This window comes from Colletotrichum tamarilloi (genome assembly GCF_030869305.1).
Source record: "Colletotrichum tamarilloi strain Tom-12 chromosome Unknown Scaffold_29.1, whole genome shotgun sequence".
NCBI classification, from domain to species: Eukaryota; Fungi; Ascomycota; class Sordariomycetes; order Glomerellales; family Glomerellaceae; genus Colletotrichum; species Colletotrichum tamarilloi.
In genome coordinates, this window is record NW_026849412.1 from 1 (window position 1) to 132,805 (window position 132,805).

General features: G+C 53.2%; 48 protein-coding genes across 48 annotated transcripts in view; 21 read left to right on the forward strand and 27 right to left on the reverse strand.

Annotated features, from left to right (window-relative positions):
• Window positions 1-605: 605 nt before the first annotated feature.
• On the reverse strand, window positions 606-1,291 carry CTAM01_08323 (uncharacterized protein; the record flags this gene model as incomplete). The annotated part of the gene is made up of 3 exons (XM_060524343.1): window positions 606-680; window positions 826-913; window positions 1,014-1,291. The coding sequence occupies 3 exons, from the start codon at window positions 1,289-1,291 to the stop codon at window positions 606-608; spliced, it is 441 nt and encodes a 146-aa protein (XP_060380856.1).
• Window positions 1,292-2,738: 1,447 nt separating this feature from the next.
• CTAM01_08324 (uncharacterized protein) lies at window positions 2,739-3,301 on the forward strand (the record flags this gene model as incomplete). The annotated part of the gene is made up of 3 exons (XM_060524344.1): window positions 2,739-2,990; window positions 3,079-3,194; window positions 3,265-3,301. The coding sequence occupies 3 exons, from the start codon at window positions 2,739-2,741 to the stop codon at window positions 3,299-3,301; spliced, it is 405 nt and encodes a 134-aa protein (XP_060380857.1).
• A 978-nt stretch (window positions 3,302-4,279) lies between these two features.
• Window positions 4,280-6,744, forward strand: CTAM01_08325 (uncharacterized protein; the record flags this gene model as incomplete). The annotated part of the gene is made up of 5 exons (XM_060524345.1): window positions 4,280-4,340; window positions 4,401-4,622; window positions 4,802-4,947; window positions 4,997-5,266; window positions 5,323-6,744. 5 exons carry the CDS (start codon window positions 4,280-4,282, stop codon window positions 6,742-6,744), a joined length of 2,121 nt encoding a protein of 706 aa, XP_060380858.1.
• Window positions 6,745-8,521: 1,777 nt separating this feature from the next.
• Window positions 8,522-8,728, reverse strand: CTAM01_08326 (uncharacterized protein; the record flags this gene model as incomplete). Its single annotated transcript, XM_060524346.1, has 1 exon — window positions 8,522-8,728. A coding segment is annotated over one exon (207 nt), but the record flags the coding sequence as incomplete, so codon positions are not given.
• Window positions 8,729-9,695: 967 nt separating this feature from the next.
• Window positions 9,696-11,311, forward strand: CTAM01_08327 (glycosyl hydrolase family 71; the record flags this gene model as incomplete). Its single annotated transcript, XM_060524347.1, has 3 exons — window positions 9,696-9,776; window positions 9,860-10,503; window positions 10,567-11,311. 3 exons carry the CDS (start codon window positions 9,696-9,698, stop codon window positions 11,309-11,311), a joined length of 1,470 nt encoding a protein of 489 aa, XP_060380860.1.
• An 891-nt stretch (window positions 11,312-12,202) lies between these two features.
• On the forward strand, window positions 12,203-13,699 carry CTAM01_08328 (xaa-Pro aminopeptidase family enzyme; the record flags this gene model as incomplete). The annotated part of the gene is made up of 3 exons (XM_060524348.1): window positions 12,203-12,391; window positions 12,453-13,389; window positions 13,452-13,699. The coding sequence occupies 3 exons, from the start codon at window positions 12,203-12,205 to the stop codon at window positions 13,697-13,699; spliced, it is 1,374 nt and encodes a 457-aa protein (XP_060380861.1).
• Window positions 13,700-13,857: 158 nt separating this feature from the next.
• On the reverse strand, window positions 13,858-15,167 carry CTAM01_08329 (chorismate synthase; the record flags this gene model as incomplete). The annotated part of the gene is made up of 2 exons (XM_060524349.1): window positions 13,858-15,049; window positions 15,133-15,167. The coding sequence occupies 2 exons, from the start codon at window positions 15,165-15,167 to the stop codon at window positions 13,858-13,860; spliced, it is 1,227 nt and encodes a 408-aa protein (XP_060380862.1).
• Window positions 15,168-15,678: 511 nt separating this feature from the next.
• On the forward strand, window positions 15,679-17,118 carry CTAM01_08330 (lipoyltransferase; the record flags this gene model as incomplete). The annotated part of the gene is made up of 3 exons (XM_060524350.1): window positions 15,679-16,605; window positions 16,673-16,768; window positions 16,852-17,118. The coding sequence occupies 3 exons, from the start codon at window positions 15,679-15,681 to the stop codon at window positions 17,116-17,118; spliced, it is 1,290 nt and encodes a 429-aa protein (XP_060380863.1).
• Window positions 17,119-17,520: 402 nt separating this feature from the next.
• Window positions 17,521-18,291, reverse strand: CTAM01_08331 (transcriptional regulator; the record flags this gene model as incomplete). The annotated part of the gene is made up of 1 exon (XM_060524351.1): window positions 17,521-18,291. One exon carries the CDS (start codon window positions 18,289-18,291, stop codon window positions 17,521-17,523), a length of 771 nt encoding a protein of 256 aa, XP_060380864.1.
• Window positions 18,292-19,143: 852 nt separating this feature from the next.
• Window positions 19,144-20,211, forward strand: CTAM01_08332 (uncharacterized protein; the record flags this gene model as incomplete). The annotated part of the gene is made up of 1 exon (XM_060524352.1): window positions 19,144-20,211. The coding sequence occupies one exon, from the start codon at window positions 19,144-19,146 to the stop codon at window positions 20,209-20,211; it is 1,068 nt and encodes a 355-aa protein (XP_060380865.1).
• Window positions 20,212-21,650: 1,439 nt separating this feature from the next.
• On the forward strand, window positions 21,651-23,490 carry CTAM01_08333 (uncharacterized protein; the record flags this gene model as incomplete). Its single annotated transcript, XM_060524353.1, has 2 exons — window positions 21,651-22,969; window positions 23,040-23,490. The coding sequence occupies 2 exons, from the start codon at window positions 21,651-21,653 to the stop codon at window positions 23,488-23,490; spliced, it is 1,770 nt and encodes a 589-aa protein (XP_060380866.1).
• A 5,588-nt stretch (window positions 23,491-29,078) lies between these two features.
• On the reverse strand, window positions 29,079-29,684 carry CTAM01_08334 (uncharacterized protein; the record flags this gene model as incomplete). Its single annotated transcript, XM_060524354.1, has 1 exon — window positions 29,079-29,684. One exon carries the CDS (start codon window positions 29,682-29,684, stop codon window positions 29,079-29,081), a length of 606 nt encoding a protein of 201 aa, XP_060380867.1.
• A 2,950-nt stretch (window positions 29,685-32,634) lies between these two features.
• Window positions 32,635-32,919, forward strand: CTAM01_08335 (uncharacterized protein; the record flags this gene model as incomplete). Its single annotated transcript, XM_060524355.1, has 1 exon — window positions 32,635-32,919. One exon carries the CDS (start codon window positions 32,635-32,637, stop codon window positions 32,917-32,919), a length of 285 nt encoding a protein of 94 aa, XP_060380868.1.
• A 110-nt stretch (window positions 32,920-33,029) lies between these two features.
• Window positions 33,030-33,365, reverse strand: CTAM01_08336 (uncharacterized protein; the record flags this gene model as incomplete). Its single annotated transcript, XM_060524356.1, has 1 exon — window positions 33,030-33,365. The coding sequence occupies one exon, from the start codon at window positions 33,363-33,365 to the stop codon at window positions 33,030-33,032; it is 336 nt and encodes a 111-aa protein (XP_060380869.1).
• A 1,321-nt stretch (window positions 33,366-34,686) lies between these two features.
• On the reverse strand, window positions 34,687-35,349 carry CTAM01_08337 (uncharacterized protein; the record flags this gene model as incomplete). The annotated part of the gene is made up of 1 exon (XM_060524357.1): window positions 34,687-35,349. The coding sequence occupies one exon, from the start codon at window positions 35,347-35,349 to the stop codon at window positions 34,687-34,689; it is 663 nt and encodes a 220-aa protein (XP_060380870.1).
• A 590-nt stretch (window positions 35,350-35,939) lies between these two features.
• CTAM01_08338 (uncharacterized protein) lies at window positions 35,940-36,665 on the reverse strand (the record flags this gene model as incomplete). The annotated part of the gene is made up of 2 exons (XM_060524358.1): window positions 35,940-36,152; window positions 36,291-36,665. Coding segments are annotated over 2 exons (588 nt in total), but the record flags the coding sequence as incomplete, so codon positions are not given.
• A 1,656-nt stretch (window positions 36,666-38,321) lies between these two features.
• CTAM01_08339 (uncharacterized protein) lies at window positions 38,322-42,166 on the forward strand (the record flags this gene model as incomplete). The annotated part of the gene is made up of 3 exons (XM_060524359.1): window positions 38,322-38,419; window positions 38,620-41,631; window positions 41,704-42,166. 3 exons carry the CDS (start codon window positions 38,322-38,324, stop codon window positions 42,164-42,166), a joined length of 3,573 nt encoding a protein of 1,190 aa, XP_060380872.1.
• Window positions 42,167-43,731: 1,565 nt separating this feature from the next.
• Window positions 43,732-47,121, reverse strand: CTAM01_08340 (vacuolar membrane protein; the record flags this gene model as incomplete). The annotated part of the gene is made up of 6 exons (XM_060524360.1): window positions 43,732-45,072; window positions 45,122-45,457; window positions 45,510-46,397; window positions 46,456-46,575; window positions 46,631-46,882; window positions 46,951-47,121. 6 exons carry the CDS (start codon window positions 47,119-47,121, stop codon window positions 43,732-43,734), a joined length of 3,108 nt encoding a protein of 1,035 aa, XP_060380873.1.
• Window positions 47,122-47,685: 564 nt separating this feature from the next.
• On the reverse strand, window positions 47,686-49,654 carry CTAM01_08341 (cytochrome P450 52A11; the record flags this gene model as incomplete). The annotated part of the gene is made up of 5 exons (XM_060524361.1): window positions 47,686-47,760; window positions 47,830-48,845; window positions 48,904-49,090; window positions 49,192-49,409; window positions 49,465-49,654. The coding sequence occupies 5 exons, from the start codon at window positions 49,652-49,654 to the stop codon at window positions 47,686-47,688; spliced, it is 1,686 nt and encodes a 561-aa protein (XP_060380874.1).
• A 1,179-nt stretch (window positions 49,655-50,833) lies between these two features.
• Window positions 50,834-52,012, reverse strand: CTAM01_08342 (short-chain dehydrogenase/reductase; the record flags this gene model as incomplete). The annotated part of the gene is made up of 5 exons (XM_060524362.1): window positions 50,834-51,039; window positions 51,136-51,188; window positions 51,244-51,659; window positions 51,774-51,874; window positions 51,934-52,012. 5 exons carry the CDS (start codon window positions 52,010-52,012, stop codon window positions 50,834-50,836), a joined length of 855 nt encoding a protein of 284 aa, XP_060380875.1.
• Window positions 52,013-52,705: 693 nt separating this feature from the next.
• On the reverse strand, window positions 52,706-54,112 carry CTAM01_08343 (uncharacterized protein; the record flags this gene model as incomplete). Its single annotated transcript, XM_060524363.1, has 4 exons — window positions 52,706-52,908; window positions 52,966-53,055; window positions 53,110-53,407; window positions 53,468-54,112. The coding sequence occupies 4 exons, from the start codon at window positions 54,110-54,112 to the stop codon at window positions 52,706-52,708; spliced, it is 1,236 nt and encodes a 411-aa protein (XP_060380876.1).
• A 1,733-nt stretch (window positions 54,113-55,845) lies between these two features.
• On the forward strand, window positions 55,846-56,610 carry CTAM01_08344 (short-chain dehydrogenase/reductase SDR; the record flags this gene model as incomplete). Its single annotated transcript, XM_060524364.1, has 1 exon — window positions 55,846-56,610. One exon carries the CDS (start codon window positions 55,846-55,848, stop codon window positions 56,608-56,610), a length of 765 nt encoding a protein of 254 aa, XP_060380877.1.
• Window positions 56,611-57,027: 417 nt separating this feature from the next.
• CTAM01_08345 (uncharacterized protein) lies at window positions 57,028-58,409 on the reverse strand (the record flags this gene model as incomplete). Its single annotated transcript, XM_060524365.1, has 6 exons — window positions 57,028-57,404; window positions 57,476-57,543; window positions 57,604-57,974; window positions 58,037-58,104; window positions 58,164-58,200; window positions 58,263-58,409. 6 exons carry the CDS (start codon window positions 58,407-58,409, stop codon window positions 57,028-57,030), a joined length of 1,068 nt encoding a protein of 355 aa, XP_060380878.1.
• A 2,954-nt stretch (window positions 58,410-61,363) lies between these two features.
• CTAM01_08346 (PEP5) lies at window positions 61,364-63,311 on the reverse strand (the record flags this gene model as incomplete). The annotated part of the gene is made up of 4 exons (XM_060524366.1): window positions 61,364-61,452; window positions 61,509-61,769; window positions 61,839-63,012; window positions 63,087-63,311. 4 exons carry the CDS (start codon window positions 63,309-63,311, stop codon window positions 61,364-61,366), a joined length of 1,749 nt encoding a protein of 582 aa, XP_060380879.1.
• Window positions 63,312-64,688: 1,377 nt separating this feature from the next.
• CTAM01_08347 (FAD dependent oxidoreductase) lies at window positions 64,689-66,433 on the forward strand (the record flags this gene model as incomplete). Its single annotated transcript, XM_060524367.1, has 6 exons — window positions 64,689-65,192; window positions 65,247-65,527; window positions 65,613-65,756; window positions 65,808-65,917; window positions 65,993-66,214; window positions 66,291-66,433. 6 exons carry the CDS (start codon window positions 64,689-64,691, stop codon window positions 66,431-66,433), a joined length of 1,404 nt encoding a protein of 467 aa, XP_060380880.1.
• An 812-nt stretch (window positions 66,434-67,245) lies between these two features.
• Window positions 67,246-68,508, forward strand: CTAM01_08348 (uncharacterized protein; the record flags this gene model as incomplete). Its single annotated transcript, XM_060524368.1, has 1 exon — window positions 67,246-68,508. The coding sequence occupies one exon, from the start codon at window positions 67,246-67,248 to the stop codon at window positions 68,506-68,508; it is 1,263 nt and encodes a 420-aa protein (XP_060380881.1).
• Window positions 68,509-70,007: 1,499 nt separating this feature from the next.
• CTAM01_08349 (cytidylyltransferase) lies at window positions 70,008-71,372 on the reverse strand (the record flags this gene model as incomplete). The annotated part of the gene is made up of 3 exons (XM_060524369.1): window positions 70,008-70,133; window positions 70,177-70,211; window positions 70,274-71,372. The coding sequence occupies 3 exons, from the start codon at window positions 71,370-71,372 to the stop codon at window positions 70,008-70,010; spliced, it is 1,260 nt and encodes a 419-aa protein (XP_060380882.1).
• A 407-nt stretch (window positions 71,373-71,779) lies between these two features.
• Window positions 71,780-73,276, reverse strand: CTAM01_08350 (glycosyltransferase family 1; the record flags this gene model as incomplete). The annotated part of the gene is made up of 2 exons (XM_060524370.1): window positions 71,780-73,029; window positions 73,099-73,276. The coding sequence occupies 2 exons, from the start codon at window positions 73,274-73,276 to the stop codon at window positions 71,780-71,782; spliced, it is 1,428 nt and encodes a 475-aa protein (XP_060380883.1).
• Window positions 73,277-74,308: 1,032 nt separating this feature from the next.
• Window positions 74,309-75,139, forward strand: CTAM01_08351 (enoyl-CoA hydratase/isomerase; the record flags this gene model as incomplete). The annotated part of the gene is made up of 1 exon (XM_060524371.1): window positions 74,309-75,139. One exon carries the CDS (start codon window positions 74,309-74,311, stop codon window positions 75,137-75,139), a length of 831 nt encoding a protein of 276 aa, XP_060380884.1.
• A 258-nt stretch (window positions 75,140-75,397) lies between these two features.
• Window positions 75,398-78,607, reverse strand: CTAM01_08352 (TBC domain-containing protein; the record flags this gene model as incomplete). Its single annotated transcript, XM_060524372.1, has 1 exon — window positions 75,398-78,607. One exon carries the CDS (start codon window positions 78,605-78,607, stop codon window positions 75,398-75,400), a length of 3,210 nt encoding a protein of 1,069 aa, XP_060380885.1.
• Window positions 78,608-81,638: 3,031 nt separating this feature from the next.
• CTAM01_08353 (WD repeat domain-containing protein) lies at window positions 81,639-87,179 on the reverse strand (the record flags this gene model as incomplete). The annotated part of the gene is made up of 1 exon (XM_060524373.1): window positions 81,639-87,179. One exon carries the CDS (start codon window positions 87,177-87,179, stop codon window positions 81,639-81,641), a length of 5,541 nt encoding a protein of 1,846 aa, XP_060380886.1.
• An 89-nt stretch (window positions 87,180-87,268) lies between these two features.
• CTAM01_08354 (uncharacterized protein) lies at window positions 87,269-88,015 on the forward strand (the record flags this gene model as incomplete). The annotated part of the gene is made up of 1 exon (XM_060524374.1): window positions 87,269-88,015. One exon carries the CDS (start codon window positions 87,269-87,271, stop codon window positions 88,013-88,015), a length of 747 nt encoding a protein of 248 aa, XP_060380887.1.
• Window positions 88,016-88,165: 150 nt separating this feature from the next.
• CTAM01_08355 (protamine P1) lies at window positions 88,166-91,099 on the forward strand (the record flags this gene model as incomplete). The annotated part of the gene is made up of 1 exon (XM_060524375.1): window positions 88,166-91,099. One exon carries the CDS (start codon window positions 88,166-88,168, stop codon window positions 91,097-91,099), a length of 2,934 nt encoding a protein of 977 aa, XP_060380888.1.
• A 172-nt stretch (window positions 91,100-91,271) lies between these two features.
• CTAM01_08356 (uncharacterized protein) lies at window positions 91,272-92,592 on the reverse strand (the record flags this gene model as incomplete). Its single annotated transcript, XM_060524376.1, has 4 exons — window positions 91,272-91,296; window positions 91,565-91,675; window positions 91,752-92,233; window positions 92,299-92,592. The coding sequence occupies 4 exons, from the start codon at window positions 92,590-92,592 to the stop codon at window positions 91,272-91,274; spliced, it is 912 nt and encodes a 303-aa protein (XP_060380889.1).
• A 4,403-nt stretch (window positions 92,593-96,995) lies between these two features.
• CTAM01_08357 (uncharacterized protein) lies at window positions 96,996-97,175 on the reverse strand (the record flags this gene model as incomplete). The annotated part of the gene is made up of 1 exon (XM_060524377.1): window positions 96,996-97,175. One exon carries the CDS (start codon window positions 97,173-97,175, stop codon window positions 96,996-96,998), a length of 180 nt encoding a protein of 59 aa, XP_060380890.1.
• Window positions 97,176-101,173: 3,998 nt separating this feature from the next.
• Window positions 101,174-105,451, forward strand: CTAM01_08358 (inositol polyphosphate kinase; the record flags this gene model as incomplete). The annotated part of the gene is made up of 1 exon (XM_060524378.1): window positions 101,174-105,451. One exon carries the CDS (start codon window positions 101,174-101,176, stop codon window positions 105,449-105,451), a length of 4,278 nt encoding a protein of 1,425 aa, XP_060380891.1.
• Window positions 105,452-106,367: 916 nt separating this feature from the next.
• On the forward strand, window positions 106,368-108,116 carry CTAM01_08359 (FAD dependent oxidoreductase; the record flags this gene model as incomplete). Its single annotated transcript, XM_060524379.1, has 1 exon — window positions 106,368-108,116. The coding sequence occupies one exon, from the start codon at window positions 106,368-106,370 to the stop codon at window positions 108,114-108,116; it is 1,749 nt and encodes a 582-aa protein (XP_060380892.1).
• Window positions 108,117-108,633: 517 nt separating this feature from the next.
• Window positions 108,634-109,658, reverse strand: CTAM01_08360 (uncharacterized protein; the record flags this gene model as incomplete). The annotated part of the gene is made up of 3 exons (XM_060524380.1): window positions 108,634-108,685; window positions 108,738-108,923; window positions 109,348-109,658. The coding sequence occupies 3 exons, from the start codon at window positions 109,656-109,658 to the stop codon at window positions 108,634-108,636; spliced, it is 549 nt and encodes a 182-aa protein (XP_060380893.1).
• Window positions 109,659-111,828: 2,170 nt separating this feature from the next.
• CTAM01_08361 (carbon-nitrogen hydrolase) lies at window positions 111,829-113,130 on the forward strand (the record flags this gene model as incomplete). The annotated part of the gene is made up of 1 exon (XM_060524381.1): window positions 111,829-113,130. One exon carries the CDS (start codon window positions 111,829-111,831, stop codon window positions 113,128-113,130), a length of 1,302 nt encoding a protein of 433 aa, XP_060380894.1.
• Window positions 113,131-113,447: 317 nt separating this feature from the next.
• On the reverse strand, window positions 113,448-114,861 carry CTAM01_08362 (uncharacterized protein; the record flags this gene model as incomplete). Its single annotated transcript, XM_060524382.1, has 2 exons — window positions 113,448-114,688; window positions 114,828-114,861. The coding sequence occupies 2 exons, from the start codon at window positions 114,859-114,861 to the stop codon at window positions 113,448-113,450; spliced, it is 1,275 nt and encodes a 424-aa protein (XP_060380895.1).
• Window positions 114,862-115,900: 1,039 nt separating this feature from the next.
• On the forward strand, window positions 115,901-116,146 carry CTAM01_08363 (uncharacterized protein; the record flags this gene model as incomplete). Its single annotated transcript, XM_060524383.1, has 1 exon — window positions 115,901-116,146. The coding sequence occupies one exon, from the start codon at window positions 115,901-115,903 to the stop codon at window positions 116,144-116,146; it is 246 nt and encodes an 81-aa protein (XP_060380896.1).
• Window positions 116,147-117,675: 1,529 nt separating this feature from the next.
• Window positions 117,676-120,574, forward strand: CTAM01_08364 (uncharacterized protein; the record flags this gene model as incomplete). The annotated part of the gene is made up of 3 exons (XM_060524384.1): window positions 117,676-117,907; window positions 117,957-120,317; window positions 120,369-120,574. 3 exons carry the CDS (start codon window positions 117,676-117,678, stop codon window positions 120,572-120,574), a joined length of 2,799 nt encoding a protein of 932 aa, XP_060380897.1.
• Window positions 120,575-121,248: 674 nt separating this feature from the next.
• CTAM01_08365 (phosphoglycerate mutase) lies at window positions 121,249-122,248 on the forward strand (the record flags this gene model as incomplete). Its single annotated transcript, XM_060524385.1, has 2 exons — window positions 121,249-121,584; window positions 121,649-122,248. 2 exons carry the CDS (start codon window positions 121,249-121,251, stop codon window positions 122,246-122,248), a joined length of 936 nt encoding a protein of 311 aa, XP_060380898.1.
• An 89-nt stretch (window positions 122,249-122,337) lies between these two features.
• Window positions 122,338-122,685, reverse strand: CTAM01_08366 (uncharacterized protein; the record flags this gene model as incomplete). The annotated part of the gene is made up of 1 exon (XM_060524386.1): window positions 122,338-122,685. One exon carries the CDS (start codon window positions 122,683-122,685, stop codon window positions 122,338-122,340), a length of 348 nt encoding a protein of 115 aa, XP_060380899.1.
• A 1,081-nt stretch (window positions 122,686-123,766) lies between these two features.
• CTAM01_08367 (pectin lyase) lies at window positions 123,767-125,116 on the reverse strand (the record flags this gene model as incomplete). Its single annotated transcript, XM_060524387.1, has 4 exons — window positions 123,767-124,115; window positions 124,189-124,505; window positions 124,572-124,701; window positions 124,773-125,116. The coding sequence occupies 4 exons, from the start codon at window positions 125,114-125,116 to the stop codon at window positions 123,767-123,769; spliced, it is 1,140 nt and encodes a 379-aa protein (XP_060380900.1).
• A 2,459-nt stretch (window positions 125,117-127,575) lies between these two features.
• CTAM01_08368 (allantoate permease) lies at window positions 127,576-129,483 on the reverse strand (the record flags this gene model as incomplete). Its single annotated transcript, XM_060524388.1, has 5 exons — window positions 127,576-128,540; window positions 128,702-128,962; window positions 129,037-129,088; window positions 129,145-129,198; window positions 129,301-129,483. 5 exons carry the CDS (start codon window positions 129,481-129,483, stop codon window positions 127,576-127,578), a joined length of 1,515 nt encoding a protein of 504 aa, XP_060380901.1.
• Window positions 129,484-130,109: 626 nt separating this feature from the next.
• CTAM01_08369 (uncharacterized protein) lies at window positions 130,110-131,360 on the reverse strand (the record flags this gene model as incomplete). The annotated part of the gene is made up of 2 exons (XM_060524389.1): window positions 130,110-130,514; window positions 130,644-131,360. 2 exons carry the CDS (start codon window positions 131,358-131,360, stop codon window positions 130,110-130,112), a joined length of 1,122 nt encoding a protein of 373 aa, XP_060380902.1.
• A 1,144-nt stretch (window positions 131,361-132,504) lies between these two features.
• CTAM01_08370 (uncharacterized protein) overlaps window positions 132,505-132,805 on the reverse strand; it is a gene marked incomplete at both ends in the record, with an annotated part of 1,743 nt that continues 1,442 nt past the window's right edge. The window contains one exon of the mRNA XM_060524390.1: window positions 132,505-132,805. This exon is cut by the window's right edge and continues 1,442 nt beyond it. Within this exon, the coding sequence (XP_060380903.1) occupies window positions 132,505-132,805 (301 nt within the window).

Consider the following 132,805-nt stretch of genomic DNA (forward strand, 5'->3'; position numbering starts at 1 on the left):
CGATCCCAATACGAAGTTCGCGAACATCAGGGATATCCATCGGGCTCAAATCGAAGCGGGTGAAAAGGAGGTTATCACGGCTGAATCCAGCGACTCTGAATGCCCTAGTGAGGCTGGCAGCTGTATTGTAGTGGGTGTGGTTGAGGATCAATAGTTAATAGTAATGAGGAGGTTGGGTTGTGATCCCATCGTTTTTGTGGTGCCAGAAACAGGGGGGTGCCAGGAAGTGGGTATGTTGACTTATCGCACCGCGACATCAACTACCGCAAGAGCACTTCAACAGTTCTCTGCATCGCGACATTACAGAGCTCACATAGACAAACTGACGCCCTGTTGAGAATATGACTGGTGCGAAGTACTATTCTTCTTCAATCGCCTTCTGATTGAGTGGCTCGTACATTGGACGCCAAACCTGTTTCCAAGCCTGTGCGAACTGCGCGGCGGTTGGGAAGTCATCTATACCGCCACCAACATACTTGGCCCAATCCATCAGATGGTTCGCACAGGCCTGTGATCCAGCAAAACATTCCAACCAGAAACATCTAAACCTGCGTCAGCTCTTCATACTCATATGTGATCCTTGGTAGATATATGTTGAACTCGGCTCACTTGTGGAACTGTTTTGCTTGGGTAAGGTGCATGCTCTCGATGGCGACTTTACATGCCCACACGCAGGTGACCTGTTAGTTGCGGTGTTAGTCAGAGGCAGCATCATGTCATGATTCATGGAAAGCTTCTGTCGAGAACAGAGGCGAGCAGATTACAATGAGAAGTGCCATAGCTGATGTGGCGCCTTTGACACGCCAAGAGAATGGAGTTACTCACGCAGCAGGCAAATGAGTCACTTATGGCTACAAGATCTGCCCTTTCGGTGAGATTGAGGGCAAGTTCACGGATCTCGACGTCCGTCGTTCTAGTGAGCCCAAGGAAAAGAGCGAGTCAGTAATTTTACTTCGCAAACAAGGTTCAACTAGAGCTATTGACAGCCTCTCTTAGTCACATGGTTTACTTACTGTGATTCAACATCACGTCGCGAGTTTGAGATGCCATCTTGCCTTTCTCCGGTTTCGACAAGCAATCTTTCGAAAGTAGCCCTTCCAGCGTTCATTGAGTCGAGCATCAGCATTTCGTCGCTGTCTGTGATGGTAATGGCTGGCTCAGGGACGGTTCTCTTGAGTTCCTGGTCCTCGGTATCACTGGTGATACTCCGGGTACTACCGTCGACAATGACGCCCGCTAGTGCCAGGGAGAGGCACAAGACATTGCAAATGAAGATCTTGAAGAACTGCATGTTGTACTCTCTGAAGAGATCGGGTGATACAGGTAATGTTGGTAAAGAGGTAGATGATGCTGCAGTTCTGTTGTGACACTACCTCAAGGTTCGTGGGAACTGGGGTTTATTATATAGTTGAGGTTTCACGTCTGATGTCGTAGCTCCGATAACCTCATCCTAGAAAGAGATGCTTCAGTCGGTAAGCTTCCGCTGGCTGAGGTAAGACCGAAGGGACACCGGTTTCTCAAGTTTCCAGTTTGTGTGTTCAGTCTCCAGTTCTGCGCCCTCGCACGCCTACTCTTGAATACCTAGTTATTTTGGACTCGAAAATCAGATTCTCTTCCCGTTCGAGGATTTGACACACCTGAAAACAGCATTTCCGGACGACACACGATGGCCATGAAATATGGAGTCAACACCCAAACAGCGTTGTTTGTCCGTGTATGCATTATGTTGTCTTAGGTTGAAAGCATCCAGGAAATACTGGTGTTGATGTGTTATCTCATTTTCTTGCCTCTAAGACTGACATGTTACACATGTAGTGACACAAACTTCATCTTCCAGTGAAGTTCCGAGTGAAGGGATGAAAACGAAGACCTGGTCCCGGAATAGTTTGTGGCACGGCGGGTAGGTTTACTTTAAACAGTTTGCAATCGAAGAAGTAACCCTCAACCTCTCAAGCCACGCGCTGGCTTGAGCGTGCAAACTGGCCTACGATCTCGTGATATGTATGCCGAGATGAGTCGGAGGTAGTGAAGAGCAAATATGACTTTACTAGGCATCGTGCTAACAATCAGGAATGCAATCTATCACGCAGCTGAGGCAAATAGTCGAGAGGAAATCTCGCAGACAACACTGGCAGAACGACAGTTTCGTTCGTGTAAGCCATGAAACCTGTGAACAAAGAAAATTCAACACTTGGCTGTTTGCTTAGTCAAGACTATGCCTTCATTTAGGTGAGGTTGGTTTGCTGTGGGCTTCGAAATCATGTGTTTGCCAATCCAGCTTATCACCAGATCGACAATCATCATAGCAAAGATGTTTGGAGCCAGGAGAGGTCCAGCGTCAAGGATATCTCCTTGGTCTTGCTTCATGATTGATTGAACATCAGGCAGCAAAAGAAATATTCTGCTTTGGATGCGACAACATACTTCAGATATCAGCATTGGCCAACTCCGCACGCACCATGAGATCGAGGCGACAAACGTCTGCACGTTCTAGTTAGTCTGGTGCTTGGGATGGTCGCTCTCGGATGGCGCAGTCATCCCACCGAAACTAAGAATAGCTGGAATAGCACTACCCCAGGAGTAACTTATCTCGAATCAGTCCGAGTACACGTAGTGAGCACTCGTATCTATATAAGTTCTTGACCTATGTCACCTCTCTTTGTAAATGTATCTCTCATCCACTCATCTCATTGAGAAAACCCCCTCATTCTTGATTCAATAACTTCACTTTCATCAATATGAAGCCCACTGCTTTCCTTGCCGCTATGGCGATTGCCAGCTCCGGTGTCAATGCCGACTGTTTCCCCAATGGCATGATCGGCCACTATGGCACATGGCTCAAGCAGAAGGTTTTAGCCTTGAACGCGGACCGTCTTTCTCTTGCCTGCATGGCTATAGCCGGTGCAGCCAAAGAGTCTTTCGTTGGCGAGGAGAGTCGAACATACTGCATGCAGGAGGCGGACGGCTTGAAGTGGGACTTTACCATTAAGGTACTTGGATACGCAGCGATGTCTTGCATAGTGGATCTTGCTTTGTGCTTCTTATTCCAATCGAGGTGTTCTAACAATACGATCATAGAACTTGAACACCGGCAAACGACTTTTAGGACAAGCCGAGTGCATGTCTGGGCTGTCGAAGGAGGCCTATGGTTGCTACAGGGGAGGTAAAACATCCTATTGGAATTGGCAATACATGTAAGTTCGTCCTCGACTCCCAATCTTCACAGTGACCCCAGAGGATCTCTCTTTAACAAGTGTCTTATAGTTCCGATCCCAATGCCGGCAGCTGCATTGGAAAATAACCGAACTCACCTACTCGCTCTTTCTCTTGATGTCGCGACTGCATTGTCTTTTTCTTCCTTCATTCGCCTGATTTGTAGAATCAGAAGCTTTCTATCTACTTAGTTTCATGAGGTTACTCTCAATTTTGAATAAATTTGTCTTTGTATTATATGAGTGAACCTGTCAATGCATGTGTATGTGCCTATAGTAGCAAACTCGAGCCGATCAAGTCCTGAGTTATGACTCCGCAACACAAGTTTACGAATATGCGAGTAGAGAATCGGAATTCAAGAACAGCATTGAGAATATCTCATGCTTGATCGCAAAATCCATTTCTGAATGACCGTGTTCCTCAATTTTGGCGTGACGAGGACATTAACTGGGGTATCGCCGAAGTCATATTTTGATTCCTGTCAATTCAAGTTTCAAGCCACCGATGATGACATCTCACCTGCTCTTTCTATATGCAGCCTTTGCTTACACCCCCAAAGCTGATAAGTCTTGGCCTAGACATCAGCTGGAACAACTTGACAAACAATTCATCACCAAAACTGATCCCGAGGTAAGCTGCAGGCTAAGAAACATACTTTTTCAATGTTTTAAAAAGCAGCCTATCGTATCTGCCCGTAATCTCGGTGAGTATTCCAGTAAATCTATCATTGGGCCATTGCCGCAAGACCGAAAGCAGCTGAGACGCCATGGCTGGCTGAGAGCGCCGTGCTTACTCTGTCATTCCGGCTTCTTTCCCGAAGAAGAGATATCTTATGTTGATATGCGCCACCATTACGAATCTGAAGGACATTTTACAGGCAGCAGTTTTGCATGAAACTTGGCAAAGGTGTCGCAATATTGTGTACATAGGAACATACATGACTTTCCGGAGGAACAGCTATACATATATAATCCATGTTCTTGGTGTCTGCTTGCCATCCACTCTAGGGTTATCTGTGATAATTTCATACCTAAATCACCAATCATCAGACTCACTCACTCTCAAGATGTCTTCAGATGGAACTCAAGGACCCGTGCTTGTCCACGGCATCAAGGCAGACAATCCAGGTATGTTTTCATGTCAACTGGCATAATCCGCCTCTGTGATTCATAGCTGACGTCCCAAAGCCAAACCTCCCGTGCGCATGGAAGTGCGCGACATGATCAAGGACCATCCTGATCAGTGGAATTTGTATCTCTTGGGCTTGGAGAGATTCCAAAACTCGGTACCGGAGAGCGCGCCTCTCTCCTTCTTCGAGATTGCAGGCAAGTACAAGTTTTTAATTTGCGTCAACATGCATCAACCCCCCAATAGTCTGGCGGCGAGGATATCTGCTTGTCACTTAACAAGTATATCCCGACCCCGACGAGGAGTCATCTTTTGCTTTTTGGCCAGATGAGCTAAAGAATTCCGCTCTTAATGGCACCCATATCGTTGTTTATACACTGTGACGTTCCCGTCCCATTAGATTAATGCACTGGAGGCTAAAATGTATGGAATGAGGATTGTAAGGTTCTGACTTTAGCAGGTATTCATGGGCTTCCGTACAAGAAATGGCCAGACAGGGACTGGAACAACAAGATGGTCAGAGTCGACAATGATTTCGGCGGATTCTGCACTCATAGCTCGATCCTCTTTCTTACTTGGCACCGTCCATATCTCGCTCTATTCGAGGTAAGCTCTAACACCCACCGTCAAAGTGACCCTTTCTAACGTGGCTCAGGCCGAGCTGTACAAGCACGTCAACGCTGTTGCCAACGACTTTGATGAGAATGAGCGTCGAAGCGACTATGTGAAGGCGGCCAAAGACTTCAGAATGCCATACTGGGACTGGGCTCGACCTGACCTTGGAGTCTTCCCAGCAGAGGCTACATCCCAAGCTAGGGTCCAAGTCAAGCGTCCCCATAATAACCAGAAGGATTCTCGTATCGACCCAAACCCACTGGCAACCTACAAATTCCGAGAGTCGCGCACGAATACGAGCATCAATCAGGTACTTTTATCTTTAGACCATCGCTATGTATGCGTAATGCTGATCGGCGCTCTTAGTTCCCGAGGGTCGGAGGCACCATTCGCTACCCTGACCAGCCCAACAACAACAGGATGATTCAGAGACTGACACAGTTTTTTTCTGGAACAGACCCTCAACAGGCTTCAAGAGGGAAGAACCTGACGGAGCGTGTCATCTTCATCCTTCAGTCGTATCGTGACTTTGGATCTGCGTCCCACAATCGATTCAATCCTCCGAAGCAACCAGGTCAGCCCAACTTTGCCGAATGGGGGAGTATTGAAGATATTCATAATGCCATCCACACCTACTCTGGAGGCAGTGGGCACATGGGCAACCCAGCAATTGCCGCGTTTGACCCCATTTTCTGGCTCCATCACACCAACGTCGACCGGCTGTTCGCTATCTGGCAAGCTTGCCACGACAATCCCAATGATCCATCGACCTATGTGACTGACCAACGTGCGGGCGAGAGTTGGGGTAACTTCATCGTTAAAGCCGGTGACCCGGAGACGATCAAAACCCCGCTGGCTCCATTTGCCCAGTTGGGTACGAAGGACAATCAAGTCTTCTGGACGTCCGAGGGTGTCAGATACACCACTGAGTTTGGCTACGTCTACCCGGAGACTCAGTCCTGGAAGTTTCCCACTAAGGAGTCCATCCTCAACGAGCTGGGTCGTGTGTATGGAAAGACCGCCTCATTTGCCAACATTTTGAGAAGTGGCGATGAAGACTTCAAATCCTCCACCGAGGAGTTCAAGAGTCGTGCCAAGGCACATTTGAAGGCCGAGAACTCTCCAGTCTCGGCCTCAACCTTCTCGCTGGCTGCGGAACAAGATGATCAAGAGCCACTCCAAGAGGCCAATGAGCTAGACGTATTCAGTCCTCCAGAGGGTCGTGACCTGAAGAGCTTGATCGGTACCGACAACAAGTACCTCGAATGGCTTGTCAACATCAAGGCCGAAAAGGCTGAACTCGGAGGCAACTACGTTGTCCACGTGTTCCTGGGCAATCCCGACGACTCGGTTCCCTTGTTGTATGTGACCAACCACTCTCACGTCGGTGCCTTTGCCACCTTCGGCCAAGACGAGAACACCTCGTGCAAAAACTGTCAACAGGGCCGTGCTTCAGGACAGAGAATCACCGGCCAGGTCCCTCTCACTCTCGCTCTCGTCGAGCGATATGTTGCCGGCCTGATCGATAGTCTTGCACCGCAGCATGTCATCCCTTACTTGCAGAAGAACCTCCATTGGCGTGTCACTTTGCCCAATGGTGATCTCCAGGCCAGGAGCAACCTCAACAACCTTTTGGTCAGTGTCGTTACGAATGAGGTGACCATTCCTAGCAACCCTTCGGATCTTCCACGATACGCCGATGAGGTGATTCCTCAACCAGATGTCACCACTAACCGTGCGGGAAGTGGCCGCGGCGATGGAACTGGTTATGATGGCACCAACTTCTAGTTCAGAGACAGCTAATTTGAGCATTGAGGCAATGGACCAGGAAATATGACTGGATGATGAAGAAACAATATGCTGATTAGTTGCCGACATTTTCTGCTGTCGAGCTGAGGGCCCAGTTGACCAAGCCTCTAGCTGGAAACTACAAACATTTTACTATGTCGTGCTAGACTCAGTGATGGGATAATCCAATGCAGTTGAAATGCTAGCAATTCAATCTAAGGTAGTACGTTAAAACGCAGTCTTTCGGATACTTCCACAGTGATGTTAAAGAGCGCAGAAGTCATGGCTCTACAAGTGTTCAATTGCAAAAGATGAGGCGCATCATGGATAAAACTATGTCTGTTGGGGTGATAACGTGACCGTTGAGGTTCGCCTGGCTAAACAGGTTATCCGGATCTACAAGCCGAGACTCCGCCTTTTTGCGCGTTTGCTCTAACAGACACCAACAGGAGCGGCTGGGAATTGACTGGTGAACGACTTTCGCTTTCTGGTTAGAGACGCAAAAGAGCGGCCCAAATCGGTGGCTCTGAAGTCACTGCAACTCGCTGCAACTCAACTTCAAAGGGTCTAGAACAGTGGATTCGGACAGGGGTCAGGGGACAGGGTGGCTTAAGGTTCTCGATCATGCTGTTGGAACATAGTCTTTTTTTTCTCTTTGCTCTGCTCTTTTGGCCTCTTTCCCCCCCTCGATTCTGTCTTGTACCCATGGACTCATGCAGTCAGTCATCCTCCTCCTCTTTCCTTGGCGTCTGTGATTGCCCCCGGGGTAATGAATAACCGAGGCGGTCGGATATCTTGCTGACAGCCCAGCGACATGAGAATCCATCCATGTCAGTGTTGGTGTGATTTTCTGCCCCCCCTCTGTCTGTTGTGTGGTTGGTTCAAAGTGCGAAGTGCGACTTGCTCAGCACGAAACCCCTGTCGCAAGGAGCTCGGAGGGAGTCCGGACGATTGGCCGGCGATAGCGCACGTTGTCTGAGACCAGCGCGACGCCCAGATGGGGTTTTTGGTCTCGTCAGCCCGGTGCAAACCGTACCCAAGCCGCCGGTTATCCGTCTTTGCTGATCTGAAATAGCCTGACAGCTGCCACGAGAGCCACTAAACAGCCCTCCGTGTATGTGATTTGGCGGGATTCCGATACACTTACTGTCAACTAGCCCACCGCCGATGACGTTGCCGGCTCCGGTATCCGTACATCTTCTCGTTTTCAACGTCGAAGGAAGCCCCCCACAAGGCTGGTTCCCTCTCGAGTATGCACGTCCCTTACTCTTTGAATGTTTCGATCGGGTCTCAACAGTGTGGTTGGCTGCGACTACGAGGCGCCACGGACGACACGAAGGTGGACTAGAGCCAAGCTTTGCAAAAGATGGCTAAGCAACGGCGGCCCCTCTACAACATGGTTAAACAGACTCACAGACATCAATATTGCCCGGTGCTGCCTGAGAATAGTGGGCAGATACGTGTATCCATCACGGAACCCTTGCTGCCGATACAGTCCCTTACCCTGGACGTGAGATATCCGACAATGCACGGTTCTTTAGAATCACCTGGGTAATAGCGGAACCTGTCCTGTAAACAACCGTAGCATTTGCTTATTTAATCTTAAATCTAGAGGCACAGCTGCAGGTTGCGTTAGGCAGACCGTTACTAGGCTATCTACTCAGTCAGTTGGCGAGCGGTTTTGATGTGACGGACAGGGGCCGCTCGGCCGATTCCGCACGTGTAGGCCGTCAGATGACAGGGATCGTGAGTGTCGCGATGGGTGAGCGGAAAGCCGCTAGTGTAGGATCCGGCATGACGTCCGGCTGCGCGGCAGTCTCCGGATGATTGGTCTTGAAGGGCCCTGGGCGGGCTCAACAAGCTTAAGATGTCGGGCGAGCAACCTGGCAGGGTTCAAGCAAAAAGCCAAGTTGGAAAGATGGGTCTCTGGAGGAGGAGGACAAGAGGCCCAGAGGGTCCCGAAACACCGTACCGCTGAGCAGATCTACCACGTTCAGTCTCCAGGAATATTTCTCTGGTCGTGTTTTGCCGTCGATCTCTCCCGACTTCGTATCCGATCAACGCAAGGAACAGAAGCTTTCGATGGGCTTCACTTTGGATGACATATCGCGCCAACTTCACGAACGTACACGAGCTCTTACAGCCACCTTTTTACTCACGTTCCCGTATCAAACGCCGCGCGAAAGCTATTTCCCTCACCGCCAGCAAGAACTCTTCGGATCGCACTCATGATGCAGAGTAAGCAGAGCCGGGCGAGGCAATTTCCCACGGCAAAAGCGGCCTTATCCAAATCATCAGGCTTGGCCCGCTGCATCTTTTCGCGCCGTCGTCCAGCGGCACAGCAGGCACAAGAGGCACAAGAGACACAAAATGGCACAGCAGACAGAGAAACCACTCTAGACGTTGGAGACCGATATCCACACAGCCCATTTGTCCAGAGACACATCCAACGGCGTCTCACAAAGCACTCACCCCCTGTTCTTCTCACGTAGCCCTATCAGGCAAGCGCCCTTCGTAACCCTGTCCGAGACGAGCAGGCCCCCCCTGCTTGTCTGTTTGACGGTGGGAGTTTGAGGCCGTGTAGTTCCAGCCGCATGTACCGCCTACCGTTGGCCTACCTGCCTATCTCGCGATGGAGTCAGGTTGTCGCCATGCCAGGGGGTCATCGTGGACAATGGCGTACAGCGCCAGAGGGGCGGTACCGTGGTCGCCCTGGCCGGTTCGCAAGGCAGAAACCGACGTGATGGGTAGATATGCGAGCCATACTTGACATGGCCCCCTCTTCAAGTGAAGGAGGCCACGATACATAATGCAGCGGCCGTGGCCTTTGGTCTCTCTCATGTGGTATTGTGGCTCTCCTGCAAGATCTGTAAACTCTGATTTCCGTGTCGATCACACTTGACATCGACGACTTGATCTGCGTGTCACGCAAGCTCTTGTTCGCCGTGACGATGAAATTCACCACCTTTCTCGCCGGTCTCCTGGCCGTAGTTACACAAGTACAAGCGGCGTCCGTCTTTGCCCACTTCATGGTATGTTCACCTCTGATGCTGGCATCCCTACCAGGTCCTCGACTTCATCGTCTGATGTCTCAGCTGCTAACATACTTCGCCAGCTCATCAACACCAAGAACTACACCCTCAGCGAGTTTGAAGATGACTTCAAGATAGCAAAGAATGCCCACATCGACGCTTTCGCCCTTAACATGGGTCTAACGGACCCCAACACCAACTCGTCTCTCGAGACTGCCTTCGTCGCCGCCAAGAATGTTGGATTCCAGCTCTTTTTCTCCTTTGACTACAACGGCGGCTACCATGGGGGTAAGCCCTGGCCCAAGGAGACTATTCTGGACATGACAGAGAAGTACTTCAAGCTCGACGAGTACTTCAAGTATGCCGACAAGCCCCTCGCCTCGACCTTTGAGGGCACAGAGAACGCCGAGGATTGGATCGAAACCAAGAACAAGACAGGCGCCTTCTTCATCCCCGACTGGTCATCCGTGTCGCCCGAGGACGCATTGGCACTAGGAAACGGCGTTGCTGATGGGTTGTTCAGCTGGAACGCGTGGCCAATCGGTGACCAGGACATGACTGACAAGAGTGACGCTGCGTATGCTTGGGCCCTGAAGGGCAAGCCTTACATGATGCCCGTATCCCCCTGGTTCTATACCAACCTCCCTGGCTACAACAAGAACTGGGTGTGGCGCGGCGATGACCTCTGGTACGATCGCTGGAACCAGGTGATGGATGTGATGCCTGCGTAAGTCAATTTTGCAAGAACTATTGTCTCTCTCTTATCATTCGAGTAACTGACAATCGATAGCTTCGTTCAAATCATCTCCTGGAACGACTACGGCGAATCACACCACATCGGTCCGGTCCGCACCAACGCCATGGAGGCTTTCGAAGTTGGCGAAGCCCCCTTCAACTACGCCCTCGACCATCCCCACGACGGCTGGCGCCACTTCCTCCCCTACCTCATCGACAGCTATAAAGCCGCCGTGGCCCCTTCGATCAAGGACGAAGCCCTTATGACATGGTACCGCGGCTCGCCCGCCCTCTCTTGCAAGGACGGCGGTACCATAGCCAACGCAGTCACACACGACCAAGAGACCCTGACGGCAGCCCAGGTTGTCCGTGATAAGATCTTCTACTCGGCCCTCCTAACGTCTGCAGCAGAGGTCACCGTCTCCGTCGGAGGCAAGGCGCAGAAGGGCAACTGGACCTCGACCCCTGATGGCGGCAAGGGGGTGTACCACGGAAGCATTCCCTTCCTGGGCACCGGTGACGTCGTCATCACCATGACCAAGTACGGGACCGAGATCGCCAAGATCGATGGGCGCAAGATTGCAAACGAATGCCCTGGCGGCTTGACCAACTGGAACGCCTGGACGGGCAGCACGAATGCCCTCCACGTCGACGATCCGAGCCCGTCACCCACGCAGACTGGAGGTGGTCCTCAATCCACAGCCAGTGACAATGACTCTGGGGCATCCAACCTCTCGCAAAACGGTTTGATATACGTCATCTTCGCTCTCGTCAGCTTAGCTGTTGCTGGAGTGGTGTGAACGGGTCAGCGACTGTGATAGCTGGGACACATCAAGATGTCAACATCCGAACGTCTCTAATCCACTGGAAAACTGCGACTACGACTGCAAGACATCTCCTTAGGCTCAGTCAAATCTTGGACACAAGTTGACGCATCAGACTCGACTAGTCTCAAACGTGGGCATAACTTCGTGAGTATAGCATTGTCAGCCTTCGTTCTCGTGCAAATGACTGACACATACTCCAATAGAGCGTCTCAATTTGGCGTCAAATTTTCACTTCTCCTGTTCATGTTTACTTCACTAGGCATTCACAGCCACATTCACAATTTTAATGCACGAGTTCAGGGACGATAGCATTATGAAGCTTTATGATTTTCAACTGGCAATTTTCATGTACAATACCAATACCCCTCTAAATAGAACTAGATAGAACACACCTCAATCCCTGGACTTTCGCAAGAATTTTGGAGCAAAAAGCCTCAATCAAAACACACAATCTTGCACTTCTACTACGCCGTTCACGTTGAGCAATGAAATGAACTCTCCCGCACGTGAACCCCAGGACGAGTTGATTCAGTGCAGGCGTTTATGTACGATAATCTCGACCTCTTGTCGCGCGATGTAATGCCCGATCTCGGTGAACAGACTCACCGAGGGCGGGGATCAGCATCCATGCAGCGTGAGATCCAAGGTTGCCATCATCGAGCTGCCTTTCCGGGACTAGACGACCTACCGCATTGCGCTCAAGTAATTCAACTTCAGAGCTGCATTCCTTAAACGGGGCATCCGGGACGTCATCCGATCTCACATCCTCCATCCTATCTTTAACCTCATCACCCCTCCCTTCAACCTCACTCATCCTCAACTCACTCCGCCCGCGAGATCGATATAGGTATTTGCAGATCCGCAATGCACTGGCTCATATCACTACTCTCTGCCGCCGCTATATTCTGGCAACAGGCGGCCAGCGATCCAACGCTGAAATATAATTCTCTCCCGCCCCTCCGCGAGCAAGCCCGCATCCAGGATGCCTGGACCGACGAGCGCAAGGCGGGCATTCCCGCCCTCCTCAAGAAATACGGCGTCGACGCCTGGCTGGTTTGCTCTCGCTCACTCGCCCCTCATTTCACAAAGACGGCGGAATTGACACAAGCGATAGATAAGCCAACGGGAGTACGCTGAAGAAACAGTCTTTTGGTCCCTCAAACCGGCATCAACCTTCTCCGCCCGCCGCCGCACAACATGCCTCTTCCTCGCCGAACCCATCGCCTCCACCAACTCATCTGCTAGCACAACCGATGCCACCCTCCCACAGCAACCCGGCTGCATTATAGGCTGGACCGCAGATGTTTGGGCGACGCTCAAATCCCAGCTCGAAGCCGCGAACCCAGCCACCATCGCCGTCAACGCGCACCCGGAAATCGCCTTCGCCAGCGGCCTGCACGCGGGCGAGTATCAGGCCATGGCCTCCGGGCTCGGCGGCGAGTGGACCTCGCGCATGGTCGTCAAGCCCGAGATCGCCGTCGAGTTCATCTCGGCCCAGCCCACGTCCAAGATGCCGCGGTACAGGGAGATCATGGAGACGGCTTGGGCGATGATTGCCAAGGGATTCAGTGAGGCGGTTGTCGTGCCGGGGAAGACGACGACGGGGGACCTGGAGTGGTGGTTCCGGGAGGAGATCCTGGCGCACAACTTCTCGACGTGGTTTCAGCCGAGTGTGAGCGTCGTCGATGAGGCGCTGCCTTGGACTATGAGGTTGGAGACGACTGCTGATGAAGATGTGGGAGGCAGGGTCATTCAGTATGGGGACATGCTCCATGTTGATTTTGGGTTGACGGCTATGAGGCTGAACACAGATACGCAGCATCTCGGATACGTGCTTCGCCCCGACGAGACTGATGTGCCTCAAGATCTGAAGGACGGCTTGAAGAAGGGTAACAAGCTTCAAGATATCGTGAGGCGAAACATTGCTGTCGGTAAGACGGGTAACGAGATGCTCAAGGCGTCGCTGGGAGAGATGCACGCCGAGGGCATTGAGGGACGGGTCTACTCACACCCAATTGGGGACTGGGGACATTCTGCTGGTCCTCTTATCGGTAAGAAGACGACATGTTCCATTACAAGACCGTTGATCTGGTGCGGCGCTGACTTCGCATAGGAATGACCAACATGCAAGAGTACGTCTCGGCGGCTGGCGAATTGGCTGCGATCCGTAGTATGTGGTTCAGCGTAGAGCTTCTCGTCGAGCATTACGCACCTTCGAGGAACACGACCCTTTGGTTTGCCCTGGAGGAGGACGTGTACTGGGCTGGCGAGGAAGAGGGATGGCAATGGGTCTACGGCCGACAGGAGGAGTTCCATCTGGTGAAGGCGGCGAAGCAGCAACAGACGCCGGAAGAGTTGTGAGATGAGTCACTTCTTCATTCAATTTGTGTCACTTCACGTCGTACAGGAAAATGCAAAGAAAAAGAAGACTATTCGCTGACAAACCGAAAAAGGGGAATCTCATCATGAATTTGCTTTTAATGCCCGTTATTTACAACACATCCCAGTTTCCAACCAGCTTACGCCTTGCCATTCTCCCTCTTAATGGGAGGCAGCAGGCTCTTTGTCATCTGTCTTGCGTGCTGCGCCATGAGCGCGTCCAAGAGGACGATCGCCGCCATACCCTCAACGATGGGGATGGCACGGGGGACAACGCAAGGGTCGTGACGGCCCTTGGCGGCCAGCACGCCCTCCTCTGAACCGTCGTAGGTCGCCGTCGTCTGGTCCACGCCGATGGTCGCGGGGGGCTTGAAGGCGATGCGGAAGTAAATGGGCGCACCGTTGGAGATGCCGCCCTGGATACCGCCAGAGTAGTTGGTCTTGGTGGTCAACTTGGACCGGGGGATACCCATGCGCTGGGCGTCGGCCTGGAGCTCCGACTCGGGCGCCTTGATGAAGGCGTCGTTGTGCTGGGAGCCCGGAATTTCGCAGCCGCCAAAGCCGGAGCCGATCTCGAAGCCCTTTGTGGCGGGGATGCTGAGCATAGCGTGTGCAAGCGAGGCCTCGAGCTTGTCGAAGCAGGGCTCGCCGAGCGCCGAGGGTGGGTTGCGGATGACGCAGGTGACGGTTCCGCCAATGCTGTCGTCGCGCGCCTTATAGTCGCTGATGAGGTTAATCATCTTCTCGTTGGTCTCCTCGTGCGGGCAGCGGACAGGGAGGAACTGGTCGACGGTCTTGCGGTCGACGGTGTTGAGGAGCGAGAGGAAGGCGGGGTTCGTCGAGGGGCTCGGGTGCTCGGGGGTCGGGGGGAAGAGGTGGCAGTTGCCGACGCTCGTGGTGAAGGCGGTGATCTCGGTACCGTAGGCTTCGCGGAGGTACTTCTCAGCGAGGGCGCCGGCGGCAACGCGGGCAATTGTCTCGCGGGCGGAGGAGCGACCACCGCCGGAGGAGGCCTTGACGCCGTACTTCTCGAGGTAGGTCCAATCGGCATGGGAAGGGCGGGGAAACATGTCCATCGTAGAGTTGCCGTAGTCCTTGGGACGCTGATCCTCGTTTTGGACGAGCATGCCAATCGGGGTGCCAAGGGTGACACCGAACTCGGTACCGCTCTGAATGACGACACGGTCCTTCTCGTTTCTGGGCGTCGTAATTGAGCTCTGGCCGGGGCGGCGGCGGTTCAGCTGAGGCTGGATATCGGACTCGGTCAGAGCCATGCCGGGCGGGACGCCATCGACAATGACGCCGACGGACTTGCCGTGGGACTCGCCGTAGCTGCGCAGAGGGGCATCCTATGTTAGTCCACAATTGGCCACGAGAGACGAACAAGAGGAATTGGGTCGGAAGAGGCGACGCACGTCGTGACCTTGAAGTAATTGCCGAACGTTGACATTTTTGCTACCGCTATAAAGGGGGTAAAGTTGGAGTGTGGGAAACGAGAGGAGGGGAGAGCGGTATGTAAGTTTGGAAAATTATCTGGGCCGATATTCGGTGAGTCAACCACAGAAAGAAATCGGCAGTCTGCGGGGTGGAGGGGTTTTCTATGATGTAGTTGAATTGCCCCGTTAATCGGGTGGGTCTTGCCCATACAGGGGTGGGTGGCCTAGTGAGAAAATGGACTCTGTTAGATGCAACTTACTTGAGAACCTCATCTCACCGCGTTGCTCACTCATTCGTTCCGCCATCAAACGGCAGTGAATACATCCTTAACGCGACCTCTCTTACTCGTAAACTCATCAAACTGACTTAGACTCATTGCTTTGCTCTCAATCTATTCTCATACACTCTTTTAATCTTCGAATCACAGTCGGTTATCACGAGACTTTTCACAGGGGCTCATGAAAATGTTAATCTGAAAGTACCATCAATCCCGTCTCATCCAATATCTCTCACAGATCATCACAATGCTGCCACTATGTAGCATTCAAGGAACTTTGTTCCGCATCAGACCATCAATACACCGAACCTCCCGCCAAACCCGATTCTTCTCCGCCCTCGCCGCCTCACCAACCTCAAAGACCCAAGTCTACACCTCAAACTCTCGCGACCCCTACGTGAACCTCTCCATCGAGCACCACCTCCTTCAAACGACCCCATCTGACTCGACCGTCCTCTTCCTGTACACAAACCGCCCCAGCATCGTCATCGGCCGCAACCAGAACCCGTGGCTCGAGGTCAACCTTCCCCTCCTCAAGTCTCTACCCCCGTCGGATGCCATCGACCTCGTCCGCCGCCGCAGCGGAGGCGGAACGGTCTTCCACGATGAGGGCAATGTAAACTACTCCGTCATCTGCCCGCCTGCAAACTTTGACCGCGACACCCATGCAGAGATGGTCGTCCGCGCCCTCCGCTCCCTCGACGTCGAGGGCGCCGCCGTCAACTGCCGCCATGACATTGTCATGACTCTTCCCCCTCCGCCTTCCTCTTCAGGAACCTCCGAAAAAGCACCGGATACCACCGCCTCCGTAGAAGCGGCATCGTGCAGCAAGCCAAAGGTGAACGCGGAAAACACGTTCAAGATCTCCGGCTCGGCGTACAAGCTCACCCGTCTCCGCTCCCTGCACCACGGAACGTGTCTCCTCTCGTCCCCGAACCTGCCGCGCATCGGCAGCTTCCTGCGGTCTCCCGCGGAACCCTTCATCAAGGCCCGCGGCGTCGAGAGTGTGCGCTCACGTATCCGCAACGTGGGCATCACCGACACATCGACGTTCGAGGATGCCGTGATTAGCGAATTTGGAAAAATGTACGGTGACTTCACTGTCCGGGCAGAACTGGGCGAGAAGGATGCGCTCGGAGAGGATAAGGTTAAGAAGGGACTCAAGGAACTACGGGTAAGCTGCCATTTCTTCTCTCCTCGGTCGGCGATAGTCAGGGTCAGAAACTAACGGACATACACAGTCTCGGGAATGGACGTATGGCCAGACCCCTCTATTCACCTTCTCTACACACCCCTCTGAAGAAGACACGCGGGAACGTCCTCAGCTCCCGGGCAACGTGAGTAAACATCTTCATCTCTAGTCTTTGGTCGTTTCGTTCCATCCAATCCCGCTTGACCTCTTCAACGCTCAAACATGTAGCCAATCTACCCAGCACAGCCAGCTGACCCCGTCCAGTTCAACCTCACATTTGAAGCCCGCCACGGCCTCGTCCAAAGCTTCTCTCTGTCCGGACCGTCCTCTAGTCTCTCTAGTCAAGGATCGGCCAAGCTCTCGAATTCCATGATCAACACCCAGATCTGGGAGGTCGCAGACTGGGAAGAGCGTCTCCGCGCGGAGGGTTTAGACCATAGCGAAGCGTCGACCGTGGGAAAGTGGCTGAACTCTGTGCTGGCAAATGGAAAGTAAATCAAACTCAAGTTCGGATTGATTTCCATTCAGAACAGAACTTATTCCTGTACGATAAAGAAGTTGTGAGGCAGGGTAGGCAGGGCAGTGTATGATACTACATCCAGGACGACGAGCCTACAGTAGCTTATCGTGCCTAGCAAGCCGTAATCAACAGCATATCTCATCACCTGTTTCATCTCTAGATCATTGCAAATGTCTTTTTCGAACCATCCCCTTTACCAAGGCACTTAAGAAAATCCCTTGAATTATGTTCAGACCCTTTTTAACTTCTCTATCCCTCCAGATGCGCACATCTGGCTTCCGTCTCCGAGTATTTGGCACATTCGGACCCTGATAGCAAGACTCCTCCAACGACACAATTCTCTACCTGTCTTTTCATTTTGTTCCCTCGCAAGGCACTCATGTTGTCTTTGCCAGCTCCTTCATGTCGCTTCGCTCCTGAACCAAGGCAGCAATGGCTTGACCGCCGTCAGAGCCAAGGCTCTGGAAGCCACGGATCACTCCCTCTCTATCGCCCTTTCGCATTTCCTGACTCATCTTGAATTTCCCCTCCAAGCGGTCGATAGCGATCTCAATGCCAATGATGTTCTTCTTCATCAATTCAATATAGCGCTCAGGGGCGTCCGCAACCTTCCAAGGGCCGGGTCTATCTCCCTTTCCAGTGTAATCCATGACAGACGTCTCAGTGTGCCTGGACAAGTCATCAATCTGCTTTGATAGGAAGCCAGACGCAGTTTCTGACTTGCTGTCGAAGTAGATTGTTGCTCGGCCGTAAGCCTGGACGGCGGCGTAGTTCCAAGTGGGAACAACCTTAGCAGTCGTGGGCTTCGTCTCGGTGTAGAACTTGGGTGTGACATAATGATGAGGTGCGGCCGTGAATAGCACGAGAACCTCCTGATCGAGTGTCGTTGATTCAGTACCGGCAGATTGGACAGCTTCGATCATTGCTTTGCTTTGTGGATTTTGGCGGGCTAGGTGGCCCCTCAATCGGCCGAGTTCCTCATCACTCGTCTCGTCTTCCACATCCAAGACAAAGGGGATGTGGCTAGCAAGGATGAGGGGATGGGCATCTGATGGAATGGCGGTAGTGAGAACACCGAGGGGGTAGTCTCGAATCAGTTGTTGCAAGGCGCTGATACATGTTTCCGCGTGTGGTGATGGGATAAACATGATGTAGGATAATACTAGTGCTTAAAGGTATTGAAGGTGTGTTATCTCAGTCAAAGTGCTTGAGAAATCATGAGCGCTCCCTCACCCATTAAATATTCCTTATGAAACTAGATAGTCTCATATTAAACGCGTGGTATGTTGTCAAGTGAAAGCTGAGTAGTCACACACTTGTCTCCGGCGTGCAGTTGAATCAAGTTTCTCTAATGCCACCTGGGTTGCAGAGTCCGAGAGTCGCCGAGAAATGTGCCACATTGACATTGGCCAGATCCTCAAAATTGACTTGACCAAGACGTAATATCCGTCATACCATTGGATGTGTTGTTCAGATTGGGCCATCCATTGAATGCTCTCCGCGGAGAAGCTGATATCACTTGGCTTGGACAAGCAGCTGCCACTACCTACGACATGAACGCCCTCACAGATTTGTCAGGAATAGGTAGATGATTCACGCCCTTCCAGTAATACTTCACTAAATTATATTGACATAACGTAATCAAATGGAGTATTACAGCTGGCTAAATGTCGAGGCGTTTTAAAAGGCTCATCTAGTGCCCCTCCCTGGCTCGGACAATATGTCCGACGGTAAACGTGAGTCACCCCACCGGGACTTCCCTTCATGATGGGTGATTGTGCAAGATTCACGTGCAAGTGAAGATTTTGTTCTTTACAAGACTGAACCACATTGATCGTGGAAGTAATGATACGAAACTTGCTGGCCGTCGATACGGACTCATTGTCCTACCAATCACAACCAGAACAGATCATGCCACCAACTTCTTTTCTGTCCTTTGTCTCATTCTCGTCAGCTTCTACATCGCGTACTATCCCTGGCAGCGCTGAAGTCCAATGAGGATGTCTCAACATGCAGTTCTAGAAGACTGTGTCTTTTCTGATCGAGGAGGAATCACCGAAAATACTCATCGAATTCACGCTGCAGTCACAGACGCTGATGGCAGTCTCTTGTACGCCGTGGGCGACCCATCACGCCTGACACTCGCCCGATCAGCAGCCAAACCAGCTCAAATTCTCGCCCTTCTCGAGATTGAAGGATTTGAGCAATTCGGTTTCGACGACAAGGAAATTGCTCTCATGTGCTCTTCACATAGTAGCGAGGAGCGTCACGTTCAGTCCGGGGTCACGATGCTGACCAAGATTGCGGCCAAAGAGCAAGACTTGCGGTGCGGAGGTCACCCGTCAATGTCCGAGAGCGTCAACAACGAATGGATCAGGAAAGGGTTTACGCCTGGAGCTCTCTGTAACAATTGCTCTGCGAAGCATATCGGCATGCTAGCCGGGGCCAAAGCACTGGGGCAAGACGAGGAGTATCACTTGTCCAATCACGAAGTCCAAATTCGTGTCAGACATACCTTTGAGGAGCTTACTGGCCTGGAGGCTGACGAGATCAAATGGGGCATCGACGGATGCAACCTGCCAGCTCCCGCCCTTCCTCTTCGTGACATCAGTCACCTTTATGCTCTCCTTGCTCACGCTGCAGACGCTGAGGCTCAGGGTTCTGCGACGGACCCAAGGACGAGGAATTTGGCTAGGATTTACCATTCTATGTGGCGATTCCCCGAAATGGTTGCTGGGGATGCTAGATTCTGTACTGAACTGATGCTCAAGTATGGTGGTACTCTCGTGGGTAAGCTGGGTGCCGATGGGTGCTATGGTGTTGCCATCCGAGACTCCCAAGAGACGCGGCGTCTGGGGGTCAACTCGGGTTTGGGAATCTCTGTCAAGGTTGAAGATGGAAACGAGGAAATTTTATATGCAGCAGTGATGGAGATTTTGGAACAACTTGGCATCGGTTCTGTGGAAAGCCGTGACGCTATGAAGGCGTTCCACCACATTGAGCGCGTAAACACAGCCGGCGTCATTACTGGAAAGGTGTCGTTTTCTTTCAAATTACGCAAGCCTTAACTCGTCGAAATTGAACATACCACAATTACCTGAGACATAGGGGAGCATTCAGACGTATTACAGACTTAAAATGGTTTTACAATTGGCATTGCAAGCATCGGAGCATACTGTACGTATGTGATTACCCAATGGAAATCAGTGAGAAGAGTCAATTCCTCTTATCTAGACCAATGCCACTCTGTCACCTCAAAGTCCACGGGGAACGAACCGTGTAGCAAAGTCCCGTGGGATACCCGGTGGCGCTTCGGACATCGATGTCCGAAAGTGGACCATGGGTTGCGCTAGTCCAATCTCACTATGAATGAACACGGACATTGGTATGTGAGATGTCCGAAGAGTCTCGACTCGAGGCATCACACAGACAAAAGCAAAGACCGAAATGAGTGCGGGGTTTTGCGCAATGAAATGAACTTATAAACAGAGAATGTACCGTCGATTCACGTCATATGGAACAATCTTGCTCCGAGTTAAGCATCCTCAAGCGCTGACATGGAGGCACAAACACTGGCTACATCATGTCTATATGGGCCATAAAAAGGTCTTGTCACGAATCTTTCTCTGTATACATCGTCTCAACAGCATGCCTGCTCAGTCACTACACTCCGTATGACAACCTAGGCCTTTGCTCCAGACATTACCATCCATCCATCTAGGCTCGCGGCTCTCAGCTACTATTTGATGGCAGAACATTCAGTGCCATATCATCAGTCGGGTTGGATATGAAGCCCTCTCGCACGTTCCGCTACCTCTCTCGACCACCCAGACAAAGTTTGTTGCCTCCAGCATGGTTTTACTTGGGTGAGAACTAGTCCACTTGTGACCTTGAGATTCGTGATTAGAAGGAACCAGTAGGAGCGAGATGTCTCTCAGAAGGTCATTGGTAATATGGATGACTTCATAGTCGATGACAGAGCAGGTGTAGCTTGAATACAGCCTGGTGAGATGGTTGCAAGGAGTGTTGTTGGCCATGACGAGAAGCCTCCGGTTCGTGCGAGCGCCACATGTGGCTTGGATTTACGCGCTTGTACTTACATATAAATGGCTTGGCTGCGCCCAGACCCTGGCCCGGTTAATGACTAAATCGGCCGGATTTCATTCTTCAACAGCCCGAATCGATGGTTCACAACGATGCCGGCGAAGATCGCTCAGCAGCGCGTCGTCTGTAGGACTTGCAAAGTCTGCCGGTCGAGGAAAGTACGTTGGCAACATCGTAAAAGGCGAGCGATGAATTCTTCTTGCCATCAAATAATCACAATTTTATAGGTAAAATGTGATGGCCAACGCCCTGAATGCAGTGGCTGCCGTATGAGAAGTCATCGGTGCGAGTACCCAGAAGACGGTCGAAAGGCTGTCGTCCGGTCAAAGGCGTCAGAGATCCAATCACTTCAAAACCAGATTGAACAGCTGAAGCAGCGAGTTTCTGAGAGAAGGCTAGAAACATGAATCCCTTCATTGTTCCAAATCTGACTGACTTGGGTAGTCCTTCGACTGGTAATGAGTCACTAGAAAACAGTCGCATGTTTGCTCCTGGCAGACCCCAAAACTCGCCCACTTCTTCTGTTCCTGCACAGCTCGAGTATGCATGTTCTTCGAGGTCCCCGCCTAGCCGGCATCAAACAGACGCCGACTCTTTCATGCCTCAGCTACATGAGCGCCCTTCCGTTGAGGGCGACACAACCGTCTATGGTGCCACCAGTCTCCTTCATGATAACGCCAGCGGTCATTTCTGGAAGAGTTCGACATCAAGCAAAGACGAGACCAATGCCTTTCTGAAGAGAGTCGCCCAGGATCGACTCATAGCACAAGCTGCCACGTCGTATCAAAGAGAACTCGTCTTCTACTCCACGCCTAGCGTCTTAGCCAACGCAGACTTTGATGGCGTCTCTGCGGATATTGCGATGCATTTACTGAATCTACACTGGAACCGATTACACTACACATATCTCTGGACATATCGTCCTGCAATCATGGATAGCATCTTCAAAAATGGGCTCTATGTCAACAAACTGCTGCTGAATGCGATCTTCCTACAGAGCAGTCTATTCACTGATCTCAGTATTGTACGCACATGTCCCGAAGATCCTTCGACAACCGGCATGGGCTTCTACGATCGCTTCAAGGAGCTGCTTCCTCAACATATCGACAATCCGACTATGCCTACTGTGGTGGCACTCGTCGTATGTGGGGTTTGTCTAGTTCCGTACGGCAAACAGAGCGCCGGGTGGGTGTACTGTGGCATGGCGTACAGAATGATGGTTGATCTAGGCTACCACCTAGACATCCCGAGCGGTATTGATCCCGAGTCAAAGAACGGGGTGTCCGTCACAGAGATGGAGATGAGACGGAGGATCTACTGGGGCGCCTACACAAGCGACAAGTTCCAGTCACTCTACTTGGGCCGTCCTCCGGGCCTTCTCTTAAAGGACGGTAACATCTCCAAAGAGTTTCTTGATTCGTACGAGGAAATGGAGCAGTGGCATCCTGGTAGTGCAAGTATCAGCCCAACAGTAAGCTACAAGGGACGTCCGGCCTATGCAATCAGCTGCTTCCAAGGTATGCTGCAGCTTGCTGCAATAGCAGAAGAGATCATACAACACTTTTATTCCGTCAGGAGTGCTCAGACGCCGATGCCGGATCTATTACAATTTCGGTCTAAAATGAGGGAAAACCTCAGTCGATGGATGGACAGTCTACCAACTCACCTCCTATTCGAGCCAGGCAAAGACGACACTCCTCCGCCTAATCTAGTTTCACTGCAGTGAGTTGAATCTTTCTCCTTCTCGATGTTTCTCGATGTTGCTCGAATCTGATTAACAAACCAATCCTAGAGTTTCATACTGGACCTTGGTCATCTTGCTCGAGCAGGCGTTCTTGAACCGGGGCCACTTCAACTTTCCCATCGAGCCTGTCTCTGGAGATGACGGACGTCGGAGGTGCATCGACGCCGCATTCAAGATTTGGCGTCTGTTGGAAGCCTACAACACATACTTCACGCTCAGACACGCGCATTACGGGCTGCTTTATGCTGCGTATAGTGCTGTGTTGGTCATTCTTCAGCATGCCCATCAAGATCAAGAACATTACATTAGATGCATCAAATTCTTCTGGATGATTTTGTCCGAGTACCAAAGAAACTTTGGCCGAGGATTGCGGAGGCCTTTCAAGGTGCTCAAGTCTTTGATGCAGCAGATGAAGGAGGTATCCCGACATATCAGTCTGGATGAGTCAAGCAACTCCAACGATCAGCAGCCTACGGGTGAGTTGATCTATTCCACCTAGCAAGTTATTGCTACTCGATATAGATGGCTAACAGTTTCTAGTATATTTAACTGATTCGACATACAATTTTGAGACACTTGATGTGGCTGACACCACTGGTTGGCCCGACTTTTGGCAGGAGTTGATGGCTGACAATACATCGCTTATGGATGACACTATGTTTGGGCTTTTCACGAAGTAACAAGACTTAACTTGAACCATTTTTAGTAGAGCTTGTAGTGATATTGTTTACCTTGGTCCAGCACCGAGAACCTATGAACAAGACAGAGAGTAGGGAGTGTGAAAGAACGAAACACCAGACTTCTCCGCGTGTCATCGATACATCGCGAACGATTGCATCAGCGACATCGCCCAACAACTTCAAGCAAAGCATGAGACACACCACCATTAACCCTATCCCCAGCGTCTCTCCCATCTGCAACGTCTCATCAAACATTCCACTACTCATGACGTCCGCTCTCACCCTTTCTCACCGCATTAATACGAAATACGATCGACAGCAAAGTGATGAGACAACAACCAAAAGGCTCGTCCCCAACTCTTCTTCTTTCACAAATACCTTCCACCCAATGAAATCGGAGACGGGTCTCAAATCTTCAAGACTTCGAGACTTCACATCGCAAAAAGGACCCTCCACTTCTCGAATGTAAACCCCCAATGAGACAAAGATGAACAGAAACCACACACGAAGTTGCCTTCAACTGAGACATCAAAATCACCTTAGTCACGTTCTTCCCGCCTCACTACCGAAGCGGCTTCCGACGGTGTAACAAAAACACTTGAAGAAACACTGGGAAACGCAACGGCTTGGCGGGTGCACCTGTGTGCCACAGTGCCACAGTGCCATAATCCCAATCCTCGTCAACACCCACCCCCTTTCTCGATATTCACTGCACTTTCCTTTCAGGGTCCTCATCTAGCATCACGAGTTTCTAAACCAGCGATAAGCAGGGGCTCACGAGGCGGGGAGGAAGGTGAAAAGGGGGCTGGTGAATGAGACATCTCCAATCAAGTCACGTCTACTCACCCTAGAAAGAGGGTTGGCAGTCCAAAAAGTTCGGGGTTACGTATATTCAGAGTCTCATTCGCCACACCTGTGATTCATAGTCACATAGAGTAAAGCAGGAAACGTTATCGTGTTCGCTCTCCAAGAGGACGACCAGCCACACGCGATGACATACTCTACGTTATCTGCCATGACTGAAGAACAAGAAGACTCTGAAGTAAGCCACCTCCCTCACATGTATCCATCCTCTCCAAAACCTGGAAATCCTCGTGTTACGCCTCACCCCTCCAAGTTCGGATCCAGCCAATGCAGTACACACGCACCATGAACCAAAAGGGTAAGGGAACGTTTCGTCACACGCTGATGTAAGTGTCACCACCACCAACCCGGCGGCCCGGCCTTCGAAGAACACCGACATCACAAAGGAAACAAACGAACAGAGACAGATGAGAGATAGGGACCTACCTACCTACCTACCTACCTACCTTACCTACCTACCTACCTTACCTACCTACCTACCTTACCTAGTGAGCCACCAACCTCATGCGACCCCACAAAGGGTCTGCCAAGATCAACTTGACATGACGGGGAAAACGAATCTACTGTACGTCTGAGGCATCAGGTTGAGCAAACGTAGTGTAGATGCAACAGAAAAAAAAAGGTGTGGCTGCAGGACAGCAACGACTAGACTCGCGTCGACGTGCGTCAACCATTCACTCGGGCTCTCTTTCGTTATCGCCCATTTTTTCGTGGCACTGCCATGCCTGCGTTCACAGTAGGTTGTCTGTTGCGCAAGCACCTAGATACCAGCCAGCTAGTACAGAGTACAGAGATAAGAAAAGAAGCGAAAATGGGGCGGGTTATCTGTCCCCCGTCGACATGTGAGTGTGTCTACGAACCAAAAGAATGACTAAACACGGTGAGACCTCGACGCGGACGACCGAGACATCCGCAGCGATCAAGTCAGTGACCAAATGGGCGAAGGTGGCTTGCTTTTCGTATCGCGTTGCGCTTTCTCCAATTGTTGTACCCTGTGTTCGTCACACCGTCACATGTATGTCTGTACTCTGCGTACCTATACAAATGTTTCCTCCAAGCTCCAGCCTCGTCTCGTCTTCTTCCATCATCGTCTTCTTCTCCCTTTCATCACTTTTCATCTTCCTCCCCGAAAAGAAATCATTTCCCGCTCGTCCTACCTACCCTTCTTGTGTAACTTGAGCTAAAGGGTTCAGGAGGGTGGAAGGAATGGTGGACGGGTGGGAAACCATCCACCAGCTCTGGAATTTCTGCAGTGACAATCTGAACATTCCATCACCCCCCTCCATCTTCTCAACCATGACCCCACCAAGATTAAATCCGCTCCGAAAGGGAGAGAGTGGACATGCAGGGTCTAAGAACACAGAAGACGGCTGATTAAAAGTCATCTTTCATCGTTTGATGCAAACCAGCTGAAGTGAACTCCATGTCTCGGCCAATCCATCAGTAAAAAAGACATGAAAGAGGGAAAAAACGTACCTCTCTCTGTAGGTCAGTTCGATATCAAGAAGTGTCTGCTATTCCACCTTGATCAGCACCGAACCCTTTCTTCGGTCCAGGTAGTTGAACCAAACCCCTAGGACCCCAGACCAGTACCAGGCCATCGGCGAAAATGGGATGACGTGCAGCAAAAGCATGGAGAACCATCGCACACACCCACCCATCCACCCAAACCCACAATCCTGAACCGAACAACCAAACTTCGCACACTCACTCCGCCGTCCTAAGCGTGAGAAGACTGCTCCCGGGGGGCGGCTCTGAGCCTGTAAACCACGCAACCACTAATCCACGCAGCCATCAAATCCCCCTTGGAAAAGGATTCACCGGAGTGTCATAGACACCTTGCACCAAAAACAGAGCAGAAAATGCCCAGAATCTAGGTGCGTTGCTACGCCGCGACCGCGCATGCGATGCGAGTATCGAAAAGGAGTTGGATTGGCTGCGAGCTAGGCGTTGGATCTATCATCTCGCCCAAAGATCACGACCCCTCCTCCTCCTCCTCCTCACTGGCACCCAACACTGATGTTCACTGCACATCACTCTAGCAAACCGGGCCTTTTAACCCCCCCCAGCGCATGTCACCCTAAAGAGAAACCATGACCCTGATTTCCGCCGATCACCGTCGACGCCGTTGCGTTTTTGTTCTTCTTTGCGCACCTGTATATCGGAATTCCTGTTCTCGTCCTGGCCACCCTACGGTAAGTGATGAGCCAACACAAACCAATCCAAAGCTGCGAAACCGAGACATTCTTTTGGAGAAACCCGGAGGTGCGGGTTGCATCGGGTCCAATGTAGGTATGGGTCGTGTGGGCAGGCAAAGGCAATCCCAACTGCGGAGGTTAAGGGGGCCGTCTGCTAGCTAGCACGGCTTTGCACGGGGCTAGGCGCGTCTCGCCTCAAGGTATGTATCCGTAGCCCATCACGTAAGTCACCGCATGTGGTTGACACTCGAACTCGTCGACAATCACCAAAACTTGCACACCGGTCTGGGAGGAGGGTGGCCCTGGTGGGTGATGGGAAAGTGGTTGCCCCGGTGTGAAAAGCCAATCAACTCGCCCCTTTGCCTAGATCTTGAGTGCCGATGGAATATTAACACCGAGAATGAGCAAAGATGGAGTCGGTTGGGGAGGGAATTCAATCACATCTTAGGTCAGCGCCAAATCGGTGTGATTCCCTCGCACTTGTCCGGAACGCCGTCTCGACGAATGATTGCGACCGTACGGCCCTCCGCACATCCCGCATTTTTTGGTTCTCCAGACAGCGACTCCTCCCCCCTTTCCGTACCCCAGATTCACATGTTGCTTTTTTCTAGGCCCCTGGGGGCAGGCAGGGCAACGGAGATGGTGCTAGAGCTGTGCGCGACGAAGAATAACAACAACCTCATGTGCCTAGCACCACTCCTTCATGGAGATTTCTTCCTCAGCCACCTGCGAGCGACGTCTTCCTTCGGTGCGATCGTAAAACCGAGTCAAGTCCCTGTCAACGGAGCTTTGGTCCGAAGCAAGAGATCAGCCCTTTATTCTTCGTCGTGGGCGATGAGGGTGGGAGCAGCTGGTGTTACTAGACAGTACGTGTTTGATGGTCTAGACATGGTGGGATGCCCTTCGCCATGTGGTAGAGCTAGTCCCGTCAGCCAGCGAGCGATTATGATGCCATGGTGAGAAAAGACATCGAGTAGAGGTTTTTCCCTGTTCAGCTGTCTGGGGAAAAGGAAGATCCCACGGCTGCCGCCGCTACTTTAGTCGAGCGGCTTCCGGCCTCCCACACTTTTCCCCAGACGTCTGATATTTTGACACTTTTTCCCAAGCAAAAGCCAGTGCACATAGCTTATAGAGTGTGGACCGGAGGCGCGTAAGCCGCTCCATCTAGTGGCGAGAAGGGAGTCCGCTGGCAGCAAGCAGTAATACGATGGCGGCCAGTACGGGGTGAGAGACATTTAGAAATATGACGAGGCACATGCTAGACCTCAAGTTCCACCTCGCACGAGGTGTGATGGCTGGAAGCAGGGGGCAATGAGCAAGAAATTAAGTCCAAAAAGAAGAAAGGGTACGGGGTATAGTGCCATTGACTGCAACGCCGTACGCAGAGAGATGCCAGCCGGTGTTCTTTGAAACGGCGGAGGTCAAGAGAGCCTTCGGATATGAGCAGTCATATTCTGCTGGGTGCTCTGTTGGGATGAAAGACAACAGATATAATTTGGTGTGACCGAGCCGTCGGGGATTGCGACGCAGAAGGATTTCTGTTTAGCTCACAAAATGACCATTTCGCGGTGTCATGCCAATCATTCAAAACTCGTGAAGAAAAGTCGAATTTCCAACAGAGAAATGAGCGTCGCCGAAACGTCATGCCGTTTGGGGGAGGCTACCTGACGAGCATGCATCGAGGTGATCGACACAAACCACCAACGGCCGTTCTTGGATCCTAGGCGATTGACGTTGTATGGGGCGATTTCTATCGAGAGAAGGGAAACCAAAAAGGCGTGCCTACCGTACTTGCTTCTATTTGGGTATGAACGCGAGCTGTGATGGATCATGGAGGACGACTTTTGTTGGTCTGGATGTCTTAGCTCCCGTAGACTTGCAGATAGGATGATGCATGGTGTCGCTCCTCGACATGCGCGCGTTCCCTTCTCGTGGCCGCGCATTAATAGCACTGTCGCTTAGGGCGGGACGAAGAAAATAAAATACCCCAATACTAAATTACCCCGGACAGCAGATACCGACATTGGTCTGTGTGCGAGACAGACAAGCCACGACTCAGACTCGGGCTATTCGGGTGGCAGAGGTTGACGACGACAGACTCGTGCTTGGGCAGCTGATTGCGCAGGTGCTTCATAGTCGAACAACACGACACCAACCCCATCTTTCCCCAACCTCTCTCCTTTGGGACTTGTTGTTGTCCGGAGCTCTCATCTGCAGACTGACGAGCAGTCGGGTAATTAAATGGATGGTGATGCCGATGCACTTCCGGCCTGCCATATGTATCCGTAGTTCGTCTTGCTGCAAGCTACGCCGCAAGCAGCAGATGCCCGCGTTTGTCAACGGAATCAGGGACCCTGTGCAAAGCTGGACCAGCCCAGCGATTGGGGGGGGGGGGGGGGTTTCTTGACGAATAAGCCGCCGACAATCACAGCCCTTGCCCTTGCGGCCTTGTCTCCCTCTGGGCCTCTTCTCCGCAGTTCGCGGCTGGCTGCCCTAGTCTGGACCGGGCTATTTGGAGTAGATTTGCACCCCGTGGCCAAGGAGGGGTTGTCCCCGGGCATCGGAAGGGAACGCCAAAGCGAAGCCATCGTGAGAATTTTCTGCCCCTCAGACTTGTTTGATGATTGGTCCCAAGCCCCTGCTCCCCTGCCACGTAGGCGTTTTTTCGGGTTCGTTGCAGGGAAGGCAGGCTCACCGGTGAGACCACCCAGCCGTCCCTGGAGGCGTGTGGAAGCCGAAGCATCGTGAGCTTCACTTGTTTCAGTGGGTCTCGTGAACCTTCTATGGAGAAACGACAATGGAGGTACCATCTCATTCCGCTCTGACAGGCTCTGCCCGGTAGAGAGGGAGAACCACATCGTGGACCGTTCTGGAATTTGGACCCTTCTTTCCTTTTTGGATAGTGGTTCCGAGTTCGTGGCGGCCCAGATTCTTCGAGGCCTACGATGCATCTATTCCTTACCTCACATATTGCTGAACTCAGCGGGGACGGCTTTCACCGACCGGTAGTAGAGCTGGTCATTGGGAGTTACCCATGGCTGGTCTTGACGAACTTACTGCGTATACATGATCCAGTTCTGAGTACAGAGTGTTCATACACCCGCCCTACGGCGTGGTCACCGTTGTTTTGTTGGATTGGGTTAAGACGAGCAGGGCGCTCGAGCCGGGAGCGTTTGGGCTGTCAGCGAGGTGTGAATGTCGTGGAACGATTTTCTGGCCCGGGATCGTTAAATTCTCAGTCAGAGACGAGATCCGCGTGCCTCAATGGCTGATACTGATAACAAGGGTCGGTCCGTGTATGCTGCAACTTCACAGCTCATATCTGCCCAGGGTGCCGGACTAGAGGTATTGAACATACGGCAACGATTAGGTACGAATTGTTTGTTTCTACGTTCATCGTTTGCATTTGAAGCTTCATTCATGAACCCAACCACGCCGACTTGCTGAAATCTTTCTCGGCGTAGTGGACCTCACTGCTGCGGTGCTGTGTCCGAGTTGACCAGGGATGATCAGTGATCGTCGATACATTCGAGCAGAGGCCCAAACCTCAGAAGCGCTAGACAGGGAAGGTAAGAGGTCCCGGAGAAATTCATGCCTGACTGTGAGCATGCGATGGACGGAGGTTTCCATTGAATCGAGCCGATCTAGTCTCGAGTCTCGACCACAACCAGCTCACAAGTATACAAGTAGGATTGATGGGCATCGGGCTGGTTGTTGGAGATCATGGCCCGGGGCGCCGTGGCCCCTTCGATCTCTACGAGCGTTGATTCCGAAAAGACACTGCGCACGCCGCAGACTGGACGTTAACGTGCCACTGTGCCAGCGGTATGTGGCTTTCCGTGGTGCCGTCTCTTCCCGAGACTGACATTGCCAGCCGGCCAGCGATGCTAATCCGGATCGGGTAACCTGACGGAACGAGCTGACCTCAAGTCCGATCGCTTCTCGTAAGAAGCAGAGCTGGCTCGGCGGCTTTCTTTGGTTGTCAACGCATTGTCCAATCGCATGGCAACTCCAGTGGTATCGTTGATTAAGCTAGTGCCGTTCACAATCCAGGCTTGCGGTTCCTGCACTCTCATCACCTCTGTCGTTCAGGCCATTGTCTGGATGGTGGGCAACTGGACCGCTGCAATTTGGGGCAAGGAGTGATTTTGTCTTGCGGTCTTTCGAGCGCTTGTCGCGTGTCTTGGTCGCCCGTTCAAATGCGATGGTTATGACAACTGTTTAATCGGTCACTCTGACACAGCAACGCTCTGTGGAGTCTCTGGCATTGAGGGATCTTCTAGTAGGACGTGGTATAGCGGATGAGTGGGTAATGTTGCGCTTCTTTCGACACTGAAGGTGTACGAAGGAACACCTGGCAACCTGTAGTGAACTCGTGATATTCGGCGGTTTGTCTCTGAATGTTCAAGATTCTTCGAGCTTCTGGTCCCGCCTCTATGTTCGCTCCTAGTAGTAAAGCGTCGTGCACAGTCGTTTTCGTCCTTGAGATTGCGAATGATGACAATGATGCAAGCTGCGCAGCGAGTGGAGACCGTTAGGCCTCGACGAAACCAGCAGAATAGCCGTGACCAGGGGTAGCCTGGACAGGTGAGAGAACTTGGATGATTGGGAAGTATCGTCCGCGCCGCATCTCTACCCGAGATAATTGACGGCGATGGAGTCTCCATCAGCGACTCCACACATATCCCGCTCCGACATTGACGATGGTACCTCGATGCCAGCATCGCTTGCTGCATGGATAAGGGTAGTTCCAAGACCGCCGAGTTGACGATCATGCTTGATCTGGAGTATTCCGAGGGCTGAGTTCGGGAGCAGATGCAAGCCGGGTTGCAATAGAGGAGCTGTTCTTCCGCGGAACAAAAGCGACGGAGTCGAGCAAACTCAATGAAATCAACGGCAGCGACAATACCGGCGACGAAGCAAAACTCGAGTCGTTCGTCGATGGCTGAGCCAGGGTCTATCCTGCTTCACTTGCGCCTGGTGCGAGCGCCGCCCCTGATCGATCGATTGGTAGTTTCCTCGACTCTGAGTGGCTGGCATCTGGAGTGCGAAGAAAGCTAGCCCCATATCCATGCTCACGGAGGAAAGCGTATTATCGTAGCCATTGCCTCGATCGCCAGATGTCGTGTTGTTAGTTATCATTTGATGACCCGAGACTACAGAGCGATGATTGACGGCGGTAGAAGGCTGAACAGTCTAAAACACCAACGGCGAAGATTGCTTGCCGAGGTGAGCATCCCTTCGACTGACAACGAGTGCCTCATGTTGCTCGTTCCACGGCCGAAACCAGCGACCAAATGGCAAGTGACAATGTGCCCAGAGAAATTTATGTATCCAATGAAACGTGGTTCCCGAGCTTGAGAGCAGAAATTTTGCAGGACATCAGGCCATTGTACGGTATCAGCGTCTTGTCAAGCCAATGCCAAGCCTCGACCGCGTCGTGGACAGCTGTGTTGATGATTTACTACAGTCGGGGATGTGGTTGGACGCCCCCGTCGATGTATTTGCTGTCACCGAATGCTCCCCGATGGCCGGATGCCCCCCCTAAGAACAGTTCGATATGTACATAAATTAGACGATCAGATCGCTTTTGCGACTATGCTGCTGGACTGCCGGGCAGTCGCATTTCTGCCGTCCAAGTCAATTCCAGGATGATGCGGTTGTCGCATTAGGGTCTCGTTCGTGGCGTCCAAGAAGGAATCATGCAGAGACAGGAGAGATGCAGCTCCGAAACTAGGCGACAAATGAGCGCTGCAGAGGGCGTCTTGCATCCAATGGCCATGTCGCACAGTGAGCCAGGAGAATGACACTTGCATGCGTGTGAGTTCTGGTTGCGGAGCTGACCCTGCAGTTGTTCAGAGGTGACTGGAGAAGCCAGTTCCAGATGCTGGGTTTTGACCAATGCCGAAGAAAGAGTGCCTATGTTCGCTGCTCATACTCGTCTGTTCGTGGTCTTATGAAGGTCTTGTTTCCGCCCGTCGGTGTCGGGCCTTGTCAAAGAAAGACGGGATGAGCCACCTCCATGCGCGGGTTCTTTGTATGCGGCAGGGTGATCTGAGGAAACGTCAGGTTTGCGGGCGCGACAGCCCTGGAAGGAGAACGTCAAGAAATTTAGATTCTCATCTGCCGGATGGTCGATGGTCTCTCCGCGCCGTCTCTAACAAGATCAAGCCATGCTCTCCATGACCAGCAGTTTGTGGCTGTAGGCTGTAGCATGTCTCGTCATAACTACGCAGCCGGCTCTTCGGCTGCTACGCAGCGAACAAGTGGATAGCCACCGCCGCCGCCGGCCGCCGCTAGAACACCTGCCCGTACTCCGTACTGTGTAGATTGTTCAACGCACATAATGGATGGTCGAAAGCACTATGTATGTGGAGAACCGTGATCATTGATGTAGGTGGAGAAGATCGGTCGGTTGTGGAAACGCACGTTTGTTGGTAGGGCGGCACGGCGGGAGTTGGGCTTGCTGAACGGGGATCGAGGGCCGCCTGTGAAAATAGGCGACAAACCCGGGAGCTAGGGAGACATCGGACCAGGGAAATGCCTAACGTCGAGGAAGCATGCAAGGTAGCTGAGGTCTGGAGTCTGAAATCTGGATCGGAGTCCAGGCTGTTGCCACCGAATAGTGACATTGACAACGGCAGCGGGCAATGACAAAGACATGCCAACTGCCCGAAGACGGATCAGGCTCCGTTCGGGTTGGGCCGCTGGTCCAGTGTGCTTGCATCGGCCAACTAGAAATTGTTGAATGATTGGGACCGAAGAGGTGGGATTTGTCCCCCAATGTGTGCCGTGTTAGTCATAAACATGCTGGCCGCCGGGTTGAAGAGTCGGATGAAAAGATAGGTATTGGTAGAGTACCTAGGCAGTCAATTACCTGGATAGTGTAATGAGGCATTCGTAAAGATTCGGGGAAAGACAAGTGGAAGAAGAGGCGCGAGACACGCACAGCACGCGAGGAGACGTAGCGAAGGTCGATGGGTACCTAGTTCCTTTGTTCGAATTAGTGCAGTCACTGCAGCACTGGCAGCGATGGCATTTGGATGTCTTGGTGTCGTGCAGTCTTGGGCATCATCTTCGTGCTTGTCTTGCAGGCTTTGCCGCAGGTCGGAGACTTGACTGAGTTGACTCTTCTTGTCGATGACATCTGCATCACGCGTGTGTCACTGCGTAGCGGAACATGTCTTGCATGGGTGCATTCCTCGCGAGGCACTTTAGCCAAAGGCGTCGTTGGAGTGTGTCCCAACCTTTTGATGCCGAAGGATTTTGCAGTTGGGAATGGCTTGTACTGTCTTCCGCGGACCAACACACCTCGTTGACTGGTGAGTTGAGGTGAGGTGAGGTGAGGATAAGGAGTCGTTGGACTCTTTCTTTTTTCTTTTGTCGTTATTTTTCTCCCGGATGCTCAGGGCTGTGGTGCCGGTGGTGTGTCGCAGTACGTATCTGTATTTGTAGCAAACGGCAAGAGCTTAGAGATTGCTTTGCTGTGCTTCGTACCTACCTTACCTTCCACTGCCCAAGGAACCTAAGGTCAACGGCGGGGAGAAATCGGTACGTGCCTTGTCGTCGGCGCATGTCGCGAAAAAAGGTGAGAGGCTCCAGCGGGCCAATGACGAGATGCAGATCATGGCGCGATAAGGCAATGTACCTGGTCGGAAGTCCCTCGTTCCCTTTCTCCGTAGCTGCTGCCCTTGCCCTTGCTCCTGCAGTCTTGCACTCTTGCTTCCATCTGGCCCTGCCCCCGCTCCGGTCGTGGTCCCGTTGTCCCCGCTCTGGCCCTCAGAAACTGATTCGGTACGTATCTTTGTCGGAATGGTGAGGATTTGGCTCTTCGCTTCTCTTCTTTCGAGCTTTTTTATTTTTATTTTTATTTATCTATTCCTATAGCGATTCTGTCTTTTCAAGCCCCCAAGCAGCCAAGCCAAGGACTGCCACCAAAACTTTGTCTGACCCTTACTGCTTTTCGAATCTTGAATTCGCAGCCGCAGCACGGGCCAAATATCGGCCATCCTTGCCAATGCACGCACATCCATCTGTCTTGGACCCCTGTGCTCGCCATGCCTTTTGGCTTTTACATAGTAAAGTGCGGTTTTGCCAATGCCAACAGCTCGCTGCCTCTCCTGGCTTGGCCAAGACAGCACACAACCTGTTCTCACTTCTCAGGTGTGCGAGTTGTCTCCTTCTTGCAAGGAACACCGCTCCGAACTGGGGCACGGTATCCATAACTATGCAAGCATGCAGGAGGTCAATTAGATGGAGCAGGCGACGTGGTGCGAGGCATGTGCGGCTACTGGGTCGTAGGAGGATCCATTTGTACCTGACTGGAGTCTTGGACTGTATGGGATTTTCTTGATTCTGTACAGAACGATCCGTCATCGAGATTCGAGGGAGTGATTCCATAGAAACTGACTGATTGCTACTGTGAGGGTGAGGCAAGGAACTGCAAGAAACGAGCATGGTGGAGGAGGGTAACAGAGAATAGAATCGAAACACTCCTAGGGCAGATTCGACGGAGTTCGATGTCGGCAAGTAGAGTGCAGCATAACGTCGCAGACGGATAGGTGCTGGGAACCCAACCCAAGGGCTGCTGCAGCCATACTTTCGAGTGGACGCCATAGAAAAGATGGACGAGTCGAAACACGGGCTGTGGATGGGTTTGTGTCAATCGTAGGTGGCTGTCACACCCTTTGCTGGCTCTGCATTGCACGTCCCCATTGAGCTGGGCTAGCTGACATGCCTCGACCTGTCAGTTTTCGGCCAACTGCCCTAGACTTTGAAGATAATGGCATGTCATCGTAGCTGAACTTCAGATCGATGGCTGAGGCGTACACTACTTGGCAGCGACGACGGCCAGGCCGCCTATGGGAGGGCCTAGACGAGAAGCCACGAGGCTCTGAGATGGTGTAAGCTGCTAACGACGTTTGGTTGCTCGTGATGATGGGACGAGATGAGAGAGAGCCCAGTGCTTTGTGATGCGTATCCGTCGTAGCCTTTGCTGCATGGCGCCTGCAGGGTGAGGTTGCTCTGTTGGGTCACTGTGAGGTGTTACTGGGATGCAAAAGTGAGCTGCGCGCGCTGTACGCAGGCCCTCCGGCCATGTCGTACCACAGTATCCAGATGTACCGTTTCGGTACGATGTTGCTTTGAGAACTCGGGCAATAACCTTGGCAATGAATTGATACGCAGCACGTGCAATATGGCAGTACCTAATGCTCTGTAAGTGTTGAGGATATCTGGACGTCAAATGTGCGGCAGTGAGGACGTATCTGAGGGTAATACAAGCAAGTAGGTACATACTGCAGGATCATGGCTTCGAACGTGCCTTGGGCCGTGCTTGCGCCTCGTTGTGCGACCAGGTGCGGATGCTCCTTATCTCTGCAGCAAGCTGTGCCAAAAGACGGGGAATTCCAGGCGGTGACCTGTGCGGATACCCACCAGCATCACCCCAGCTTCACGCCAGTCCCAATGCAGTGGACCCACTCGAGATAAGGTCCTCGTCTGCAATCGGGACCAATCAGGAGGATGTTGGCCGCGCCCAAAGGCACAGACGCGCATACCGTGTCTTCTGGCCCTCTGTGCACGGTACCTTGGGTCGCAAGGTGCAGGCGCCCCTCCTTCCCGGCCCTCTTCTTTTTCGCAGCATCCCTCTTCCTCCCGCCATCCCGTCTTAATGCTGCACGGTGGCCTGTGCAAAAGCGCGAGGCTAATAGCGAGCGAGGATGGATCTCTCGAATCGCAAAGGCGTGAGAGCGAGGGCACTTTAGGAAGAAGACGGAAAGAAGGAAAGGAAGCAGACGGGAGGAAAGAGCGAGCCCGGTCTGAGCAGCCGTAGCGCCTCGGGCTCTCTCGTTACTTTCGTTACTCGAGTCTCGTAGGAGAACAATTCCCAGCTCCAGTCCAACATTGGATGGACTCCACTGCGGGCGCCGCGCCTACGCAGCATGGCCTGCGGCCTGTCTTGTCTTTTCCTTGCGTTGTGTCCTGTCGCTATTTCGCCTTCCCAGGAATACCAGACCCGGTTGCTCCTCCTTGCCCGCCGCCGCCGCCGCTCTCCTTCCTAGCATTTCCAGGTTCCGGCCCCCCTTCCAATCATCTCTATCACAAACGCACACACCCACACAGGGTGACTCTTGCAAATGCACACGGGGTAGAACATGATTGAGAAAGAGCAGGAGCGACGGCAGCAGCAGCAGCAGCAAGCAAGCAACAGCAGAAAGTGTCGTCCAGCGTCAATTTGTCTGGGAATCAGTCGTGCCTTCCATCCGCTCTCCACCATCCACAGCGACCCGAAACCAAAGGCGCTGCTGGACGCGAGGTGTGTGAATGTCCCACTCTTTGCGGCACCTACCACTACTTCCTTCCCTCTCCCCAATGAAAAAAGTAGAAGAAAAATAAGGGAAAGAACAGAGAGAAACCAAACCTCTTGGTCTCCGTCCATTTCCCAATTCGCTCGCCCACACACCCTCATTATCACCAATAACCCCATTCAGTCACCAACGCAACACCAACCAGCAAGCACCGGCAGCGGGAACACTCCACTCTCACACAGTCAGAATCCCGATCCCAACCCCAGGCTCCCCCCTCTCTCACTCTTGTATTCTCTTTCTCACCCTCTCCCTCTCACTCACTCTCACACACGGCACACCCATCAAATCACACATACCTACTAGGGGTACCATTCATACATACACTATTACTCACTTACTCACACATCCCGACCTCACACTCCGCGGTTTTCTGGCTCGCGCGCTAGGTACTCTCGTACTGTGCACTATTGCCTCCCCTCACTCCCAACCTTGCCTGGCTTTGCCTTGCTTGGCTTTTCAAATCCACACCCACCCACACCCACCACACCAAAAAAAGACTGAGATCCCTCGTCTTGTTCCTCCCCTCGTCTTTTAGTCCCGTCCACCCCCCGGAAGTACCTGACCTTGCCAACCTTTCGAACTTCTTCCGTCTTGTCTCTCGACCCTCTGTCCATCCAACACTTTTTGACTTCACATCGCCTCACAATACCTACTTCATCTTGCGTCCCGCCTGCGTCTTGCCTCAGCACTTTGCCTTTCTGCTAGCGACTCTTCCGACGACTATTTCGACTTCCCGACAACGAAATCTGCGAACCAACCTCCTCCCTCGCACTACAACGATCCAACTTCTCGTCCAAACCTTCGCTCTGTCACTGCAGGCTCGTTACGACCCAGACATCCTTCCTCGACCTCATTCCCAGTCACCCAACCCAAATCTACACCTACACTACGCAATCGAACCGTTCCTATCATGATGGCAATCTAAAGCCCGAACCGTCGTTGCGATCCTTTTCCTCGGCCGCCGTGCGAGCCCCGTTCTTCGTTCTCCCACGCCCCTCATTATGTCGAGTCGCCGACTGGGACTTTCACGACCAGTCGAACCTGAGCGCTTTCACGAATACTATGGACCCACAACAGCCTCTTCCTCATCAGAGGAACTCTCACAACCCTCATCTGCTGGCCCTTGTGCCGCCCACTTCCAATGCCCTACCCTTGAGGTCTTCCGCTAGCACGCCAATGACCTCTCCGGGACTTTTCAGTCCCTCAAACCCGCGTCCGAAAATGAACTTTCCGATCCATGCCTCGTCCGACTCAAACACTCCGAACGTCGAGACCAGCAGTCCCTACCTTCACCCGCTCCAGAACCACAAAGTCAGAGAGTAAGTACAGCTTTTTTTTCCTCTTTGCTATACTATGTTGTGGCCGCGCCTTCCTTCAAATAAAGCCTTTGTGTGAATCGACATCGACGGCTCTCTATCAGTGAGGCGGTATCGTGACTACGTAATTGACAGCGGGGGCCAGCCGCAGGCCCCGCGACAAGGGGATGACTATTTGATAAGCTAACCATATTGGTGACCAGGACACATAAAGCCTTGATTGACTCCGACAGCATTACCGGCCGCAAGCTCATCAACCAGTATGAAGTCATCGAAGAAATTGGCAGAGGTGTGCACGGAAAGGTCAAACTTGCCCGAAATCTCGAGACGGGCGAAAATGTGGCTATCAAGATCATTCCACGGTACTCTAAGAGACGACGACTCGGCAAGGTCATGGCCATGTCCCCGCAGGAAAAGACGATGAGAGAGATCGCCATCCTCAAGAAGATGAGGCATCCCAACGTCGTCTCGCTGCTGGAGATTATCGACGATCCGGAATTGAAAAAGATCTACCTGATTCTCGAACACGTGGAGCTAGGCGAGGTTGTCTGGAGAAAAAAGGGATTACCGCACATCTGCCACCACGAGCGTCGTCGCATCGAGAGAGAAAGCAGAGGTCAGCCGCTGACCCCAGAGGAGGAGCATTACGAAAAGATAATGGAGGAGAGGTACAAGATCCGGGAGCAAAAGCGGGAAAAGATGTCTCGAGCCAACATGAACACCCATGAGTTTTGGAGTATCGAGCACGGTATTTCTGACGACGCGAGTTGCGGATCGCAATCCCGCGTCCCCTCAAGGGACGATCTAGGAGCATTGGACTTTTTCGGAGGCGAAGGATCACAACCCAATTCGCTGCAGGCATCCCGGGCTACATCTCGAGCGCCATCGCGGTCTCAGTCTGTGAAGTCAATTCGCGACACCGTTTTTGACCAGGAAGCCATCGACGACACTGAGGACATCGAGACGCCAGGCCCGCTACAGACCAGCAACCCAGGCTCAGCTACCGCACTCGATGGCACTATGTATGGCGCTTACATGGAAGACGCGGCCTTTCGAGGTCGTTCACCCAGCATGGCCGATTCCATCATTTCGCACATGTCCTCGGTCGACTGGAACACTCGGATGCACGACCCTTTCGCTGAAGACTTTTCCTACGTTCCTTGCTTTACCATCGACCAGGCAAGAACGACTTTCCGAGACACTGTCTTAGGCCTGGAGTACCTGCATTACCAAGGTGTCGTACACAGGGATATCAAGCCTGCTAATCTACTGTGGACCAAAGATCACCGCGTCAAGATCTCCGACTTCGGTGTTTCGTACTTTGGCCGTCCTATCCGAGAAGGCGAGGCCGACGATGAGACGGTCTCAGAATCTGAAGCACAAGATTTCGACGATGATCTTGAGCTGGCCAAGACAGTTGGCACCCCGGCATTCTTTGCACCTGAACTGTGCTACACCGACGCGGACCGCATGGAACAACCGAAAATTTCCGAAATGATCGATATTTGGTCACTTGGCGTAACCCTCTACTGCCTCATCTACGGACGTATTCCTTTCCAGGCCGAAGATGAGTGGCAGATGTTTCGAAAAATTGCCACTGAGGATGTCTTCATTCCCCAAAAACGCCTCAGGGCAGTGGATCCTTCTACCCCTCCTAACTCTGAATCTCTCTTTAAGCGGCATAACGGACCTCCCTACAGGGACGACAACGAACTTGCCTACGAGAACATCGACCCCATTTTGCAGGACCTTCTGCGAAACATGTTTACTAAAAACCCGGACAAGCGAATTCGTCTGAAGGATATCAAGACCCATGCCTGGGTTGCGAAAGGAATTCCAGATGTGGAAGCGTGGTTGGCTGAGACTGACCCAGCCAAGACTTCGGGCAGGCGAGTCCAGGTTAACGACAAGGAGGCGGCCCGCGCTGTCGTGCCTATTGCCTTCTTGGAACGCGCACGATCTACCGTGAAAAAAGCAGTTGGGAAGTTGATGCACCCTTTAGGGGATCGAAGCGATAGCCGGTCAAGGCGGAGAGCTGCCAGCAGTGCTGCCAGCTCGGCTGGAGACAGCATGTTCAATGTACCGCCCACGCCACACTCGAGAGAAGCACGCAGAAAGAGTCTCAAGAGCGAAGACTATTTTTCCAACGTCAAAGACTTTGCTTTTGGCGGCTCCGACCATCCTCTTGTCCACAGCGAGACAGTCTCTCCCTATGAGTCTCCCTACGACCCTCTCGCTACGGCTATCGCTCAACCCGTCAAGGGCCAAGGAGCTGCCCTTTTACATGCCATTCAGAACAGCTACAGCGACTCGAGGACGAACAGTGGCACGGCATCGCCTTCAGATCAGTCAACAATTCCTGGGACAGCGTCATTTTACAAGCCTTTCCAGAGATACTCGCAAAGCCCATCGAATGGCAATAGCTTTTTGACGCTTACAGCTGGATTACCCGAGGTCAGGACACAACCTCCTACACCTTTTTCCGGTGACTCCACACTGGACGATCCGTCTAAGGAAATGCGACAAACACGTGGATACGACGCCTTGACAGAGGAAGCTCTCCGTGCACGCTCAGCAGAGCGTGGCGTGTTCAGAGACCAAGATAAGCGCGCCCCTGCACAAGTGAGCGTCACCACGGCGAGTGTACCTGGTACCCTTCATAGGATGCCTAGCCTTCCTGGCAAGCCTCGAGCTATGCGATCGGTGGACTTGGGTAAGGCGAAGCAGGCCACCAGCGCCTTAGCTTCACCACTGTTCTTTTCGTCTCGGTCTGTCACCGGCTACCAGCATGGCCAGCCACAATCGGACTCAAACATCTACGAGACTCAGCGCCTCACGGCCGACCTAGAGGAGAGACCGCAGACAGCACATAGGATCGAAAGTGTGCGGGATATACCGGAGGCAAGAACGCCACCACCGCGCACATACAATACGTCAACTCCTGAGTCGTTCGCCCGCGCAAAAAGCGAGATGCAGCGCAAGCAAATCGCAGAAAGTCTTATTCAACAAGCTCCGGACGACGTCAGGTCAGACATTGCCGTGATCGATCCAACCGAAGTACCTTGCCCTCTCTCGCCCGATGACGAGCGATTTGGCACGCCGCCACCTCCATCTCGTGAGGACACGATGGAGACTGAAAAGTCCTCCCGCTCGACATCCATCGGTGGCCTGGCTTCTCCTATTACGAATCCCAGCGAAATAGCCAGTCCCGTCTCGTCTGTCAACCACCACACGAAAGAGTAGATGCTTGCCTTCCAATCTGATCCGTCGCTTCCCGCTCTTCTCAGCGGTGCCAGCTCGGTATCCGATGCTGAGCCCGTGGAGCCTGCTGTTATCAACAAGCCTGGTTTACTCGAAACGACAGATTCCCTGACACCTCCAGCATACCTTAAGGAGCCCATGGCCGGATTTCCATTGGAACAATTCGAGCAACAAGGACGATTCGAGACACACAATGCGTCATTTAATGCCGGCCCGATCCCGCTTCGCATCACACGCAGCCCAGTCTACAGAAGCCCGCCTCTCATCCACCACAGTCCCGATATGCGTCCACAAGAGGACGATGATGACGATAGTGATAGTGATGAGGGTCTTTTGATGGCGAAGACCAAGAAGAAATCTACAACCAATACTCACGTCGAACGAATACCTTTCGGGGCAAGGCGACGTGACACAAATGCGAGCATTGCTAGTACAGAGACAGCCAAGAAAGTTGCCATTGGCGAAGAGGTCATCACCTGCGCCGACTGACTTTAACGTGCTTGGCACGCGACTACCTGCCTAGCTCGCGCTCATAACTATAAGCACCCAACTCGACTCATACATTTTTCAACCTGTACAATGGATTCGGGATGGTCTTTTTTGGCACAACATTCATACACAATCGGTGGACTTTTTGAGTTTTCCGCCCGCGTGTTCAACTCCTTGAACACAATCCATTTTCTTGCTTAAAGCATATCTCAAGAACAGCATGCAATCAGATTGCACATCTCCTGCTGGCGCATTTCTGCTGCCAGTTTCGATTCGAGCGCGCTTCCTTTCCATATAGAGAAGAATTGCAATGGTGGCAGTCTTTTGCTTTGACGCTTTTCTCTCTTTCACGTGCCACTGTGGTTGGCGGATGCATTATCAGAGCAGACTCGGACGACGACATGCGGCTACGAATGGAGGAGAAATGACGGAGGGACTACGAAGGGAGGCAGGTTGGGGGAAATCTGCCATCAGGGGAGGCTTTTGGGTTATGGGACAGAGGAGGATGCATCGGCGATTAGACTCTTCCTCTATGCTTTTCATTTGTCTTCAGTGAAAGTTGAGGGCAACGGGGCAAGTCCGACTTGGATAGGGGTCTATAGTCATGCCTGTTCATCATTTCCACATCCCATGAAGTTTGAACACTTTTTTCTTTATCTAGCATCGGCAGCGAGGTTTCGGGAGGAGGTTGTGTTTGTAATAGCGGAGGCGGGAGGTTGATCATCTGGGACCGGGTCTATCGCCCAGACGGAACAGCGCTTCTTATTTCTCCGCGCCTTTTTTTGTGGAGGAAATCTTGCATGTACACAACCCAAATCCGACCACAGATAGCAAAAGAGAAGTGATGGGAAGATTCGTCTATGAATGAATAGAAGCGATGAACACATTTTCTCCATTTCCTCACGTTGTAAAAAGATGAGTGCTCTGATTTGGAGACTGTCCCTGTGATCTCTTTTTATGTGTTCGTTTGCGCCTAGTTATCCTTGTTCCTGACGAGCTGCGTCGAAATGTCATCGGTAGTTGAGGCAGTCCATATGGGAATACTTGATTGTGGCGGCATTCACCGTTACCCGAGAATCAGAACGAGTTGTAGTAAAAACCAGCATGACAAGAATCTTGTCGTGGGTGGCCAAAACCCAGACCATCAAAATGCTCTCTACCTGGCAGACTACCTCACAGTGGCTTCCAAATTGCCACTCATACTACTGCAATCCACGTCACTAAACAAACAACCCGCGTCAAAATCCTTCAAACTAATGGGGACTCTGGTATTTGTGACTAGCGAGTCTACCCCATAGGGAAAGGGCACGACCTTATGAAGATGACAGTAATTACGCGATACAAACAGAGTAGTTCGATCTTCTTTTCCTCAATGTGCTCATCGCTCCCTCTCCACCAACACCCCACCACCACCACAGCCTGGCCTAACTCCCCAAGACAACCAACTTGAGATGAACCGCGAGTAGTCAGTCCCCTCAAGTCCACAATAAGAAACACGCCTTCCCTTCAAACCCCGAGCAAACCTCCTTCCATAGCAGCCCAATCCTTGGAAAGGGAAGGCCCACCTACGCAGTGTCAGCATTAGGCGCCCCCATGACGCCGCGACCAAACCACTCCGCCACCGTCGCGAACCGATCCTCGCTGCGCTCCAACTCGGCCTTGAACAGCTCATGCTTCCCCGCCGTCTCAATCTGCGTCTTGCGCAGCGCGCGGATCGTCGCGTTATCGTTGGCGCACTGCGGACACTCGCCCTCGGTGCGGAGGCACCGCTGGTGGAAGCTGTGCTTGCAGAGGAAGTGCACAGCGGGCAGGTCGAGGGGTGCCGTGCAGACGGCGCAGCGCGTCGACTGGAACACGGCCGGCTTGGAGCCGAGGTCGGCGAGCTCGGCCCGCTTCTGTTCTGTCTCGCTGCGGAAGGCCGAGATGCGGCGCCGGTTGGCGGCGATCTCCTTGCGCTCGCGCTCAATCGTCTCGTGGAGGTAAGGCTTGATCATGCCCATTGTCGCGACGCCGCCTGAGGAGCCGGACTGGCCGACCAGCGTCTGGATGACCTGCAACGGCGCCATGAGGCCGTCCTTGTCGATTTTGTTGAGGACGGCAGAAAGCTCTTCTGATCCGGCTTCCCGGAGAATTCGGGGGTCGGAAGTCAGGTATGCCAGGGCTGCAGGGTATAGTTGCGGTTCTTCGGGGCCATACTTTCGAAGGGCTTTGATGGCTCCGCGGGTATCTTTGGCTGAGGTGTACGATCGGAAAATGTCAAAGAGTAAACCGGATTGCTCCTTGACCAAGGTTGTGCCGTCCTTGAAGTCAGAAAGGTGCGAAAGCAACAGGACATTGGAACTCTCCATCGGAATGTCTTCTCCTTCGATGAGCTTCTTCGCCTTGTTCTCCCACTCTTCTCGATGCTGCTCCCCTTTCTTCTCATTTGACTTGTGTAGGTACATCTCAAAGAGTGTGGTGTACAAATCTGTCCTGTCGCTTTCCTTAAGACCTGTGTCTTCTAGGCATGCCTCCAGGAAAACAATGAACTCGTCTGGATGGTCGATGAAGGATGAGAAAGCAGTCCTTGGAGGCGGTGGGGTGTATTTCGGCGCAGGAATGTCGTCGGGATTCAAGATGATCTGAGCATCGCCGTTGATGGCTGTTCCATTGCCCGGTGTGGATGGGCTTTGGAGAGAAGATGTGTTCATGTATGGCAGAGGTAAAAAGTTGGAAAGGTTCTGGACGGCACTTGCTGCACCGGCCACCATGCCGCCGGCTACAACAGCCTCTCCGTTGTCCTCGATCGGTACAAAGTGTAGCCTCGGACGGTACTTGCCAGTGTAGTAGTCCACGAAGACTGTGGTCGCATCCTTTGGACAGTTCTCGATGAGAACTCTGGCATACTTCTTGAGGCAAGGGAATGCCTAATGAAATATCAGAATTGTTCAAATACTGGAGAAGTATGGAACTCACCACTTCCGGGTCTTGATGCCATATAAAATCGAGAGCCTCGTTGTACAATTTGGAGTCTTCTATCAGGATGTCCACGACCAGTTCGATTTCGCCGTGCTTCTTGGCAAGATATGCAGCTTGTTCGTAGTAGCCTCCTTGCCTACACATAGTGATTGCAGTCTCGAGGTCAAACTTTAAATCACCGGGTGATTTGATAAATGCCTCCAACTTGTCGATATCTTTGAGCTTCGCATAGCAGTTCAAAAGTAATGTTGTGTGGTCAGACGTTGCCTTGCGATGCTCATGTAGCTGCTCAAGATACTGTATCAGGTTGTGTATCCTTTGTGTATCGAGGAACTATGATTATTAGTCTTTCTGCGCTCTATTTCTTCTGGATGTGGAAGCTTACCTTTCTGATGACCTGTGATGGTTCAGTAGTATCGATCGCCTTGATGTATTGGACCATGGCACCGTCGTAATCAGCTTTTTGATACAGATGGTCGCCAAAGCGTCGGAAGATGCCGCTCTGCTGTGTCGCATCCAGCCGTGACTTTTGTGCCAGTTCAATAGCCAAGGGGTACATGTTGCGCTGGTACAGCATTTCGAGGCGCTGTTGCAGTGACTTTTCATGGTATCGGTTTACCTTGCCATCTTGTGTGAGAACGAACAGATCACCCCAGATTTGGAAGATGGCTTTGAATGGCGAGATCAGAGATTGTGTGTGGCTGAGCACTCTAAGGTCTGGCTCGAGAAGAATGAACGTTGATGCGTTGAAGAGCGCATCCGCTGCTCCACCTCCACCTCCAAAGCGTCGACGCATAGTGTCGTTGCCTTTGTCGGTGGAGGAAGCCGATGGTGGGCATACCAGTGCAACGTAATCCTGGTAGATCGAAACTAGTCTTTTCGGCGATTCGTACGCACGCGGCGCTCCTCTGCCTTCCAAGGTGTAGGTGTAGATGGCATCCTCTCGGGCGACTACCACGTCTCCTGTCTTCTTGTCAACCGTCATACAGTCAACGTGACATCCCATGTCTTCCACAGTCTTGGGCGGGGAGCTATGGCCCCTTCTCGAAATCCCAAGCTTCAGAATTCGGGCTGTTGTTGAGATGAATAGGGTCGTGACATCCTGGGAATCCGTCATGAGCTCCACGCCTGTGATAGGTTCTTCTGAGTCGTGCACCGTCCTTTGCTTCGCCCCCAGGTCGTTGATCAAGTCGCCTCGGATCAGGGTCACCGTGCCGTTCGCGAAGCCGACTGCTACTTGGGTAAGGTTGTCGAGAACATCGATAGCCGAGATCTGGATGAGAAAGTGATTAGTTGATGCTTTGGAACTATGCGCTCGAGTCCTCCCTTACCGGAAATTGCTTCCTGCCATTGTTGATCTGCAAAGTGCTTAAACAAGTCGGCATATTGGTCTTCTTCACTAGCTTATCCAGAGCCCAGATCTTCAACACCGGCTCGCTGCTGAGGTCTTCCTGCTCAGATGTCAGTTTCCATTCTCGTCATCTCACGATTGTTGCGTCCACCTACAGCTACAGTAACAAGCAGGCTTGTCCCCTCGATCTGGCGCATGTGTGTGATCGTCCCGAGCTCGTGAGCCTGGAAGCTCTTCACCACCTTCCAACTCGAACCGACAATTCGAACGTATCCATCGTAGCTACCGAGGAATAGACTGTCGGAACCGGAGCAAACACTAGCGATCTCGTTGCTCTCGAAGAAGACTCGGGTCTCCTCATCGGCGAGCCGGACCTGGCTGACGTCGAAGAAGTCGAATGCCTTCCACTTCAGTGCAGGTGGTTAGCGGACGTCGGGTCGCAGAGAGCACATTGAGGGGGGATTTGCAAACGAACCTGAAAGGCCATGGCTACATCTCCTAGCGACAGCAAGTTGAGAGAAAGGCAAGGTCGACAAGCGTGAGCGCAACGGCGGTTGTTGATTGACGTCGGTGCCTCGCGCTCCAATGACGCTGCTGTGGGGAGCTTTGGTAGCTGTCGCTGTCGCTGCCGCTGGTCTCCGAGCATGACCCACCCGCCTGTGGCAACCCAAACCTACTGGACCAAAGCTTCCTAACTACTTATGCCATGCGCCACAGAAAATAAGCCGTTCTTGCATGCACCAGCCACACTTCTTTCTAACCCTGCCATTAATCAGGTCTTGCTCATGTCAATGTAGCATGTCAGATATCTTGAGTGGGATTTCGCATCATAAACCTAAGCTTAGAGTTTCAAGTTGATTTCCACTCTGAAGTGCTCAAATGAATCAATTTCATGTTGCGTCATGAGTGAGATTCAGCGCCATTTTGTAATCCAAATTCAATGTCAAATAGTAGACCATTCAACGCTCTGTAAATCAAGATGAGGTGCCTGGCGCTTGGAAGCTCAAATCATAAGTTGAGGAAACGCGACATAGTTTACGAAAATTCTTCAACCAAACAAACTTGAACTACTGGATGTGTGTAGTTTTGGCATTGGCAAAACATCAGATTGGCACCAAGTTGACCCCTCGATAGTCTGTATTTGACCGACAGTGTCTGCTTACACGAAAAACAAGCTATTTCTGTACCTTATCGACGGTTCCGTAATATCTCAGGCTCCTGTTAGGGCCTGGTGCTTCACTCGGACCCTCATATTGTCAACCGGCCGGGCAGTAATTTGTCTCGTCTGCGACAAGTTAGTGAGGCGTGCTCTTGCGTGATTCTCCTAATGGACTTATCCTAATGGAGGGCTTACGTTGTAAAGCTGTGTATTGGACCTGTATTGCCCCTTTTCGTTGATGATGGGACGATCCTTCTCGTCCAGCGTAGCCTCCCCTAGACCGACCTTTTCAAAGACATACTTGCCCACAACACTAGCCAAAATCACCCTGGCCTCGATGTTGGCAAGCTCCTGTCCGATGCAGTTCCTAGGACCCCTCTCAAAAGGTCTCCATGCGGCGGCAGGAATCTCGTTCTCGCCAGCTTTGCCAATGCCCATCTTCTCGTCGTCATTCGTCGCCATTGACGTGTCCGTATTCCCGAGCCATCGCTCGGGTACAAAATCGTCTTTGGTGCTTCCATAGACGTCAGGGTCTCGCTGGATGAGAGTGGCACAGTTGTACAGAACCATCCCATCAACGCAGAGGCTGCTGTTGTCTGGTAACTGCAAGTGAAAGTTCGCGCCCGGAGGGCAAAGGCGCGCGGTCCCAGCTGGTGGGTATAGGCGCAGAATCTCCTTAATGACTGCCGAGGTATAGGTCATCTTCTGGGTGATCTCCTCACCCCTGGCGAGTAGAGCTTCCCGGACGACTTCGGGGCTCAAGTCCTGGCCGAAGAGACTCTCTAGCTCAGTCCGAAGGCTCTTCATTGCCCGAGGCGTCCTTGATAACTCGTAAAAGGCCCATTGGAGGAGGATGCTGGTGGTGTCGTGCCCTGCGAACATGAAGGTTTTGAGTTGATCCTTCGTCCCGTCGATGATATCCTGTGTCAAGACCTGTGTGTCTTTCAAGCTGAGAGCCAGAATACTCCGGCTCGATGACCCCTTGTCCTGCTTCACATCGTTGAATTTGCGACGAATGACATCCTCGAGGAAGACGTTGCAAGACTTGGCAAGTCGCCTTCGTTTCCTGCCCAGCTGTGGGTTCTCCCACCACTTCAGTATACCACTGCCCTCCCTGTATGAGGTTAAAAACTCCTTGTAACCCTTAATGAACTCTATTTGTTGGTCCTCGGGAAGCTGTGCGTTAAGATCAACATCCATCGTCACGGCACCTATGTGTCAATTTTTAGTGAAATGCTGCTCTGACTACAGAAACTTGATGAGACTTACCAATGATATCGAAAGTAAGATTAGTGCACAAAGGCTCCAGCTCAAACTCTTCACCCGTCCTGACGAGTTCGTCGAGTTTGGCGAGGAAGGTCTGAGTCTTTTCCAAAATTACTGGCATCAGACTCATGAGGTGCTGGGGAGCGAAGCCAGGGTTGAAATGCTTTCTCATATCTTTCCATCCGGAGCCCTGCGAGAAGAGTCCACATTAAATCATATTCTGACGGATGTTTTCGCGTCCATATTCTGTAAAAAGAGAACAAACGTGAAACATGCGAAGGAACTTCTTACTTGAGACATTACGATTGACTTCTCGCCCAGCAGCGGTGTGAGATACATCATGGTGTCGGACTTCGGTGCGCTGTAGGGCCACATCTTTGATTGTCTTGATACCTGCTCCGCGATCTCATGGCTTCGGATGACCAGTAGGGGCCGGCTGACTGGACGAAGGTCTAGAAGCATGATGGGAGGGTTACCGATCTCCTCGAGCATATCTCCCATGGTGGGATCTGCGAAACTGAGATTAGCCCACAGCACCACATACCTCCCGTCGCTAATACGGACCGAGTTGAGAGTCCTTCTCATTGCGCTTCACGTGGTGTTCGTTTATGGCCTTGAGGTGACCCCATACTATTGAAGGCTTCAGCTGAGGAAAGTTGGCGTATTGCTTCAGCCGGCGATAGCTGAGGGCAGAGTACAGGTACAAGAGAAGCGCCGGTAGCGCCAAAAGCGCCACTGACAAAGGACTTAACATGATGAGATACCACTCTCGACTCCCAAGCAAAGCTCTGCCAGAAATTCAAAGCAAGTTCGGATGCAGGCCCTCAAAGGTAGCTGAAAGCTGGCAACTGGGTATGGTCATGGATATAAAGAGTGGTGGTTCCCATACCAGCCTGCATCGGATGTGTAGATTCCGTTTCAGCAGGAGCATGGATGACCAGTCCACCCTTTCAGTCTGGAACCCAGTGGCCGCCAGCGCGACCAGCGCTATGATGCCTCGACTTACCAGTAGCCTGTAGGAGCGCGCCGATTCGTTTGCTCGCTTGCCTCCAGGACGTACTTGGCTAGGTTAAGACACAAACATTGGGAACAGGTGGTCCACATCCGATTTTCAGCTCCCCCATGATGCCTACTTCTTTGTTGTTCTTTCATTGGTTTGCGATTGTGAGTTCGAGGTTGTCCGCCCCAAATGGGTGAAGAATGTAGCCAATCTCATGTCTCAGTGGTTCGCGTGGATTGGCACATTGCGGGAGGGTTGTCCAGCCGAAGCCAAGAACTCCAGTCAGAACCTAGAATAGCGGGAAGATGCCGGATGGATAATTGCTCCTTCCCGGTACTTGGAGGCGTTGATCGCGAAACTTCTCGGTTCTGGTTGGCTACATCCCTTGTATCCATGTGTTTGCGGCACGTTAGGGTGACATCACCCCGGTTCAGATGTGCAGGAGTAGCGGGGGCAGCCTGCTATGATCTCCGCATTTCTCACACTCAAATAGTGCCGTTTCCCCTGGGTTTCGCTTGTAGGAGCTTTTCCGAATGTCACGAATACGAGCCATCGGAAACATGAGACTTGGGCTGGTCAACATCTGAGACTGCATCTTTTCACGATGAGCGATCACTGTCGCCCATTATATCTTGAAGCGTAGAGAAGAATTAGCGTAATTAGCGTCACTTCATGCGTAGACCTTGACCTATCTCACAGACCAAGCTATTCTTTGTGCGCTAGACATCTGTTCTTTTGAAGTTTTGATAAAGTTCGTTTTTCTCTCGACCACAGCCGAGGCACAGTTACCTCTCGATGGACCACAAACTTCAATTTTGTTCACAAAACAAACTTTCAATCTCAGGTATATCACCAAAAGAACGAAGGACTGAGACTATATCAAAGTTGTTGTTTAACGTCTCTCAAGTATTCACACTTGCAACTCCAAGTCGCTCAATAGCTAGACGGCACGATTCCAAGCCTTCCACCGTCTGTTACGAGCACATTGCCGTTGGTGTAAGCGCCTGCCCTGCTAACCAAGAACAACACAGCGCCAGCCATATCTTCTACGTCTCCCGCCCTCTCTTCAGGAATGGTAGTCTTGGGCCAACCCTCCTTGTGGGCCTCGACCGTTGCCGTTGTCATCTCACTCGGGTAGACTGTAAATTGAGATTAGTAGATGATTGAAAATCCTGCCCCATGGACTCCGAGTCAAAACGAGTGCCCTACGTGGCGTCGGAAGGAAGTAGACTTACATCCAGGTGCAATTACGTTGGCGCGGATGTTGAATGGGACCAGCGTGGTGCTCCTTGATAGATGTTAGTCTCGAGGCCGGCTCTTGTAACTCTTTCAGGACCGCTTACAATTGCTTGAACATGTGCACCACAGCTGCCTTTGACGCTCCATAAGCGAAGCCCATCGGGTTGCGGTTGTACGCGCCAATGCTGCTAGTCGCGATGACTTGGCTCCTTTGCTTGAAATTGCTGCGCTTGTTACCCTCATCGAGAAGTTCCAGGAATGCTGCGACCGTGAAAAACACGCCGGTAGCGTTCACAGCAAAGGTCTCGGTGAAGTCCTTCTGCTCCCAGCCAAAGATAAAGTCGCGGTACTGAGCAATGGTCGGGTTAGGGGGCAAGCCCTTGAGAGCCGGTCCGCCGATGCCTGAGTTGGCGATGACGACGTTGACGTATCCGTGAGCCTCCTTGATCTCTGCGACCGCTCGCTCGAGGTCGCTCTTTGAGGTGATATCACCTTGGATGGTGCGAATGTTGCCGTTTTTCTATTCACATTTAGGGCGCCAACATCAGTCGTCATATCTCTCGAACATAAGGGCCATGCATGACCGGTATGGATGATAGACTCTGCTGGGCCCAACGCTCTCGCAGAAACTTACAGCTGTCTTTGCCGCCTGTTCCAAAGCTTCTTTCCGTCGGCCGATGATGTATACAATTGCCCCGTTCGCCTCGAGGCCTTGTGCAATCATGAGACCGATGCCTAGGTTGAATCGTAAGCAAACACTGGAGGGTTGCTACTGCGGTTGATGAATGACGTACCAGTTCCCCCACCCGTGACTACGGCGATGAGGCCCTTGACGCCGAAAAGGTCGGCAGCGTTGAGGTTTGGAGAAGGCATCTTGAAACACAAAGATTGAAAACCGTTTCCCGTTAAATTGATGTGAGTTAGCGACTGGGCATAGAGTTATTGGGCTGAGAACCGTGTCATAAATGTCCGAATAGTGTAGCTCGGTGGTTTAAGTAATTAATGGTGTCCGGCGGGGTTCGGTGGAATGGCCCGCACGACCTATGGCGACATACTGCACCAAGTCCGTTATCCATCACAATGATCAGTTGCGAGTGGCTGCTGACCGCATGCAGTCTGATCCCCGATGTTCGGATGTTGCGCGGTCCTGATAAGTGGAGAGCTGTTCGCCGGGCTTACATTAGGCTTTTGTATGTCGGGAAAACGGCAAGCTATGCTTCTAGTCCTTCTACGTGCATTTCCCGGGACACCTTATTAATCTCAAGGCATCGGACCATTCACGTAGGTTTTACAAGATATTAAGGCAAATGTACAGGCGTGGCGCCGATAGAATGGGTGGCAGTTTACACTGACAAGTCGCACAAATTTCTTCAGACCATCTCTGAGGTGCTGATATGTATGATTCTACTTGACTTCAACACGGACGTCCGTAAATGATACTTCCACTTACAATTTACCTGGAGTCCCCAAGCCCAAATTGAATCAGCATGTCCTAGCAATATTGAATTGGTTGGACACAAACAAGCCTGCCACCGACTGCATCTATTCTTTTCAAGAATGAAGAGTTCACAGAGACTTGCACAAGCACTCATCAGGGTTTTTCAGCCAACCCTCCAATCGTGCTCCATCTCTTGGAACGAACTTAGCCTGGAAACCTTTCGGTTTGGCAACAAACGAGAGGCCATCAAGTCCTTTAATCGGATCGATCTCCATAGAATCCTTACCGTCTGCAGGCAAGATCTTGAATCGGGCGATCAAGTGCGAAAAGGCTGTGTGTAAGGCACTGTGTGCAAGATGAGACGCTACACACATTCTGCCCCCCATACCGAAGGCGAATTGATGCGCGTATTGATCCGGTGCATCTGGAAGCCAACGCTCAGGGGCGAATACTTCGGGCTCCTTGAATAGGTCAGGGTCTGGCTTGGCGGTCAGTCTAATATGACACTTCATCTGAGTTGTGGCAAAGTCACCTCTGTTGCATGACCAGCTGTTCAAGAAAACCAGAGTGTTGGCCGGAATCGTGGCGGACTCCCAGGTGGCATCAGCGTATGTCGCCTTCGGTAGCGCGAGCTTCAAGACGACAAAGTATCTCGAGATCTCTTTTGTCAGTGCATCTATGTAGTCAATCTTTGTAGAAGCATATGTGTTGGATGATTGCTGTAGAACACCAGCATCTTGGATGGCGGCATATGCTTTGTCTTGAATATCAGGGCGGTGTGCAAGTAGAAGAATAGCCCAAGCCAAGGTAGGCTGGTTCGAGTCGGCGCCCTGGAATATGTCAGGGCAAGTCCATCATGAGCTTCCGGTTTAATTGTAGGATGAACTTACTGCCATCATACTGAGGCTCACACTGATCAACTCCTCTCGCGTCAGGGTTGCCGACTCAGGGTCTTTCAGAACAGCGCCTTGAATGCAGGGCTTGTCTTTACCCCGAGCAATCTCGTCTTTTAGTCGGCTGAGGAGTATGTCGTTGTATTCCAATCTTCGACGGCCAATGTCCCCAGCGTGATTCGTCGGTGTGGACTGTAAACCTAACACACTAGCAATCGGCTCCCAGTATCGCAGCAAGGGTATGTAGTTAGTGTAGTTCTTTCCTGTGTCGCGAAGTTTTGAGATCTCGGATTCGACATAAATTATCTCGGAAAATAGAGGATCTTCCACCAGGGACTTGACATGGGAGGCTCTTGTCCCATAGTTGAGCGTCAGGCTAAGATTGAGGGCAAAGCGCCTGACAGCCGGACGGAAGTCGAGATCCTCCGAACCACCACAGCATTCTTCGTATAGGTCTTTGAGAAACTCCCGTGCCTCCAAATTCAAGATAGGCGCGTAGCTTTCTACCCGCGGACGATTCAATGCCCCAGCTGCGAGCTTGCGGCGACGTTTACAGGAGTCGTCCCATGGGCTGGTGCCGATACTTGTAACGGCTTTGCTGACCTTTCCATGGAATACATAGAAGGTTGGTCGAGAATTCATCGCATGGCGTTGTCCGAGAAATAGCTGTTTGGCAGACTCTACAGTGTTGACGACAACAGCCGTGGTATTTCCTAGCTGTATCTGGAACACGGGCCCATACTTCTTTGCCCAGACTCGGTATGTTTCTGCTGGTACTTGGTCTTGGTTCTGCGTTGTATCAGTTACTTTCTCCAAGAACGATCACTCATGGTATATAAATGTTCAGTTACCTGGAAAAGGTTGCCAACCACAGGCCACCCAAGAGGACCAGGAACATGTTTGATTTTACCTCGATGCCTCTTTATTTCATTTTGTAGTAGATAGCCGACCAGAATAAGAACAGATAGAATTAAAGCTTGTCCTAAAAACCTCGTGAAATTTATTTGGGAGAAGGGGTTTGTTGCGGTCATCGTGCTCGAATGTTACTATACCTAACGTATGGAATCATGCAAAATATGAGCTCTGCTTCAGATTTGAGGTGGACGATGTAAGTTATCTCAAGGGAAGCACCTGAGGACCTTCTTCTCTAGTGTGTAACAAACAAAAATTAATCATCGACCCCGCCATGTCGCAATATTCAAATCCTAGAGGTCTTTCGCACACATGCAGCGAGACTTGGTCAAGAGGATTACGATTGGCTCCGTGTGCTGCAACATGCGCCAAGAGGGGTTCAGAGTACCCGAACTCCGTGAACATTGCTTGAGCGTAGCCTTGATTGCAAAGATATATGGATTTTCTAAAGAAAACAGCCAATGGTGGGAGGAAGAACGTAATCACGTCAAATCTCCCATTCTCGATTACACCGGTAAAGATGACGCCATTGCCCGGCTGAATGACGGACTTTGAGGTCTTCGACAGACATCCCAATAACGCCGCGGGGACTGGCCTACGTTCAATGGCTGCTTAAAGATGTAAATGGCCGCCTTAATTCGAGCAACTCAACCAGACCTGGTCTCAAAGCTACATGCCTCTTTCAAGACTCTATTTCTCTCAGAGTACTTACGTGATCCCAAAGGCGCTCAGTCTCATGTCGCCAATGTTGGAATCCTTCTAAGTAAGTCTTCCGGTCAAGGCGATGCAAATTTGAGTTTGCAAGATACTTCAACTAGCTTATATTTGAATTCCCCTAGGCGTGGCTCTGTTGTTGGCTCGCACCATTCATATTTACTTTAGCTTTTTGAATCTTGAAGATGGATTAGTTCGGTAGGGCCGGCCGGAGAAACGACTCAAGTCGACAAACATATTTGCACCACGTTGAAATGATAAGAGCGTGTATGTCCATGTCCAAAGTATCAGGGTGGCATCCGCCAGGCCAGATCGCCTGCTATTGACAAATAGAGAAATGCACACAGAACTTATTCAGTTGACTGTTAGCCAAGGTAATGATAGACATCAAGCATGATTTAGTCAGCCAGAGCTGCCTCCGTCAGCATGGTCAGCAGGTTGCAGCCACTAAATCGGACATAGGCGTCTTGAGCAAATCGTGACGTCTTATCCCCGAATTTCTATCACTTTATTCCACTATAAGTCGGCGCGGGGCACGGCCTGAGCACGGATCGGACGATCAATGACGTCCGTTCCCATGGGAAGTCCAGCCAGCACCACTGTAATCAATTCAGTGAGCTGTGTATGAGTAAGTATATAAATGGGAGGTATGCTGATGGTCTAACTCAAGACCATGTAATCAGAATCAGATATTGGAAACATCAAACTGTACTTCAAGACACCACCATAAAGTTGAGACTGACTACACAATGGCGCCCAAAGGACTCGCAATCATCATCGGTGCAGGGCCTACTTCCGGCGCAGGGATCGCTCGAATTCTAGCCAGCCCCCAACATGGCAACTTGGCAGTTGCGCTACTTGCCAGAAACCCCGAAAATCTCCAGAATCTTGCGACCGATCTACGCAAGTCTTCCAATGGCATACTCCACCCCTTTCCTACAGACACTGAGCCCGAAAACCTCCGGCGGACTTTCCAACAAATCGCAGATCATGCAGACTTCAAAGATCTCAAGCTCAAGCTCGCCATATACCACGTCAAGAACTCGAGCAGGAAGCCATTCCTCGAAGAAACGCCAGAAGCTTTCAATGACAGCATGAGCACCTTCACAACCGGAGGCGTTGTATTTGCGCAAGAAGCGTTGAAGCTTATGTACGCACAGAATGGAGGGCAGACGCTTCTTTCCGATACTGAGGGTGCGAAGAAGGGCACCATCATCTTCACGGGCACTTTGGGAGCCATGCGTACAAATCAGCAGTACGCTGCCTATGGTGCATCTCGAGCAGCCGCGAGGATGGTAGCCCAGGCTATTGCAAAGGAACACAGCAAGTTTGGTGTACACGTGGTTCATGCTATTGCCAATGGCGGAATTATCGATGAAGAGAACGAGAACACCAAGACCGGCAAGCGGATGCGCGCGGAAGATGTTGGAGAGTTGTATCTTTGGTTGTCACAGCAGCCGAGTTCCCTCTGGACGCATGAGTTGGATATGAGGCCGGCACAGGAGACTTTCTAGGAAAGGAAGTCAAAAGTTTTGGGAGAGAATGTGGTTCTAAAGTAAGAGTTGTCGCTCGTCTAGAATCATTATTGAAAGATTCTGGTTGACAATGCAAGCGTGTTACCTGGGAAGTCATCTACTTATAGTTCCATCTCGGACAGTTTCAATATTGGGCCTCCCTGATAAGATCAAGTTGCGTTCCAAGTATTCCACAATTCCTAGACGCCGTGATGGTTTTCTACTAGGTATGTTGAGAAATTCACTGTTAGTCCGTTACATGATCTACAGCAACTTGCTAGGGACCGGATCTACTCTCGAACTCCCATTACATGTAGCATTATGAACACGTTGTCCCGTCGCCTCTTGGTCTATGGTCCTACAACACTGCTTTTCTCTGACGCTAAGATGATATACTCTTTTACCGATTCACTCTCTTCAAACCATATCACGACCTTGAGCCGGCGGTCTCTCTTCTGTTGAATAACACTCAGCCACCATGGTGCCGTTTCCACCTCCTTGTCGTACCAAATCGGCTTGGCTACCGTTGCGGCTGACAATCTCTATTTTTGTTTCAATGGCGATGTTTGTATTCGTCTTGGTAGCCTTCCGACTCCGCATTGACTGCATGTGATGCGAGTCTCCGGCATTCATCCCACTGTAAGCGTTACCTGATCGATACCCACTGCGCTGAGTGCTCGCCAACAGTTTCGGGAAGGCCTTCACTATGAGTGGCTTTAGTGCAGGGACAGAGGCACAGGCAATGGCGACGTTGATCTCTATGCCGGACCATGTTGCAATGTGGACTCCATCTCCTATTCGCGTGATGTTAGCCTGATGATATACTAGTTGCTTTATGCCGGATCCTCTCCAAGTTCAGTCTTACGTGATGTGTCGGTAGATACGGAAATCTCGTAAAGAGAGTAAAGCCGAATCATAGAAGTCACACAAACACTGTTGTAGAATTTGTCAGTTGTAGACCAGATCAAGAAAGTCTGCTAAACAGAGACTCACAATCCTCCCACGGCGAAGACCATGATGAGCGCAATCTTCTGCTTCTTGGATATTTGCAGGGATTTGATCAGTGGTATGGGAATACAACAAATGATAATGTCCGAGAGAATGTTCAAAGCTGCGTTGGAAAACCAGAAAGCCAAGCGGTTCATGCACTTCCCCGTGCCGTCGCCCCAGAAGGCCTGTACGGGAACACACATGAAGATTGATCCAAAGACAGTCCAGGCACCGTATACCGCGAGCACAGCCAGCATGGTCTTGCAAATCTTCTGTGTTGTCGGGATCTTGAACACGCGCAAGTATGAGAAGACGATCGATAGCTTGCAAAGCAACAGAGCTAGATTGTAGGTCGGAATCGTCGCCCAGAGACACTGCCGATGTGAAATATTAGTACCAATCCTCCGATTACATTCATCTGTAATTCCTAACTGACCTGGAAGAATCGGACCAGGTCATCTTCTGCGATGATAGACATCGGCATACCTAATCCATACTTGATTTCTGTGGTGTTGTGAGCAACGTTTCTTCGATGTTAGCATGTGCCTAATCAAAATACTCACGATGCATGACAACGACGCAAAAGCCGATTGAGGCCGCCTAGTTGAAGATCTCAGCTTCCCCATCCCGTTTCCACCTGAGAGTTGGTAAACTGAGCTTACCAATGCGGCAGGCATCAACCAGTCATCGATTCCAACGTTTTGCACCACCACAATGCGCGTGTATAATCGCAGCCCAACGAGGACGAAAGAAAGAGTTGTGAATATTATGCTTGTGACGAAGACGGAGACATTGGGTCCCGCAACCATGTTGAGAACTTACGCGCACGGCGCCAAGAGGAGGAATGAACTAATACCAGAAAGATTGTAAAAAGCTAGAAACATGAAGAAAAGGAAACTTTGAATGTGAAGCATGAAGAATCTGCGGATTTTCGGAGGTACGCGCGGCGAAGAGCATTCAGGAAGGATATCATATTGAATAGGTACCGTCATTTTCACGCGAATAGTTGCGCAGTTACAGCGCGATCATATTACCATTACTTGAATCTGTTCCAGGCTGAGATGTCTGCATGAACGGGGGCATTCCAACACTCGAAGGGGGTCTCATTCCTGAAGAAAGTCGTTCGGGTTGTGGGCCCGGATCGTCCCCCGGCTGAAGCTAGGATGAGCCTGCCCCATGCAACATCAAGGGCAAGTCGCGCCGGGGTCCTCAGGGGATAGCATTCCTTCTTACGGCTATACAACGATCGTACAGCCACGGAGTACTCTTAAATCCCCGCCACGTATCCTACCTTGGCATCCAGGAAATTGGCTAACCGTTTCCCAGTAAACAGGTTCGGCACCAGCAAAGACTTTGATGGTGCGACAGCTTGTGAAAGAAGGAGGAAAATCAGGTTTCTATATCCGGATATCTGGGGCTTCTGGAAGGTATTGGAGACTTGAAGTATCAGAACTGGGCCATTCAGGGGCTATAATGCCACTGTATAAGCTCTACCAGCCTCTGGCGGACGTAAATTCTGATAACGCCGACCTAACGATCTCACATTGGGAATTGCGTGCCAGAAGTCCCCATTCGACTTTGACGACTTCATTCTTCTGTATGGGTAATTCTCGGTCCAGACTTGGCCCCCGACTCTTGCCGCTCATGCCACGCGGTCCCTGTCAAGAACATCTCGATCTCGATGTGGTAGCTCCGGTACCATTATGAACTGCGCCGTTTACACTCGGGTATTACTGAGAGTTATTCTGACCTTCGACCCGGGCTCGCATCTTCGGGGCTATCGTCGCCCGAGGGCGCCGAAAGTGGTCATACTTCTCGGGAGATACGCTGCAATGGTAACTTGAGTCCATTTCCGAGCCTTGAAAATCAGTACATGTATCCCGCGATCTAACGGCAAGATTTAACGAGAGGAGTCATCTAATGCGAATTAGAGTATTTGTATTCCCAAAGGCTTGATTTTACATCTTGGGAGGTATCGCCATTCAGGCCCAGGGAATTTGTACTCTCTCTGTGTAGATTCTACATCTACCTCTTAACTGCATCTATTAAGCGTTACTACATGTACGATACGCCACGGTGCTCCCTGTTACGGCGTAGAAGTACCCACCTTTGACCTACCTCAGGGCATCCCGCCCATAGTAGAGGCTACTTGACATATCGCGTCGGAGCTGATTCCGTTTCTGCAAGTAGTAAAAAACCTCTCGAAGCCACACTGACACATGATGGAACCATACGTGCTCTGTGAATGTCACATTTACTTACCATATCCTGCATGGATCCCTCGGTATAAGTCCGATGAATCTTCGTTGCGTCGGTGTTTAGAATAATCTCTCAAACCCCAGAAGTCAGCACAAATAATGCTGGTGAGCCCGAAGGATTCTCTGTTCTGAAGCTGGTTGGCTTCATGCCCCCTTCAGACTGTATTGTATACACCTGTTGTATTAATCTGTGTCTTGGTTGTTCATTACGGGTTGTGTAAGCGAGTATTACTCATTTGACTGTGAACGAAGTTAAGAGATGCAAGGGATAAATTTCGCAACTCGGTTGGTGTTTTCGCGAAGTTCATACGATCCTGGCCAGGGTCGACCAAAATACCCACTGGCTGGGATATAGCCCTAGTCTGAACCTGCAGCGACCCGTCCAGCTACTTCTTCGGCCCTAAGGGGGGTTCGTTTTCCGAATCACGAATGCTACACCTTCTGCGCGCAAATTTTCGGACTCCAATCATACATGATGTGATTTTGCTTCATATCAATAATCCAACAGATGTCTAACGTGCGATCTTCACTGATACATCAAGACTTGAAGTCGAAGCAGTCTTGTTGATCGGCCAAGTCTGGGCAGAAAAAACAAGAGTTTAAAATCTGGGCTTCCCCAGAAGATGAAAATCGACTAGCGAGGGTCCCCTGCCCTCGGCATCACTTGGTCCGGGCTTGTCCATCCACTGATCACTCGTTCCTGAGAACGCCCGCCGTATGATTGAACCCAGATGTGATTTCCAATCAGTCGGCATGTTCAAGATCTCGAAGTCTGTGTGGCATTGTCTGTTCGGACGACCCTTATACCGATGGAAACGCAACGGCCTGGCCCCTTGAGTCTTGGGCACGAATAGGTATTCGTAGTCGTAAAGGGCTGTGTCAATGATTCATGCCACCCTTGCACCAAGAACTGGGCATGGTTGAAGGAGCCACAATGCTACCTACGGCTATGAGGAGCCACTTCCCGATGTAAAGTCCGTTTACGACCAACAAGGCCCCGGTCCCTGTGTCTTCAAACTGCCACCAACAGAAAAAACAAGTATGATCCACATCTCTAACATTGGATATGCTACCTCGTACGATATTTGCAGGAGTTGAGCTGTTGGAACTGGGAAATACAACTCTTCAACAATACGCTGCAGAATTTGATGCAGGATATCGACAAGGTTTCGGTGGAAAGGCGTAACCGATATTGCACGAGAGATGGTGTAGTAGCTCAACGGAGCACTTTCCAACAAGAGGAGCACGCCATAAGACTCATGCACCATTTTGATAGTTTTTTTCTCGAGTCTGATTCAACATGGCGTGCGGACGAATGTCCGGAGTTCGCTCCGCACGCCTTGAGGCAGCATGTTGAACAGCAAATGTGAACTAATTTGTTGATAGAGCAAGTTTCTTATTACAATTTTTACAATCTTCTCTAGTTCATAATTGCCGATTAAGTTTGAGTTTCATTCTAGGCGAATTGGGAGCAGGACATCAGCACGAATATCAGGACACTAGGTTTACTTCGAGTACAAATCATCTTCCTTCTCAGCCGGAGCGTCGATATGCATGTTGAACTCATTTTCAAGCTCAACGAGGAAGAAAGCACCTGCAGCCATTGATTAACTAGAGAGAAACAAGGTGGGTAAGTAGAATAGAACTCACCGATGGCAGCAACAGCTGTAATAGAGCCGGCAGCGATCCAAACGTAACGGAAGCCAAGGCTGTAAGTCTGCAGAAGCGCACCAGCACCTGCCTGGATGATGTCCAGTGTGACTCCCTCAACTTGACTCAATGCAGCGTTATCATGAGCGACCAAGAGACCAATAAATTGTCCAAGAGACGTTTGAGGAAGTCCAAGGGGCAGAACAGCCGCTGCAATATTGCTAGGCATTCTCGAGAGCTGGTCGGTGATGATGGCGTTGTCTATTGAAAGCTCTTATTAGCAAGCTTTTTCTCCTCGCGTCTCCTCCAGTGCAGAGGTCTGGAACTCACAAATTGCGAGACCGATGGATCCGCCCAAAGATCTCACGCCAATCATCAGACCACTGGTGATGGCAATGAGTTCCGGAGGAGTAGACAGCTGTGCAATCGTGACGAGTGTGCATAAACAGATACCCAGCCCGATACCCAAGAACACGGGGTAGCCCCAGACAGGGTCGGAGGTGCTCGGTGTAGTCGTAGCCATGCACACGAAGAAGATAATCATGGACACAAACGCCACGACGGTAGGCCAGCGGACGTTACGTGTCTTCGAGCACCATAACCCAGCCAAGACAGCCGAGACGCCATAGACAATCATGGTAACACCGTACCGAAGCCCGGTGCGCAACGAGTCCGTCTCATAGAGCACGCCGACCTGGAAAGCAAAGTAATTGTTGGCCGCGAAGAAGACAAGACCCTCCACGAAGACGCAGACCAGCGCGATGGGGAAGTTGCGTCCATTCTTGAAGAGCCCGTGGTGGAACATGCCGTCCTTCTTGAAGCGCGTCTCGTACATGGCCAGAGCGATGCAGAGCGCGCAGCCGACAACGAACGGCGCGACAGTGTGCGCGTCGGTCCAGGGATAGGGGTTCTGAGACCATGACAGGCCCATGCAGAAGAGCACCAAGCCCGAGGACAAGAGAGCGTACCCAACCCAGTCGAGCTTCGCAAGCTTCTCAGAGACGCTGAAGCGTGTCTCATTTGCCGTCTTTGGTGGGTTGTACAACGTCAGGACGAGGGCCGTGGCGACAAAGTAGATGGCCGTCGCCATGTACCAGTAATTCCTCACACCCGCGGCGTTGCCGTTGCGCGTGAGCGCGCCGCCGGCTAGGAGCGCCACCAGGCCTCCCATTGCGGCCGACAGATTATCGGCCGCTTGTGCCCACGGGCGGTAGCGTCGGGGTAGGACCTCTGAGGCGACGGCGTGGAGGAGGGGTTGGGCGCCGTAGGAGCAGCCCGTGATTGTGAAGCCGGCGATGGCCATGCCCATCGTGGAGGCGCGGGCTACGACGATGGAGCCGACGACGCCGCAGGCCGTGAGGCCGATGAGGAACCAGCGGCGGCCCCAGTAGTCTGCGGCTTGGGAGACGATGGGGGAGAGGACGACTGTCATGATGGCGATTGTGGAGGTTAGCCAGACGCTCTTGTCGCTCTCCCCCAGTACGGCGGCGATGTTTTGGGTTTGCTTGTAGAGAGAATGCAAGTTAGATATAGCTGATTCTAATAGGTAGTTTGGCAGAATCATGGTGAACTACTCACAGCTCCGGCGCCGACAACGTTGATGAGTTGAGCAAAGTAGATGAAGCAGACGGCAAAGACTGTGAGAAACGTCTTTGCGTGCAAGTGAGGAACCGGCTCATCGGAGCCTTCGATGCTCTCTTTGGGTTCATCACGACTGCTCGGAGGAGCTGCCGGGGCTTTCGCTTCGCTCATTGATCCAGTTTCCTGGACATTGTCTGTGATGACATCCTTCGTGGTTGACATCGTGGCGGTCTTTGATGCCGTCGGCTACTTACACATTCGGAAATGAATGAATGGATGGAAACAGAGGAGGTGATGGAGAACGTAAACATCAAAATAGAAAGTCTGCCCAAAAAAACCACAGGATGTTATTTCCCTTGTGTCTCCTTCATAATCAAAGACATCCTTCTCCCACGTCCCGCCCATCCTCGATGCCCGCCCTTGACCAACCAAAGTCTTCTCAGAACAAGGGCTTCTCGACCCCGTACGATTGCTGGCAAACTCCTCATCATCTTCTCTCATCTCGTCCGCTGTTGCATTCTGCTCTACATCGGAGGTTAGAACTCATGCGGCAGCTCAGAGCAGGGAATCCAATGACCCCGTCGTCCATCCCAGCTATAAGTCGCAAGGGTTACGATTCTCACGGAAGCTACCAAAACGATACCCGGTCTTGTAACCCATGAACCCTGGCCGCCCTCTGTAGCGAGCGCGAGACCCCTGTTCCCGGATCATTCCCTGTCGAGTAAGACCCCTGGGAGACGACCTCCTCGTCTGCAAGAACTTCCAACCAACCGTCCCAAAAGTACCACTCCACACTAGTGTATCTACACAGTCAATGGCTCCAAAAACGCTGCTCTATGTGCGCATATGTCCATTGAGAATCTCACCCACCCACCATTGCCCAAAGTCCATACTATGTATCATGACAGGAGCGTACGTGTCGACGTTCCATTGCTAATGTAACACTTGCCCCGCCAATTGCGGCACAGACTCGGACCAGCTGCTTGTTCACTGGGGCCTGTTCGACCGGTCCCCCTCGCCCTGGCTCATCGTCCGACCTGCTCCCAGATTCCCAGTCAAGAACCTCAAGGGTTCCCTTCATCTGGCACGATCGAGACGTCTCTGGCCCATGGATCTGGTGTTTTTGACCGAGCTCCGTTGGGAGGTAATGGGTAGGTTGGACCGCTGCCCCCGTCGAAAGATGCATCGTCATCTGTAAATGGAAACGTGATCCGAACAGAGTCCAAACCACTCTCCATCACCACAGGGACTTCGGACTCTGGACAGTTAGAACCGAGCATCCGTAGGGTCATGTTCTCTGCGAAGCTAACTCCGGCCCGCATCGTCTAGTGCGTGGACCCAAGAGGCCAAAGCCTAGGTCCATCATCCAACCTACGCGATTCCCACCCGCGGTCGAGACGTAGACGCGCCGTTGGCACCTCACTCCCTCTCCTTCTCAGACGAACCGTTTTGTTTTACATATACACATCATCTGAAGAGAATCTTTGCTACGTCTTCAAAGGTCTGTGCGACCATCTCTTACCCGTTGAAAGGAAACCCCAGTTGTCGCTTCGAACCCCAACGGCAGAGTAAAACTGCGAGAGTTGCTCTCACACCCAAATGGCACCTCTCAAGATCCTCATCGCCGGCGGCGGCATCGCAGGCCTCTCCGCGGCCGTAGGCCTCCGCCGCGCCGGCCACGAGGTCCACGTCTACGAGCGGTCCGCGCTCAACAACGAGATCGGCGCCGCGATCCACGTGTGTCCCAACGCCGCGCGCGCGCTCCTCGCCTGGGGCCTCGATCCCGTGAAAGCCAAGTTCGTCCTCGTCAAGTGCAGTTTTCGCGCAAAGGGGGACACGCTGGAGAAGTTCCACGTCGGCACGGAGGATTATATCGAGGAGCGGTACGGCGCGCCGTGGTACTTTGCGCACCGCGTCGATTTGCACGAGGAGCTGAAGAGGTTGGCGACGGAGCCTGAGGGTGGTGTGAATGGTCATGTCAATGGCAATGGCGTTGAGGAGGTAAAGAGGACCGAGACGAATGGTGCTAATGGATATGAGAAGTCGAGGGCTGGATTAGGGCGGCCTGCGACCATCCATTTGAAGAGCGAGATTGTGGCATATGTAAGTGGCGACTGTCCATATCACCCTCGTAGAGTCTGGCTAACACGTCTCTAGGCTCCCGAGGGAGCTTCAATAACACTGGCTTCCGGCGAGAAAGTCACAGGCGACGTGGTGATTGCGGCAGACGGCGTCCACACCATTGGAGTCGAGGCGATCCTCGGCCGCTCTAACCCCGCGGTGCCTCAAGGGCACTACAACTTTTGCTTCCGTTTCCTCATACCAGCTGCCGATGTCGAGGCGGACCCGGTCACGCGCTTCTGGAACGAGGGCGACGATGGGCGGATGAAGTTCCTGGTTGGAGACAAGAAGCGTCTAGTCTCGTACCCTTGTCGAAAGTAAGTCCCAATCTTCTACACTACGGTAGTAGTTGCGGGATGAGTAGGAAGCACGTGTTATTCGCCTGTGTGCTAACTCGAGTAGCAATGAGATCCACAACTTTGTGGCCATCTTCAACAACGACGATATTGAGAGTACCAAAAAGGAGGACTGGCACGCCTCTGTAAGCAAAGAAAAGCTGCTGGAGAGATACTCCGAATTCCACCCAAGCGTCTTGGCCATTCTTGAGTAAGAAACCTCACTTCGTGAATACACGATCAGTACTCACACCGTGCTTAGCAAGGCTACTGAGGTGAAGCAATGGGCACTCCTCTACAGAGCCCCAATCCCTACATGGACGAAGGGGAAGTTGACGCTGGCTGGCGATGCCGCGCACCCCATGCTACCACGTGAGTCTCAACGACAGCATATCCGGTCATACTCCCATGCCCATCTACCGATTGCTAACAGATGAGCTACGCCAGACCAGGGCCAAGGCGGTGCGCAAGGTATCGAAGACGGCGTGGCTCTCGGCATCGCGCTGGCCGGCGCCGAGGTTCAAGACGTTGAGTCTCGTCTGCAAGTGTATGAGAGCATTCGGAGAAACCGCGCCAGCGTGATGCAGGTTTTCAGTAACGCTGGTCAAGAGGAGCCCGAGTTGATACGGGAAGAGGCGGCCAAGTTCATTCCCGCGGACAAAGTGCCTAGTAAGTGCAAGCTCTGTGAAGGCTTCTGATAGTGAAGGTGCTTGTGTGAAGAAGCCGCTGACAGAACGTGTTGCAGAAAACCCGGAAGAGTTCTTTGCGTATAACTTTGGGTACGATATCATCAGGGATAGCGTCCAGCAGGTGCAAAAGGTCGAGCCGTCGTTTAGTCTGCCGCCTACGTTTTTCCAGAATGAGCCAGGTAAAGGCGTCTATCCCTGAAGCTCGAATAGGGCGAGTTCATCCGGGCCAAGGGTGATCAACGGTGCGTCCCTGTCCATAGGCTTGGAAGGTTGGGAAACGACACCCCTCAAGAGGGTATTTAATACAAATGAATCAATTGGACGTTGTTGGAATGGCCCTCATGGTTCTAGAAGCAAAGTTTCGTATGGTTTGGAATGTTTCTGGAATTCTTCCAAAAGTGGCTGGGGGTTCTGTGATGACGCACCTGGAGGAGCTGCCCCTCATGCCCCCCCCCCCCCCCCCCCCTCCCTGGAGCTAACGGGCCGTCCCAGGTTTGACACGAAAGCTGAAGCCTGAGGGATAATGTCATCGCTTTGACCTTGAGGGGTTTTCAAGGCAGCGCCAAGGACTCGGTGCATGAGAATCTCTTCCGGTACAACTACAACTCTAGATAGTAGTACCTAGTACTGGTGAAAAGGTGTCAAGGTGAAGTTGAAGATCGCCAAGTCTTTGGTTCTTGGGAGCGGCTATCCGGAAGCGGCTCCACCGCAACATCCCCCGCCAATCGCCGCCAGGGTCGGGTACAACTGCAGCTGCATCCATCCGACGGGCAAAAAAGACACAGGAATTCGCTGACCGACTGAGCACACTCTTTGTCTCTCCCAGCTTTTTTTTTTATTCCCTCGCTCAGACTCGACTTGCTGTAGTCAGTTCCTGTTCGCACCCTGTCTTTTGCGTTGGAATTTGATCGTCCGGCAGTCTCTTCATTTCTCAGACCCTGCCTTCATTCCTCGACCATCCACCCCTCACGCCTCCTCATACAGCTTCTCACTCAAGTCTGCCTTTCGACCATGGCGAGATCTTCCTCCTACTCAGATGCTCCCACACGGGACTCTGGATATCGCGAGCCCTATGGCTACCCAACCTCATCCGCGCGGGACTCGAGATGGGACGTCGCCGAGTACTCCCTCAGACCGGCCGCCAGAGGTCAAGACTCTTCCTCCTCCGCCAGGCAGCGCTCACGATCCCGCTCCCGTGACGCCAGACCCTCCCGCGACACAAAGCACCGCAAGAAGCGACGCAGCGGTGGCGGAAGCGGAAGCGGCAGCTCATCATCGTCAAAGGACCCCCCAGAAGCCACCAAAGGAAACGCCATCGTGAGCTCAAACAGCAACGCGGCCTCCTTCACACCAGCCGCCATGTTCAGCAACCTCCAAAACGCCTTCCACGCCTTCCAGTCCATCCCGAACCTCTCCACCTCAACCTTTGAACTGGGCCCCCTCCCCGACACCCCCGTGACGAACCTCATCAACCCAAAGAACCTCCACCCGCCCCCCTCCCAGGCCGTCCTCCACGACCGCCTCGCCACGAACCTGCCCCGCCACAGCAACGTCTACCTCATCCTCCTCGTCGGCACCCTCCTGGCGACCCACTGGCTCGTCCTCGCCGCCCTCTTCGGCGTCGTCAAGTTTGGCTTCTTCATCCAGTCTTACAACGGCCGCGACCTCGCCCGCGACCTCGGCGTGCGGAAGTACGCCTCCACCCAGAGCATCATGTCCGGCTTCACCGCCTTGGCCGCCATCGTCGGCCTCTGGGCCTTTTCCTCGCTGTTCGGCGTCGTCTTCACCCTCGTCAAGGTCGCCGGCCTCGTCCTCGTGCACGCCGCGTGCTTTGACGTATCAGCCGCAGGCGGCGGTCGGCCGACGGGAGCTGCTGCTGCTGCTGCTTCGGCACCTTCACCCGTGCCAGGCCAAGGGTTCCTGAGACCGCCTGCGGTGCCCGCGGGCTGGGGCTTGGTCTCACGGGAGGCGACGAACGTGGCACAGCTGAGATCTGCGAGCGAGGGCCAGCTCAGGTCCGCCAGCGAGGGGAACCTCAGCGGCAGCGGCAGCGGCGGCGCACCGCCGTACCCGAGCGGGAATGGATGGTACGCGGGCGAGGGGCACACTGGGCCCCCGACGCCAGAGACGTACGCCGAGATGCCGCGGACGCCGCGATCCTTTGAGGCATATGCTCCCGGTCCCCGAAGGGAGGAGCACGATGCCGGGGATTTGGCATATGGGTATTACGACTCTGCTCGGCCCCAGAGCTATGCATCAGGCAGGTCGTACTAAAAGGACCACGTAGCTCTGGCATGATCAAAAAGCAGATTTGACGAAGTGATGTTCAAGCTTAGATCTGATAGATAAAAATAGCACGTCACTGGTTCACAGTCCCAGGCATGCCATGTCCATATTCCACGACGTTACAAGAATCCTCCTAGTTCGAGTGCGCAGTTGTGGCATTGACAGAAGACCGAATTGGCCAATCAAAACTTGTCCTGCTAACCCGGCTCTCACGCATCGGAGCCCAATAGCTCACAGCCTGCGGCGAAGATGCAAGGAATCGGGTGCCCGTAAAGGCAAGTTTAGACATGGTTGTGCGAAAATCACATTTGGCAGGAAAAGATGTTAGCCACGTTTGTGGACCTCGACGTCCACGGTGTAATGGATGCCGCGGTGAGTATTGGACTAAAGAAATCAATCTTCCTTGAACCAAAATAGAGAAAGACCATGGGAGAGCATTGGTGTATCTCGGAGTGTAGTCAAGGTGTGCATCACTGCCATTTTTTTTTTTTGAGAAACATGTTGTTTTTTCTTCCTCGCGCCCAGAGAAACAAGCTCCAGCGCGCAACGAAAAAAGAGAAAAAAGAATCAGAGCCTGTCAGACGTCCATCGACACCCACCCCTTCCACGCGCCCAAAGGCAAGACCGTGATAGGGGACGAGATCATCACCGCCCTCTATACAGCACCCCTCACAAGGAGAACATGCCGCTTTCCTTGCGGAAAGAGCGAGGGCAACCAGAGTTCACTCTAGGGTGTCGAGGATATCAATCATCAACCAGGGTGGGATCTGTAGCTCCTTTAGGGAACCAAGAGTAGGTCGAATACTATAGAAATGATTCACTGAAGTATTGTCGACATGAAGAAAAAAGAAGAAGAGAAAATCCCAAGAGCTGCGGTCGGGAGGCGACCTTTTATAGAGGTTGGAGAGGTGCGGGAGTGGGTCTTTGGTGGGGGACGGCATCAGTAAGTGCTGCAAGGCTTTGGGCCAATGAGAATTCGGGTTGGTGAAAATTGATAGGTGGATGAGTACGTACCTGGGCTGGAGATGTAAAAAATCTGCATCGTGAAGATGGAAAGAGCGGGTTCGGAACGGGAAAGATGCCTGGGAAGATGTTGGTGAATCAGGCATCAAGACGTCGGAAAACTTCTCTTCTTCATATACCGATTTGACGCTGAGAGAAGCTGTCTGGCGGTTGAGAGTAGCGTCAATCAAAGGGGGAATGGGTCAGGGAGATCGTCCGGATGCCGATGGGAGCCCCTTTGAGGTATGGTATGCACTGTTGCATCAACAGCTCAGTCCCAAGGTAGATAAATCACATCGTCAAACCCCGGGTACATCTCTGAAGCTGTGGCACATGGCTGAGTGTCGAGATGTTTCGTGACCGGCCGCCCGTGTGGATTTGAAGGAAGGAAACACGCCCACCTACCAAGTCGAGAGATAAAGATTGAACAGATTGATGGAGGCACTCAACGGCTGTGATAATAGCTATTTCGAGAAGCTGCACTCCTAGATGGCCTGCTGCCGTTTGAAGCCAACGAGGTTCCCTGGCTCGATGATGTCCATCAGGAGGACGATGAGTCCATGTGCCCATTCGCCAATATCAACGACGTCTCTGCGAACTTGCCTCATATCCTCGATCATGTTAGCGTGCAGCAGAATCTGCCCAGAGGCCTACGTAGACGAAGCAGCACACGAAGCCCTCATCACCCGCTTCCTGATCTCAGAAAGTCAACATCCCCCTGACATCAAACTCCACCACCGCATTCACTCACGATACAACCCTTCGCCAAGCACCCATCCCTTCACCCTCGCACTAACCAACCGTCCCAACATCTCCTCATCCCTCGCCGAAGCAGCCTCGCGCACCTTGGTACTACTAACAACCTCCTCCCCCTCATCCCTCCCCCTAACCATCTCAACCCTCTCCGCCCACGCCCGCCGTCCACCAACATCCTCCAGCCCACCATCCCTCAAACTCTTGAGGTACGCGACCTGCTCCCCCTCACCACCCCACTCATCATCCGTCCTCATCGTGATGCGCAACCTAGACCTGTCCAGAAACGGATCCAGCGCCCTTCGAATCGGTGCCTCTGCCTCCTCCACTGCTGTCCCTCCCGGTAACGAAGAAGAAGAAGAAGCATGGTAGTACTTTGGGTTAAAGATCCGGATAAGAGTATCATATCCCGCCAAATACACCTGCTCCGGCTCCCCTCCCCCATCCCCTCGCGCATAAAACCTCGTGTCCGAAATAGCCTGACTCTTATCGTGGAAATACGGCATCGTCGTCAACCCCAAGTCGACCTCAACATCCTCCTCGGCCCCATCTACCCCCCTCCGCCGCACCTCATCCCTCAAATCCCTAGCAAACGCATACATCATCCCCAACCTAACCTCAAACGCCGCAGGCTTAGGCTTCTTGTCCGCGTTATTCACAGCAAGCAGAAGCAGCAACCTCACAGCCCTCCTCTGGCCCAGCTCCCCAGCCGCACCCGACGACGAATCTCCAGCTCCACCGCCCCTCGTCGTCGCGGTCGTACTCCTCCCCTTCTGCAAATCTCTCACCGCAGACGCCGCCATGCGTAGATGCGCAAGTGTAGGCGGGTTAAACGAGGAATCCAGCACGACGAGGCTGCTCTCCACCGGCCCCGCCTTCACGTCGTTCCGGTTCGGCCTCCGCGGCGCCGGCGCCGGTGTCGATATGCTGAACTCTCCGGCAGCCTCTCCGGCATTTTCTCCGCGGGGAGGAAGTGTGCAGACAACGCGAAACGCATCCTTTGAGGATTGAAACGCCGCCAGGCTCCGGGCGAAGAAGTCGACGAGGGCTTTGCGGCTGTTCATGGCCGGGTCTAGGTCCGTGGTGTTGGGTGACATTTGTGAGGGGGTGCGGAAGTGAAGTTGGCGCAGTGAGGTGCCGAGTATATGTGAAAGTGAGGTGAGACATCCGGCTCAAGTGACGGAACGCAGGCTCGGAGAGAGAGTTACGCTACGGTGTGTGCCATCTGTGTTTACCCCGCTACGTGGGGGTCAATTCAAGGTGTCTAGCATCCATTCTAAGCTCACGCATACCATGTGGGGAAGATCAAGTTGAGTACCTTACTTGAAGACTTTACTTTAGCGCGAGTAGATGAGAAGATGGAAGCAGATTCGAAGGGGTATTGTTTTTTGACAGGAAAACAAATCTATCAGTATTCGACAGACAACTAGAGTATCGTACAGCCAAGTTCCCTTTCCACAACAAAACCAACAAACATAATTCCTCATCAGGCCTGCTTCGTCCCTCAAGCTCTCCTCTGCTTCGCATTGACAAACATCTGCGACGTGACCAGTCCCAACCCGAAAAACACGACAATGCCCAAAAAGTTGAGCACGGCGTTCAACAGGGGCGGCATCTTGGGCTCCGCCAACATCTCGTCCTGCAACCTTTCAATCCGCTCCGCCATCTTCTCCTGCCCGAAACCCGTACGCACCCTCTGCACGCCGGCCTTGCCCATCTTTTCCAAATCGCCCCGGCTGAGGCTGTTGAGCACCTTGTCCATGACCACGGTCCACTCCAGCACCTCGTCCGGCGCCCGCAGCCAGCCCGTCACGCCGTCCATGACCGTCTCCTTGGGCCCACCCGTGTTTGCCGCGAGGACGGGCACGCCCGCCAACATGGCCTCGAGGGGCACGATGCCGAAATGCTCGTTGGAGGGCGTATAGACGAGTAGCTTGGCCGATCGGAGGAGCGAGTCTTTCAAGCTCGACGGGATGGAGAGGAGGAACAGCACCGGGATGTGCTCAGGCGCAGACAAGGCGGTGATGATGTTCTTGGCCGTGAACGTCTCCAACCCGAGCGACGCGGCAAGCTTCTCGAGCTCCTTGTGGTACTGGCAGTTCTCGATGCTGCGCGGGTCGTATCCGCCCGCGAGGACCAGCCGGACGCCCTTTCTCTTGTCCGCAGGCAGCGCTGCGAAAGCCTTGACGGCGAGCGCGATGTCCTTCTTCCTCTCGAAGCGGTTGATGCTCAGAATAATGTTCCTGTCCGTCCAAATGGCTTCCTCTTCCTTGTTGCCGTTGCCAATCGCATTCTTCTCGCTCTCCTTCTTGGGCGCAATGTCGACGCAGGGGTACACGACCTTGAAGTTCTTGCGCTTGGCGAGCTTCGGCCACGCGCCCGTGGCCATGCCCTTCGTGAAGCCCGAGTTGACGGCAATCTCGTCGGCGAAGCCCATGCTCCACTCCTCGACCCAGTCAAAGGGCACGCGGTAGAGGCGCTTCCACCACTTTTCGCGGCCGAGGGCGAGGTACATGTCGGGGAAGTGGCAGTAGAAGAGGATGGGCGCCTTGGGGGCGAGGTACTGCAGCAGCGGCAGGCCCGCGCTGAGCTGGTCGACGAAGAAGGTGTCTGGGTTCAGGGACTGGAGTTCGCGGGTGGCGTAGATCTGGACGAGGAGGTGGAGCTGACGCAGGATGGCGCAGAGGATCGTGAGGCGGCCGAGGATGGAGGGAGGGACGATCCAGTTGCCGCGGACGCGGACGTCGAGGGTTCCTGGTAGAGAAATAAGTCAGGGTATGCTCATTCATATGCGAGAGGCACGGGTAAAAGAAACAGGCATACCATCTCGAGCTTCTTCAAAGCAGTGGCTCTTGTCGCAATGGCTGGTGAAGATGACCACCTTGTGGCCTCGATTCTGCAAGCCGACAGCGGCATCGACAACGAGACGCTCAGCACCACCGATGCCAAGGTCGGGGTGAAAGAAGACGACGGTCCTCTGATCGTCGTCTTTCTCCGCCATGGCCGTGATTCGTCTCTGGCAAGTATTCGAGGTGTGCTAAAGGAAGGAGAAGCGAGTCCCAATCTGTTTTATTGTCTCTGGCTTTCTTTCCTGCAAGAGGACAGAGGTGCGACTTGTGAGACGTGGACGACCTGACCTGACACTGGAGCCAGCGGGGACCACTCAGTGGGAGTTACGACGCGACAGCGGCCAGCAGGGCAGTTGGAATTGGGGTAGCTCTGTCAATGGCAGGTGCTGATTGGCTACCGCAAAGTGGCATGCTGCCTTACGTAAGGAGCAGCTCTGCAGGGGACAAGGAGGCACTGGTGGGATCCACTTAGCTAAGGTAAGCGAGTTGTGGATGGCCAGGACGATTCTGGGGTGCATCAGAAGCCGCAGGAGCTTGGCGGTCCTCCATTTGGGGCCGCTCTTTCTTCACATGTGAAAGCCCATTAACCTTTCGAGGTACTTAGCCTCGTAAGTTCCCCCATGAATTAACACGAGGGCACTTTAGCACGTAGCCCGGAAAAAGGATTCCATCTATCCCAAGAACTGGGAACTGGTCAAGATGACAAGCTATGTGATTGGATGCCTGACACTTATGCATCGGAAGAACAGCCAGCTTGCCATGAGGTACCTTGAGGTAAGGTAGGTAGATTTGGGGATTCGGGGAAGGGTGTCAGCCGAACTGCGCGCCGCACGTTTGATTTTCTAATCATGTCTGCAATCTGAGGTGTGCTTTTCCTTAGTGCCTTTTGCCGAACCGAGGTCAGCAGCGCTTACTTGGACCTTCCGTCGATCCCTTCAACTTCAAGCCTTTGTCACCTCCAACTTATCTTAGCCCTCATCCATTCTCATATTATAGCTTCATCATCAAGACTAAATTACTTGTATACAATCCACATACAAGTTTTGGAGGTTCTTTCTGGTCATCTCCTGTTCGATCTGTCCCCAAGCATCCGTGTGTCAAAACAACATAACCAAACCTCAATCACATCTCATCTCACCAACACCCTCATCAACATCACCACCATCACCACCCACCCACACAAGATGGCCTCCCAAACCCCCCTCTTCACAATCCCCATCCCCAAACTCGACTCCCACGAAGGCGGCACCATAGTCTGCACAACCCCAGCACCCCAAGTCTACCTCCTAACCTGGTCCTCGCCCCCCGACAACCGCCTCACAACCCCCTTCTGCAAAGCCCTCCTCGCCGCCCTCGACATCATCGAGTTCGCCCACCCGCCCGGCGTCCTCGTCACAACCTCCGCCATCACGAAATTCTACTCCAACGGCCTCGACCTCGAACACGCCTTCGCGACCCCGCGCTTCTTCCCCGACACCCTGTACGCCCTCTTCAAACGCCTGCTGACCTACCCGATGCCCACCGTCGCCCTGATACCCGGCCACGCCTTCGCAGGCGGCTTCATGACGGCGATGCACCACGACTACCGCGTCATGAACCCGCAAAAGGGCTTCCTCTGCATGAACGAGCTCGAGTTCGGCGCGCCGTTGAAGCCCCCCATGTCCGCCATCTTCCGTATCAAATGCGCATCCCCCAAGATCTACCAGGACATCGTCCTCGAGGCAAAACGCTTTCCCGGCCCCGCGGCCCTCGAGGCCGGCCTCGTCGATGCACTCGGCGGGCTGGACGAGGCGCTGAAGCTGATTGCGGAGCGGAAGTTGACGGAGAGGGGCAAGAGCGGGGTGTATGCCGTTCTCAAGATGGAGATGTGGAAGGAGAGCGCGTATGTGCTCAGCAAAGAGAACTATGAGAGCGAGGAGAAGATCTGGGATCAGAGGGAGGAGCTGGAGAAGGAGAGAGTTGCGGCGGGGAAGAGGTTTGTGCAGGAGTGGAAGGCTGGCAAGGCCAAGTTGTAGGAGACGAGTACTAGATTTGGAAGTATCTGGTCGGATAAATACAGAAGTCGAGTACGATAGCCACGAATACTGCATGAAATCTAAACGCATTCATCATAGCACATCATTCATGTCCAACTTTCAATGCTCAAGAGATCGTGTATTGTGTTGTCAAAAGAAAAAAGAGACGCTATTTTGTGTGTCTTCCCAATCGGACAGAGGGGGTATCATGGACGTCCATTCAAACACCTGAAATGCATCACCGCTGCTCTCCATCTCTCACGTCTGCACGTCTTGCTCAATCGGCCTGGGCTCGCGGACATCCAAGCCCGGCTCCGCTGCCCCGTTCTCCTCTTGTCCAGTGCCGACGCCGTTACCATTCCCATTCGCCTTGTTCGCCTTCTTAGCCGCGTTCATCTCGTTTCTCTGCCTCACAATATCTTTCTCCGCCTGGATCGCCTTGTCGCGACGCGCCTCCACATCCTCGCGCTTCACCAGCTTTCTCAGAGCATCAGAAGCCTTGATCATGTTATCGATACTGATGGCGTGGTTCGTCATCTGGCGGTTGATGTAAGTATACACGCTCGCCGGCGTATCGCACTGCAGAAGCTGCGTCTCGTTGAGCTTGAGCAGGGCCAGCGCCACCTGGAACAGGAATGTGCTCCCGTCGTTCATGCAAAGCACCACATCCCAGACTCGGAACAAAGCCTCGGCGCAAAGGCAGTCGGTAAAGACGCTGAGGAACCACTGGAAGGTGAGCGCTTCGAGTTCGATGCTGAGGTCGTCTAGGTGTTGCGACAGCTTGGGTAGCACATCAACGACATACTGGCGCAACACCTGCTGGTCTGCGCGAGACGCAAGGAGACTGTGGTCGTAGTACCCAGAAGGCAGGATGTTTTCGATGATACTGGTCAGAATCCAAAACGCGTCCTCTGCCGATGGCATTATCAACAGCAAATTCGCCGCGATGAGGTTCATGCCCTGGCAGTAGCCGACCTCTGGGTTTCGGCGGGCGTAGGCTTTCAGCACCTCCTTAAGCTTGGACACGCCCGGCCCCTTGCGGAAGAAGATGTTGTCGGTCAGAGTACGGTTGATGTCCATATCGATCTGGGACACTGCTAGCGGGTCATCATCTTCGTCCGGTCGAGCGATGATATCTTGATAGTATCCGGGAACACGAAGCGTAGTGGCGCCGGAGCACTCAGACCAGACTTTGGCGCGCAAGTTGACTGGGATGCCACCGAGAACCAAGTTCCTCAACTCCGACCTCTTGGCGCGCCCAACCTTGCCTTTGTTTCCGAGGCCAGTGATTCCGATCAGCTCGCCATCGGCTATGGCAGCTTCGGGGATGGTCATGGCAGGTCGCTCGAAGCGGGCTTCGGCAAGCGCGGCTGCTGCTGCGGCCGCAGCCTCACCATCTCGCTTCCTCTCCGCCCTGACTTTGCGCAGGAACTCATTCCAACGTGCCGCCTTGTCTCTCTGCAGAGAATCGTGCAACTCGCCCATGTGCTGGAGAAGGAGCTTCACGGGCTCTGTGTCGTCCCTGACAACCGTTCCTGCAGCAGCATCAGTCTCAACTGGGGGTGTCGCCTCGCTGTCGATGACGGATGTTGTTGTGCTCGCAATCGGGACGAATCCTCGCTCGTCAGCCGCAATGAGTCCAGGTGATTTGAGACCCAGTTCTCCACCCTCCAGCACCTCAAGAGATGGCGCTCCGAGTGAGGGGGTATGAGACAAAAGCTCCGTCGGGAATGTGGCCAGCTTGAGGTAATCTTGCCACTTTTTGGGCTTCCCCTCACCCGCGCGTTCCTCCGTGGACGACGGGCTGCCAGGTCGTTCTTCGCTGCCGGGGCTTGCAAGCACCTCCTCTTCCTCTTCAATCATTGGAGAAGTCAAGTCCGACCGGCCGTTTGACAGCATCTCGGCACGTCCGCCCTGCTTCAAGTGACGTGCCATCTGCGCAGATTCGCGCTGTCTCTTCTTTCTCCGTTGATCGTAGATGAAGCCGAAGCGGTCGGTGAGATACTCGCTTCCGATATAGTTATTGTAAATATGCGTCAAGGTTGGCGGCTGAGTCTCGGGTGGGAGGATGGCATCCATCTCGACGGGACCGTAACTCTCCTGGCGGTTCGAGGTCGCATTCGTCGGACTGTTCACCATGGTGTCCCATCTCTCTTGCGGTTGAGTCCTGGCGGTGGTATTGACGGGAGGAGCGTTCGCGGTGCCCGTGGTTCTGCGCATGGCCATGAGAGCTTTGGGGCCGCCCGCCGTCGAGACCGCTCTGCTTGACTGTGTGGTCTTGGCGCTGGAGGTTGAGGACGCTCGCGGGGTCGACTGCGACTGCGGTTGGGTAGCACTATTAGACCTTCCGCGGTTGGGGCCGCCCTCGCGCGTGTTGATTGCGCCTCCGGCCACCAGTCTCATGAGGCTAGCAGCGACCGAAGTTGAGGCTTTGCGTGAACCAGGGGGTCCAGACTGAATGCTAGACGCTCGACTGGGTGTTCTTGGTGGCACGCTTTCGGGCGGCACACCCTCGCTGGGTGGGCTGAAGAGATCGTCCTGAAGACCGGGCCGCCTATCGGCAGTGGACTGCGTCCTCACAACGGTTGAAGGTCTCGCGATGTCGTCGCCGTTGACGCTGCTGGGCATGCTGCCCTTCCTGCTGGTTCCGCCCCAAAGATAATCCTTCCATCCCCTCGCGGTTCCTCTTCCGTCGGGAACGGAGGGCATAGCTAGGTTGCTAGCGCGGATCGTGGCGTCGTTGCCATCAGTCTGTCCAAAGACGTTTACGTTGACGGTGTCCTGCATGGCATCGCTCATGAGGTCAGAAAGCCCGCTCTCGTTGCGGCGATTGCCGGGGCGTTCGGTCTTGACCTCTAGTTCGATCGTTCTTAATCTCTTCTCAAGGTCTAGGTTAGATAAGCCGCATTCCAGTATAATCTTGCGCAAAGCCCTCTCCCTTTCGTCGGCCTTCCTCCTCAGCTGGGCGATTTGGGCATCGCGCTGTGCCAGGTCGGTCGCAACCTGCCTGACGAGCGCAACGGCTCCATGCCTGGCAATGAGACGCCCAATGTGCTCATCGTCGGAGTGGTGAAGGGCACCTGGTATCTTGTGGGTCGAAATGGGCGAGTCCTCGAACAGCGCATCGCGAGCCGCTTGTTCGGCGGATGATCCAGTCAGATTGCCCAGCAGGGAGATGGGACCGGGCCTGGTATCGGAGATCTTGCGTACGGTGGGAGGAGCTTCGGGTTCAGGTGTCAGTGGCGGCGGAGGAAAGGCGTGTTCGCCCCTTGGTGAGTCGGGGGAGAAGGAAGGGAAGCTCGTCAGCGACTTGTCTTCGGAGGCGGCAATGGAGCTCGCGGAGCTCGAGGGCTGGGAGTTGAGTTTTGATCGTTTGGCTCGTACGGTATGTGAGCGTCCGCTTCTCATGGACGTTGCGCTATGCTGCGAGACGGAGCGCTCGAGAGGGAGAGTAGGCTCGGGGTCCATGTTGGTTGGCGGGCGATGATGTCGCCAAACGTCATGGTTTCCAAAAAAGCAAACGGCAGCAGGATGTTGCAGGATGCGCCCGCTGCTGTAAGCCTGCGTCCTGGCGAGAGGACTGACGGGTTGAGTGTTCTATCGGTGTGTATCGCGAGCTTCGTGGGAAGTAGAAAGGGAGGATAGAGAAAAGGGTGAGGTGCGCGACCTAGGTGAGTAGGTAGGAAATGTTTGGTGGATTGTAGCGCAGACGCTAAAGCGGAGAGAGCCCAAGAATGGCGGTAATGTCGAGGTCAGAAATGGGAAGTGTAGTCATTGTGTGTTGTGTGTGTGTGTGTGTGTGGGCGGGACGATATCATTATGCAATCCGACGCTCCTCCAAGTACCAAGCCAAGTCCAGCAATGCAATGGAAGCACATTTGCGGCTTTGCCTGACGTGGACCAGGGGTGGAAGGCAAACCGGGGGGCGATGATCACCCAGCATGTCTGGGGTGCTTCGCTGTGACTCTGCCCTGTATCCGTCGTAGCCTGTCTCCGTACTATGCAGTAGGTACATACTGCGTAGGTGAGCACTGCGAGCAGCTAGTGGCTACCTTGCAGTGGATAATAAGGGGACTTGGGTTCCGCAGCTTCCATCAAGATTCCATCCATCTCAGGTACGAGTACAAGCTCCAGCTCAAATTACCACCAATTTCATCCGTCTTAGCGCGGCGACGATACCTCCCGCTACGTATGGATACCTACCTTAGGTACCACCCGATGACATGCCTCTGAGGTGCGTCGGCCGCGATTACCTCACCGCAGGCCTCTTCACCTGCAGCCCGCTGCAAATCCACAAGTTGAGCCCTTGTCAAGTTGCGCGGAAGGAGAACATCCTCCTAACCCATCAATGCCTTACGTAGTACATCCATAAGGTACGGATACATGCACATCTCGGGGCATCAGGTCGCGATATTCAAACCTTTCTTTCTGCCTTGAACCTTGACACCAGCGCCTCGTTTGTTGATCTCTTCCCCCCCCCCCCCCCCCATACCCATACCTTGCCACATGAATGTCAACATTGACACGTCTGAAGAAAAACAAGCACGAGAAAAGAGCCACATCGCACAAAACGTAATGCCTACTTACCTAGTATGCGTGCATACACAGTAGACAAGAAAAAGACAGCGCCGGGTTCCCACGAGATGCAACACGCAAGGGACATCCAGAAACACACCAAGCCCAGGCCACTTGTCGCAAAGATACGGGACAGATGGACAGCAAAGCACCGTAACACCATCCCGTCAACTATGGCAACTAATACTCTTACGTGCCCACGCCCGGCCGGCTCTCCCTCCAGTGTCCGCTCGCCCTCCCCGTTCTCGTGGCCTCTTCCTCGTTCCAAACCAAGACTTCTTTTTTAGTCTTGCCAAGTTAGCCCTGCCATACCCATGCCGTCCCCTGTCTCCAAGGGAGTCCCTGACCTTCCTCCTCCAATTCTCCCGTCACAAGCTCCACCGTGGATCTCTGGAAACCTGAGAGAAGACTGGATTTGGAACAGCGGAGGATAGAGGAATCTTCCTGGGCGCTCGCTCTCCTCTCCTAATAATACAGCCTCACTATCGAGCCCTACACACCAAAACATACACAAAAAAGCTCATCCCGTCCTGGCCTCCCAATCATGTACTTACTTCCCTGTCTTGGCGGCCTCCCAAACCAATCTCTACACAGGCAATCCCTTCCCTCGAGCGCGCCTATCTCAACGCCGGATACCTTCCACGCGCGCATCTCGCGTGCGCCAGTCATCCCAACTTTTCGCTCCGTCCTTGCGTACACAGAAAAGGGTTCTAGAAAGGTCCAAGGGGGGGAAACTCGGGAAGGGGTGACTAGCGATTTAGGGGTCCAAAAAAGGGTGATCTCCTTTGCGTGTGTGGACTGTGGGTACCTTCCTGCTCCCTACCTTTCCGCCTTGCATCTCTGGTCGGGCACATCATCCGGATTTTGTGCATCTCACACTGGCCAACGACGCCGTCGCCCCGGCACTATGTACCGTTCATTGGGCTCCGAAAAAAAAAAAAAGCCAGGTATCAAATCTCATTATTTGGCACCACTCACACACAAAACTCGCAGACTATCCGTATGCGTGACAGTGCCTTTCCCTAAGATTACCTCAGGGGGTTGCTTATTTTAACCACCCACGCGATAGCCAAATTTCCCTGCTGCCCAACTCTGGATCGTTAGTCGTTCCCCCTCCAAACCGGGAAACTGGTTAACAGGTGTGAGTGGGCAACATACACCGCGTCCACGGAAGAATTAATTGATTCTTCCTTTGCTTGATTCGTCCGACGATAATCTCCCCTTGAAACCCAAGAGACTCTACATGTACTTTCCCGGGGACCATGACCCGACTCAGGAACGCTTCCACACACCGGCGCAGCGCGCACTGCGCTGACACCAAATTCGTCATTCAGTTGGCGCCATGACCATCCTTCAACTGGAGATACCCGGTCAGATACGAGGGCACCACTTCACATGTTCTTTCCCGTACGCCGGAGACGTGCCACTCAATCTCGATCCTGTCAGACTCCGGAGGCGCCGGCTCGGCAGTCATGACGACAACGGAGTGGGGAGACCCGGCTACACGGAGCTTCGCTTTGCCCATCAAGGTATCAAGCACTCTCACATGGCAGACCCCACGCAATACCACAGGACACCATCATGACCATCTTGAACCAGCATCAAATCAAAGTACTGCATATACAGAGCCTGTATTCTCTCTTTCATGTTCCTGAAGCAATGCTTTCTACCGTGCTGTACTCGTACAATACTCCTCTCGTTTCAGTCATTAATAATAGTGGTAGTCCCCCCCCTGGCTCCCCTTTTTTTTCAAACAATTACCCAGACGCCTTTCTTTGTTTTCGAACCCGAAAAAGATCTCCCATATGGATGGAAAAAAAGATAATAGAAGAAGAAAAACACAAATCCCCATGCTGTACTCAAAACGCCTAATTCTTTTGGGCCCACTCGCTTCTGTTGTTGTACATCCTCCCTCCCTGCGGCCTCAAGCAAAGCTGTCCTCTGCGTTCCACCGGCTGCTGTCGTCAGCCTTGACGGACACGGGTGCCCGCGCCGGCGTTTGCCTCTGAGCCGGCGCCGGCGCCTCTCTCGGAGCTTCAGCCACAGCTGCCGGAGCAACAATCGGAACTTGGGCGACATCGCTAGGAAGCAGACCTTCCTTCACCAACGCCTGGAATGAAGGGTCGCGGGCAAGCATGTGCTGGCGCTTGACAGGTAGCCCGTCCAGCAGCTTCAGCTTCTTGCAGCAGCCCACAAAAACAACCTGGTAGAGTCGTCGCCGGAGACGCGTCGTCTCGTCGAGACGCCGGGCAAACATGGCGTCCCTCTCCGGGTCAGCCTCAGGGAGCGTGAACGGGTCTGCGACGTGACCCTGGTCTGCCGACACGGTTACGTGGACTGGCGGGTAGAAGCCCTGCGTGATTGGATTGTCCCGCAAATCCAATTGTGTCAGGTGCGGGAAGTCCGTCAAAAGCTCCGTGACTGTCGTCGAATCTGCCAGGCGGTTGCCGGCAACGAGAAGTTTCTTGAGCCGGGGAATGAATCGAATGGGTGACAGGTCTGCGACGGCGTTGAAGTTAAGGTTCAACGAGCGCAGGTTCGGCATCAGCTGGCCGAGCCCTTCCGGTAGGCAACGGAGCCCGCAGTTGGCTAGCTCAAGCAGCTGTAGGTTGAGGAAGTCTACCTTGGGCTCAAAAGTGCCAATGTAGTTGCCAGAAAGGAAGAGTTTGCGGACTTCGTACGCCGAAGAAAGGAAGGAAAGATCCAACTGTACATCACCGCGCTGCTCTCTTAGAGACAGACTATCCAGATGCCGGGCTTTGGTAAAACCAGTAATCTTACTGATGCGGTTCCTGTCGGCATGGAGCAAGCGGACAGCTGGCAAGCGACTGATATCAAGCTCCAAGATATTGTTGTCGCTGAGGTCAAGATAGCGCAAACCGTCTAGACCCTGGGCATCTGCCGCAGTAAAGGCTTCGAGGCAATTCTTCGAGAGCTTGAGCGTTTGCAGAGAAGAGAGCTGTCCGAGTTCACGAAGCTCCGAAACTTTGTTGCCAGTCAGGTCAAGCTCGGTCAATCGGTGCAGCCTGGTGCCATCGAAATCGGCCATCTCGATCTGATTGTTTCGTGCCCGCAGCGAGAGAAGTCCATCATGCTGGTTCAAGCCATCCAAAGAGGTGAGCTTGTTATTGTCGGCCCGCAGGCTCCGGAGATGAACGAGGTTCTTCAACGCCGACAGACTGGACAAGTCGTTGTTGGAGATGTCGACGTACTGCAAGTTGGCGAGATGATCCCACGAGGTCAGCTCAGTCAATATGTTGTGCGTCATCTTGAGTTGTCGGATCGAAGTTGGCACTCCGTCGAGATGACCGATGCTGTTGTTAGACGCATCCAAGCTCACCAAACGACCACAGAACTCGTCCAGCATGTGGAGGCTCGACAATCGCTTCTCGCTCATGTCAAGTTCCGTGAAGTCCTCCCAGTAAGGCTCAAATGGCTCAATTTCCGTCAGGCGATCGACGAGCTCACGAACAGTCAAAGACAAGACCTTCTTAGAGCCGTCGCCAGTGACAAGACGCTGGTCCTCCACAACGTAGCTGACTTCAAAGCCGAATGACTTTTCGTGGTGGTTCAGTGTGAATTCTGACATGGGGCTCAGTGACAAGTTGCCAACGTTGTGACTGATAATGGCGCTTGCGTCCGGATAGAGACCGCCCATCCTTGTCTTGCCGGGAGTCTTGATGATGAAACTTAGACTCTTCTCTTGGTTCTTGGGAGAGACATAGCTCAAAGCACTGTTCTCGCCCAGGATACTGACTTGGCGCTCGTCAGCATTATCGCCAATGACACTATCCTCTTCCCTTTCGTCGATTCGGGAGACGGGCCGAGGGACAAATGACTGGCCGCGAAGCGAAAACTGTCGGGATGGACCACGAGCCGGAGCTGTACGCGGGCGTGGTTGCAGCAAAGTCCGCCGTGCAGTCTTCGTCAAGCTTTGGTATTTGCCTCGTTTGGACTCTTCAATCATCGAGTCCGCATCCACGAAACTGCCCTCGTCATCCTCGAGGCTATCGATATCCTCAGCGGCAACATCCTGTATGATAGAGGCAATGGGCGAAGAAAATGATATCGTCATTCGTCTCCGGGACGGTGAGGAGTCCACAATGCGATCCTCGTCGAGCTGGATCTCGTGCTCAACGTCTCCGTCTCCTGCCTTGCTTTCAAGCTTGTGGATCTCCGTTCTTGCCTGTAGCGCAATATCCCGAGGCAGTGCCGCATCGGGCGACAGCGTCACAAAGCCTCTGCCGGATGAGCTCCGGGGCGTGTCCATGGAGCCCTTTGGTGATTGTGTCATGTTGGCTTCCCGCTCTTCAGCCTCCTTCTGTGCTGTCACCAATCTCAAGTGTAGCATCTCTTTGGTAATGTCGACGGACAAGTCAGGAATGCTTGCAAAAGGGTCGTCTTCGCTGTCCTCAGACGGGATGACAACATGCGAACTTTTAGGTCGGATGCTCTCGCCCCTCCGTTTGATCCAAATGTTTTGTTGGCGATCAAGATACATGCTACCGACCTGATCCGGTATCAGATGCGACACACTCTGTGGCGCAATCGTTTTCCTTGACTCAGAGCCTCGAGAGGAGCCAGTATGCATGGTCCTGTTGGTAGATGCCCCTGACGAGTGAGTACCGAAATCGTCATAGTCGGTAGAGCCATCTCGCTGTCTATTCGGGTTCGCGGAGATACGAATGTTCGGGGGATCGCTGATGGTTTCGTCTCCTCCAAGATACTGGAGGTCATCAACAATGTTTCTAGAGCGACTGCTCTCTTCGATCTGTCGCTCAACCTCCTGCGCAGCTCGGATCGCATCTTGAGCTTGATCCATAGATCTAAGCGAAGATGTGATGACGTCTCCCATGTCGCTGAGCTCCTGGTATTTCTTGAGGTAATCCAGAATCTCTGGGTTTTCCTGGCGTTGCGGTGCTCTTTGCACTGGCTTCCCTTCGCGACTCGGAGGTCGAGACAATGGTTCCCTGGTCGACTCGTACGAGTCGTCAAAAGCAGGACTAGGTTCGCCGTATTCCGCATCGGATTCCTCCACACTGGTCAGGCCGCTGGGGGCCTTCACACCATTTCGGATCATGGCCATGATCTTGCCAGCCTCGTCCAAGAAGTCCTGAGTTCTGATAGATGGCTTACGGTCTGTGTCGAGTGTAGCACTGCGGTCATTGCCACTGGATGCGAACTGGGATCCACGGTGGGGGGTGCGTCGTACGGGCCGCTCTTCGTCTTCGTCTTCGGCATAGTCTTCGAGCAAGTTATCTTGGAAGGGAAACTCGCCAGCTTGCAGGGAAGACCTTGAGCTTGGGGTCGGAGTTCGTGGGCGTAGGATATGGCGCGTGGCCAGCACGCTGGGGTGTGCTCTTTGTTGCAAGCTTCCTGGGCGAGCGTCTTTGCGCTTCTTGCCCATCATGCTCTGCATCAAAGCATGGGTTTCCTGGACGGTGTCTAGAAGTGCATACCGCTCTTCCCTCCCATACGCAATGTCTGACTTGTGAAGTGTCCTCCTCCGCTTCGGCGTCGGGTCCTTCGATGGAGAGGTACGTGGTCGCTTCCCTTCAGATGCATCTCGTCTCTGTGGGGTACCTAGCATAAACGCCTCGGCTCCCGCGAACTGGACATTACCTCTTTGAACGCTCCCTTCGCTGGCCGATGGTGTGTGCTTGGAAGATGAGGCAGTCGTAGTGCCGGACTTTGCTCGCTTCCTGGGAACAAACATCGAGGCCTCATCTGGCACCGGCGAGCCCGCGACATGCTCGAATCGAAGGACAGACTCTTCATCTTCCGATTCATGTTCAGATCCCTCGTCATCCTCGAAAAATTGGGACTCCTCCTCAAGCCGGATGGACAACTCTTGATTGAATTGATAACCTTCGAGGTCGCCCGCACCAAACTGACTCACAGATCGGGAGCTCGTGGCCGTTTCTTGCTTTGGCACGGATAGGTAGTCGCCAGGAGCAGTATGCGGTCTTCGGTTTCTAGCAGCTGGGGCGAATTCACCGCTGACAGATTGCCGCGATGATCCAGATGTTTGATCCTCGAATTGACTGATGCGACGGAGCAGCGTCTGGTTCGTGAATGTATCGTACGGGCCGAACAACTTCAAAGGACTTGTGCTATTCGTTCCCGACGTGCCGGGTTTCTCCGGACTCGGGTTCGGCACACGCGGTGGTGGTGGGCTCTGAGACCCGAACCGAATCGAAGTGTAGCCGGGGGAGTACGTTCGTACACTTGGGAACTGCTTGGGTGTGCTAGCCTGCAGAGACTCTTCAGGAAGCATCTCAGACGTGTCAACGCCCATGCCAGGGCTGAGACCTCTGTATCTGAAGGACCCATCACCAGACCGGCCACCGCGCCGAGTGTTGAGGAAGCCTCCCTTTCTTGCATAGTCCTCGGTCGTCTCTGCTCTGTCGCTGTCCCCTTCTTCTACACTGCCGTCCATATCGAAATTGAGCTCACCCTGTGAGTCCAAAAGCATCTGATCAATGCGCAGTTTCTCGAGGCGATTCTGGAGCTGGTCGACGGGGAGTTCGGTGGGGGCGGAAGTTTGTTTTGCTTCATCCTGCTTCTGGCGCATCAGCGTGAGGACGATCGGACTAAAATCCTCGTTTCGGATGACACTATGTCCGCTGGTCTTCCTAGAAGCGTCGTTCGGTGGTGCAAGTCCTGAAACAGAAGCCGCCAGACTTGACTCCTGTGCAAAGGTATTATCTTGCTGCGGACTGAGTTGGCTTTGATTGCTGTGATCGGGAGAGCCGTCGGTCATCTTGTAGGTAATGTGCGGCGCGCGCGGTCGAGGGCTCGGGCTCGGGCTTGGATCCATGTGGCTCCTGCCATCTGATTCGTCTTCGTCATCTCCGTGGTCCTCGTGCTGGCGGTGGAAAAAGGGCGGGCTAGAGGGCATTGTCGTGTTTTGTCGCACGCTCTGATCGGCGATGGAATTATCTTGGGGAGGAGAAGGCGGCTTGAACATGTTTTCGAGACCTGTGGCTGCAGAACAGAAGAGATCTCGTTGTTCGCCATATGCGACGTCGCCGTACACTAGCCTGCGCTTCCATTCCGGAGTGTCGCCGGCTCCTCGTAGTGGAGAAGACCTGATTGATTTATGATGTACAGTATTATGAATGACAGACCCATTTGTTGAGGCTGAGAATGCGCGACTTGTTTGACGTGATTGATCGTTGGGCTTGATCTCGCGGGAAAGCTTCGAGGGGCCCCTTTGGGACAGTGGAAGATTAATATCATTGGTGCTTCGTTCGCTGAGGACACCAGTACTCTTGTCGCTGTTTCCAGCACTCGAAGGTCGTATCCTACTGACGGGGAGAGGTATGCGACTACCGGATCCTTTCCCGCTTGGTGTATTGTTGTTATCTGTCGGCTTCAGAGGCGGCAACTGAGCTGGAGAAGTCTCGGATCCAGCTTGCGAGGGCCAATCCTCGGAGAGGGAGTCGAGCCAAGCATGAGCCATCGTGAGTTGGCGTATGCGATCGGGGTTGAGGGACTTCCGAGACTATAAGCAGTCCATCGAGGGGGGTGGCAGATCGTCGTCGTGAGTTAATGTCGCGGTCTTGCGTTTGCGGGGTGCTAAGTTTGGTGGCTTGGATGCGATTGAAGTCTGTTTACGCGGGCAATTGCAATGTAGAAGTCGCGCGGGAGAAAATGCAAATGAATAAAATGCAGAACGGCAAGCCGAAGAAAATGGCGAAAAGACTGCTGGCGAAATCGCCTCTGCTGCGTCCGCTACCTGCGGTGACGTTTGGTCGTGATATGGGAAAAAAGAGGTGTTGGTATTGTTTCGTGGGGAACGCGGTCGAGCGATCGCGTTTGGGGCCGGCGTTATGTCAATCTCAAAAGCCCACCCTCAGTGTTGAATTTCCCCGAATAAACATAACTAATCCAATGTTATGCTTGATTGGCAGGCTCCAGGTTGCTGTGTCAACCGCCACAGACCAACCTTTGGATGGAACCAGGCCGGGCCATGGCCGTGACCCAAAATTCCCCGATCGTCCGATGGCGCTAATCCTTCTATCGAGTCGTGGGGGGTTGCATCTTCTTATTGCATCTACCTCTTATCCAAGTTGGAGTGAGGCAGGGTCTGTGCTGATCACCTGCGCCACAGCAAGTGCTCCAGCCACGGCGAGCGCGAGATTCAAATCAATTAAACACGATATCACGTGTAGACCCGCCCTAGACGCGGATGTTCGTGCTGGGTCGCGTCGTCTGGTGAACGTGCACGGTCACCGACCCGCCCAATATGGGACCTCTTTGTCTATTCATGTTTGTGCAGTGCGCTGGACCTGGTGACTTTGGCCTTTCAACGACAGACGACCGCAATCCGGACCACCGCCCGGCGCCAATGCGACCGTAGCGCTTCCGACTTCTCCCCTCCTTCGTCCCCGTTCCGTTCCTAAGGCTCATGACTTTTTACGACAAAAGTCTTTTCATACCAACACGATGGATATGAAGGATGGCTGGAGAGTCCGGCGACTGGACGACGAACCGATGTACTGCGAGGCTCCCCACGATGAATCGGATATCTTGTACGCCAGTCTTGACCACGAAGACCTCGAGAGCCTGAAAGAGAGGAGACGTCGATATGAAGAGGCTGCGACTCGATTTTTGCAGGGACATACGCCAAGGCTGCTTTCTACAGTTCTAAGAGGCCCTTTCGAAGGACCAGGCGCAAAAGGTTGGGTGAATCCATGGCAATCAAGCCGGAAACCAACATCAGCTGCCATCCCGCCACCACCTCCAGTTGCTGTCGTCAAAACCACCACGGAAGTCGAAGAAACCATTGTAGAAGAAGTGTATGTCGAGGATGCAGCGTCTTGCCATCTACCGAGCCCGCGAAGCCTGGATCAACCCAACTTAAGCCCGCACCCTTTCATGGAAACAGAGGAACTAGAACGAGTTGAAGCATGGCGAAATACTACGGAATCTTTGAGCGATACACAAGATTTTGCTTGGTCACTAGAAGCCTCTCTCTCGCAGCCTCAGTCACAGACACAACGTAAGCGACGGTCAACAGGTTCAGAGTGGCTGAAGCGGCAAGACACCAAACGACGAAAGGCAGAGGATACGAACAGTTACCGGGAGGACTCGGCTGCTATCCAGCGGGATAGCGCACGACTGAGCCAAAACGTTGTGCAGAAACAAGTGGACGCTGCCATGGAGGATGAGGCTGCAAGCTTGGAGAGCTCTCAAATAAACCCACAAACCCCGCGCAAGGGCTTGAACTCAAGTGCCAGTCGCTCGCACCAGCAACAACTCTCACAAATATCCAACAAATACGCCAGTGCTGCACAAGATGAGATACCAGCGCCGCTGAGCACCCCTATCCAGACTCCCCAGTCCAATAGGAAGGCAGTGGTTAAGACTGGAGACGATGCTCCTCCCAGCAGTGTTGTCACTGTGGTCAAGGAAGAGGAACGGGGTGAATTCGAGACGCAGCAGGACGAAAGCTTCTTATTCCGTGCAAGGCCGAGGAACCATGCCATCAATACCTTGACCTCAAGCCCCTTGAAGAGAACGTCATTTGGCCAAGTTTCTTCCGCTGCTTCCACTTCTTCGAGCGAGAGCGACTCCCAAGGCGATGTCCAAGATTTGGAGGGTGACACTTGCATGGCAGACGACACTAAAGCTACTTCCCCAGGATTCAGCGAGGAAGGTGGAGATCAACATTCCCCAGGGAAAGATACAGTGCAAAGAGGAGAGAGCGGCGAGTCTATGTCCAAGCCCCTGGGCAGTGAAATAGCCCTCGATGCGATGGAAACCGACGTGTGCCCCACGAAAACGACGGATGGCGAAATCTCAGAAATGGTTGAGGACCTTGATCAGCATCTGCCAGTTGAGACGGCCGCAGCAGCAGGAATCGCGGATTTGACATCGAGCCAAGAACCGACGGTTATGGCCATTGCTGCATCACAAGATCAAGAAGAGATTTTGGCACCGAAAGAAGCAAGCCCAGTGCTACAACCGCCGACGCCAGAAATCCAGGCCACTTCACCAAAGGAACCAGCAAGCCAAACCTCCAGCTCGTTCGCGGGCATACTACCGAACCTCTTCCCTCAAAGTCCCTGGTCGAAGCTGAGCCAGTTCATCATCCCGCGTACTCCTCGTCCGCCAAGCACCACTGGCCAGAGCCATGAACAACTGACTAGTGTCAACACGTTCACTGCTGAAGGCCCCAACGCTTCGCGGACACCGGCAATACCATTCACTGCGTCAGTTGTAGAAACTTCTGTGTCTGTTGATGGAACGCCTGATCGAATAGTTGAGCGACCCCCAGCACGCACTGCTGATAAATTGGTGGACGCAGCCAATCTTCTCAACAGTCCCGCCGTACCAGCTTCACAACAGAGCCCGTGGAATATGGACGTGCCAGTCATTGCTCAGTCTCAGCAGCAACAACAGCCGAGGAACAGTGATGCAACGAGTACCATTGACCCAAGCTGCCAGAGTCCTTGGACGGCTAGCCCGACCAAATTGCGCCAAGCTGCTCAAGAAGCTCTTATGTCAAAGCTCTTTAATGTTGCCGAACCAGCTTCGCCTTCTCCGCTTGCTCCCACCGCTGCGATGACGCCTACAGGTCCGGCTGTCACTGTTGAACAGCCCGACAACGCCGACACCTCAGAGCCAGTTTCGCCTGAGCCCATCTTTTCTATCAAGTCCTTTGCGAACTTTCTGTCCCCGTCGCCCGAAAAGCCACGTCGGCGGCTCAACAAGACTCGCCTCAGTGGCGGTCACTTGCCTAGTACGCAGAACCTCATCGCCGCTACAACCAACAATCCATGGGAAAGCGTACAAAAGTCTGTCAAGAGGGTCAGATGGGCTTTACTGCCCAACGAAGTCGAAGGCGAAGAATCTATGGAGAGCCGCAATCCTCACACGCCTACAACGCAAAGAGCTGCTTCGCCGCCGCCAGAAACCGCAGTAGCTGATTTGCCAACCGGCGAAGACGATCAGTATAAAAAACACTTCCAAGCTGTGTCCCTTCGAAAAAGGCTCCATCACCATCTCTTGCCCTCGGCATCTCAGCAAGTGTTGCAAAGCCCGGGCCCAATGGCCATGGCAGAGGCTTTTGTCTCTGCTGACTCCTTCCGAGCACCTCCAGCCCCAGTGGCCTTCGTACATGTCGACGAGGCCCCACTGGCGCAAGACAATGCCGACACGCAAGAGTCAGCCGTCGATGATGTTGACGACGTGCTTCGTAATCTTAACGAGTTTATCGAAATGGTCGATGTCGAAGCTGATCTCGCGAGAGCCAAGGAAGAAGAGCAGAAGCAGGTTGAGAAACAGCAACAGCAGCGAACAAGCCAGCCTACAAGCAACAGCTACACAGGGGGTTTTACTTTTGACGGGATGATGGACGCAGGAGTTTGGGATTGAGAGTTTGTGATCAAAGGAGATGACGTGGACGATGCATCATATATTACTGTGTTCGGATGCAAGCAACGAGCAACTGCGCAAGCGGCGTCGTTATGCGAATTATTATACTAGCGAGGTGTTTGGGGTCATGACAAAATACCACATCATGGGTGGAACAACTGCTTTGCTTTACTTACTCTACGACAAACAGGTAGTTGCTACTCAGTCAGTTTACTATACTTAGCGGTTCCGTCTTCAGCAAAGACTAGACCTTTGTCAAATGTTATTCAACTAGTAACTTGATACTCGTGCAACTTCTGCTGTGAAAGATCACTTGGCCGTTTGCAAGATAGGTCATGTGGTCGAAGTCGTCTACATTTCACGATGCCTCTGGAGTGCTCGCAAGCTTTCATCGGAACACCTCTCAGAGCCCGACGCAGAGGTTTCTGTCTTGAATTTGTAGACGTGAAACACTTTGCCGCTTACTAGTCCTCTATCTTCGCCCTTGAATCCAAGCAACGGAGAGCCTGATCGCTTGCAAAAGAAAATCCACGCGTCTGCACTGAGTACTGTAGCCTCGATGCTAGCAAGTCAACACTGCCCAGTCAATCAGCACCCAGTCACCCAAAAGCTACTGCCAAACACTTCCAAAGGAGGGAGAGGGCGAACTCACTACATAATGACCGGGAAGAAGCATTCCAGCGTATACGCCACCCGATCCGCGTAGCTCGTGACGGGATTACTCTGCGATATATTCAACGAGTGCGTAACGGTCCTCATGACCCCCGTCACCGCCAGCGTCGCGAGCCGGACCTCGGTGCTCCGCACCAGATACCGCACGAATCCGATCCGGAGACCCGCCTGCGCCGACGCCGCCCGCGCTTCCGCGAACGCGCCGAGGAGGAAGTAGGCGCTCACGCATTCCGTCATGGCGAGCGGGCAAAAGTAGCCAATGTGCAGGCCGTTGATGAGGCTCTGCAGGCTGCCGTCGGCGCGGAGGATGTGCTCGACGCGGAAGACGATGATGAGGACGCGGACGACGAGGACGGCGAAGAGGGCGAGCCAGAAGACCGTGGTGAAGATTTTGCGGCGGGTGCCGCGTAGGATGTTGCGGAGGATGATGTAGCTGTAGAAGGGGAGGCCGGCTTCTTGAACCTGTTGTTCTCGTGTAAGTCATCTGCATTGAGCTCCCACACCCATTCTCGGCATCCCTTGCTTACCATCCAGAAGAAATCCCCAAATGCCGCGACGACTGCTTTTCTTTCGAGAGGGTAGTACGTCTCGTCGTAGTAGGCATAATAGCACAGCCCGTTCGCGATGGCCCCCGCTGCCGAGGAGACGATGGGAACGACGGCGACCTTGGAGAAGGATGTGATACCGATGACGAGGAAGCCGAGAAGTACGTTGAGCGCCCCGACGGTACTCAACGGCGACCAGCTCAGCTCGAAATATGGCAAGTTGGACGGCGACTTCAAGGTGCTGTCAAACACGTTGAGTGTCCCCGAGGAGCCCATACCCGGTTAGCGATGGGCTTTGGCTACCCAATGAGGCCGGAATCCGAGTGTCTCTCAGAGCCTCATGTGTAGTCGTTGCCAGTAGCTTTCAGGCACTTCCTGTGGTTCGTCTGTGTTTGACTTGACGTTGACGTCTGCTCCTAGGGAGGAGGGTTGGCATTTGGAGCGATCGGGCCATAAATGAGTCTTCAACCCTGTCGACGGCTGTAGAGATGCCTTTCTCAAGCTCGGCTATTGCAATCAACGGGCCGGCGGGCCGTTTGCTTCAGTCTACCACTGCCGTTTATCAGCTTCTGAATCGGGTCGCCATGTCACTGGGTGCGGAGAGTTCTTCTACCTCTGGCATCCAGACCTCTGAAAGCCACGGAACGGTGGGGGCGGGGTTGTCAAAGTCGAGCAGTTCGAGGAGGATCTCGGTCTCGGAAGGACTATAACTAGCGGGGTTTGACATGGACTTTCGAGAGGCTTTATCTCGGAGCCTCACCGTCGGGACGAGAAGAGATGAACCTAAAATCCGTATGGACGGGTGCGGTTGACGCCGCGTGCCATCTGCGGCACATCGCGTCGGCATCCTTCACAGGGGATTCGACCCAAAATAAGTTTACCAACTTGACACTCGAAGATCTAGCCCCTCCTCTATGGCCCGTCTCGTATCTGTACGCGGCGCGGCTAATTCTGGGAAGACTAAATGGTATGACCGGAGAGTTACTGCCCAAAGTTTCGACACATATGCCGTTTGGGTGCCAGTCAGCTGAGGGCTCTAAACGCGTTCTCCTCCAGTCCGATACGGTTTACATCATTGGGATTATCGATCTCTGAGCAGACAACGGTTACCTTTTCCTCATTCCATAAAGATACCTCGGGAAGAATTCAGTGCGTGACGCAAGCATTGCCCATTGACAACATCAATTTTAGAGCTCTGATCATGATTGCGCGTTTATCCAAGGTTTCACCTTATCAACAATCGCAACTTCAAACCTTATTCTACCTATTCAAGAATGGTTATATTAGCAACAGATGCGTTTTCTTTCCGGCTCTTTCTTTCGACTCTTCATAAACTCGATATAGGCGTCAATGTCCACCAATTCTACTTAGTAGTTGAAAACTTATCGAGACGAAGTACCTTTCCCGCTCAAAGGTATCACTAGAGGCGTAAGCCACCGGGACATGCATGAGCTTCAGTATCAACTAAAAGGCCATAAAATCAAATCCACAGTCCACTCTTGACTAACAAAACCATCTCTGACTTAGGCCCATGTAGCAGATTTTCCGGTAATCTAAAGTTTGTGATTGATGTTATCAATTCCCCACTGCAAACAATACAACAAGTACTCCTTCCAACGAACAGAGATCGAGAGTCAAGCTCAGATTCTGGATAACATGAAGCATAGGCTGAGGTCAGGCTCCGTTTTCTCTCCCAGGTTTGCAGATGAAAGCTCGGTCTCAAGCATACTCAACTCCCTAATGACTTACAATCTGACAATTCCCAATCCAGGTGCAGTTTCGTCGAGCAATTTATGCTGCTATACTGATCCTGCCGTCGACAAATCACATGCTGCTGTCCCACTCCATGCTGCATGCCAGGAGCTCACTGCTTCGAACACGACGCCCAACACCACCGACATTGTCTCAATCTCAAGTCGACCTCTCAAAATGGTTTCATTGACGTCAGTCTTCAAAGTCCAGGTTAAAACCAAAGCTCTCACCCACTCGTCGTCGATTCCTGGCTTTCAAACCACTCGTTTGTGAATGGTTCATCCTCAACAACGATATGAAAACCTGAGTTACAGTTATGGTTTTCTGGTAAGCGATGTTTCAAAGGGAACACACCTCATGCAAAGTGTAATGCGTCCAGTCTTTGATTCTTATTCTCCTAGTCGAGATTCCCAGGACCTATATAACACTCCGTCCCCGTCAAGGTAAGATGTCGAGAACCGCAAGCAAGCACATTGCCTGTGGTTCGTCAGAGTCTTGAGATGCAGGGGATTCAGCCAACGCACTATCCCTTTGGCCAGATATCGCAAGCTGCCGGGGCTTCATGATTACCACTGAGTAAGGACACACCTCGGGTGAGGTGCCGAGCTAACGCATCTCATCAAACGTAATCATGCGTCAAGACAACCAAGTCTCAGTGATTCTATCACCAGTCTACTTGACGCACCCGCCCGATAATGCTTATTCACCATAGCAGCAGAAGCCCCTACTTCAACACAACTCGAAAAGAGCATACCCCCTACGACATCTTACAATTCTGATCCCCCTTTGGATGATACTCGAAGCCGGCAAGACTGGCTCCCACTTTCGTTACCAGAAACTGATCCCAACCTTTGCGTTGATGACTCAAGGTTCTGAAGGCGGCCTACGAGTATGTAGCTGAGATCGCTTTGCAATTATCAATAACCCATGAGATCGAAGTTGCCAGGCGTCTTGCTACCACTCGGTACAGCCTGTCCCCGATATTCTCGAGATAGTATGAGTCTTTGCTACGGCAATTGCGCAGAAGGCTATCAAGAACGGGATAAACGAGATAGATAATGTAGCCCCATGGAGTTTGACTTCTTCGAAACCCGAAACCAGAAACCCGAGGAATGACTTGGAACTCTGACAAAGTGCAGCATTTACTCCAGCCTCGACGGAGCCTTGCATATTTCCCACCAGGTACATGCTATCCGCACATCAAACAAGTCATCACAGAACAAAGGACATCGGAGGCGGTGCCTTCCCAGCAACAACACCCAAATAAACGAGCTCATTCCCATACCCAGTCATCTGGACCCCCAACGCAATGAGCTTCGACCCACGGCCCACAACTTCTATAACAGACGATCACCACAAGCAAGTATCTATCTAAACGTGTCGCGCAGGTCGTAATCCGACTGGATAGATCCCCGGTTTCCCATCAAAAGAGCCCCAGGTACCCACGTGGATGATATACACCGGAAAAGCTACTGCACATCAAGAGGCAGCTTGTCATTGAGACAAAACATCTAATTACCTCCTTTCACAAGTATCCTCCTCTCGGTGTCTCCTTCCGGGTTCTCATCCCCAGAGTTCCGGAAGCCTTAACCATACCCATCCATTAGCAGCAGCTACAGCCCCCCCCCCCCCCCCCCCCCCCCCCCCCCCCCCCCCCCCCCCCCCCCCCCCACCACCCCCCCCCCCCCCCCCCGCGCCCCCCCCCCCCCCCACCCACCCACCACCCCCCCCCCCCCCCACCCCACCCCCCCCCCCCCCCCCCCGGGCTCACCGACTCACCGTCTCCAAGGTTCAAGGATCTCAACACTCGCGGTGAGCCAGTGCCCTGGGTACACCTACCTACCATAGCAGGACGTAGGTTTCCGAACGATGAACCACATGGCGGATCCCCGATCTCTCTTTGGATAAGAACACAAGAAATGAGGAACCCGTGAAGGTCAATGCCATCCTCAGTGCAGCCGCGCCCGGACTCCTCTCAAAAAGAAAGATTCCATCGTCCCATGTCCGGCCGGACGTCTGGGGGCGTGTGTGTACTCCGTATGGTACCTTCGGTTACCAGGCCCCATATGGCCCGTATCATTGGGACGTGAAGCCCCACGAGGTCGTCGTTGATCCTATGATCAAACTCGTGTTCACTTTTGAGTCTCCCATGTATGTTTGTCATCCACCCTTACCCGGTGTACGGATAGTGTCAGAGCAGGACCATGTACCTGAATTGGGGTTTCAGAGCGATCGACAGGAACATTTCAGGGCCACAGGACCGGTGGCGATGTGAAGCAGGCTGCGCCTCCCTAGCAATCCGGGGAAGGGAATATGGTTTCCGGCAGAGCCTCAGGGGAAAAGTCCAAAGCTGTGGTAAGATGAGGTGCCGTGACGCCGGGCATCTCTCACAGGCTATGCTTTTCTCACGTGGTTGGGTTGATAGGATTCAAGACTGAGGCGCCACCGAGGCTTGAGCTCACCCGGGCCAACCCCTTGTCAAGGCTATACGAACTGAGTTCTAGTCTCCAAGTGCCCAGTAGCAACAAGGCAAGTAGAATCTGACCTGTGTACGTCCGGGTGAAGAAAAGGACCCAACTTTGTCTTGAGGCAAGTCAAGCCGAATCGTTAGTATTACGCCCCAGAGCCCTCTGCGGCAAGTGCACAACCAAGACGCCAGAAGCACGCAATCTTGTACGATTGCGGGAAACACACATTGATTGCCACGAGGTCAGACAATATCAATCCGTCTGAACAGAGTACCATCTTTGGCTCGGCTATCATGCAGCGTACTCTGTACCCGGCCGATCATACCAGAGTACCACGCGGGTCTTCCAAGCTTTTCCTATTTGCCATGTAAGTGCACGCATGGCGTGGCCGGGCTTTGCTCATAGCCGAGGCAGGATATTTCAGTGCATAGATTTGAACAACTTTGAGCGGCTGTCTTTTCAAGGCGAGAGCGAAAGCAAGTAAAGGTGTGGGCGATGTGTTGGGTAACTTGGGTTGATGTCTTGGTTGGGCTGTTGCGAGGCGGTCTGACGAGCACGTTGTTGGATGATTGGCGACGGAGGGTCCATTGGAGGTCTGGCAGATAAGTTGCGGGCTGGGCTTGGCGCAAGCTTGTTCATCCAGACTTCCGGGGACGGGGAATGGGACCCCCTCGAGCTGATAGAACCCCAAAAACATTGGCATCTGCAAAGGGCATTTTGAGACGTGTCAGAAAAGCAAGGTGCGTTTGGCTTAGACCGCAGATAAACGCTCCGTCCCGTCTCGACTGCCTTTGGCGGTAAAACTATTCCGCAGACCGACGAAACAAGGAGAAATGATATTGAGATCGAGGCGAGTGGCCGGGGCCGGGTTTATGAACCTTGCAGATACACAGGGTTGACGCTACTCCGAGAGAGATTGCCAATGACCCAATGGAACCGATCACGGCCTCAATTTGAACGTGGTTTGTCTTTGGTGATGGGTTGGTGGTGTACTTAATTGACTAATGCCATGACGCTGAGGAACATTTGCGATAGTGGTGCTGCGAAAGCGGATCCAACTGTCCACTAACTCAACGACACCTGGATGGCTAACGATATAGGGACGTGCCGATGGGTTGGTCGTCCGTCTGTCTAATCGGAGAAATGGACGACTTGTTCTTTTCAATGCCAGCAGGGCATGCTCTTCAGGACGTGCCGCGGTGTAACCACACCTGCTGGAAAAAGGCTTCCATTCATTTGCTCTTGGCGGGTGACGGATGGAACCATGTTCAGGCCCGGTCAGCAACCCGGACACCGGACAAAACAAGCGAGGAGAGGACTAGCAAGCAGCCCTGGGACAGGGACGCTAGCCAGTGGTCGAAGGGTTGGCCCGTACCGGCGATGTGTGGCATCCTGGGGAAACATCAGGGGGTCCGGCAAAAAGGATTATCAAGGGTGCTGATAGACGCTAGGTGGTTCTGGTTCGGCTCTGCTTCTGGCGTCTGCTTCTGCTTGGATGGAACTGATAGTCCGCGTATGCCAAAGACCCGAGTATCTATTCCGCCATCTGAGCAGCATGCCAACACTCTCTCTCACTTGTGCCGCCATCCTTTTGCGCGACCAAGCGATCAAGCACTCGTCTGATACATCAAATTCCGGTGGGCGAGACACCGAGAACTGTGGCTCTCGAGACGGGCCTGTAGAATCGAGGGAAACGACAACGTGCTCTCTGGAAGTTTCGGGATCAGCGGCCGGGCAAATTTGTCGTGTCGGTGAAAGGGAGAAGGTAGAAATTCGAAAACCCCCAGCTGTTCCGGCATGGCGCGGTGTACATTGCGGTCTGAGATGCTGCTAAGCCGGGGAACGGACCCGAGATACTGTCGTGTCCAGACACCTGTAGTACGCAGTGTCACTGCTTACATCATGGCGGCAGCCCCAGTCGTTTTGCAGTACAGTTCGTCGATGACCCTTGGGTAATAGTGGTTCCAGTGACCTAGACCTAGGACAAAGGCTCTTCGAGACGTTGGGTGAGGCTGTCGTTTAAGAGTCGCAGGGTAGGCTCCAGGCAAGATGCAGGCAGGCGGAGGTCAGCCGGTTGATGATCCCAATGGCTGAAGGGACGAAGGTTCGGCTCCTCTTTCTTTGTGGCCCGTGGGTGGAGGGAGGGATACCTGCTGCTGGCTGATGCTAGCCAGGGCTTCTCCAACCGTTTTGGCGTTTAGGCCCAAGACCCAAGCCCTCCGTTGGCTCCATGCGGTCAAGTAGTGTGTGGTGTTTGGCAGTCTTGACTTTTGGTAGTCAGGATTGGATTGGGCCAGGGACGACGTAAAAACCTAGGAACGATTCCGGGCTGGCTACCTAGCAATGTCCCTGGCGCTGGTGAGTTTTGAGGTTTGTACTCGTAGTGTACAGTAGCTGGAGGTGTTTAAGACGAGCCACTGGGAGGGCTCCGGGAGCCAAGTTAGCAGTCCCGTGGACGGCGTCACACACCGTACAAGCGGGGTTTAGACGAAGGGCTGCTGGGTTGATAGTGGAAGCGACTAGGGTCGCGCAGGGGCGCCCGCAGCCGTGGGAACGCGAGCGACGGGGGATGGCCATGTTTCGATTGACTTAGCGGCATGCGCAAAGCCAGGTGACAGCTCGGGTACCCGTACTTGGTAGAGGCGACGGTGTTATTCTTGTTGCGATGCGATGCGATGCGATGCGCTGTGAGTGGAACACTCCGTATTAGAGAAGATAGAGTGTGTCGTAGCCGATGCTTCGGATACTTGTTTGCCTGCGTGCTGGCGGTGTTAGTAACGTGGTGCATAGATAAGGAAATCGCATTATTTGAGTAACCGAGCCGTTCATGAAGGCCGCAGTTACACACTTGGATGTGTGGTGTCATGTATGATGTTGGGAAGCGATGTTGAGGGAGGGTTGACTCAAGGTGGTGTTGATGTCAGAAATTGGGTTGACATCCGCTGCCGCGCCGACGGGAGCTGATCCCAAGGGATTATCTCGATGCTTGAGCTGACCGGATTCAAGGCAAGTGCGGAGTACACTACGTGGCTACTTTATTAGGTAGATGTGTTACGGATGGCTTCCATTTGCAACTTTGGGATCAAAAGAGTGGGAAGTTGGGAGTTCTGAGTGGTTCTTACCCATCGTAAATGTTTCCTCCCCCAGGTGCCACTACTTTCCACACGTGGGAGTGGCAGAAGTACTTTTCACGTGCATTTGCTGGGAAAGTGTACATGGATGCCATCTTGAGAAGTTGCGTCCTTATCCTCGGTACTTTGTTTACCGCCTGGTGAGCCTCTCATTCAGAAGTATCTCACTTGCGACCGCGCTGTGTACGTATAGATTGTCTTGGCCTCCCTATCAGGGACGCCAGGACCCTGGACATCCCTGCTCGTTACGTCCACTCCTCCGCTCCGAGGCGTCGCGCCGTCTTTCTGCTAGAACTTTGGCCCCCGCTGTTATCAGCAAAAAAAGGTGCGAACCCCAAACCCCAAACCCCAACATGCGCTCTCTACTAGGACCTCCCGCTTTCGATAATGACGATGTCAAGTGAGCAGCTTAGGATAAGAGGCTACCTTATTCTACAGCACAGTCAGAAGTATTGTCGCTCACAATTTGGCCGAGAGGCTACCTGCATTTCAAGCTGCCCTGAACGTGATGGTCATGGTGTGTTTGCCCCTCCATGACACACACACACACACACTTACTCTCACGCACATTTTCATCCCCTCACTCATCAACCCCGACGTGAGGAGATACCTCAACTTATCTGACATCGTACTGGTGCCAGATACTCCGTAATCATCCATAAGTAAGTCATCGGTGATGGATCGTACTGCCCAGTCTCATGAGATCGAGACCCAGAACTCATGAGATTTGACATCCACATACCTTGCGGTACTCAGCCCACCGGGCAGCAGCAAGGCCCACTCACCTCCACCGCTCACAGACGCATCGCAGCGCATCGCATCGCATTGGCCCTGGCATTCATTCAGTATCTCACTGGCTCTACTCCGTATCACACTCATACATGCATCACTGTCGTCGCCAGTCACTACCGGCACCCACCCTCACCACTCACTCATTCACTCACTCGAGTACTCACTAACTCGAGCGGACTCCTTAACTTTCCTTGAACCGAGCCTACCTTGACCTGCCTATCCGTACGGTATCCGTAAGGTAGGTGAGGTAAGCAACTGAGGTGAGAACCAAGGTACCTAACCTAAACTCAAGCACCTTGTAGGTAACTTGTACACCCCCGGCCTCTCGTCACGACCCCGGGCCCCTGGCCTGCCCTGGCCTGTCCTGTCCCGTTCCCCCTCTGGGCCTCTGGGCGCTGTGCGCTGGGCTCTCTGGTCACTCGCTCGCTCCCTCCTTGCCACTGTCCTGCCCAATCCTGCGCCCACACCTTTTTCCCAGCCCGCCCACTTTACTCTTTCCTCTCGCCTACCGCCGCATGTCGTGACGTTCCTTTCCATTTCCCCCATTCTTACACCTTGCCGAACCTCCCACACACACACACTTCCGTCACTCACTCATTCACCACACCACGTAGGAGACGCAACCACGCCGCTCTCTATCCCTTCTGCCGCCCCAGAAACAATCGGCGACCAAATCCTCCCATATCGTCCAGACTCTCGCCAGATGTTTCCCTCATGTCCAGCCCGCCTCGTAACGCCGAAAATGCCGCACCCGCGACCCTGGTGAGCTCCGCGCATTTGTCGTCGTCGTCGTCGTCCACTCCCAGTTCCGCCTCCGCTTCCGCCCCCATCATCTCTAGTCCCAAGTCCAGTCAAAGTCCCAGTCCGAGAGATCCAGCTGCCAATCCGACTGGTCTCGACGAACCTGGTACCGAGCCTGTTACTGATGCTGGTCTTGCTGCTGCCCCGGTCGCTGCTCCTGCTCCTACTGCCGCCGCCGCTCTCCAACACCAAACTCTGCCTCAAGTCCCTCCGCAATCACTTCAAGTTCTAGACACCCCCCTAGCCCAAGCTGCAGATCCACCCCCTGCCACGGCCGCTGTCACCCAGCACCAGCAGGATGTCTCGAGCCATGTCGACCCGAATATTAAAAAGCCCCGAGGCCCTGCTGCCCTCCCGAGGCAGTCCGGTCCGTCCTTGCTAACCCAAGCCCTCGCCTCAGCTCGCGGCATCCCTTCGAGAACACATTCCCACCAAGACCAAACACCGCAACCCTCCAGCCAGCTTTCCACCCGCTCGCTGCCTTCGCCTACCGCCGACTTCGTCCCTTCCAACGCACACTCAAACCCCAACCCGTCCTCTGCTACTGCTGGCCTGGATCCTCTTGCCGTCGACGACCTCCGCAATGTTCCCTCCCTTCCCGGCCATGGCGCCTCAGTAACTCCCCGAAGCGCTCCTCAACCCGGCATCGTACCCCCTTCCGACATTACTACACAGACCGCTGCTGTTCATACCCCCGACGCCGACATGGAGATAATGACATCGCCCACCTACGATATGGCCAGTTTTCAGGGTATTCGAGCAATGCTGCTGGATCACCGCGACTTTCTCAAGAGCACGCGCTCGCCGCGTGGCAGGGGTTCCTCCCTGGAGCGGGTTGATCCGGAGACGCGAGCACAGGGAGGCCTCCGGAAAAGCAGAGCTCACTCTCACTCCACCAGTCCAGAGGGATCTCTCAGTTCAATCGCTCAAATGGACCAGAAACTACACCAGGATAACACTACCGTGCTTGAAGGCCGACCCAAGAAACTGGAGCAACGCTTCTCTGTTGGACCCGAGAAGATATGGTCGATTGGGTCGAGCGAGGCCATCGACGGACAAGAAGATGGCCAAGTGGAGAAGTCCGTTCACGAAGCCATGATTGGCGCCGAGCCCAACGCTCGCAGCCGAAAGGCTAGCTACAGCCTACGATTCTTCCGAGAGGGATTGCCCAAGGAGGAGAAGACGCCAGGACGCAGAAAGGACCAGCGACCCAAGGAGAAGCCCTCTCTGAGCTCAGATTCACAGGAGCCGCTCTCTTCAGACATTGCCATTGAAGATTTCGCCAAAGCTGCCAGTGCTCAGCCCTCGCCTAGAATTCTTGACAAGAAGGATTGGGTGCCAAAGCAACTAGAAAGAGTCAAGACTTTCCCTCTTCAGTCGCCTCAGGCTGGTGAGACCCCCATCTTGACCGACTCGCCGACTCAAGATTACTTTGGGTTAAGGAAGGTCAATGGCGACATTTTCCACAAGGTGGATACCGATGGCGCTAGGTCGGCCAGCAACACGTCCGTTCCTGCGAATGGAGAGAAAGAGGGCGACGCCTCGCTACCCTCGATTGAAGAATCCGGAGCGGTTGAGACCCGACGTCTGTCAGCCGACAGCAGCGACCCTGGAGAAAGCCACGAGGAGGGAGACGAGTCTTCCGAGGAAAAAATTTCTTCAGCTGTGTTTGTACCACACCCCGGCTTGGAAGAGGCTGCAGAACGCGAGAGAGACGTTGCGAAACCGAGACAGACGCCCGGTCGCACCATATCGAAAGCCAGAGCCGAGGACTTTCACCCTTGGCTGGTGAAGGCCGATGAGCCCGAGCCCGAGGAGGAGCTGCTCTCTCCTGACCAGCCTCCCGAAACCCCTTCCAAGTCGAAGCCGAAGCGTCTACCCGGCGAGCCAAACATTACCTTACGCGAGGTTCAACCGGGCACTATTAAGGACGTGACGGCTGAAGAAGAGCCGGAGCCGCCGACGCCGAAGCACATCCCTGCACACATTGATAACCACGCGCACCATCATCAAGTCGAGCAGAAAGAGCCTCTCGAGGCCATCGAACTCATCCCCTACAAGCACCAGGTTGGCGGTCACACCACACTTTGGCGTTTTTCGAAGAGAGCTGTCTGCAAACAGCTCAATAATCGGGAGAATGAGTTTTACGAAAATGTGGAACAGGATCATCCTGATTTGCTCTCATTTCTCCCACGGTACATCGGTGTCCTGAACGTGACTTTTCACAAGCAAACCCGTCGCAAGTCGACCCACAGGCGTGATGACGCTCCTTTGCTGGAGCGGAAGCCGACCGGAGAGATTGGTGTCATGGCGTCAGCGGACGCGACGAAGTCGAATGGATCCAACGGCGCGTCTCAGCCGAGCCAGGAGCACCGCCGCATCATTAGCCAGTCACTTTCTTCCGCGCCCGAGCCAATACCGACGGTGACCTTTGACGACAACTGGCATATCCTGCCCCGGAATCTGCTGCAACCAACGCCTCCTCCAGTAGTCATGCCGCCTCGAGGCCGAAGCACCTCATCTGCAGGTCTTCCGGACAACCCTGAGCAGAGCAAAATGGCATCTCCAACAAGGCCGAGCCTGGATGACAGGCACGCGAATAGCTGGGGTGCAACCACCGTTAACAAGCGGCTGCGCAATGAGGTGTTCAACGACGTCTTCTTGAAGCAGCCAATTCCGATCCACAAGCACCGCCGCCCACACCAAAAGTCGATGGCTTTTCGTAAGCAGCCGACATTGAGGCCAGCTAGCTCCGTACCCGACTTGGTGCGCAGACAGGATCCGTCTGCCGTAGAAGGTCACGCACCTCAAAAGCCTAGCCCGCTTCGGCCAAGCAGCTCCTCGCCCCCTCCCACAGAGAGCATTGCCATGGAGCGCCCGAGCCATCTCGAGGCTGCCGAGGCAGAAGCCGAAGATAGCGATGTCAAGGACGTGACTGGTACCAGTGCACCGGAGCCGGAAACTCTTGCAGACAAGATTATTGCTCAAAAGAAGAAGAGACGTTACTCTGGAACAGGCCTCCGACGGAAGCCACGAACAGTGACGGAGTCTAGAGGACATCTCAAGTACTGGGAAGAGGCGGATGACGCTGGTTATAGAGGTGAAGACGAAGGCGGGCAGTCCCTCATCACGTCCCAAGTGAACTCGCCCATGATCGAAGCGCCAAGCACGAATGGCACAAATGCCAGTGAAGGTGCCGCGAAAGAACTGAGTCTCCCAGTGCCTGCTGCCGATGCATCTCAAGCCGACGTCCCGACCGAAGCTGAGTATTCTACGTATGCGTCAACTGTTCCGTCCGAGGTGCCTAGCCCTACCCAAGAGTTCCGCAGAATCCCGCGACCTGTGAATCCGAAGGAAGCGCAAACGCAAAGAGACTCCCGCGTCGAGTACTTCCTCCTTTTGGAAGATCTCACGGCAGGCATGAAACGGCCCTGTATCATGGACCTCAAGATGGGCACCAGACAGTACGGCGTAGAGGCCACGCCCAAGAAACAAAAGTCGCAGCAGGGCAAGTGTGCCAGGACAACCTCGCGTGAACTCGGCGTGCGTGTATGCGGACTTCAAGTCTGGGATGTCAAGAGCCAGAGCTACGTCTTTAAGGACAAGTACTTTGGACGTGATCTCAAAGCCGGCCAGGAGTTCCAGGACGCTTTGACGCGATTCTTGTACGATGGCGTCGACTACTCGAGCATCCTGCGACACATTCCGACTATCCTGCAAAAGCTGGACCACCTCGAGTCGATCGTCCGAGGACTGGACGGCTACCGATTCTACGCCGCCAGTCTCCTCATGTTTTACGATGGCGACACGACCAGCGAGGGTAATGAATACGATACAGTCGTTGACGATTCTACGACTGACTTTGCAACCGACACGGAGGAGACGTCGGCGTTGCGCGAGAAGAAGAAGCAGAAGAAGAAGCGCGGCATCGACTTCAAGATTGCCGACTTTGCAAATAGCCTGACTAAGGGCGACCTTGCAGAGGGAAAGCCGTGTCCGCCGCGGCATCCCAATGAGCCGGACCGTGGCTTCCTCCGAGGTCTTCGAACGTTGAGGAAATATTTCCTCAAGATCCAGAAGGATATCCGTGCTGAGATGGGTCCGGATTGTCACAGACGAGGTCACAGTATGGATGTTGATGACATTGACATCGACCACGTCTCGGATGAGGAGGGGTCTGTCAGCGAATGATTCAGGGGAAGAGGGAGAGGGGAGAAGGTGTCTCTTTCTTCATGTTGATAATTTGGGAAATTATTTTTATTATTCTGGATCGGGTGTGTGTGGCTTTTATGGAATGGAATGGGACTTGGGGTTCGGCGGAGTCAGGGACGGCATTTGACAACATACCCGGCATCGGTTCGGCGTCACAAATACAGATTTCAAGGCAACTGAGATGTTTTGTACTTTCATTCTGTTTTCTCTGTCTCTCTCGAGTGAGCTTCAGTGGTGGCTGCTGCAGACTTGTGCCGTGTCTGACGTCCGACGTGGGCGTTGCTGATGAGGAATGCTGTGATGCGAAGTATTGGTGAGGGGGGTGTGAAGGCGTTTGCGTTTCTTGTGTTGCCTTTTGGGGTTAGGTTTAGACGTCAAGGTAGACAAAATGAATAGAAATCTTTTACCGTACTTCCCTCCTGAAGTGATTCAATGGCCTTTTGTGTTCCAATGATAGTACTGAGTCCAGGTGATGGGGGGGAAAGTTAAGTAAACGCCACGGTTACGGTCCTCTCTCACTCTTTGCGTCCTGTTTCCGAGTTGCCGGGTTGCCGGCCGCTTGAGGTCCGGGTGTCTTATGTAAGCTTCCGACGTCGATCGAAGTATAATATTGGAAGGGATGCTCTTTGCTGGCACACTTGGACACATGGCTATGCTGGTTTCATCCAATATCTCATGACGAACTTGATCAGTGCTCCCATCCATATACTCAGCTCATTCAAGTCCCAGTAGGAGGTTTGTCTTTGGGTAGTAGTACCAAAAGAAGTGGGCCACCAAGAGATTACAACATATGGTCGCATGCTCGACTCGCTTCCGTCACGAACAAGTTCAAAAAGTATCATTTTCATTCCTGCTTCGCCTCAAGACAGTGAAGAAGAAAACATCACAAAGCATAATGGGCTCCGTCCTCTCCGCCCTCCGCGGCGCAACAAAAACCGTCGGCGCCGTCGCGAAGCTCCTCCTGGACCTGAACAAGACATACCAAGCCCTCCTAGCCCGCGTCAACGCCCCGCCGGGCCTGCCGCACGCGAACCCGTCGAGCCCATACTGGCTCGACGACCCGCCGTTTCCAGAGCTGGTGGACGCGCAATCGCAAGAGCTGCCGTCGGAGGCGGATGTTGTTATTATCGGGAGCGGGATTACGGGGGCCGCGGTGGCTAGGAGTCTGTATACCGCCGCAGGCGCATCGGATGGAGAAGAAGGGGAGAAGAAGGGACCGAGGGTTGTGGTGCTTGAGGCGAGGAGTTTGTGTGCCGGTGCGACGGGGCGGAATGGGGGACACGTCAAGGCGAGTCCGCACGAGCTGTTTTCGAAGCTGGCAAAGTATTTTGGCAAAGAGGGCGCGGCGAGGTTGACCAAGTTTGCGCTGCGGACCGCCGAGGCTGTGTTGGAGGTTGGCGGGGAGGCGGGCAGGGAAGTGGCCGAATGCAGACGCGTCGAGACGGTGGATTTCTTCCTCGACGATAAGGGGTTCGAGGCCGGGAAGAAGGAGGTGGAGGAGTTGAGGCGGTGGGTGCCCGAGGTTGAGATTGCGGTGCTGGGGAGGGAGGGGACGAAGGCGAAGTTTGGGGTCGAGGGGGGTCATGTTGCGGGCGGGTTGGTGTATGGCGCCGGCGCGCTATGGCCGTATCGGCTTGTTGCGAAGATTTGGAAAGAGTTGGTTGATGAGTTTGGGGGCACGTTGAGCTTGGAGATGAATACGCCTGTTGAGGAGGTCGTGGTTGATGGTGACGGGGGCGGGAGGCCGTATATCGTTAGGACGGCGAGGGGGGCGATCAGGGCGAGGCATGTGGTTCATGCTACGAATGCGCATGCGGGACAGTTTTTGCCTGGGTTGAGGGGGAAGATGGCGGGTGTGAAGGCTCATATGACTGCCCAGCGACCCTCGACGACGACAACCTCCGGGCAGAGTACTCAACAAGGAGAAGGAGGAGGCTTCCAGTGGCCGGATAACAGTCGCGCCGGAAGCAAATCATGGAGCATCGTCTATGGCAACGGCGCCTTCGACTACGTCACGCAGCGGCCTAACGGGGATGTGATGCTCGGTGGCGGGTTCGCGCGGAGCGCGGGCGAGGGGGTGGACATGGTTGGCGTGTACGACGATTCCGGGACGGATGGAATGACGATTGCGCATGTGTCTGGGGTCATGAGTGCCGTGTTTGGGGCTAGGTGGAGGGGAGATGTGGTGAGGGTTTGGAGTGGTGTTTTAGGTGTGACGGGGGATATGGCGCCTTTTGTTGGGCGGGTCCCCGCGAGTGTTGCGGGAGTTAAGGGGAAGGTTGGCTCTTCTGCTTCTTCTTCGTCTACGTCTGCATCTTCTTGGTTTGGGTTGAAGAAGGAGAGGGAAAGTGTCAAAGTGAAGAAGGTTGAGAAGACGGTTGATGACATGGAGGAGGAACAGCCGTGGATGGGGGCCGAGGCTGGACAGTGGGTTAGTGCTGGGTATTGTGGTGATGGTATGGTCTGGGCTTGGCTTTGCGGGTCCGCGTTGGGGGTCATGGTTGCGGGCAAGGAGGATGTTGTGCTGGAGAAGGGGGTTGGATTCCCTGGTGGTAGGTTGGCGGAGTGGTTTCCCAAGGAGTTGTTGCTTACGGAGGCGAGGTTGAGGAAGGCTGATCTGAGTAATTTGGTGGATGAGATATAATGTGATGTATAGTGATGACAGATGATTGCGGTTAGGAATATGGCTAATCTTAACGTTTTCTCCACCTATTGGACACAACCAAGGCCACTACGGTCCATAAAAAAAGTGACAAAAGGGAGACTCGAACTGGCAAAATGGCAGACTATAGTGCCTCTGCAAGACGCTGGGTGCAGAGGGCTTAGATAGATTTCAGTTTGCGATCTATGGACGAAGACGTCGCACGCTAGACCACTTGGCCAGAGTGCAGTTGCTCGCCCACCCCGACAGACACTTCAACTTTGCTCGGCTATAGATGGTATGGGCTTTGGGCTCAAGGTTAGAAGCAACCTTGATGAGTTACTTGTTGGTGTGGCGTTGGCTAGTATCAAGCTCATGTTACCTTGACATCCTGTATAAAAGGTATCTGGCCGCCAGGCTGTCTCAAACTATCCGGAAAGTCACTCCCGACCTTATGGTACAGGCTGTTTCTCTGGTTTTTACTATCATACAAAGTTCCTGAGCTCATTCAAGACTGAGATCAAGAGTCTCCTGACTGTATTTGAAGGAAAACCATCAGTACCGCCGCGTATCTATATTCACGTTAGCCATGGAACTTTTATTGGGAGGCAGATGTTATCGTACGCTGCAGTTGCACCCAGTGCTTCGAAAGGTTTTGCAACCATAGCCAAGGAAAGAACTAAGAGGAAGACAAAGATGAAAACCGTGATGACTGCGAGTTTAGCCTTGAGATCTGTCAAGGCCTGGAGGATCCATATGGGCGTGATGAGCATCAGAACTCCGATGGCGATGATAACGGCTGAGGCGAAGCTGTCCATCCGTTTGTCAGAATAGAAAGTGACTTCCTTCTTATCGTAAGTCGCAGCCCTTTCTTCTCCATGTCTCCATATACTAAGCGTTCGTAGACGGAGGGATCCATCAATAACTTGACGTAACGGAGTCTTCTCTCTCGCTGCCACCGCTACGAGGTCCTTCTCATGACTCAGATACCTCTGCTCATCCTCTGAAATAGCTCTATAGTCATGGTTGTGATGCCAATTACGAAGACTTTTCACGTCTCGCCGTGGTGCTGTGGACAACTTCCGGAGTGTATGTTGTTGTATCAAGAACTCATCTAGGTAGGAACTGTCAGCCAACCCCGAATTATATTAGACGAAGAGTGACAGGTTATGGTATCGTACTATATTCCCTCAGCTTCGCCGATATTATTCTTACTAAATCAGAACGCTCTGACACATCTTGTCTCAGCGTGCCGTTATTGAAATCATCCGCGGCTTTTGCACTGAATTCATTGTCTAGAACTCCTAGCTCTTCCTCAAGCCACGACAACTCATCCTGAAGTGCCAACGCTGCGCGAACATTCAGTGAGTCGAATCTGCGAAGTACGAAGAAGTCATCATCCGAGGAGATGAAATTAGTGTAGCCTTTGTAGCCGATGTACTTCCACGGCTTTTCTTGAATCTCCTCTTCGGTGGGCTCTTCTTTACGTGCGGACGAGAACACTGACCCTTGAGGAACATGCTGGATTGGCGGCTGCGTCGGCATTGTTGAAAAGGTGTGCTTGACTGTTGCTAAATCTCCAAGATAGAAAACCTCGACGGCAAATATTCGAGTTACATGTGCCGAAACAAGCTAGAGGTATGGGAAGGTGACCCAAAGCTGGACGCCAAGGCATACTCGGACATCTACCTGCGCGTTGGTTCTTAGGTACGTAGGTACATGTTGGTCACCTCGCTACCCTCCCATTCGTGAGGTTCCTAAAATACTTGGAATATGTGAGAAAAGAGACAAGGCAGACACTCAATGCATTAGTTTCGTAAGGCATCCAGGAGGCTGACGGTCGTGGCCAGCTTGTAGCCAGTCATTTGCCAGATGGAAAAGGGGCCTATGGATGTAACACTGGCGATTGGCTGCTTTCTAGATCGAAATGAAACAAACCTCACAGCCTCAAGCGCATACATGCAGAGCGGCATGCCCTAGGTAATGCAGCAGATTACCGCCAGACAAAGCATACTCTGCGAAGTTCCTTCTTCATAAACTTGCGGTTTGCCTCTCACTATTGATCGGTCTTGGGCACCTATCGCAGGAATATGACAATCTCTACTTGGAAGTTCCAGTGATACCAGATCATCCTCAACCCCCGTTCTAGTCAGTCAATTCGTGCCTTTCATTCGCAGTGCCTTTGAGAGATGAGTCGGAGCAGTGGACAAGGACAAGTAACGGGCTTTCCGTTATTCTTTCAGGCTCTTCTCACGTGGTCGCAGGCGTCATACGCGAGCTCAACGGCATCCGATTGGGATGAAATTCGATTTGTGCCCACTGCTGCGACTGTCCAACAAAAACAACCAAGCCGTGTTGTAGCCGCACCTGCATCAACCACAGAAGACTACAACCCGTCCAACGTCTCAATATCCTCACGAAACCCCGGCCGGATTTTCGTCCTATCAGGCTGGCTGTTCAAGACAAAAAGCCGTTCGTTGTGTAGAATGTGGCTCCTTGGACGAAGTCGACAATCATCACTGGGGAACTGCTATATGTTGCACAGAACGAACGGAATGCCATCGATGCCATCGATGCCACCAGTGCCACCAGTGCCGCCAAACAACATCTGGCGCGCCTTGAGGTCTATGAAGTCATTCTCCACTCTGTCTCAAGATCACAGATTCCCACTCGAGCTTGAGTTACGACTTGTGTCTTTGCCAGGGTCAATGACGACAAGCTGGCAATTGTTGAGTCATTACGAACTGTATAGCACAAATGACTGTAAGTTACGAGAAATGGCGAAATTATGGGGTCCGATATATAAGGTGTAGGCGATGCTCTGGCTCGGTTGACATTCGAGGATAAGGTGGCGAAGATCGGGTGATGATGTATCTTTCTTATGCAATAGCTTTCATTCATGTTGTCTTCCACATTTTCAATCGATATATTTCTTTGGCCATGGTGAGCGGGCAAGAGACTCCTGGCATTTCTGATCTGCGACAAGAAAAACGAGGAGTTGCGATCTCAGTGTTTTTGAGCCTCTGCTAACCCATGATCAACAACACCAGCAACAGGTACAAGCATCCAGGGGCAAGGGCCCCCAGAGGCCCACTTGCGACAGCCTAAACCTGGAAGCGCACGCGACGTTGCTGAACCGTGGAGCTCCTCTTCCCGGGGGGTGTTACCTTGGGTACTTACAGTAGGTTGTTTGGTTGTTCAGCTTTCGGGGTCCGCCCACCCTGCTGCGGGGTAGCTAAAGACAATGTGACAATGACGTCCCCAGTAAAGGCAAAGCTTCCCGTTCGAATATTTCCCCCCTCCTTCCTCCGCTGGCGTCCGCATCGTGGGTCCTTTTTTTCAACCTGCAGAGAAGCAATAGCGCCCTTCGTTCGGTGTTTGAATCACCTCATTCCCAAACTGGACCTTCAGCCCATTTTTTCTTCCCTCTCTTCTTCATCGGCCCGGTCGCCCACTTCAAATCCCGTCCTTCCTCCGCGGGAAACTGCATTGTTATCTAAATACCTCTAATACACCGCTTCAGCTGAGCTGACTCACAGTACAAGGTATCCATACAGCTCGGATATCATCGCTTCAAGCATTCTCGCTGGGTCTCGTTCATTAAGGACTCTAACCGAGCATCTTGCACTTACATCTCACCACTTACAACCATCACCATCACCAACATCACCAACCTCACACACCCGCAAAACCACACCCCATACAAACCGCTAAAATGCCTCCAATCCGCCTCGCAACAGCATCCCCCGCAACAGCAGCAACAACATCCCAAACCCTCTCTGACATCTCCGCCCTCGCGTCCCGTGCCTCCTCCTCCGGCGCAGACCTCCTCCTCCTCCCCGAAGCCTACCTGGGCGCAGGCTACCCCCGCGGCGCCTCCTTCGGCTCCAAAATCGGCTCCCGCGCCCCCGAGGGCCGCGACGAGTTCCTCGCCTACTTCAACGCCGCCGTCGACCTCGGCGACACCGTCGGCGACGCGGGCGCCGGCGGCGGCGACAAGTGGGTCAAGAAACAGCTCCCCGCGCAGCACGCCGCCGGTGCCAAGGTCGAGAGGGGCGACGGCTCGAGAGAGGAGCTGGAGAAGATTGCCGCGCAGACGGGCGTTTTTTTGGTCGTCGGGTGCATTGAGCGCGCCGGCGGGAGCTTGTACTGCTCCGTCGTCTACGTCTGTCCCAAGCTGGGTATGATTGGGAAGAGACGCAAAGTGATGCCCGTAGGTTCCCCTCCCCCTTCTCTTCGATATAGTACTATCGTGTTTAACACCATCCAAAAGACCGCAACAGAACGTCTCATCTGGGCCCAAGGCTCCCCCGCGACCCTCCGCGCCGTCTCCACCACAATCAAGGGCGTCCGCATCAACCTCGCCGCCGCAATCTGCTGGGAGAGCTACATGCCCCTCCTCCGCCAGTCCCTCTACGCCCAAAACATCAACCTCTACCTCGCCCCCACCGCAGACGGCCGCGACACCTGGCTTCCCCTCATGCGCACCGTCGCCTGCGAGGGCCGCTGCTTCGTCGTCTCGTCCAACATGGCCGCCAGGCCCCTGACCACCACCTCGTCATCACCAGCAACGACCACGACAACGGCGGCGGCGGCAGCAGCATCAGACAACGACAGCGGCATCGAAGACGCCCCAGACGCCCAAATCTATCCCCCTCGCGCCCGCCGCAACTCGTGCCTCACAGAAGACGGCAACGAAATCGCCCTTCCCGGCGCCAGCAACGGCACCAGCACAAACGGCACAAACAAGACAACAACAAAGGCCACGACCTCGACGAAACCGGCCCTCGAATCCAAAGACTGGGTCTCCCGCGGCGGGTCCTCCATCGTCGGCCCCTTTGGCGACGTTCTCGCCGGACCGCAGTGGGAGGACGACGAGGGCATCATCTACGCCGACGTTGACTTTGAAGACTGCATTCGCGGACGCTTGGACATTGACGTCGGGGGAAGCTACTCGCGCAACGACTCCTTCAAGTTTTCCGTCGAGGGACTGGACCTGGATCCCCTGCCGTATTAAAACAATGCTAGTCCAGCTGTAAGTACTTATCAAGACTGGCATATAAGTAATCACCAAACTTGATTATTGGGTAATCACTGGCAAAAACCAAGAAAGTACGATAATCAGACCTCGTTCGTAATGCATGTATTCCCGTCAATGCTTAACTCACGGCTAGCTGGCTGCGTATGAGCCCCGTGAGGGTAATATCCATGAAACCGCCCCCAATCCCAAGTACCGAACCATCCCAGTCCCCCTCCCATGATGCCAGCCAAACACCCAAGCCCCAGACTCATTAATGCGAGAAAATGGTCGTGAATAGTGATGGAATATTGTATTTAGCGCTCCTCGTCGTCCTTGGCCCGATTCGTACCGTCGCTCCTGTCTTCCGTTCCGCTCTTTTCCGAGGTCTCTCTCGGACTAGTCAACGGACTGGTCACGCCGCCGATGCTCCCGCTGATGCTGTCAGACCGGCTGTGGCCCAGCAGCCCGCTCCGAACGCTCGCTCCGTCCCCAGTGCCGCTCTGCTTCGCATAAAAGCTGTTTCGGTCGCCCGGTATGGCGGGAGCGACACCAGTGGCCGAGTATATACTAGTGCGTTCGGCGTTGGCTATACGCGAGCTGCTTTGGTGAAGCCCCGGGGTTGTCGGCATTCCCGCACCCTGTTCGATGTTGGCGCTTAGGACGCTCAGAGGAAGGCTCTCCCGGCTACCGCCCCAGAGGGAGGAAGGGGCCAGGGCACGGACAGAGGCATCGGTATCGAGTGAGCGACGGCGACGACGTTGCGATGAGGACGCTAGGGTGATGATGGATGCGTTGTCGGTAAGCAGGTTGTTGGCCGTAGCCGTTGTGTATGTTTGGGGGTTGCCAGAGGCCGACCCCGCAGGCGCAAGATGGGCGGGGATGGCAGATGCGGGCGGTGCTGTTGGGAATGGTTGGTTGAAATGGATGGATTGGGTGTGACCCTGGTGCGATGTGTGGTTGCCGTTGTTGGTCGGGTTCGTTGGCACATGGGTGCCGCCGTTGTTTGGCGTCATGGACTGGATTGTGGTCAAGGTGGTCGTCAATGACCGCACTGACGGTGCTGGGGATGAAAATGTGCTGTCTCCCCCTCTGCGAGACTCGACGCCTCCAATGGTTCGACTCGTCCCTGCTACGGATGGAGCGCCGTGGGACGGGGCGACTAGGGAATGAGCGCTATCGTGATCAGTCGAAATCGTGGGGGCCATGGATCTTGCGCCGGCGGTGGGTGGGGCGCGACCATCGTCGGAGGACATTCGAGAAGACATGCGAGAGGATCGTTCAATCGAGGTTGCGCTCCCGCTCAGAGCGGTTGAGAATGAATAGGAACTGGTTTCGACGTCGACATCGGCATGGCTAGCGGAGCCTACTCGGCCTGATTGAGGATAGGGGTTGTTGTTCTTGGAGGCTCGCATCTTTGCGTGGAGTTTGGCCTGTTGGCGCTTGGAGCTGGGAAGGCGAACGCCGCCTCCATCGCTAGAGGATGAGCTTTTGAAGTTGGTGAGCTTCTTGACCCATGTGGAGAAGGGACGGCGGCGGCCAGCACGATCGGGACGATCTACTATGTTGTCAGTTTATTGTGCGGTTGAGGCGACTGACCACACGGCATGGGCTGGAGCTGCCGAAGGATTGCGCCTTGGGCAGACGGCAGCCGCAGCGAAAAAGCAGATGCGGACAGAAAGGTAGGTTATAATTACCGTGCGGCTGCAGCGCGGCCTCGGTTGTAGCCATTCGGTCGCCTTGCAGGGTTGGTTTTGTCGCAGGAGATTATCTGCCGGAAGTGGTTGCAAAAGGGGTATCACTGGAAGAAGTCGAGTGGTGAGATACGGCGAAAGATGAGGCGGTAGATGGAAGTCGGGGCGTAGGACTCGAGTTGGAGAAACGAGCGGGCGTTCGAAAGAGCGTGCAGGAGGGGGTAAGGAGAAGCGTCAGTCGACGGGAGAGTCGGGTTTTCGGGAATGAAATGGATGAGTCGGGAAGGTTGAAGGAATGTGAGCAAAATGCGGTGGTCGAAGATCGAGATGGGAGGAAGGTATGCGGTGTACGGTGTGTCGGGGTGAGAGTGGTGGTTATGTCGAAATTGAGAATGGGAGGAGCGAGAGCAAAGAATGAGATTGAGAATGGAAATGGAAATGGGAATGGAAATGGGACTGGAAACGGAATACTGAAAGTGGGATGGGAAAGAGTCCAAGGCAATGAATGCAAATGGCAGCGGCAGCGGTAGCAAAAGCGGTAGCGGCAGTGAGGTAAGGTACCCAACAGTGGCAGCTTACCTAGGTACCCTGCCTACGATTATTCGACGTTGCTGGCGCTGGTCGCTGGTCGCTGGCCCAAGTCACCAAGTCACTTTGGTTCCATGCAAAGCCCATCTCAGGGTAAAAGAGGGAACCCAAGGTACCTACCTATCCGTATCCTACTCCCTGACCTCACATACCTCTGTAGGTACTTAAGGTATTGCGAAAGGACCAGAACGGATTTGAATCATGAGGGACCAAGGCGTGGAACTGAGTGGGCCACAATCGCAAAGCCCCAGCCCAGACGCCCCAGGCGCTGCCCATTGTCGCTGCCCAGCCCGGCCTATCTTTTCTTACAACATGCCCGTCGTACGTTGTATGGTCTCTTTCAGCTTCCCCTTCTTTCATCTACATTAAGGTCAGGTATCTGACTAAGGTAAGCACAATACTCCAAGTCGCCGTCGACCTAGAGATACTCGTACATCTCTATCAATCCTACCAGTGCTCGGACGACATACGGAGTGCCCTTCCTTTCAATGTTGGATACGACCACACGACAACACCAGAACCGGGGAGGGTGGCACCCAACATCCAGCCCACCTCACCTTACGCAACCACGCACCTACGGCAAGGTCCACGTCCCGCCTGCGCCGCCCTACGGTCGATCAGCAACATATCAGTGGTCCACGGCCGAAGCCATCTCGGAGACTCTGAGACCTTGGGGGTCGCTCTCGCCCATCTCCACTGCCCCCGGTAGTCTGCGTCTGTCAACTGCCCGCTAGCTTGGAAGCACCCAACGAGCCTCCGGAACTGGCACAACTTACTTTTGTCACTTTTGTTCGAATAGCTTCTGAGGCGGCATCTGGGCCAAGGTAGAGAAACCCCAGCCTTTGTCAGCTTGATGGTGGAGGACAGTGTGATCCAAACAAGCGCAACGCGATCAAGCCAAGGTACAACGTTAACCCAGCCCTGGAATTGACGAAATTGGACCACCTGGTGCTATCCGTCCCGACCCAAGCGGAGACTCTCGCCTTCCCAGGACTCCATTCTTCCGATCATCAATGTCTTTCAAAGAGCTCGACTGGGATCACTGCAAGGTCCCCCGGAAGCGTGGACCCTTAAATCCCATCGAAAACACTGCCAATTGGTGCGAGCTTCATTAATTGCTTACGCATACTTATACTTGTTGCTGATTGCTGCAAATCGACCCATCGGGTCGCATTATGTCATCATCATCTGTGCAGTCACTGCGGTGGGCATTCACCAGCCACGCACAACAGCTGCTGTATCCATACCTAATTCCATCTAATGTGTGATGTCACATTCTCGATAATTTCGCACGCTCTTTACTTTCTCGAATCTACCTGCCTTAATTCTTATATGCCGCTGGATGGTAGACTTTCTCAGCACGTTTTTCGAGACGCGATAGAAAGCTCAAGAGATCACACCAACTTGAGACAGAATTGGTGTGTTCGTATCTCCGACATGCATCCCATCCTCGTGGCTACCCTTTCGACGTTGCGAACAAGGAAGACAGGGGTCACATGTAAGACAATCAATATTACACAAGAACCATCAGCCACTTTGCTCCTCAACATCAGACGGCAGCTTGAGCTTTCGTACTCCGGATTGATTCTGGATCCCCGCACTTTCGTGGTCCCTTGATCTGCCCTAGCCGTTCAATACCAATATACCTTCGAGCACACTTCAGTCATAAGAGCGAAGCCCTCTGCAACCATGTTCAGAATCTTGCGGCGCCATACGGATATCCAAGCTGGCAATCGCCATCCAGCATTGAACGTCTCTTACCATAGGGTCATACTCAGCCCCATTCCCAACCACCCTCAGCAACCGTTCGCAACTTCCCAGGCCGTTCCAAAGCTCTCAGCTCACTTGTCCGACACTTGCCAAATCTAGCGCTCAAACTGAAACTCAAAACACTCACATGGCGCCTTCTTGGTGTGCTTGGAAGCAGGGGCAGCCACACCTGAGGGCGTTAGGTTTTCGGCGAACAGAAATGACCGCGTCCGCTATTACCTGAGGTGTCTTATCTAATCAACACACAATCTCTTACCTTATCGTGTGTTATCGCTTATCGCCATTCCTGGCGTCGCCTTCCTCATTCACTGCACGAGCTCCGGCCTGAGACCAGTGGAAGTTGTCATCGTTGGTTGAATCCACTACTCAGTCGTAGGCAATTGCCATGGCCGTGTAAATCAGCAACTGCACACATCCATGCACATACGCAGCCATCCCCGGTGGCTCATCCTGACGCGTCTCGACATGGCGCCTTGATTTCCCAACAGCCATCATGTCCATTAAGCCCTTGCCAGAGGACGTCACCCGCCGCATCAGGTCCTCAGCCACAGTTACGTCTCTCAACGGCGTCGCATGCGCTCTCGTCAAGAATTCCCTCGATGCCGAGGCCACAAGGGTCAACGTTACTATCGACTACTCTCGTGGCAATTGCACGGTTGAGGACGACGGGCTAGGCATTCTACCTGTTGAATTCCAAGAGCATGGAGGACTGGCCAAACAGCATCGTGAGCTACATGAACTCATCTTAGTGCGCACTTGCTAAAACATCTTCAGATACATCAAGGCTCTCGCCCGAGACAGACTGCCACGGTGTCAACGGCAACTTTCTAGCCTCTGTTGCCGCTCTGTCTCTGCTCTCCGTCACCTCCCACCACCATCTCTACAACTCGCAAAACTCAGTCACCATTCACAACTCAAAGGTCTTGGCACGCAACATCCCTGCCCTACCGGAGCAACGCCTAGTGACCTTCAGCCATGGAACCCGCGTCACCGTTAGAGACTTGTTCGGCTCCATGGCCGTCAGAGTTAAGCAGAGAGCTGCATCCTCAGAGAAAGTCGCAGTGGACAAGGATTGGGGCCGATTACTTCATGACCTCACTGCTCTGTTGCTAGCCTGGCCTTCGAGTGTTGCTCTCTTCGTCCGAGACAGTGTCAACAACAACGAGACACGCTTCAGGCCTAACACAACACCCAAGTCGGACATGGTAGCTCGTTCATCACGCACTCTGACACAATCAGGTCTTGTGGACGGCTTGGGCCAAATAGTCTGGACTTCCATCGGCGCATCTGTTGGGAAGTTGACCATCGCAGGGTGCATAGCGCTGAAGCCCGTCGCCACACGTCGAGCTCAGTTCATTAGCTTTGGTATCCATCCCGTGTCTAATGAGTACGGGACCAATGTTCTGTACAACGAGGTCAATCGTGTGTTTGTCAACTCCGGCTTTGCCATAGAGGAGGACGTGGATGTCCGAAGCGATTCGACCGGTGTCGTTCTCCCACATCCGCAGGGAAATTCAACAAAAATTACCAAGCTGAGGCGAGGCTTGGATCGGTGGCCAATATTCTACTTTCGAATCAGCTCTTCGTCCCGTGCACGCCCTCTCGTAGCTTCATCTTTCGAAGACCTCCTCGAAGAACGTAACCACACCCTCGCCAACATGATTGACCTGCTCAAGCTTGTCTGTTACGAGTTCTTGAAGAAGCATCATTTCCGTCCTCACAAAGTCACTACCTCGCTCCAGGGTTCTTCTAGTGGCAAGCATCAAGAACACGATTCTCGGGAAGGGAGACGCAGAGACAGCAGCCGGTCGCGGACGGTCTCGTCAACGACCAGTCGATCAAATTCGGCTACCCCGCTATCGAGGCCAGAGTCTCCTTTCGATCTCTGGCAACGAGTCAAAATGGGAAGAACATCGGCAGGCACCTCGAAATCGGGAGCATCAACTCCTCTGTCCTCGGAAGTCGCTCTAGGAGCCACGATCAGGCCCACTGCGGGACAAGAGCCAGGCGAGGACATCACGAAAGCTCAGCCTAGTTTGCGGTACCTCGACGAGTCCGGAAATCTGCTGCGGAAGCCCTTTGATGACTTGTTGCCGAAGTCGTCGTTGTCAAAGGAGGTCGAACCCGGCAATCGTTCCAGCGCTACAAGTGAGGCTGCTGGTCAAAATCAACTTTCTACGCGACCATCATTCGAGGTAGAGGAAAGTCAGTCGAAGTCATCTTCGGCAAAGCCCAACGACAAGGACGCAGTACGAGGCCACGTCAACTTGCTTCCTTCTTCTTCCCAATTCTTCAAGCCACGGGATGGCCTAAAACCTCAACCGCCGAGCGATAGGCTCAGGGGTATTCTTTCGAAATGGGAGAGTCCCGTTTTTCAGCCCGTCGACCCCCCCGTACCTCAACTGGATGGTACACAGGGAGGACCAAAACAAGGTCTGATTCAGTCCCTAGACCTTGACACCACTAGATGTTCACACGGGGCCCACACGTCGAATATCAAGCTCTCTGGCCGAGTCTCCAAGGCTGCTTTGATGGAAGCAGAAGTCGTCTCCCAGGTTGATAATAAGTTCATTCTGGTGAAACTCAGACGAGATCTGATTTCTGCCGGAAATCTGCCAGGCGCCCAAACGAATTCTGTACTAGTCTTGATTGATCAACACGCCGCAGACGAGAGATGCCGACTCGAGTCACTGATGCGGGACTATTTTTACGTTGCGAATCGTCCGAAAGAGGTGCTTTCACAGACGGAGGCTCTCGAAAAGCCCTTACAATTCGAGTTCTCGTCCAAGGAATGCAGACTGCTGCGCAAATACGCCCACCATCTACGTCGATGGGGAGTTTTCTTCGATATTGATGAACCGGAGCCGACAGCTTGGCGGCACAGGAGTAGGCAGCTCCCCAAGGTGGACGTGTTCAGCCTGCCACCAAGCATTCTTGAGCGGTGCAGATCAGAGCCAAAATTGGTCGCAGACCTTCTTCGGCACGAAATATGGAGAGCCGAGGAAGACGGCAGCCCAGCTTCCAGGCCCTTCAGTTTTGCTGCTGGAGGTAGCAGTCAAGAGATCGACTGGGTATCGAACTTTCACGGATGTCCCCAAGGGATCATTGACCTGCTTAATTCGAGATCCTGCCGCAGTAAGATTGAATTTCCAGCTTTGTGAGAAGTCGTGACGCTAACTCGAGTAGGTGCCATCATGTTCAACGACGTCCTGTCCAGGGACCAATGCGAGGCTCTTGTTCGCAGGCTTAGTCGGTGCTCGTTCCCATTTCAATGCGCACACGGACGACCCTCCATGGTGCCATTGGTGGATATGAGAAGCTTGGGTGCGAAGAAGGAGACGCCTCTGGACAGCTTTGGGAGCTGTCTGAGGCAGTCTGGTATGTCAAAATAGAGGTTCTCCTGCGATAACTGGCGCTATGGATAATAGTCATTTGAGAACTAAGATACCCCCAAGCGAGTGTTTACCAAACGAAGAAGGCATTGCCCATGGTTGAATGGTGCCAATGGGTCTCAAGCGAAGTTAGGATGCCATTCCTGCCAAAGCGAAATGCGTGCTCATTGCTCTAGACTTTTGTTATCGGAGAGATTCATGGCTCTTTTTTGCAAGTCTTGTAGATTTTGCTCACTTTTTCATTTGTGATTGATACATTTCTGTATTCCTTTGAAGATTTGTATGGATATTTTAGAGGTATGAACTTATTTCGGTGCTCATGACGAGCTTGTTACCCAGGCGCTTGGAAATTCATATCACCAAGGCAGATCCCAAGGCGGATATAGTGAATTAAATTGGGGGGATTACTTGGGGCCGAATAACGCCGCCAGAGTTTAGACCAGATCCAGCTGGGCCGGAAAGTTGCTCAGCTCAGCCTTACAAGCACCGTCCATACTTTGTGAATATCGGGTATTTAGTTCGAGCTAGCCCCCGCGAAAACCCCAGTTCGAGGACCTCGTCACATCTTCCAATCTTGCATCAGACTTTGACTCCCTTGAGTTGTATATCTAGCGTTTGTCTTTGATGTCGTGCTACCCCAGAGCCTCATCCCCGCACTCCTCGCCGCAACCAAGATGACCACCCCAACTGGCCCCGTCTACCGGTACAAATTCACGATCCTTCCCGAGTACTTTATAGACTACTACGAGGCCGCCAACGCCAGCCCGAACGGGAAACTAACCACGCAGCCAGGCCTCGGACTCCTCGACATGCACTTTGGAGACGCAGCGGCTGATGACGACGTAGTAATCGAGGGTGGCGCCAGGCCCTGGGAACGATTCGCCTCTCACGTGAGGAAGCTCAACGCGGAGAGCCCCGACGGCGTGGACTACAAGGTCCTGTACCTGACGAGGCACGGCCTCGGGTACCATAATGTCCAAGCAGCCAAGGTCGGCACGGCTGAGTGGGATGTAAGTTTTTTCCAAACTTTCTCATTTTTGATGAAAAATCGAAGCACTGACGAAGAGCGATCAGCGATACTGGTCTCACCTAGACGGCGACGGCGTCGTAATCTGGCTCGACGCGGCGCTCGTCGACACAGGCATCCAGCAGGCAAAAGACCTAACCACCTGCTGGGCGCGCGCAACCTCCACCGCCGCCGAGGGCGAGGGCGTCCCCTTCCCGGAGTCCTTCTACACGAGCCCTCTCCGCCGGTGCCTCGAGACGAGCAACCTCGCCTTTGGGCCCCTCGTCGAATCCAAGGGCGCGGGCCGGGAATTCCGACCCGTCGTCAAGGAAGGGCTCAGGGAGCGCATGACGGACCACACGTGCGACAAGAGGAGCCCGCGGAGCTGGATCGAGGGCGCGTATCCGCGGTACCGGATAAAGCCTGGCTTCGCGGAGGAGGACCGGCTTTGGAAGGCGGATCGGTTTGAGACGGCGGAGGCGCACGTTGCGAGGAAGCAGCTTGTGCTGGAGGAGATTTTCTCGGCGGATCCGGCGGTGTTTGTGTCGTTGACGGTGCACTCGTATGCTATTTCGGCGATATTGAGGGCGGGTGGGCAGGAGACGTTTAGGGTCCGGGAGGGATCTTCCATTGCTTTGTTGGTTCGTGGGGATAAAGTAGGTAGGTAGGTAGGTAGGTAAGTCGCCGAGTGCCATAAATCAAAACTTTGCCGCTACCTTACTGAGGGACCCTATTTTCCATCACGACTAGCCCCTGATCACCATACGTTCTTCTCATCCCGCGGAAGCAGCGGAGCCTTCTCGTCATGCTCCCCCTCCGCCTGCCCCAACGAAGAGGTTCTCCTCGCGAGCTCGCGACGCATGGCGGCGTCTTGCCTGCGCTGCTCCCCGCGCTTCTTCTCAAGTTCTTGCCTCCTCTCGTGTTCCTCGAATTCCCGAATTCTCCGAGCTGCGCCCTCCCTGCGTTCTCGCTCCTCGCGCCGAGCGTCCTCCTCGGGGTCGTCGGTGGAGCGACGGAGCGACGTGGTATGCCACACTGCGATAATGACGATCACCTGGAAGAGCACGGCGGAGATGGCAAGCATTGTAAGGCCGGGGTCGGGCATGATGAGGTAGGTATCTTGTCTGCTTAGGTATGTTAGTGATATTGCGATCGGTTATTCGCATGCAGAGAGGGACTTGCTGTGTAGAATAGGCGATTTCGATTCTTGCTTTGGTGAGCGCGTTTAAGTCTAGTGCAGTGTGATTTATCTTTGCGGGTACGTCTTGGTAGATAAATATGACTGGCTTATTGAGTATTGTAGATGAAAAGGATATAGAGGAGGAAGATCCTCCCGAAAGAGGATGACAGAAGGGTCGGCTCTATAACCCAGAACAAAAGGTTTCTTCCGCCCATGGTTCTGTGACACCTTTTCGGCGGTGTACCTCTGTGAATACGGGGGACACGGAAGCCAGCCAAAGCCCGAGGGCTTCGGGTCCGAGTGGGGCACATCGGGGGCTTAGATTCCGGGTATCGTGGTGGGCCGAGCAGCTCCGGCCCTCCGGGTGCCACCCCGCTCTCCATGATCGAGATCCACAATTTCTCAAGATGACGGCTGACGGCGAGAACCATGTGCTACGAAGACCTAATGTCAGGTAACTAGGTAGGCTGGTAGATCACTGAATGCTTACTTGGCTCTTGGAGCGTTTTTTCTTTTTCAAAAAATGAATAAAGTATAGGATGTAGGTTGGCTGGAGGGCATCCAGATAACTCCAACCGCAGTCTATGGTTTGCTTGAGAAACGCACCACTTGTCTGGTACTTGCGTAGAGTAAGCCGAGATTGACTTTCCATCTGAGTGGAAACGTATAAGAGGATTTGTAATGTAATCATCCCACGTTCTCTGTCCTGCAAAATGGCATGAAAGTCACGGAGGCCTTGAATCGTACAAGCTCGTCGCTTGACAAAACTAGAACCGTAATCTTCACATGTATGGAATTCTGGGTATTGATATTTTGCGTAATATGTGCAATGTGTGATGCATCAAGCATGATATTTACGTCCTCGACGGTAAAGTAGTAAGATATGTACATGAATCTGTCGTTGGTCTCTTTGCGTGTGCCCGACTCAACACCTCCCCCAATTACAACCACTGAAAGACTCCAACAGGAGAGATAAAAAGGGGGCAAGCAATCCAAGCAAAAGCGCTTAGAGCTTGCCGAAGCCGGCGCTGGTGGCAACAGCCTTGGCGTCGTTGGCGGTGCCGGCAGAAGCGACGTTCTTGCCGGCGAAGTTGGCGAGGATGGAGGTGTCGGAGCCGACCAGGGTGCCGCTGGAGCCGTAGGCGTTGAGCTGACAGGCGTGGCCGAGGTTGGTGGAGCACTGTGCGTTGGTGGTGGAGTCGGGGGAGGCGAAGACCTGGCCGGCGAGACCGGTCTGGTAGGCGGCGACGACGTTCTGGAAGATGTTGCCCTCGGCGACGATCTTGGCACCGGCGTCGGCCTCGAACGCGTGGCCGGAGTTGTCGTACCAGTAGTTGTTGACGGCGTGGAGGAGACTGTGATGGATTCTTGTTAGTCGGAAAGTTCGCCAGCACCAAATTGCCCAAAACTGGCAGGAATTATACGTACGTGTTACCGGCGACCTTGGGGGCTCTGCCAGAGGTGTGGTGGACGTAGTTCTTCTTGAAGGTGACCATGTCGTTGCTGCCGGTGAAGTAGAGTCCCCAGTAGTGGTGACCGTCGCAGGTGGCGGACCAGGAGGACGAGCCGTCAATCTCGTTGTTGGAGATGGTGACACGGTTGGAGGCGCCGTTGCCGAGGACGATGTGCTGGCGGCCGATCAGGGAGGTCTTGACGTGGTCGATCCAGACGAGGTCGGAGCCGTCGAGAGTGATGGCATCACCACCCCAGACGTACTTGGGGTTCAGGTTGGTGATGTGGATGTTCTAGCACCGGTAGTTAGCCCCTGGCCGGCATGATAGTGACTAGCCCAGTGGAATAAGTCTTCATACCTGGATGATGATGTTCTTGGCGCCGCCGGTGATGCGGAGACCCTTGCCAATAATGACACCCTTGCTGCCCTGTCCGATGAGGGACTTGTTGGAACCGAGCTTGATGGGGTTCAGGCCAGCGTTGTCGTAGCTATGAAGTGAGAAAGTTAGTATCATGAAAGTCACTGTATACCAGCAGGATGTAAGTGATTCTCTACGTACGTCGTGGAGACCTTGGGGGCGTTGGGCTGGTAGTTGGTGCACCAGTTGTCCTTGTTGATGGCAGTCTGGCAAGCAGAGCCAGTACCCCAAGGAGCGCAGCCGGTGGCAGTGGTGGTACCCTCAGTATTGCGGAAGTCAAAGGTCTTGGTCAAGACGATGACGCGGGCGGAGGAGTCGGTGAGGTAGGAGACGAGCTCGGAGGTGGTGGAAGGGTAGACGGGAGTGGCGCTACCACCACCGGTGGTTCCCTTGGCGAAGCCCTCAGCGGCGCCAGAGACGGCGTCGGCGGCGAGAGCCAAGGGGGCGAAGGCAGCCAGTGCCACGGAGAGAAGAGCAGATCTCATATTTAGAAGGCTTTCGAACAAGAAGAATAAAAAGGTAGATACAAAAGAACGAAGAGTGTTTGGTCGGATGTGAAAGAGAGACAAGAGGACGAAAGCCGCTGGAGTAAAAAGGGAGCTTCCAAGTCAAAGAGCGCAGCTCAAGGTCGATCATATATGTTTGTTTGGAAGCTGTGCCGCTCCTTGACGCCGCTCCTTCAACGAGCCCCCTTCCTCCATGTCTTCCATCTCCTTTCCCAAGCAACCCAGGTAGTACGGATAGAGTAGCCCCCCTAACCACCAAGCCTTCAAAGAGAACCCCCCACCAGCAGGGCCAGACGAAGGCCTCATCTCATCTCACGGCTCCTCATCCTTCTAGGCCTTCGAAAGAAAAGCACGCCCCCAATTGCGCAGTCGGCCGAGGAACATTGCTTAACCCACCCACACTACTTTCCGAAGAATCATGGCGTTGGGTGCCGGAGCCGACTTGTTCGAGGGATAGAGTGGTGGGTAATCCCCACTGATTCGTGGGGATTTGCTGCGCTCTGTGACCCCTTCATCTACCACGTCACCCCCGTCCGACCCGGGGTTGCGGTGATAGCTTCGGCGGCACAATCCGAATCGAGCCCGTCGACGAAGACGTTCGGCCTAGCTCGCGGGCCCTCGCACGGCCTCGCATTCGTCTGTGGCGTCACTTCCATCAATGAAAAGACGAACAGAAATCTCCGCTGGTAGGGCCGCGTTAAGGGGGGGAGGGGCGGGAGTTGGGAAGTGTGGCTGCCCCCCTCCCGGAGACTAGAGACTGCCAGCGATGGAGCACGGAGAGGACCTGCTGCAGTGAGATGTCACGGGGTCACGGGGTGTCCAAACCAGTCAGTACTCATGTCCACGAGCGGCAGTTCGCGCTCCTAGGGTGCCATTCGTTTTTGAGAGGAGAGACTACTCCGTCTGCAAGGTGCCAAACATGGGTTCAGAGAAATTTCCGCCACTAAGGACACATGGGATCCGAGAAAAGGGAGCTCCAAAATGCAGAGCACCACGCTCTACTCCGTAAGCTCTCCATAACTCGTTCCGATGAAACGGTTGAAAATTTCCCGGTTGATGGCGTCTTACTAGGTAGGTATGCGTACTTTCTGACATTTGTTAGCATTAGCAAACTCGGGCACGCCACAAACGCCGCCCTGCGGCACAGACATGGAAGAGCAATACGCGCGTGGGCATTGGCATACTCTAACTCACAGAGACTGAGAGACCCAGTAATCCATCAGAACAAATCAGGGGTTGTGAGAAAATAAACTAACAAGCTTCTAGCCTCGGCCTGTCTCCGACTCTACGTGTGACAATGTCACATACCGCAGTACTATGTCGTCCTGAGAAGGGATAAGATCTGTTAAGCATAAACCGCGGTAGGCGCATCAGGCTCCATTTATTTGGCCCAAGCTCCTTCGTGGACTTTAATTTTTACTTTTCGGTTACACGTGTATTGTGAGTCGTGACGGCAGTCAGTCTTCCCCCCCGTACTGCAAAAAAGAAACCTTTTTCTCAAGGACGTGGTCTGCGGAGGGAGAGAAAGTCAATCGGAAGCAGAAAAAACACACACGCCATTTCTGCTTGGTGCGGGTTGTCTCTCCTTAGTGTTTCGAGTCAGGATGGCATGGGCAGCCGGATGCCTCGAACGGGGTTAGTTTGGACGGGCTGATTATGAGAACTAGGCGGCTAATGCCTTTGGCTGACATTTCTTCTCCTTCGCAATCCGTGCCCATTCAGGGGTGAGATCCAATCCCGGGCAGAATTCGTACACCAAAAGTTGTCAAGGTCCCAGAGACCAGGATATGCATGCCAAGAAATAGATTGAGCCTCAAGCCCAGCCCACGAGGAACTCGAGGAAGCCCCATATGGAGGAGCCACAGCCCACAGGGAGCCACATCTTGAACGATATCCGTTATCAAGCCACAAGGATGACGAGGATGAATTGTGGTTCCCGTCACTTCTTCAAAGGATCGACTTTTCCGGTGAGATGGAAACTCTTGTGGGAACTCTGGGAACAGCACCACAACACCCAGTATTCCCGACCTGTTCCCTTACATCCCTTTGGCCATCAAAATTGGATCTCGGCTCTGTTTGCCGGGACACACGGCAGCAGCGGTCAGACCGTCAGAATGGCGGATAGAAGCGAACCAGAACCTCCAAAGCCTCCAATCATCATGGCTGACCTGAACCTGTGTTTACTGTGATCGGCAACTCTCTTTCCTGGGGGGGGAACGCTGTTCCATAAAATATGGCTTTGTGAATTGTCAAGGTGCCATTCAAAGTTGCAGTTCATATATTTATATTAACTCCTCGGTACGAACCCCCTCCCCCCTCCTTGTCTTACCAATGCTGATGGAGGCGAATTGAATTCGATCTCCCACTACCACCCACCGTCCCGACCCGGGCGTCGTTTTCCCTTTGCCCATATTGCCAGTTCGCAAACTCATACGACTTTAAACTTCACCAGGGGCTCTGGTATCCTCAACAAACTCTCTCTCGCGTGCCAAGATCTCCTTCTCAGCCTTGGTGTTACCCTCCTTGGGCAGGTAAGAGAAGATGACAGGAATCAGCGCCGCCAAAATAGTTCCGAAGCCGGTGAAGGCACCCGTGACCGCGAACCCCTTTACAAACCGGGGCCCGTCCGACGAGGGCCAAAGCCTACTGCCGTAGACCGCCGAGAGATTTCCGACAGAGTTGACCAGGGCCACCACCACGGCGCGCTTTTCCGCAGGGAGCGAAATGACCTCGGACGTCCAATTAAGCATGAGCGGGAGCGCCGTGTACAGGCCTGCAATGTAGAAGCACAGCATGGCGTACACGACTTTGGGGTTCGACACGGTCACGCAGACGAGCGTGCAGATGAAGCTGAGACACATGCACCCCGTGATGTGCCACCTGCGGTCCCTCGTCTTGTCGGCCGTGTACGAGAGCACGAGCAGGAAGACGGCGCCGACCATCCAGATGGGGATGGTCATGTACTGCGCCATGACCGACGTGTAGCCCATCTGCTTGACGATCGTGGGGATGAAGTAGGAGATTGTGCAGGAGCCCAGGTCCATCGTGAAGAGCACCACAAAGATGTACGTCCGCGGGTCGGCCAGCGCGGCCTTGAGAGATTGCCAGTGAGTGAGGCGCTGGCCGTGTCGCGCCGCCGTCGTCTGCCGATCGTGGATCATGCGGACCACGGCAAGTTGCCGTTCCTCCATTGAGAAGCGCTTCGTTGTCTCGGGGAAGTCGAGCAGCACGAACTTGAAAATCATGGCGAACCCGACCGTGCAGACGCCCTCAATCAGATAGAGCCATCGCCATCCTCGCATGCCTCGAACGCCTTCCATATTACCGGTGATTGCGCCAGCGAGGAGGCCGCTCACGGCGCCGGAGCACACAGAAGCGGTGTAGAAGATTGAAAACCTCTTGCCTGTAAAACGCAATTTGACCTTAGTACGAGCTGACGTAGACCAGTTGTGGGGCTTGGCATCCATCTGTACTTTAGCTACTTTTACAGATGAAAAGTAGATTAAAGTACGGGACTCGCGGGTGATACCGTGATAGTAGGTAATAAGGTAGGTAGGTACTTACCGATTTCTGCCTTCTTGTACCAGCAAGTCATCACGTACAAGACACCAGGGAAGAATCCGGCCTCGATGCAGCCGAGAAAGAACCGAAGAGCCAGCATTCCTTCGTAGTTCTTGACGACCGACATCACGGAGCATACGGTGCCCCAGACAATCATGATACCGGGCAGGTAGTACGACGGGCGGGATCGAGTGAGCAGCATGTTCGAAGGAACTTCGCAGACGAGATAACCAATGAAGAAGATCGAAAGCAACATGGCATATTCTGCATCATACATCATCTTTGTCAATACCGATTTCTTTGACTCCTTTCGCCTGGGCTTGTGTAGGGGCGCTTACGGTCGTCTGTGAGTTTGAGGTCTGCTTCCATACCAGCAACTTTGGCATTGCCCTTTGTGACAAGTCAGTTCAGGCACCCCTGCGTGTAATCTGCCGCGATAGACTCACGATATTCTGCCTGTCGATGTACGCTAAAATGTACATGAACCACAACGTCGGCCCCTGCCATGGGCGTTAGCATCGCGCCATTGCTGACTCGGATTTCGACTACTGTTCAACCCAGCAGACGAGCCAGGGGGGGGGGGGGGGAGAGAAAAGCCTTACCATGTATAAGTCGAGCTTCCGCACGAGGGCCTTCTCTTCCGGAGAATCTGGAACATAGTTTGCCAACGCTTGTTCCAATTCCAAGTCGTGCTCGTATAGCGTGACTTTCTCAGTGTACGCCTCGGCCGTATCCGCAGCGTCGGAAACCTCTGGCTGAGGCTTTTCTGTCTTGATGTCGGCCATGATGAATGGAACTGTTTTGGGTTTGGCCTGGAATAGACTCAATCGCAACTTAGGCAACGCGTCGATCACGGAGACAACATCACCAAACATACAACTTGAGGGAAGGGAACTAATGCTCTTATAAAGTCTTATCTACTATTGGTGCTGACGATCAACCAGCGTATCACGCGTAATGCGTGCACTGAGTCGGAAAACTGTGTCTTTCCTTGATACGGGACAGATAGAGTTGGGCGTGGCTAAACCCCGCATTGTTATCGGTAGTTCAACTAGACTACGGATAGGTAAGGTAGGTACTTGGACAGTTTGATAGACAGAAACCAGGATACCCGAAACAACTCGTTATCTCCTCTGCGGCGACGACGACCGTATCTTCGCATATTCCATCCCCAGCCACTATCACTGTCCCCCGCGTTTCCACAATGAAGATAATCCGTATCCGTACGGGGATCCGTCATGCCGGCTGCCAAATGGTAGATGACCAAGCCGTGCGTTAGACTGCCTGGGCAGTTATTGGTAGTATCATTCCGGATATCGATAACCACTGGAGAGCGGGTCCGGTCCCGAGACCGGTTGGTCTGTGTGACCCGGCCCGGTGCACTCTCCAATGGACTAGGAACACCCTAGACCTACCATGTCGGTCGCCATCTGCCATAGTAATCAAGCTTGAAATCTTCGTAGCCACGATGAATGCAGGCTGCAACGACTGCTCTCCAGTCTCCGGAGTTAGGGACTATGGACATCTGACAGATGTCACCTAGTCCTTCCTCCATCTGCTGAACAACCGTATCCATGACTCTCATGTTCTTAAAGAAGCACACTACAATGTACTCTCCGGTAAAGATGGCGCCCCGGCGGCTCCTCGAACGCTTGCAGTAAGAAGCGATCTGCTTGACGCATCTTTCCACATTGATGTCGATCTTGTAGCCGAGGCCCGCGGGTGAGGGATGAGGGACCTCCTGGTCTTGACCAAAGGCCGGTGCCACGTCGTCGTAACCGCCGTCGCCGAAGTCAGGCATTCCCAGATCGTCGTTCTAAGCCGACTGGGTGTCCGCATTAGCAACGCGAATGAAAAGGTCTGGGTTTGAGGCGCCCGGGAACGACTGGTAGCTGGGTGTGTAACCAGACGCCGATGGTCCAGCTCTTCTGCTCCCATGGGATACTGGGGGTGGAGGCTGTGGGACATTGCTGTGAGATGCGATGGACCCGCCGCCTCCCTCGGCATGGCTCGCATCGATTGATGATTGATACCAGGCTTCAATCGGAATCACGAAGGGCTTCTTCGCCTCCATGTTGAATATGGTTTTGGTTTTCTGCTCATCAATAGTGTATCCTCTTGGAGCCCCCTTGTGGAACTCTGCATCGCACCGGAACGTGTACTTCATGTTCGCTCCCGCCTGAACCTGCTTCTTTCTCTTTTTGGTGTCTTGCCTAGCCGGCGCAATGAACGTGTAAGTTCTCTCTGTAAGTGTCTGGACGTCTTCCGGGTAGTAGGCTTGACCATCATCTTCCCATCGGGGGAGCTCGTGAAAAGCTGTTGCTACTCCACTAAGGACGTCTTTGTAGAACAACTTCGTAAGCATATCCTCGTTTTGGATGACAAGGCTGGGGTCCTTGATTGGGGCCTGTGCCTGGCCGAAGGAAGATCCGGCGAACACGTTGGCAGCCCTGGCCGTCTGGAATAAGTATGCTCCTTCTGTAACCAAGCGTTGGGGGTCGACGCGAACTAGCTTGAAGTCAATCTCAAGCTGAGCGACCGACTCGCTCTCCTCGTGAGTGTATTGGCGAATGGTTCCGTCATCCAGCCTATTCAGAGGTAGGTGATCATTTAGTCTGGTGCCATTGATGATATCATCGAGGAGAAGGTTGGGCTGCGCCATGATGTCCGTTCTCTTGGGATGATGAAGCTTGGGATGGTGAAGCTCGGGATGATGAAGCTTAGAATGATAAAGCTAGAGTTCGTTGAACATTAGTTGACAGACCAAAGATGGTGCTGTGCGCAAGAGGGGGAGGTTTACACAAGAGAAGTCAGTGATGTTTCTGCGACACGTCACGCGAAAGAGCGAAGTGCTAAGTGATGTTGCGTTGTCGATGTTGTGACTCGAATGTTTTGCCAAAAGTCGCAACGTGAAGAGTAGCGGGATAGAATATCGCGATATCAAGAATTCGCAAGGTTGAAAATTCGCGGGGTGGAAGAGGATGGGAGCTGGGTAAAGCTGGGAGGTAAAAAGTTGAGAGGTAAAGGTAGGAAGGAGGATGGGAGGGGATCACGGTAGGAAGAAAAAAACACAAGGGCAAGGTAAGGCTGCCTTGCGTGCGCAGAATGAGCAGGCTGCCTTGGGTACGTGCTGAGGGCGAGAAGGCTGCTCTACCAGCCTAGGATCAAAAGAATGCTGATCGAAGCAAGTAGGTGGTATATTCATTCTCCGGAGGAAGCCTAGCTCTATTCCTGCTATTCCTCTTTATATTGTTTTTAATACAGTAGTCTCTAGGTAATAAACATATAAGAGATAAACATGTCAATAGATATCATCACGATGGAAACAAGACTGACAGAAAATACAAATGGAACATTGAGAAAGTGAGATTCATAAGTAAGCAACTTTTTGAGTGTTACAAACCTTTGTCTACTGGCTTTCTACTTTGCCACTCACTTGTGAAGTGATTCAAAGCAACGAGACAGGTGAGTTTCATCAGAGAGGTTTCGTGTTGAACTACCTAATGACACTTACAAGCTTACTGCTGAGAATGCCCCATCTCCCACGATCTAACAGAACCGTGTCTGGTTCCGAGGCGACCTCAAATGCCCAGCGATAATGCCACCGCCTTCAGGCGCATTGACATTGATACGTGGATATGCCTCCTCCATCTTCCATTGACTCAAAACTATCCCTACATCATACCCAGTGTCTCCTTGCACGACCTCGGCCCTAAAGCACCACCTCAGATCTACTAATGCATCTTCACCTTCATTGATTCTTAGTTTGCTTTGATACTGAGAGCAACCCTTGTGTATCATATTGTTCACGTTGAAGTATGCGAAGGTTGAGGATCTTGCTTGCTCGGGGGCGCTTTCGAGATTCTGGGGTCCGTGTAATCCGGGTTATCCAGCGGTCCATAGACGTGATGAAGCCAGCCCTCAAATTGCCTGGCAGTCCAGTGGTGGGGGATCCAGCCGGAGAAGAGTTCCAGCTTCCTCAAAGATACTTCTCCCCAGGGATGAGGCGGCATCTTGTGAGGTTGGTACACCTTGTTGGGCGTTTTCCTCTGATCGTCGACCAAGGCGTTGACGTAGTCAACCGCCACAACGCGAGGCGACTCCAGC